The sequence below is a fragment of the Macaca thibetana genome, chromosome X, assembly GCF_024542745.1.
Source record: "Macaca thibetana thibetana isolate TM-01 chromosome X, ASM2454274v1, whole genome shotgun sequence".
NCBI classification, from domain to species: Eukaryota; Metazoa; Chordata; class Mammalia; order Primates; family Cercopithecidae; genus Macaca; species Macaca thibetana.
In genome coordinates this window covers 47,646,606-47,789,870 of record NC_065598.1, presented here as the reverse complement: position 1 = coordinate 47,789,870, position 143,265 = coordinate 47,646,606, and the positions used below count along the sequence as shown (strand labels likewise).

The 143,265-nt window shown below is 44.3% G+C and overlaps 4 protein-coding genes, 1 long non-coding RNA gene, 1 other non-coding gene and 1 pseudogene across 14 annotated transcripts in view; 3 read left to right on the top strand and 4 right to left on the bottom strand.

Moving 5' to 3' along the window:
• LOC126945636 (protein SSX3-like) overlaps positions 1-285 on the top strand; it is a 7,686-nt gene extending 7,401 nt beyond the window's left edge. For 3 of the 5 annotated variants that reach the window (XM_050775731.1, XM_050775730.1, XM_050775728.1), the window contains one exon: positions 185-285. In XM_050775731.1, coding sequence (XP_050631688.1) covers positions 185-285 — 101 coding nt within the window. The remainder of the gene's footprint in view (positions 1-184) is intronic. The other 2 variants (XM_050775732.1, XM_050775729.1) reach the window with 1 other exon arrangement.
• A 16,404-nt stretch (positions 286-16,689) lies between these two features.
• LOC126945682 (protein S100-A11-like) lies at positions 16,690-17,007 on the bottom strand (annotated as a pseudogene).
• Positions 17,008-31,776: 14,769 nt separating this feature from the next.
• Positions 31,777-42,791, top strand: LOC126945638 (putative protein SSX6). Its single transcript, XM_050775733.1, has 8 exons — positions 31,777-31,845; positions 33,779-33,867; positions 34,306-34,420; positions 35,089-35,184; positions 37,033-37,082; positions 39,088-39,223; positions 41,597-41,701; positions 42,178-42,791. Exons 2-7 carry the CDS (start codon positions 33,799-33,801, stop codon positions 41,695-41,697), a joined length of 567 nt encoding a protein of 188 aa, XP_050631690.1. The 5' UTR covers positions 31,777-31,845; positions 33,779-33,798; the 3' UTR covers positions 41,698-41,701; positions 42,178-42,791.
• A 7,096-nt stretch (positions 42,792-49,887) lies between these two features.
• On the bottom strand, positions 49,888-60,886 carry LOC126945639 (putative protein SSX6). Its single transcript, XM_050775734.1, is given in 9 exon segments — positions 49,888-50,498; positions 50,975-51,079; positions 53,455-53,590; positions 55,592-55,641; positions 57,490-57,585; positions 58,246-58,297; positions 58,299-58,361; positions 58,800-58,888; positions 60,818-60,886. Coding segments are annotated over 7 exon segments (567 nt in total). The 5' UTR covers positions 58,869-58,888; positions 60,818-60,886; the 3' UTR covers positions 49,888-50,498; positions 50,975-50,978.
• A 23,707-nt stretch (positions 60,887-84,593) lies between these two features.
• Positions 84,594-84,697, bottom strand: LOC126947051 (small nucleolar RNA U13). Its single transcript, XR_007722899.1, has one exon. It is a non-coding gene; the product is annotated as a small nucleolar RNA U13 (small nucleolar RNA).
• Positions 84,698-93,360: 8,663 nt separating this feature from the next.
• Positions 93,361-106,387, top strand: ZNF630 (zinc finger protein 630). 4 transcript variants are annotated; one of them, XM_050775626.1, is made up of 5 exons: positions 93,361-93,745; positions 97,662-97,850; positions 103,647-103,773; positions 104,047-104,142; positions 104,373-106,387. In XM_050775626.1, exons 2-5 carry the CDS (start codon positions 97,836-97,838, stop codon positions 106,034-106,036), a joined length of 1,902 nt encoding a protein of 633 aa, XP_050631583.1. In that variant the 5' UTR covers positions 93,361-93,745; positions 97,662-97,835; the 3' UTR covers positions 106,037-106,387. The 4 variants fall into 4 exon arrangements, with proteins under 4 accessions (XP_050631583.1, XP_050631582.1, XP_050631581.1 ...); XM_050775625.1 differs by having other exon boundaries at positions 93,361-93,953; XM_050775624.1 differs by lacking the exon at positions 93,361-93,745 and adding an exon at positions 93,964-94,155.
• Positions 106,388-142,268: 35,881 nt separating this feature from the next.
• On the bottom strand, positions 142,269-143,128 carry LOC126945694 (uncharacterized). 2 transcript variants are annotated; one of them, XR_007722529.1, is made up of 3 exons: positions 143,109-143,128; positions 142,808-142,991; positions 142,269-142,362 (listed from the first exon to the last, which is right to left on the bottom strand). It is a non-coding gene; the product is annotated as an uncharacterized LOC126945694 (long non-coding RNA). The 2 variants fall into 2 exon arrangements; XR_007722530.1 differs by having other exon boundaries at positions 142,269-142,991.
• Positions 143,129-143,265: the final 137 nt, after the last annotated feature.

Below are 143,265 nucleotides of genomic sequence, written 5' to 3'. Positions count from 1 at the left end.
GCATTTGGCCTGTATTGGTGTGGGTCTAAGCTGTCAGCCTCTGTAAGCCAGCGAATGTGAAAAACTGGATGAAGAAGGCCCATGGGCACTTAGGACTGGGGAGGCATCTCCTTTTTTGGAGAAAACAGAGCCTAACACTCTCCAGCCTACCCAACCCTCATCTTCCAACTCTTCTCCATCATAGGACCCAAAAGGGGGAAACATGCCTGGACCCACAGACTGCGTGAGAGAAAGCAGCTGGTGATTTATGAAGAGATCAGCGACCCTGAGGAAGATGAAGAGTAACTCCATAAGTGAACCTTCGGCTCATCCCCCACATCCCTGCAGATGTGCTATTCTGTTATGGTACTGGTATCCCATCTTGTCACTTGTTCACCAAATCATTCCCTTCTCATAATTTTCTAGGGTACAGCATTGAGGCTGAATGAAGAGATTTCTCATGCTCTTTCTTTTTCTTTTGTTTTGAGAGGGAGTCTTGCTCTGTTGCCTAGGCTGGAGTGTAGTGGCATGATCTGGGCTCACTGCAACCTCCAGCTCCCGGGTTCAAATGATTCTCCTGCCTCAGTCTCCTGAGTAACTGGGATTACAGTTGTGCACCACCACACCAGGCTAATTTTTAGATTTTTAGTAGAGACGGGGTTTCACCTTGTTAGTCAGGCTGTTCTTGAACTACTGAGATTGTGAGCCACCCACCTCTGCCTCCCAAAGTGCTGGGTTTACAGGCATGAGTCACCATGCCCGGGTGATTTCCCATGCTCTTTCTACTCCCTGCACTGTATATCCAGAGATGCTCCCTACCCAGGATGCTGTGGGCTCCCAAACTCCAGGTCAGCCCTGATATGTGGGCCACACCTTCCTCTAGCCTAGGAATTGATAATCCAGGCGAGGAAGTCACTGTGGCATGAGCAGATGGTTCACTTTGAGGAACCGTGGAAGGCTTGTGCTGGTCCTGAGGTAGGGCAGAATCAGAGTGTGCAGGGTCTGCAGGTCAGGAGGAGTTGAGATTGAGTTATTGGGCAGTGGGAACTCACTGTCACTTACTTTCTTTCTCTCTTCTTGCCTCAGTGTCGGTGATATGACGCATGCCCACAATGAGAAGCAGAACGTGGTGACCTTTCACGAACATGGGCATGGCTGTGGACCCCTCGTCATCAGGTGTATAGCAAGTGAAAGCAAGTGTTTACAACAGTGAAAAGTTGAGCATCATTTTTCTTAGTGTGCCAAGAGTTCAATGTTAGCATTTCCATTGTTTTTTCTTGCAGTGTGCCATTCTGTTAGATATTAGCATTTTCATTGACAAGTAAGACATACTTAATGCGTATTTTGGTTTGTATGTCCATGCACCTCCCTTAGGAAACAAGTATAGTCAGGTATTCTCTGCATAGAACAGCACTACCCTCCTCCCTACCTAGATGTGACTACTGAGGGCAGGTCTGAGTGTTTAATTTCCGATTTTCCTCTGCACTTATACACACACACACACATACACACACACAACACACACACACACAAACACACACCAAGTACTATAAGCATCTCCCATCTTTGTTTCCTGTTCAGCATGTACTCCCCTCATCCGATTCCCCATATCAGTCACTGACAGTTAATAAACATTTACAAACATTCCCCAGTTGTTTGCTGCTCTCATTATTGTGCACACAGCTCTGTGTACGTGTTTGAATATTTCTTTAGGAGAGATTCTTAGAAGTGGAATTGCTGTGTCAAAGGAGTCATTTAATCAACAAAAAACTAATGAGTGCATCCTCGTGCTGAGCGCTGTTCTAGGTGCTGGAGAGACATCAGGGAAGAAGGTAGACAGATGTTCCTGACCACCATTCTAGAGGAGGATGTTTCCAGTTGTTGGTTTTGTCCATTGGTTTTGTTTGTTTGTTTGTTTGTTTTTTCCAGAGACGGGGTCCTTGCTCTGTCCAGGCTGGAGTGCAGTGGCATGATCATAGCTCAATGCAGCCTTGAACTCCTGGGCTCAAGCAATACTCCCATCTTGGCCTTGTGAAGTACTAGGATTCAGGCGTGAGTCGCCGTGCCTGGCCTCCAGTTTTTATTTTGATGGAGACTATACACTTCAGTCCTGGAGCAGGATTCTGCGGCAGGTGGTTGGGCATCTTGGCCTTCACTCTCTGAACAATTTTCGGGTTCAAGGTCTGGGACGGTCCTTTTGGGAGTATGTGGGAGGAGACACAGATGAAATCGTCATCTGGGGAACGTGGAGGAATGAGGAAGATGCGTGCACTGTACACCCTGTGATGGAAGGGAATAGAAGAGTCCACTTAGTCTCCATGCAGGGGAGCAACGGTGGGAAAGTCCCCTGGACAGAAGCATGAGACTGCCCATCAAGGGTCTCACCAACCAAGGGCCTGGGGGCTGGGGTGGGGACGATGATTGGGGAATGGGACAGTTCTTTCTCACAGGTACCACTGCACGGTGCAGAGGGGAAACAGTTGTGGGGAAGGGAAGGGCAGAGGGGAGTCTATTTTAGAACACATCATTGTTGGACTTGAAACACCAGCTCCAGGTGGAGGCAGGATTGGAGCTGTTTTGGCAGTCCATAGTCCATCACCTTGGCCTCCTAGTTCTCCCCAGCCTTGGAAGGAGGACACTATCGTCATTAAGCCTATATGATAGATGAGAGACGGAGTCCCAGACAGATGGTAGGCATCTTGTCACAGGTCCTACAGCTGGCAGGTGCAGGAGGGGCTGAGTTTGGAGCTCACTGACTCTAGAAACATTAAGGAGGACAAGTGTGTGTGATGGAGGGAGGGAGAATTGAACAAGCCCCGGGTTCTGTCCCCAATCGCAAGGTAGAGGCTGTGGGTTCATTTACCCAAGACTAGGAGCACTCAGAGAGGGAGAGTGCAGGGAGAGAGAGGCAATCATGGTCATAGTGGGGACAGTGGGAGACAGAGATATGCAGGGTGGGCAGAAGAGGGGGAGGCAAAGAAGCAGGGGAGACCCAAGGCCAAGTGTGGGCTGTCACAGCCACCAGAGGGAGAGGGTGCCAGGAAGGAGGTTGTGGGGCTCCAGGAGCAGCAGAGGTTCCCCAGATCTGTGAGCATGCCCTGCCTGGCACTGCAGGAAGAGGTGGCTGCCACTCAGGTCAGTGTGGACGTACCTCTACCTGTGTCTCAGAGGAAACAAATTCTATTTTATACCAATATAGTTCTGTATTACACAAATGAAACATTCGGCTACTAGATATCGAGAGCCTTATCCTCCATGCAAATAGAAGAGAGGATACCCTAAAAGAGACGCTGAAGGATTTGATTTTTCTTTCTCCCTGGGAAGATGGAATCCATAAGTTGGGTCCCCCAGCCCACAAGACAGGTGCAAGGAAGGGTGGCTGGAAGATTGTGAGTCGTGACAGGGAACATTTTTACTTAGGTTCCTTGGTTATATAAAGCTCCCTACTATCTGTCTATCATGTACAGATAAAGAGTGAACACGGTCCCCTCTCCACAAATGTGTTTCTCTCCATTATTACTGTGAAGGGCTGAAGTTACACCAAGTTCTGATACATCACTTTTTGGGTTTTTGTGAGACAGGATCACACTCTGTCACCCCGGTTGGAGTGCAGTGATACAATTACAGTTCACTGCAACCTCGATTTCCCAGGCTCAAGGGATTTTTCCACTTCAGCTTCCGAACTAGCTGGGACTACAGGCACACGCCACCACACCCAGCTAGTTTTTGTATTTTTTCTAGAGACGGGACCCACTATGTTGCCCAGGCTGATCTAGATCTCCTGGTCTCAGGCAATCCTCCTGCCTCAGCCTCCCAAGGGCTGGGATGACAAGTATGAGCCACCTCGCCAGGGCTTCACTTTCTTTAAAGAACAATTATCAGAGTTTCATCTTAGAGGAAAAAGTGGGTACTACCTGACAATCTGAGTGTGGTGTTGGAGGGGAATCTGGCTGATTCAGATGTTTCCAGTGAAATGTTAAATTAACCTACCTGATGATTATCCTAAGGCCCTTTCCTGCTCCGTGTTTTTTAAATTCTGGGTTTGGAGTTTTTCAGATGCTTTGTTACAAGGAGCATCTCTTGGCCAGGAACCGTGACTCAGGCTGTAATCCCAGCACTTTGGGCAGTTGAGGCAAGCAGATCACTTGAGGTCAGGATTCCGAGACCAGCCTGGCCTACATGGCGAAACCCCCATCTCTACTAAAAATACCAAAATTAGCCGGCCGTGGTGGCGGGTCCCTGTGAATCCCAGTTACTGTAGGGGCTGAGGCAGGAGACAGAGGGTGCAATGACCCGAGATCACACCACTGCACTCCAGCCTGGGCGACAGAGTAAGTCTATCTCAAAAAACAAACAGCATCTCTTGCCTACAGTGATTTGAGCTGTGGTCTTGTCTCCTTGGGTTTCTCTATCAGTCTGATCCCATCTACTCTATCTCCCAGGAATGCCTCAATATTTCTGGTGGACCACTGACACGTTTTCTTATTTTCCTCTACTGTTAAGAATTGACCCTTGAAAACATTTTCTTCCCAGTTCAATGGAATGTTGAGTCGGGCACAGGATCTATCTGCCATCTTGCTCCAATCATCTGATTTTAGATATTTTATGTATATTTGTCGCTATATAAGTGTAATTTTTCTCAATTTGGTTTTCTAAATGGTTGTTATTGGTATGTAGAAAACCTATCTGTTATTGTATATAATACTTTGTTACCTGTCTGGGTGCAGCTTCCCCTGCATTTCGGCACGAGGCTCAAGCTGTTTATTCTCCAAAAGAAAACTGACAGGCTGGGTGTGATGGCTCATACGTGTAATCCCAGCATTTTGGGAGACTGAGGTGGGTGGATCACCTGAGGTCAGGAGTTCGAGACCAGCCTGGCCAAGATGGCGACACCCCATCTCTACTAAAAATCCAAAAAAAAAAAAAAAAAAAAAAAAAAGTAGCCAGGCATTGGTGGTGCGCACCTGTATTCCCAGCTAGTAGGGCAGCAGAGGCGGCAGGATCACTTGAACTCGGGAGGCAGAGATTGCAGTGAGCCGAGATCTTGTCACTACACTCCAGCATGGGCGACAGAGACTCTATCTCTAAACAAAAAAGAAAAAGAAAAAAAAGAAAATTCACTTCACAGGCAATAGATAGCTATAAAAGGATAATTTATGGACGATTTCATAGGGGAGATTGATGGAAAGAAAGGAAGTATACATTTTACCGACCTGGGCAGTTCACTGCAAAAATCACCAGAACTGCCCTTTTCTCCAAAAATATTATCCATGAGCTATTCTACTACTGGTTCTTCTAGTACTTCCCTCTATTCCAAATCCTCAAATAGTCCTTTTCCTTATTGGGGTAATTATCCTCTGCCCAGATCTGGGTCCTCCGCAATACTTAGCACTGTCTTCGAGTGTGTGAATTCCCATTACTTTGGCTCAGGTTCCCAAAGAAACAGGCTTTGGGCCATACAGGACACCTCTAGACAGACTACACTGAGAAACCATGCTTGGAACGGTGCATGGGGAGAGGAGAGGGAATTTACGTACCTGGCTCTCACTCCTGGTTCTTTTTCTTATTGGTCAAAATTTACCCCACCAGCACAAACTCCTCCACACTTCTAGACTGCATCACCTGCCCCTTTGGCAGCTGTCTGGGAAGCCACATCCCACACTTTGAAGTGTAGTGTTTCATACAATCCAAAACTGGTAGTAGAGGCGAGCTGTGGTGGCTCACACCTCTAATCCTAGCACTTTGAGAGGCCAAGGCAGGCAGATCATGAGGTCAGGAGTTCGAGACTAGCCTGGCGAGCATGGTGAAACCCCATCTCTACTAAAAATACAAATTTCGCTTGGCATGGTGGCCGTGCTTGTAATCCCAGCTACTTGGTGGGCGGAGGTAGGAGTATCGCTTGAACCAGGGAGGTGGAGGTTGAAATGAGCTGAGATCACACCACTACACTCCAGCCTGGGCAACAGAGGGAGACTCCCTCTCAAAAACAAGCAAACAAACAAAAAAGCCAAACAAACAAAAAATAAAAAGTGGTACAGAAACCAGAAAGTCCAGGTATGTAGCTAACTGGCCTGGTTGTACAACAGCAACCAAGGGTGAAAACTAAATACTCCCAGGCATGTCCTAAGTTCACCGAGTAACTGGAGTACCCATCTGTGCTAGTTAATTGCCTTTATCCAAAGGAAAAATAAAACTCATATCTCTATGACAAGCAGGTGCTTACAGCTTGGAGCAAGTCACCTAGGCTAAACTCCCCGGGTGACAGGGAGACAGGGACATCATCTTCCTCGAGGTTCACATTTCAAAGAGATGGCTCCAAGGCCCTGAAGAAAGACATTCCTAGGGGACAGGCATGGTGGCTCACACCTGTAATCCCAACACTTTGGGAGGCTGAGGCTGGAGGATCACTTGAGGCCTGGAGTTCAAGTTCAAGACATTCCTGGGTTCTACGGTGGACAGAGGCTTACAGATCAAAGGAAGAATTTACAAATACAATTTTTCTCAAGGAAATGCTGTAAGGAAAGTGAAATGGGGAAAGGTCTCTTCTTGACCTTTTGGCAACAGGAAAAACTCAATTTTATATTTAGTTACCCTTACAATTTCCCCCTATTGTTATTCTTTTATAGTAACACTGCAGTTTTCTAATTATCTCCACTGCTGTTTCTATCTTTCTCTGGGTAGTTTACCGTCCCGTAAATATCCAACAAGTCCTTAGTAAGACGCAAAGCAAAGCGATTATCAACATTATAATAGAATGCTTTTCTTTTTTTTTTTTTCGGGACAGAGTTTCGCTCTTTTTGCCCAGCCTGAAGTGCAGTGGCACAATGTCGGCTCACTGCAATCTCTGTCTCCTGAGTTCAAGTGATTCTCCTGCCTCAACCTCTCGGGTAGCTGGGATTACAGGTGCTCACCACCACGCCCGGCTAATTTTTGTATTTTCAGTAGAGATGGGGTTTCACCATGTTGTCCAGGCTGGTCTAGAACTCGTGACCTCAAGTGACCCACCTGCCTTGGCATCCCAAAGAGATGGGATTATAGGCGTGAGCCACTGCACCCGGGTGTAATTAGTAATAGCATAATAAATTTAGTCTGTACAATGGTTTTGAACCAAGATCCCAAGACTAAGGACCACCAGCTAAACAAATCAAAAACCTATGGGGGAGGCCGAGACGGGCGGATCACGAGGTCAGGAGATCGAGACCATCCTGGCTAACACGGTGAAACCCCGTCTCTACTAAAAAATACAAAAAACTAGCCGGGCGAGGTGGCGGGCGCCTGTAGTCCCAGCTACTTGGGAGGCTGAGGCAGGAGAATGGCGTGAACCCGGGAGGCGGAGCTTGCAGTGAGCTGAGATCCGGCCACTGCACTCCAGCCGGGGTGACAGAGCGAGACTCCGTCTCAAAAAACAAAACAAAACAAAAAAAAAAACAAAAAAAAAAACCTATGGGGGAATTGAATGAGACCTCTTGTAGTTTTTGACTAGCATTTTAGAATTAGGTTAAATTAAAACAGAGTACCAACTCTATAAAAGGGACCACTAGGTGAATTATAGGATTTGGGGGTCAGGGTCTGTCAAGTGAAAAATTAGACATTCAGGGGATTAGAGTCTCATTATGTTGTGAAGACTTATTCTGGTGTCTTGGGAAAAGCTGTCTACAGTGTGGAAACATCAACTTCTCATCCTGATTTGTCGTTTGAATGTCTCTGGTTATGGCATTGGACAGTTTGGAGAACTCTGCGTGGTCCATACATCAGGCCTGAGACTTGTTCCTTAAAATTTATGCACTTTTATCTTATAGGACTTATAAATCAAAAATAAAATCCTAACCCCTGTCCCACTGCAACAATCTGAATGGACTTCTTCCTCAGCCAGGGCTCTTTTAAAATTTAACCTGAGAGATGGTTTGAGGCCATGACAGGAAGTGAGGGTCAGACATGCCTCATTATACCTCTCTGGCATCAACATCAACACAGACTTGAAGTCTGATAAGAAACATGTTATGGCTGGGTGTGGTTGCTCATGACTATAATCTGAGCATTTTGGGAGGCCGAGGCAGTTGATTACCTGAAGTCAGGAGTACGAGACCAGCCTGACCAATGTGGTGACACTCCGTCTCTACTAAAAATACAAAAGTTAGCTGGGTGCGGTGGCAGGCGCCTGTAATCCCAGCTACTCAGGAGGCTGAGACAGGAGAATCACTTGAACCCGGGAGGCAGAGGTTGCAGCGACCTGAGATCGCGCCACTGCACTCTGGCCTGGGCAGCAGAGCAAGGCTCCATCTGAAGAAAAAAGAAAAAAAAAAAAAGAAACGTGTTACAACCTAATCTCTCTGTAGCCTAATACCTGAAGGCTTCCTCTGCAAGTAAGAACTTGGGTTTTCACAATCCTTTATCTTAACCCTGACGTTCCTTTCTGTTGATCCTAGGGTTTTGTTTTGTTTTGTTTTTGTTTTGAGACAGAGTTTCCCTGTGTCGCCTAGGCTGGAGTGCAATGGGCAGGATCTCGGTTTCACTGCAACCTCCGTCTCCCGGGATCAATCAATTCTTGTGCCTCCAGTAGCTGGGACCACAGGCGCGGGACACCAGGCCCAGTTAATTTTATGTCCTTTTTTTAGAGGAGTTTTGCCATGTTGCTCAGCCTGGTCTTGTACTTCTGGCCTGGTGACCCATCTGCCTCGGCCTCCCAAAGTGCTGGGATTCCAGGCGTGAGCCAACGTGCCTAGCCTACTAATTAGGTTTCTTCTTCCTAAGGAGAACTGAGCTTTGAACGGGTTAAGTTTTTAAGTCCATGTAACTTTCTGTATTGCTTTTGAAGTCTGTTGACTATCATTCTGGTTAAATGAGTGACTTATTTCCACGGTGACCCATGATCCTGTTTTGAACAAATGTTTTGAGCCTTTTAATGTCTTTGACAAACTTTCCCCAAATCCAATTCTTTTCAAATTTATCTATTGCTGTTGAACGAACTAATCAAATTCTAATTTAAGTCTTTTTAACATGAAATTGACTTTGAGATTTACCAGTGAGGCCCCTGGAGAGCCTCAGTGAATGTGTCTCTCATTAGGCTTATTTGATATGTTAGATTATATGAAAAGCAATGTCAAATAATACAATAACACTAATTGCTGTTTACATTCATATAGATATGTTATTGATGTTAATGTTTTGAAAATCCTATAAAATTTACAGAGGTCTGATGGTCCTGGTGTGATGCTATCAGTCATGATTCTGGTTGTTATCTTAAAATGCTCTATATAATAGATAACTGAATTTTTTCACAATTTGGACCTTTCATCAGATCTTAATCATTACTATTCTAAGCTATATCATCTACAGTGCTGATTCTTCTCTAAAAGCATCCAGAATCAGATTCATAAAAAACATTTTAACAAGTACTTTGGAATATAGATTTGTAATAACATTCAGATCCATGAACTAAATAAATTATTTTTCAAAACTCTAATGAAAACTGATGGTTTCATGCAACTGATGATCAAGATCAAGCAGAACTAAAATTAATTACATGAGGCTAAATAACTGATAATGTTTTTATGACCTTTATTTAAAACTTTATTTATTCTTGGGCTGGACACAGTGGCTTACACCTGTAATCCCAGTGCTCTCGGAGGCTGAGACAGGAGGATCCCTGCGGTGCAGGAGTTCAAGACCAACCTGGGCACCATAGGAGACCTGGTTTCTAAAAGAAATTAAGAAAAAAAAAAACTTTGATTTTTTACTTAAATGTTTGGTTTTCCATATTTAATAAAATGTTCTGGTGGGGTGTGGTGGCTCACTTTGGAAGCCAAGGCAGGAGGATTGCTTGAGCCCAGGAGTTCAAGACCAGTCTGGGGAACATGGCAAAACCCTGTCTCTACCAAAAAAGAAATACAGAAAAGTTAGCTGGGCATGGTGGCATGCACCTGTGGTCCCAGCTATTTGGGAGGCCGAGGTGGGAGGATCACTTGAGCCAGGAGGCAGAAGTTGCAGGGAGCTGTGTTTGCACAACTGCCATCAGCCCGTGCAACAAGGCACAACCCTTTCTCAAAAAGATGAAAAAAAAGAGAAAATTATCTCTGTTAAACTATCTATAGTATATAACAATTTGGTAAAGTATACTTTTGTAAACTAAGATGGAAAGGTTTGCTTTTTCTTTCTGCTCAATTCCTCCAGAATTCGAAAACTGTTTGGAAATATTCTTATGACAATATGGTTATTTACATAGGTCCAGTAAAAACCTGCTCTTGGTGACTCATTCAACTCCAACATGGCAAAAATCTCCAGCCCTACAGAGAGTCCCTGATTGCTGTTTTCCAGAAATAGGCTGGAAAGGATGGTTACAATAGCATTCACTCCAAGACGGAGTTCCCAAGCTTCATGACTAGAGAACTGGATGCCTTCACAAAGAACCAGAGGGCCCCAGTGTCCTTGACCACATGATGAAGCAACTGGACCTCACTAGTGATGGGCAGCTAGATTTCCAAGAATTTCTGCATCTGATAGATGGCATGACTGTGGCTTACCATGACTCTTTTCTCAAGGCTGCCCATTGCAAGAAGTAGATCTGAGGATCCCTTGGGCCTGGTTTCCAAAGCCACCGCATTTCCTCCAGCGTTGCCATCACCAGCTCCTCACAGCCCACACATACCCTGGGCCCAGCACATCCACCACCTCATGTAGGCCCTGCCTGCAGGTAGTAATAAGACCATTCCCTCCTGCCTGCAGCTCCCCACTCCCTCTGCCCCCTGTACCTCCTCCCACTCCCCTCCCCTGCCCTCCCCTCTCCTCCCCTCCTTTCCTTTCTTCTATTCTCTCAAGCACACCTACCACCTCATGCGGGTAGTAATAAAATCATACTTCTTTTCTTTCTCTCTCTTTCTTTCTTTCTTTCTTTCTTTCTTTCTTTCTTTCTTTCTTTCTTTCTTTCTTTCTTTCTTTCTTTCTTTCTTTTCTTTCTTTCTTTCTCTCTCTCTTTCTTTTTCTTCTTTTCTTTTTCCAGAGATGGGAGTCTAGTTATGTTGCCCAGGCTGACTTTGAACTCCTGGTCTCAAGTGGTCTCCCAAAGTTCTGGGATTATAGGTGTGAGCCACTGCACCAGGCCCATTTTTTTTTTCAACAAGAAAAAAAAATCTGCTGTCTCTTTATAGATGGATACAATTAAAAACATTGGTTATAGGGCCAGGCATGGTGGCTCACACCTGTAATCCCAGCACTTTGGGAGGGTGAGGCGTGTGGGTCATCTGAGGTCAGGAGTTTGAGACCAGCCTGGCCAACATGGTGAAACCACATCTCTACTAAAAATATTAAAAAATGTAGCATGGTGTGGTGGCGCACATCTATAATCCTGGCTACTCAGGAGGCTGATGCAGGAAAATTGCTTGAACCCAGGAGGTGGAGGCTGCAGTGAGCTGACATCTCACCAGTGCATACCAGCCTGGGTGACAGAGTAAGACCCTGTCTCAAAAAGAAAAAAAAAAAAAACATTATATTACCAAGGCTTTCATCAAAATGCATGGAATGCCTGACTCAAGTGTTTTTAGCTTTACAGTGGGTGAATAAAAATGGTCACTTTCTGGCAGGCCAAGGAACCTTGAGAATGTAGGTGAAATCTAAAGTCGGCCTTGGTTTCACTTTCTATCCTCAAGAGGTTTTTAAATCTGAGATACCTAAGTGATCAATATAGAGATCCATAGAGAAAAATTATGTTGTTAAAGAAAAGCTCTAACGGACTAGTTATTAGATTGTAGCTCTCTGCATTTTTCTAGTTCTTGTTTTTTTGTTTGCTTGTTTTGTGTGTGTGTGTGTGTGTGTGTGTTTGACAGAGTCTGGCTCTGTCAGCAGGCAGGAGTGCAGTGGCAGGATCTCAGCTCGCTGCAACCTCTGTCTCCCGGGTTCAAGCGATTTTCCTGCCTCAGCCTCCCGAGTAGCTGGGACAACAGGTGCATTCCACCATGCTCAGCTAATTTTTGTATTTTTAGTAGAGACGGTATTTCACCACTTTGGCCAAGATGATCTCTATCTCTTGACCTTGTGATCCACTCACCTCAGCCTCCCAAAGTGGTGGGGTTACAGGTGTGAGCCACTCTGCCCGACTGAGTTGTTGTTATCTACATATAGACTAGACTAGATCCATTTTTTTCAATAAAATTATTAAAAACAGAAACTGCGCTGTTCCTGAAGTCTGTTGATGAAAAAAGTCAAACTCTGGAAAACATTTGAAGAGATTTACTCTGAGCCAAATAGGAGTGACCATGACCCATGATGTGGCCTCAGGAGGTCCTGAGTTGCCCAAGGAGGTCGGGGTGCAGCTTGGTTTTATACATTTTATGGAGACTCAATCAAATACTTTTAAGTAATACTTTGGTTTGGTCTAGAAAGGCAGGACAACTCAAAGCAGGAGCTACCAGTGTATAGGTAGATTTAAACATTTTTCTGGTTGACAATTGGTTGGGTTTATCTAAAAGCCTAGGATGGGCCGGGCACGGTGGCTCACGCCTGTAATGTCAGCACTTTGGGAGGCTGAGGCTGGTGAATCACTTGAAGTCAGGAGTTTGAGACCAGCCTGGCCAACATGGTGACACCCCGTCTCTATTAAAGATACAAAAAAATTAGCCAGGTGTGGTGGTGGGCGCCTATAATCCCAGCTACTCAGGAGGCTGAGACAGGAGAATTCCTTGAATCCGGGCGGTAGAGGTTACAGTGAGCCAAGAACGCGCCATTGCACTCCAGCCTGGGCAACAGATCTAGACTCTGCCTCAAAACAAAAACAAAAAAAACAAACAAACAAAATTGTCTAGCATCAACAGAAAGGAATGCCTGGGTTAAGACAGAGGATTGTGGTGACCTAAGTTCTTATTTGCAGAGGAAGCCTTCAGGGACTAGGTTTCAGAGAGAATAGGTTGTAGCATGTTTCTTATGAGATTTAAGTCTGTGTTGATGTTGATGCCAGAGAAGTATAATGAGGCATGTCTGACCCACAAGTGCTGTCATGGCCTAAAACAGTCTCTCAGGTTAATTTTAAAAGAGCTCTGGCTGAGGAGGAAGTCCATTCAGATGGTTAAGGGGGAGTGGGGGTGCTTAGGATGTTATTTTTAGTTTACAAATACAGTAAGATAAAACTGCATTTTATTTTATTATTTTTTTTTTTTTGAGACAGAGTCTTGCTCTGTTGCCAAGGCTGGAGTGCAGTGGCAAGATCTTGGCTCACTGCAACCTCCGCTTCCCGGGTTCACACGATTCTTCTGCTTCAACCTCCCGAGTAGCTGGGACCACAGGCATGTGACGCCATCCCCAGTTAATTTGTTGTGTTTTTAGTAGAGGCGGGGTTTCATTGTGTTACCCAGGACAGTCTGGACCTCTTGACCTCGTGATCCGCCCACCCTGGCATCCAAAAGTGCTGGGATTACAGGCATGAACCACTGCGCCCAGCCAAAGTGCATAAATTTTAAGGAACAACTCTCGTGCCTGAGGTATGAACCACACAAAAAGTTCACCAGACTGTCCAATGCCATAACCAGAGACATTCCAACGACAAATCAGGATGAGAAGTTGATGTTTCCACACTGTGGACAGCTTTTCCCAAGACGTCGGAATAATTCTTCATATCATAATGAGACTCTTACCCCCTTAATGTCTACATTTTTCACTTGAGAGAACCTGAACCCCAAATACTTTGATTCATCTAGTGGTCTCTTTTACAGAGTTGGCACTCTGCTTTAATTCAACCCAGTCCTAAAAGGCTACTCAAAGACTACAAGAGGTCTCATTCAATTCCCCCATAGTGTTTTGATTTGTCTTGGGGATCTTGGTTCAAAACCATTGTACAAACTAAATTTATTATCCTACTGCTAATTATAGCTGGGTGCAATAGCTCACGCCTGTAATCCCAGCACTTTGGGATGGCAAGGCGGGCAGATCACTTGAGGTCAGGAGTTAGAAAGCAACCTGGCCGACATGGTGAAATCCTGTCTCCACTGAAAATACAAAAATGAGCCGGACGTGATGGTAAGCACCTGTAATCTCTGCTACTTAAGAGGCTGAGGCAGGAGATTCTCTTGAACCAAGGAGGTGGAGGTTGCAGTGAGCCGGGATCACGCCACTGCACTTCATCCTGGGTGACAGAGCAAGAATCCATCGCAATAAAATAAAATAAAATAAAACAATTGCTAATTATTTTGGTATTATGATCTTTGAGCTCTGTTCTTGTTGCCTGTCTAATATTTGTTAAGCCAGTTCTCCCAACAGGATACTGATAGCCCAGGGTGTCAAGATGATTGCTAATACAGATGAAACTAACAAGATGGAACTTGATACTGAACTCCAGACAAACATGCCTGATTTTTTTTTCCTTCTGGCCTCTTTGTGGCTCATATGTGGCCCATGTCCCTGATATTGACTCCCTTACCTTTCCCTTGACATGGGACAAAGACAACCGGCCCAGGTCCATCCTGGCATGGAGTGACAATGAAGCCTCACTTTAAGATGGCTGATCAGTGAGGTTTTCAAAGAAAGATGTTGATCAAAAGAGGGAATGTGAAGGCTGATTGTGAGAATGAACCAACTTCTCCAGGGCCAATGAGCCTCATTTCAAAACAATATGTAACATTTTTCTTTCTAATAAAACTTCCAACTTCTCTTTGTTTGTTGCACATATTGAAGACCACCCTAGTCCGTGTGTATGCTCTGAATTGCAATTTTGTAATTCCCGAATACAGCATTTGATTTAGGGATTTGTCTCTAGAATTTATTTTGACTTTGACACAATCAACCAGTATGATGTGTTTAAAGGTCGCCCCGCCCTCAGACAAGGTGAGTATTATACTGAATTTAAAAACTCATTCTAGGACGGGCATGGTGGCTCACATCTGTAATCCTAACACTTTGGGAAGCCAAGGTGGGTGGATCACCTGGGGTGAGGAGTTCAAGACCAGCCTGGCTAACATGGTGAAACCCCATCTCTATAAAAAATACAAAATTAGCTGGGCAAGGTGGCCCATGCTTGTAATCCCAGCCACTCGGGAGGCTGAGGCAGGAGAATCACTCGAACTCAGGAGACAGAGATTGCAGTCAGCCGACATCACACCATCGCACTGCAGCCTGGGCAACAAGAGTGCAACTCCGTCACCCCCCAAAAAATTATTCTATTATAATCTTGATAATTGCTTTGCTTTGCATCTTACTATGGACTTGTTGGATATCTAGGTGGCTGTAAACTACCCAGAGAAAGATAGAAACGCAGTGGAGACAATTAGAAAATTGCAGTGTTACTATAAAAGAATAACAATAGGAGGAAATTGTAAGGGTAACTAAACATAAAATTGAGTTTTTCCTGTTGCCAAAAGGCCAAGAAGAGACCTTTCCCCATTTCACTTTCCTTACAGCATTTCCTTGAGAAAAATTGTATTTGTAAATTCTTCCTTTGATCTGTAAGCCTCTGTCTACCCTAGAACCCAGGAATGTCTTGAACTTGAACTCCAGGCCTCAAGTGATCCTCCAGTCTCAGCCTCCCAAAGTGTTGGGATAACAGGTGTGAGCCACCATGCCCGGTCCCTAGAAATGTCTCTCTTCAGGGCCTTGGAGCCATCTCTTTGAAATGTGAACCTCGAGGAAGATGATGTCCCTGTCTCCCTGTCACCAGGGGAGTTCAGCCTAGGTGCCTTGCTCCAACCTGTAAGCACCTGCTTGTCATAGAGATGTGAGTTTTATTTTTCCTTTGGATAAAGGCAATTAACTAACACAGATGGGTACTCCAGTTACTCGGTGAACTTAGGACTTGCCTGGGAGTAGTTTTCACCCTTGGCTGCTGCTGTACAACCAGGCCAGTTAGCTACATATCTGGACTTTCTGGTTTCTGCTACCACTTTTTTTATTGTTTGTTTGTTTTGTATGTTTGTGAGGCGGAGTCTTGCTCTGTCGCCCAGGCTGAAGTGCTGGTATGGTCTCAGCTGACTATAACTTCTGCCTCCCGGGGTCAAGTGATTCTCCTGCCTCAGCCTCCCGAGTAGTTAGGATTACAGGTGCGTGCCACCATGCTGGGCTAATTTTTGTATTTTTAGTAGAGACGGAGTTTCACCATGCTCGCCAAGCTCGTCTCGAATGGCTGACCTCATGATCGCCTGCCTTGGCCTCCCAAAGTGATGGGATTACAGGAGTGAGCCACCGCACCCGGCCTCTGCTACCACTTTTGGATTGTATGAAACACTACACTTCAAAGTGTGGGATCTGGCTTCCCAGACAGCTGTCAAAGGGTCAGATGATGCAATCTAGAAGTGTGGGGGAGTTTGTGCCTGTAGAGTAAATTTTGACCAATAAGAAAAAGAACCAGGAGTGAGATCCAGAGAGCAGAGGTGTTTTTTTGTTTGTTTGTTTTTGGTTTTTGTGCTTAAAAAATAAAGTGGGCCAGCTTCAATGCCTCACACCTGTATTCCCAGAATTTGGGAGGCCACTTGAGCCCAGGAGTTCAGGACCAGCCTGACCAACATAATGAGACCCCCATCTCAAAAAAAATCAAAAAACAACAAACAAACAAACAAAAACAAAGGAAAAGAGAAGAGAAAAGAAGAGAAGAGAAGTATGGTTTTATTACTACCTGCAGGCAGGGCCTGCCTGAGGTGGTAGGTGTGCTGGGCCCAGGGGATGTGTGGGCTGTGAGGAGATGGTGATGGCGAGGCTGGAAGGAAATGGGGTGGCTTGGAAACCAGGCCCAGGGGATCCTCAGACCCGCTTCTTGGAATGGGCAGCCTTGAGAAAAGAGTCATGGTAAGCCACAGTCATGCCATCCATCAGATGCAGAAATTCTTGGAAATCTAGTTGCCCATCACTAGTGAGGTCCAGTTTCTTCATCATGTGGTCAAGGACACTGGGGTCCTTCTGGTTCTTTGTGAAGGCATCCAGTTCTCTATTCATGAAGCTTGGGAACTCCATCTTGGGGTGAATGCTGTTGTAACTATCCTTTCAAGCCTGTTTCTGGAAAATAGCAATCAGGGACTTGATGCACTGCTCTGTCTCTGTAGGGCTGGAGATTTTCGCCATGTTGGAGTTGACTGAGGCATCAAGAGCAGGTTTTTACTGGACCTGTGTAAATAACCATATTGCCATAAGAATGTTTACAAATAGTTTTCGAATTCTGGAGGAATCGAGTAGAAAGAAAAACTGAACACTTCCATCTTAGTTTACAAAAGTATACTTAACCAAATTGTTATAAACTATAGATAGTTTAACAGAGAAAATTTTCTCTTTTTTTTTAATCTTTTTGAGAAAGGGTTGTGCTCTGTTGCACAGGTTGGAGTGCAGTGATGCAAACACGGCTCCCTGCAATTGCTGCCTCCTGGCTCAACTGATCATCCCACCTCGGCCTCCCAAGTAGCTGGGACCACAGGCATGCACTACCATGCCCAGCTAAATTTTGTATTTTTTTGTAGAGACAGGGTTTTGCCATATTGCCCAGAGTGGTCTTGAACTTCTAGACTCAAGCGATCCTCCCATTTGGCCTTCCAAAGTGAGCCACCACATTCCACTAGAAAATGTTCTTATATGTGGAAAACAAAACATTTAAGTAAAAAACAAAGTTTTTCTTTTCTTAATTTTTTTTTAGAAACTGGTCAACTATGTTTGCCAGGTTGGTCTTGAACTCCTGCACTCAAGGCATCCTCCTGTCTTAGCCTCCCAAAGTGCTGGGATTACAGATGTGAGCCACTGCTCCCAGCCCAAGAACAAATAAAGTTTTAAATAAAGGTCAAAAATACATTAGCTTTATCAGTTATTTAGCCTCATGTAATTAATTTTTGTTCTGCTTGATCTTGTTGATCAGTTGCATGAACCCATCAGTTTCTGTTTGAGTTTTGAAAAAAAATTATTTAGTTCATTGATCTGAAATTTATTAGAAATCTATATTCAACAGTAATTGTTAGAATCTTTTTTATGACTCTGATTCTATACGCCTTTAGAGAAGAATCAGCACTGTAGGTGAAAAAACAGAATGATGATGATTGGTTCAAGCCAGGGATCCCAGCACTTTGGGAGGCCGAGGCAGGCGGATGACTTGAGGCCAGGAATTCAAGATCAGACTGAGCAACATGGTAAAACCTCTTCTCTATTAAAAGGACAAAACAGCTGTGCGCGGTGGCCTGCGCCTGTGGTTCCAGGTATTCTGAGGAATGAGAATTGCTTGAACCCAGAAGACAGAAGTTGCAGTGAGCCGAGATCACGCCGTTGCACTCCAGCCTGGGCGAAAGAGAGACTCCGTCTCAAAAGAAAAACAAAACAAAACAAAACCCCAGGCTCGACAGAAAGGAATGCCTGGGTTAAGATAAAGGATTGTGGAGACACAAGTTCATATAAGCAGAGGAAGCCTTCAGGTACTAGGCTTCAGAGAGAATAGGTTGTAACATGTTTCTTGTCAGACTTCAAGTCTGTGTTGATGTTGATGTCAGAGAAGTATAATAAGGCATGTCTGACCCCCGTTTCCTGTCGTGGCCTGAAACCGTCTCTCAGGTTAAATTTTAAAAGAGCCCTGGCTGAGGAGGAAATCCATTCAGATGGTTGCGGGGTAGTGGGGGTTAGGATTTTATTTTTGATTTACAAGTCCTATACGATAAAAGTGCATAAATTTTAAAGAACAAGTCTCATGCCTGGTGTATGGACCACACAAAAAGTTCACCAAAGTGTCCAATGCCATAACCAGAGACATTCGAACGACAAATCAGCCTGAGGAGATGATATTTCCATACTGTTGACAGCTTTTCCCAAGACGTCAGAATGAGTCTTCATATCATGAGACTCTTACCCCCTTAATATCTACATTTTTCACTTGACAGAACCTGACCCCCAAATCCTTTCCTTCACCTAGTGGTCCCTTTTATAGAGTTGGCACTCGGCTTTAATTCAACCCAGTCCTAAAATGCTACTCAAAGACTACAAGAGGCCTCATTCAGTTCCTCCATAGTCTTTTGACTTGTTTAGCTGTTGGCCCTTAGGCTTGCGATCTTGGTTCAAAACCATTGTACAAACTAAATTTATTGTACTATTGCTAATTATAGCTGGGTGCAGTGGCTCATTCCTGTAATCCTAGCACTTTGGGATGCCAAGGTGGGCAGATCACTTGAGGTCAGGAGTTCGAGACCAGCCTGGTCAACATGGTGAAACCCCGTCTCTATTAAAAGGACAAAATAATTAGCTGTGTGCTGTGGCCTGTGCCTGCGGTCCCAGCTACTCCAAGGCAGGAAAATTGCTTGAACCCAGGAGATGGAGGTTGCAGTGAGCCGAGATCGTGCCATTGCACGCCAGCCTGGGCGACAGAGAGACACGCTGTCACAAAACAAAAACAAAACAAAACAAAATCCCAGGATCAACAGAAAGGAATGTCAGAGTTAAGATAAAGGACTGTGGAGACCCAAGTTCTTATTTGCAGAGGAAGCCTTCAGGTACTAGGCTACAGAGAAAATAGGTTGTAACATGTTTCTTTTTTTCTTTTTTCTTTTTTTTTTTTTTTTCATCAGAAGGAGTGTCACTCTGTTGCTCAGGCTGGAGTACAGTGGCGTGATCTCAGCTCACTGCAACCTCCGCCTCCCGGGTTCAAGTGATTCGCCTGTCTCAGCCTCCTGAGTAACTGGGATTACAGGTGCCCACCACCGCATCTGGCTAATTTTTGTATTTTTAGTAGAGACGAGGTGTCAACATATTGGTCAGGCTGGTCTCGAACTCTTGACTTCAGGTGATCCACCTGCCTTGGCCTCCCAAAGTGCTAGGATTACAGTTGTGAGCCACCGTGCCCAGCTGTAATATGTTTCTTATCAGACTTCAAGTCTGTGTTGATGTTGATGCCAGAGAGGCATGTCTGACCCCCACTTCCTGTCATGGCCTGAAACCGTCTCTTAGGTTAAATTTTAAAAGAGCCCTGGCTTAGGAGGAAGTACATTCAGATGGTTGGGGGCAGGGGGCTTGGGATTTTATTTTTGATTTACAAGTCCTATAAAACAAAAGTGCATAAATTTTAAACAACAAGTCTCGTGCCTGATGTATGGACCACATAAAAAGTTCACCAAACTGTCCAATGCCATAATCAGAGACATTTGAACGACAAATCAGGGTGAGGAGATGATATTTCCACAATGTAGACAGCTTTTGCGAAGACATCAGAATAAGTTTTCATATCATAATGAGACTCTTACCCCCTGAATGTCTACATTTTTCACTTGACAGAACCTGACCCCCAAATCCTTTGATTCACCTAGTGGTCCCTTTTATAGAGTTGGCACTCTGCTTTAATTCAACCCAGTCCTAAAATGCTACTGAAAGACTACAAGAGGCCTCATTCACTTCCCCCACAGTCTTTTGATTTGTTTAGCTGGTGGCCTCTAGGCTTGGGATCTTGGTTCAAAACCATTGTACAAACCAAATTTATTATACTATTGCTAATTATAGCTGGGTGCAGTGGCTCATGTCAGTAATCCCAGCATTTTGGGGTGCCAAGGAGGGCGGATCACTTGAGGACAGGAGTTCAAGACAAGCCTGGCCAACATGGTGAAACCCCGTCTCTACTAAAAAGACAAAAATTAGCCGGGTGTGGTGTTGGGCACCTGTAGTCCCAGCTACTCGGGGGTCTGAGACAGGAAAATCACTTGAACCAGGGAGGTGGAGGTTGCAGTGAGCAACCTTGCTCACTGCACTGGCTGGATCACACCACTGCACTCCAGCCTGGGCAACAGAGCGAGACTCCATCTTAGAAAACAAAAACAAAAACTTAATAAATACAGTTAAGAACCTTTCTTAAAATGCGAAATCTCTGTTGTTATAGACTGATTATTTAAAAGGTAAAGAAAAACAGATCAACATGTTAAGAAAACCCATTTCAAACCTAGAGGAGCAGACTCGCCCTGCTTCAGTGCACCCTTGACACTAATGTTCAATTTTTAGAAAAACTGATAAACAATTTCTTTTCAATCCCAACCAATCTCATCATGTATAAGACTCCCTTCCCAAGGCTCATCCTTCATAAACCCTCAGCAACTTGCCTAGACATTGCATCATTTTTTTACCTTCAGTCTTAGCCGTATAAATTTTCATTTTCATATTGGACTCCATTCCAAGTACCATCCAAGCCCGACCCTGTTTAACTTCTGAGATTAGACAAGATTTGGCGCATTCTGGGTGGTACGGCCATAGACTATTTTTTATATTAAAACAATCAATCATTTTATTTTAGGATAAAAATGTATTATCACTCAGACCACACAAAATTTTGTCAGATAAAAATTATTTTTTGTACATTTGATATATAGAATTACATATACTAAGAACTTTTAATTTTTAGTAACCTTAATTTTTGGTAAAAACCTAGGAAGTAGTTTGGAATTGTTATATATTAACATCTCATGAATATATATTTTATAATCTTTAAAAATATTTTTATAGAACAATTTTCAATGTGGAACAGGGCATTTTATTAACAGATCCAAATACCCTTTGTCTTTTGTAAAACTTGAAGGCCAAGAACAAACTTGTATTTATGTTCAGTGATTTGTATCCCTTGTTTTCTTAGTCGGAAATCATCCCAGCATTTAGTGAGTACCTATTACTTAATCTAACATAACTTTAATATCTCATCTTCATATGGTAAGAGCAAGAGAAAAAAAAAGATTTCAAACTACATGAAAAGTTCACTTATAACATGTATCTCACATTTATCTCATTTATTCATTTTAACCATTATATCTAGATTACTTATGAAAACTGCCATATTAAACAAAGTCAGTTGGCCAGGTGCGGTGGCTCACGTCTATAATCCCAGCACTTTGGGAGGCCGAGGCGGGCAGATCACTTGAGCTCAGGAGTTCAAGACCAGCCTGGCTAACTGGGTGAAACTACATCTCTACTAAAAAATACAAAAGTTCTCTGTTTGTCTGTTACTGGTGTACAAGAATGCTTGTGATTTTTGCACATTAATTTTGTATCCTGAGACTTTGCTGAAGTTTCTTATCAGCTTAAGGAGATTTTGGGCTGAGACAATGGGATTTTCTAAATATACAATCATGTCATCTGCAAACAGGGACAATTTGACTTCTTCTTTTCCTAACTGAATACCCTTTATTTCTTTCTCTTGTCTGATTGCCCTAGCCAGAACTTCCAACACTATGTTGAATAGGAGTGGTGAGAGAGGGCATCCCTGTCTTGTGCCAGTTTTCAAAGGGAATTTTTCCAGTTTTTTCCCATTCAGTATGATATTGGCTGTGGGTTTGTCATAAATAGCTCTTATTATTTTGAGATACGTTCCATCAATACGGAATTTATTGAGCGTTTTTAGCATGCAGGGCTGTTGGCAGATACTCAAGCACTAGATTCACTCTTCCAGTGTTTCAAACTCTCTTCCAAGCTCGTCATGGAGATTCAGGGTTGTTTGGGAATGAGAAGGCTATTTGATTTTGATAAAATACAGTGAAACAGTGATCTTTGTTACATAATGTGTTCATCATCCTCTTCATAAGATACTTATCCAATACCGACATTCTGTTAATGAAACAAACTCTGGAAGTTTTTGCGGATCTGCGATTTAAAGTTTTTTTTTAAGTTTTCACTTGTAACGTTTTCTTAACTGTCCTTTGGTTCATTAACAGTGCTTAGCAAGAACAACATGCCCTTTGAAAAAGAAATATTTCAAACACATAGAAAAGTATGTGGAATACTATTGAGTCCAGTTGGATCTCAACATTATCCCACTGCTATGTTAGATCTGATTTATTTTTTCAGAATATTATAAATTCTATAAACACACCAGGAGTGGTAACTCACGCTTGTAAACTCAACTCTTTGGGAGGCTAAGGCAGGTGGATCACCTCAGGTCAGGAAATTTGAGACCAGTCTGGCCAACATGGTGAAACCTATCTCTACCAAAAATACCAAAATTAGCTGGGTGTAGGGGCAGGTGTCTGGGTGTAGGGGCAGGTGTTCGGGAGGCAGGTGCAGGAGAATTGCTTGAACCCAGGAGGTGAAGGTTGCAGTGAGCTGAGATTATGCTATTGTACTCCAGCCTGGGCAACAAGCGCGAAACTCCATCACAAAAAGAGAGAGACAAAAAATAAACAAATAAACAAAAAACACTATCAGCAAGTCATGTCTGAAGCTGTCTGTGCAGTACTCATCAGTCCCTGCCCTCCCTCCTTCTCCACTTACAGCCATTCTTCTCAATTTGATGGCATTTTATTTGCATTCATGTTTTTATACATTCACCATTTACTTATTATCCATAAAAATATACATTCTTCTTTTGCATGTTTTAAAATTTTATATGAATGGCCTCTGTAATTTAAAGATTGCTTGACAAGTGTCTATCCATTTGAAAAAATAAAGATTAAATCCTTACTTTGAACCACATAAAATAATAAATTCTAAAACTTCAGTGACTTAAATGTGAAAACGTGAAGTCATAAAGAACCAGATGAAAATTTAGGAAAATGTTACAGTGTAAGACATCTTGAGTTGGCATAGGCACTTCCTGACATTACACCAAGGCTGTGAACAATGAATCTGACAAATTTAAAGGTGAAAATTAAAGTATCATCTAATTCAACAGACACCATAAACAGCTGTTTAAAAAGGCAACTTTTGGGGAAAATGGTGAAGCATCTGTAATAAATTAAAAGTAACCATCTCTAATATACAACAAAACTTTTGCGTATCAATAAGAAAAACTGGAACAACCCAATGAAAAAATGTGTTCAAGCATGGCACTACTTCACCGTACAGCAGAAAAGGATTACAAAATACAAAGTATGAAATGAAAATAATAAAGGAAATGGAGAATAGATTCCAGAAGTTTCAACATTCATCCAATAGAATATCCAGACATACAGAATAGAAAGACTGGGCTGGGCTCAGTGGCTGACGCCTATAATCCCAGCACTTTGGGAGGCCAAGGCAGACACATCACCTGAGGTCCGGAGTTTGAGACCATCCTGGGCAATATGGCAAAACCCCGTCTCTACTAAAAATACAAAAATTAGCCCGGTGTGGTGGTGGGCACCTGAAATCCCAGCCATTGGTGAGCCTGAGGTAGGAGAATCACTTACACCCGGGAGGCAGAGGTTGCAGTAAGCTGAGGTTGTGCCACTGCACTCCACCATTGGTGACAGAGCAAAACTCCGTCTCAAAAAAAAAAAAAAAAAAAAAAAAAAAAAAAATAGAAAGACTGTAGAGAAGGCGGTACTTGAAGAAATAATGTTCTAGAATTTTCTCAACTGAACAAACACATGGATCTTCAAACTGAAAAGATTCACCTAGTTCTGAACCTGATTAACACACATGTGTGCATGCGCACACACACACACACGCCCTAGGAGTAAAATTTCTAGGATAAACATAAAATCCTGAAAGTCCCCAGAGATAAAGAGAGAAGAGAGAATGCAATGGAGAAGTTTTTCAAGGAGCTGATTAAAAATAACTTTGGACCAGGCGCAGTGGCTTACGCCTATAGTCCCAGCATTTTGGTAGGCCAAGATGGGAGGATACCTTGAGCTCAGGAGTTTGAGACCAGCCTGGCCAACAAGGCAAAATCCATCTCTACAAAAAATACAGCAAGTAGCCAGGTGTGGTGCCACGTGCCTGTAGTCCCAGCTACTTGGGAGGCTGAGGCAGGAGAATCGCTTGAGTCCAGGAGGTAGAGATTGCTGTGAGCCCAGATGGTGCCACTGCATTCCAGCCTGGGTGACAGAGCTAGACACTGTCTCAAAAAAGCAAAACAAAACAAAAACAAACAAAAAAAGTTGAACTTAGATATCTATATACAGCCAGGATAATCCAGAATGAGGGAAAAATTATTTCAGAAAATTCATGACACATGTATCCTTCAGAAATCACTATTGGTATATAGTGCTATGAGAAGAGAAAAGTAAATTTAAGAGGAAGGAGGTGATTTCAATCAGCAATGGTGAAAAGAAAAACAGTAAAATGTATTAAACAGTGTAAACTTTTGATTGTAAACTTAACAAAATTATAGTTTTGAAATAAAATTGCAGGTATTATATAAACATAGAAGATGGGAGGAGGGACAGGAAAGAAAAGAGAAGTTCTTTTGCTGTTCAAGGAATGGATACAGATACTAATGAATGATAGAACGGTAGAACAGTTAAAGGCACTAGCATTTCGTTTTCTTTTATTTTAGACAGGGCCTCACTCTGATGCCCAGGCTAGAGTTCCATAGCACAGTCATGGCTCACTGTAGCCCCAGTTTCCTCAGCTCAAGTGCCTCAGCCTCCCATGGAGCTGGGACTACAGGTGTGCACCACCATGCCTGGGTAATTAAAAAATATATTTTTTAGTAGAGAGAGAGTCTTGCTCTGTTGCCCAGGCTGATCTTGAACTCTTGTCCTCAAGCAATCCTCCCACCTCTGCCTCTCAAAGTGGTGGGATTACAGCCATGAGCTGCTGTGTACAGTTAACACTAGCATTTTACAGTACAAACTATGGAACCAGATAGCTTGCATTCAGTTTCTGGCTTCTCAACTTATTAAGCTGTGTGACCTTGTGTAAGTCATATAATCTTTCTGTGTCTCAGGCTACTCAAGAGTAAACTGGGGATAACCACATTATCTAACTCATTTGATTGCTATGATTTGATGGGTAAATACATGTAAAGCACTTAGAATAGCACCTGTCATGTAGTTAAGTGGTATATATATTTTAGTTGTTTTTAGTAATGACCTCAAATTACTTTTAAAATGTAAAGGCATATCTGGTTCCAGAAGAGGATGGTGAACCAGGAATAGTTGCTGGTTTCCTTCCCAAACCCAACCCTACAGATGCCACAGAAGAGGTGGGAAGTGGTTGGAGTTCAGGACAGTTCCCAGTAACAAAACCCTTGATGGTTTGGTCCCCACTGAAGGATGAGATGGCTTAGAGTGGGAAAAGGTCAGAGGCCACTGATGAAGGATCAGCCCAGGTGGAGCTTTCTAAGTTGCATTCTTTTTTCTCCTTGTTTTCTGGAAGGCTTATTACCTGTTCTGTGAACATATAGAGCAGACACTTGGCAGGGCTGGCCCAGTGCTAGCCCAAAGTGGCGTGATAACATTAAGGAATAGGGGGCTTGGAAAGTTCCTAGAAAAAGCGCAGACTCATCAAAGCTGGCCAGTAACTGAGCATTCCTTTCCTACCTCTCCCTCTGCCCTCTGAGCTGGGTAATTACAACCAATATCACCCATTTTGTCTCTGAAAATAAAAAAAAAAGATCATAAGGACGACTTTACTCAGTGGCAGGACTACTGTGATAGGCACAGGGACCACTGCAATGGGGAATCGACTTCAACTCCACCAAGGACAAGTGGGGATTTGTAGTCAAGGCAGGCTACAGTGCAGTGGCTCCTTCTCTGCTCACTGCAACCTCCGACTCCCGGGTTCAAGTGATTCTCCTGCCTGAACCTCCCAAGTAGCTGAGACTACAGGCATGTGTCACCATGCCCGACTAATTTTTTGTATTTTAAGTATGGTCAGGGTTTCACTGTGTTAGCCAGGATGGTGTTGATCTACTGATCTTGTGATCCACCCTCCTCAGCCCCGTAAAGTGCTAGGATTACAGGCATGAGCCATCGCACCCGGCCAACATGTTTCTTATCAGACTTCAAATCTATGTTGATGTTGATGCCAGAGAGGTATGTATAATAAGGCATGCTTGACCCACACTTCCTGTAATGGCCTGAAACAGTCTCTCAGGTTAAATTTTAAAAGAGCCCTGGCTTTGGAGGAAGTCCATTCAGATAGTTGGGGGCAGAGGGCTTAGGATTTTATTTTTGATTTACAAGACCTATATAATAAAACTGCATAAATTCTAAAAAACAAGTCTTGTGCCTGATGTATGGACCACACAAAAAGTTCACCAAAGTGTCCAATGCCATAACCAGAGACATTCGAATGACAAATCAGGATGAGAAGTTGATGTTTCCACACTGTAGACAGCTTTTTCCAAGACGTCAGAATAAGTCTTCATATCATAATGAGACTCTTATTCCCTGAATGTCTACATGTTTCACTTGACAGAACCTGACCCCCAAATCCTTTAATTCACTTAGTGCTCCCTTTTATAGAGTTGGCACTCTGCTTTAATTCAACCCAGTCCCAAAATACTACTCAAAGACTACAAGAGATCTCATTCAACTGCCCCATAGTCTTGTGATTTGTTTAGCTGGTGGCCCCTAGGCTTGGGATCTTGGTTCAAAATCATTGTACAAAGTAAATTTATTGTACAATTGCTAATTATAGCTGGGTGCAGTGGCTTATGCCTGTAATCCCAACACTTTGGGATGCCAAGGCAGGCAGATCACTTGAGGCCAGGAGTTTTACACGAGCCTGGCTAACATGGTGAAACCCTGTCTCTACTAAAAACACAAAAATTAGCCGGGTGTGGTGGTGGGTCCCTGTAATCCCAGCTACTCGGGAGGCTGAGGCACAAGAATCACTTGAACCTGGGAGGTGGAGGTTGTAGTGAGCAACCTTGCTTATTAGGGTGGCTGGATCGCACCACTGCACTCCAGCCTGGGTGACAGAGCGAGACTCCGTCTCAGAAAACGAAAAGAAAAACAAAAACCTAATAAATGCAGTTAGGAAACTATCTTAAAACACAAAATCCCCAAATTTTTAGACTGATTATTTAAACGATAAAGAAAAACAGATCAACATGTTAAGGAAACTTATTTCAAACCAAGAGGAGCAGACTCGCCCTGCTTCAGTGCACCCTTGACACTAATGTTCGATTTTTAGAAAAACTGATAAACAATTTATTTTCAATCCCAACCAGTCTGATCATATGTAAGACTCCCTTCCCAAGGCTCATCCTTCATAAACTCTCAACAACTTGCCTAGACATTCCATCATTTTTTACCCCCAGTCTTAGTCCCATAATTTTTCATTTTTATATTGGACTCCAATCCAAGTACTAGTAAAATGTTAGAGGAAAGGGATAAACGGAGGAAAGGACTCTTAAGCAAAAAGGATCCAGGGAAATTCTCAGCCTATCAAGATTTCAAAAGACACTAAAATTAGGAGAGGCACTGTCAGGAAGGTATGCTCTATAAGGAAGGTATGCTCTAGAGAGAAAGTCAAGAATGGGGCCATGTTTGCTAGTGCTGAAGAGATTAGGCACGTGACTCAAGGAGCTCTTCCACTATGCTCAGCCATAGCTGGTAATAGAAATGATATTATCTGGGAAAGATCCACAAAGGACCTGCTGGTCTAAAGGTGTGAATCACTATGACATACATTCTGAGAGGAGGGCTATGGGACCAGAGGGGAGAGCTTCAAGCTACAGAGGATTATTCTGAGTCCTTGAAACAAAATGGAATTTGTTCCGCTAGATTTCAAAATGGTTGGAAGCAGCGACTCCTTCCTTTCTTCCATTTTCTCCCATTTCAAATGGAAACATCTGTAACTATTATCCTACGCCTGTTCCGCCACTGTATTTTTGGAACAGATAACTTGTTTTTTAGTGTCACGAATTCACAGCAGGAGAATTTTGCCCCAGAATGTTTCATAACCAGAGTCTCATCCATATCTGTTTTAGATGAGGAGACTTGGTACTTCTGAGTTGATCTTATTTGGATAAGATGTCGGACTTCAGCGAATGTTGCACGGTTTGAGACATTTGAGGATTTGGGGATGGGATGCATGTATTTTGCATGTGGGAGAGATGTGAATCCTCGGGGGCCAGAGGGCAAACTGTGGTAGACTGAACAATGTCCCTCCAAAAGATAGCCACATAGTAACCCCTGGAACCTGTGAGCGTTAACTTACAACAAAAAAAAGTGATTATGTTGGCCAGGTGTAGTGGCTCACACCTGTAATCCCAGTACTTTGGGAGGCCAAAGCGGGTGGATCACGAGGTCAGGAGTTCAAGACCAGCCTGGCTAAGATGGTGAAACCCCATCTCTACTAAAAATACAAAAATTAACTGGGCATGGTGGTGGACATCTGTAATCCCAGCTACTCAGGAGGCTGAGGCAGAGAATTGCTTGAACCCGGGAGGCAGAGGTTGCAGTGAGCCGAGATCATACCACTGCACTCCAGCCTGGGTAACAGAGTGAGACTCTGTCTCAAAAAAAAAAAAAAAAAAAAGTAATTATGTTAAAGATCCTGAGATGGGGGAGATTCTCCTGGATTATCTGGGTGGGCCCTAAATGTAATAATGAGTGTCCTTATCAGATTGAGGCAGGGAGATCTGACACAGACAGAAGAGAAGAAGGCAGTATGACTGCCATGGTTTGAACTTCCCCATCAAAACTTGTGTTGAAATTTAATTGCCACTGTAACAATATAAGAGGTGAGGCTGTCAGGAAGTGATTAATGCCATTGTCATAAGAGTGGATTAGTTATAACAAGACTGGGTTTATTATAAAAGGGAGCTTAGTCACATTTTCTCTGTCTGTCTCCTGCACTTGCTTTTGCCTTTCATCCTTCCACCATTACTTACACTGGGTAATTTACAAAGGAAAGAGATTTAATTGACTCACAGTTCCACAAGGCTGGGGAGGCCTCAGGAAACAATCATGGCCAAAGGTGAAGAGGAAGCAAAGACTTTCTTCACATGGTGGCAGGAGACAGAAGTGCAAGCAGGGGAAATGCCAGATGCTTATAAAACCATCAGATCTCCTGAGAACTCACTGTCACAAGAACAGCATGGGGAAAACCGCTCCCATGGGGATTTTTAATCCGTGGAGATTACGATTCGAGATGAGATTTGGGTGGGGACACAGAGCCAAACCATATCAAGCCACAAGCCAAGAAATGCTGGCAATCACCGGAAGCTGGAAGAGGCAAGGAACAGATTCTCTCCTAGAGCCTCTAGAAGAGTACAGCCCTGCTGACAACTTGATTTCAACTCAGTGAAACTGATTTCAGATTTCTGGCCTCCAGACTTGTGAGAGAATAAATTTATGTCGTTTATGCCACAAAGTTTGTGGTAATTTGTTACAGCAGCCAGAGGGAATTTGGGGTGATTGTAAGGAGTGATGTAAATTATGTTAAAGAACCTTTGCAGTTGTAAGATGCATTTATTCATTCAACAAATAGTTGAGGCAATATAGAAGAGCAATTTAAAGCCCAGACTTTGAGGCTGGACATGGGGTGGTTCACTCCTGTAATCCCAGTGTTTTGGGAAGCCAAGGCAGGAGGATTGCTTGAGGCCAGGAGTTACTTCCAGTTCAGTGGGGGCAACATAGCAAGACCCCATCTCTAAAAAAATTGTTTTAATGAAAAATAAATACATACATTTAAAATTGTATACATTTTAATGTATACATTAAAAATACATACATCCAAAGCACAGACTTTGGACTCAATTCACCTTGGGGGTGAATCCCAGCTCTGTCACCCACTGACTATGTGACCTTGAGCAGACTGCTTAATTCTCTGAGCCTCAGTCTCAACATCTGCACACTGGGGATGATAATAGTATTTAACTCAAGAGAAGGTTGTGAAAATTAATGGGAAGATGCACATAAAGGGCTTTGTGCTGGGCTCAAGGGCCATTGCCCTGTCCCTGCCTTAATAGAGCTCGCTGTCATTTTGGGAGGATCTTAGAGAGATCAGGGCTGTAGATGGAAAGCCCAGAGAGGAACGGGGACATGTTGGAGGTACCAGAGATGGGGGTAGGGGAAACTTCTTAGAGAACTTGACTTATGAGCTCCCTGAAGAACACAGTGGGCCCTAATTACATACTCTTTTTACTACTATTATTTTGCAAATATTATTAATATCAATAGGTAAAACATATTTCTCATTCTTTGGTCTTCTAGAAAAAATATATAGAAGTGTTTTTTTAGTTTAAATTTATTTTTAAAAAATTTTTTAAATAGAGGTGGGGGTCTCACTACGTAGCCCAGATTGTTCTGGAACTCCTGGCCTCAAGTGATCCTACTACCTCCTGCCTCAGCCCCTCAAAGTGTTGGGATTACAGGCGTGAGCCACTGGGACTGGTTCATTGAAATTTTTCTTTTTTTCTTTCTTTCTTTCTCTCTCTCTCTCTCTCTCTCTCTCTCTCTGTCTTCTTTTTTTTTAGACAAGATCTTGCTCTGTGGCCCAGGTAGGCAACAGTGGCCGGATCATGGCTCACTGCAACCTCGTACTCCTGGGCTTAAGCAATCCTCCTACCTCAGCCTCCTGAGTAACTGGGACTACAGGCACACGACCTCGCTAATTTTATTTATTATTTTTTATTGTAGAGATAAAAGAGAGGGTATCTCTCTGTTGCCCAGGCTGGGGTGCACCACGTGATCGTGCCTCACTGCAACCTCTGCCTCCCAGGTTCAAGCAATCCACCAGCTGTGGCCTCCCAAAGTGCTGGGATTACAAGAGTGAGCCACCGTGCCCGGCCCAAATTTCTTACGTTAGTGAAGAGTTCCTAGGAAAAATCCCATACATGAAAAAGTTAGAAACTGACAGGAAGGATTTGAGATGGCGACCTGCTTCGTATACACTGCTTATTAAAACTGGATAACAAATGCACCACGGGGGGTGGTGGGGGGGATAGGAAAAATGGCAAGACAAAACCAGCCCATGCGTACTCTGATTTTGAAAGAATTTAAAGAGAAAATCAGAGCATGCGTACTCTGAACTTGGAGTAGCCAATCCCAGGGGATGCTTTAGGCGGGAAAATCAGAGTCTCTGCCCTCGCTTTGAGAAGGTTCTGTCCCTGGAGCCTGGACTGAGAGACCCCACGTCAGCTTGGCTTGTCCCGCCTACTGTTCTGACTTCTAATTGGCCAGATGGAGTTCACTGACTGCCCTGATTGGTCCGTCATCCTGGGGCAGTGACATCACAGAATATTTTCTCCTCCTCCAGCCACACTTTGTCGCCAACTGCTGCCTACCTCGCCACCACTGCTTTGTCTCTGAGGTAGGTTCTCTTGAAGGGACACCCTAGATGGGCCAATGGGGGCAGATAGAAAAGGAGGAAGCCTCCGTAGGGGCCTCAAGTGCTTGGGCTTCCCAAAATCTTGAGGACTGAAAGACAACTAATGCCTTTCAGGGCGATCATCATGGAGGAGCCTCCCGCCTCGGCCTCGCGCCTACAGGCCTGTGCCATCCCACCCCTGGAAATATTTTTTCATTTTTGTATTTTAGTAGAGACGGGGATTCGTTATGTCGGCCAGGCTGGCCTCGACTGCCTGGGCTCAAGCAGTCCTCCCACCTCGGCCTCGGGACTACAGGCACGCACCACCCCGCCCTCACTAGTATTTTTTATTTTTTAATTTTTTTTTAGTAGAGACAGTTTCGCCATGTTGGCCAGGCTGGCCTCAATCGGCAGGGCTCAAGCAGTCCTCGTGTCTCTGCCTCCGGACTACAGGCACGCACCACCCCGCCCCCACTAATATTTTTTATTTTTCATTTTTTAGTTCAGGCGGCTTTGCTGTGTTGGCCAGGCTGGCCTAGACCGCCTGGGCTTAAGCAATCCTTCTGCCTTGGCCGCGGGACTACAGAAGGGCACCAGCCTGCCCACGCTTTTTTTTTTTTTTTTTTTTAGTAGAAACCGGGTTTCACTATGTTGGCCAGGCTGGCCTCAACCTCCTGGGCTCAAGCGATCCTCCCACTTTGGCCTCAGGACTCCAGGTGTGTGCCATTCCACCCCTGCTAGTTTGTTGTTGTTGTTGTTGTTGTTTTTAGTAGAGACAGGGCTTCACTATGTTGGCCGGGCTGGTCTTGACCTCCTGGGCTCAAGCGATCCTCCCACCTCGGCCTTGGAACTACAGGCAGGAGCCACCTCACCCATGCTATTATTTTGTTGTTATTGTTGTTAGTAGAAATGGGGTTTTGCTATGTTGGCCAGGCTGGCCTCGACCTCCTGGGCTCCAGAGATCCTCTTGCCTCAGCCTCGGGACTACAGGCATGCACCACCCTGCCCCCACTAATATTTTTATGTAATTTTTTTTTTTTTTTTTTTAAGTAGAGGGTTTCGCTAGGTTGGCTAGGCTGGTATCAACCTCGTGGACTCAAGCCATCCGCCCCCCTTGGCCTGCCAAAGGGCTGAGATGTTACAGGCCTGCGCCACCACCCCCAGCTAATTTTCTGTGTGTTTTTCTTTTTTGTTTGTTTGTTTTTGTAGAGATGGGGGTTTTGCTGTGTTTCCCAGGCTGGTCTTGACCTCCTGGGCTCAAGTGATCTGCACACCTCGGCCTCCCAAAATGCTGGGATTACAGGCGTGAGCCACCGAGCCTGGCCGATTGCTGCAAATTGAAATGCCCCCCATTCTCTCTAAGTGATGGAGGGCTCTTGTAGTCTCCGAGATTCTAGCTCTCTTCCTTCTAATAATTTACCAATAACCCAGTAATAGCCTCTAAATCCTTTCATATTAGCGATGCTCATTTCTCTTCAACAGAACAGAACCCCCCATCCCTCTGCCTGATCAGATCCATCACCAGAGAGACCATGTTACCTCCGGGACTCACTTCCTTCCCTTTATTTATTGAGTGGGGGTGTCAGAACGCACCCACTGGATAAAATTACACAGTCACGTCCCTGCCTCCCCGACAAGGGTCTGTACATCTTTCAGGGTAAGCCTGGCCCCAGGGAAACTACTAACAACATTAGCCAATCCCCTCCCAAAGACTCAAGGCTGCTATGCCCATAGAACCTGTCATCCCCAATCAATACTTCTCCCAGAGACCCCTGGCTCCCTGTTTTCATCTGACTTCTCCCCATGTCTTTACTCACGGACAGATAAGCCCCGGATGCAGAAATGCAACACCTGATTCCAGGTGACTGAGTGTGGCCGGCCTTCACTGATTTCTCCCTCCACAGGACTGGAAAGACTCAGGCTGTTTCTCTTGCAGGTCAGACTGCTCCCGGTGCCATGAATCGAGACAACGCCTTTGCAAAGAGACCCAGGGATGATGCTAAAACATCAGAGAAGAGAAGCAAGGTGAGGTGACCTGGAGGGGACAGAACAGTGGTCCAGGGGACAGAGTAGGGTGACCAGGTTTCTGAAGAGGGGAGGACAGAGGTACTGGGGACAAGGAGCAGGGTCTCGGGGGAGATCTGGACCCTTGGGAGCCTCCCACCCTTGCTCTGTCATCACCTAGCATCCCTGGAGACAAGTCTGTGGCCGTGCACTACATTTGGTGACTCTCACTCCATTCTGCAAGGTGGGAAGAGAGCCAGTCAGCAGTATTAAAGCCCTACTGTGTGGCAGGGGAGAAGCTGGGGAAGGTCCCCATGTTGTCTCAGTTAGCCATGGCATCAACCAGGACGGATTATCATCCCCACTTCCCAGATCCAGCACACAGGAAGCGGCTCCAGTTGAATGGCAGACATGCCTAGCTGAGTCACAGCCAGAATTTCTTTCTTTCTTTTTTCCTAGGCCTTCGATGATATTGCCAAATACTTCTCTAAGAAAGAGTGGGAAAAGATGAAATACTCGGAGAAAATCAGCTGTGTGCATATGAAGAGAAAGTATGAGGCCATGACTAAACTAGGTAACAGAAAGTTCTAGGAACAGACAAGTCTGGGGACACATGAGCATCCCTTTTCCTGCCTAGGCTACTTCTTAGGCTGCAGAAAGTACCCCACATTTTCCTTTTGTGCAGGGAAAAATCACAAGGCAGCTTCTGGGTGTTCTGCTCTTCCGTATCCTATCAGGGCTGAGGGCAGGGGCTGGCCACAGTGGAGCTCGTACCTAGATCCTGCACGTTTCTCTCCCGTAGGCGTCTGATGAGCCCAACTGTCTCTGTGGCATCACAGCACATCTCCCACCCTACCTTCCTCCTTTCGGCTTCTCTCTCTCTCTCTCTCTCTCTCTCTCTCTCTCTCTCTCTCTCTCTGTCTCTCTCTGAATCAGTCACCTGGGCTAGAGTGCAGTAGCGCAATCATAGCTCAATGCAGCCTCGAACTCCTGGGCTCAAGCAATCCTCCTGCCCAGCTTATGGAGTAGCTGAGGCTACAGGCACATGCCACCATGCCCAACTAATTTTATTTTATATTTTTAGATATGGGAGTCTCTCTATGTTACCCAGGCTCTTCTTGAACTCCTGGCCTCAAGCAATCCTCCCGCCTCAGCCTCCCAAAGCACTGGTACGACAGACATGAGCCACCGTGCCAGATCTAAGCTTGTCCCTTAAGGAATAAACATTTTGCTTCTTTCTAGGTTTCAATGTCACCCTCCCACCTTTCATGCGTAATAAACAGGCCACAGACTTCCAGGGGAATGATTCTGATAATGACCGTAACTGCGGGAATCAGGGTGAGTAGATGGGAAGGGGCTAGAAAGGGTCTCCTCAAGCCCAGTTGCTCTTCAGCTCAGCTACCTGGGAAAGATCCTCAGACATTTGTTCCCTCATACACAGCAGGGCTGAGTGAAAACAAAATTGCATACAGAAAGTTAACTACAGAGGACATTCATAAAATTCTAAAACATGCAAAACAATAATATGTATTTTTATGGATAATAAGTAAATGGTAAATGCATGAAAACATGAATGTGAATAAAAAGCCATCAAATTGAGGGGACTGGCTGTAAATGGAGAAGGAGGGGGGCAGGGATTGGTGAGTGCTGCACGGACAGCTTCAGCCGTGACTTGTTGATAGTGTGTTTTGTTTTGTTTTTGTTTTTGTTTTGAACTGGAGATTTGCTCTTGTTGCCCAGGCTGGAGTGCAGCGGCACAGTCTCAGCCCACTACAACCTCTGCCTCCTGGGTTCAAGCGATTCTCCTGCCTCAGCCTCCTGAGTAGATGGGATTACAGGCGCCCGCCACCATGCCCAACTAATTTTTGTATTTTTAGTAGAGACGGGGTTTCACCATGTTGGCCAGGCTGGTCTCAAACTCCTGACCTCAGGTGATCCACCCGCCTCAGCCTCCCAAAGTGCTGGGATCACAGGTGTGAGCTACTGCACCCAGCCCGTTTACAGTGTTTCTAATATTCTGAATAAATAAATCAGTCCTAGCATAGTCATGGGGTAATGTTGAGATGCGACTGAACTCAATATTATTCCCCATACTTTTCTGTGTGTTTGAAATATTTCTTTTTTAAAGGACTTGTTGTTCTTGCTAAACACTGTTAATGAATCAAAGGACAGTTAAGAAAATATTAAAAGTGAAAAACAAAAAGAAAATGTTAAAAGTGTAGATCCGCCAAAAACTTCCAGAGTTTGTTTCATTAACAGCATATAGATACTGGATAAATATCTTAAGAGAGAGGGTGATGAACACATGACATAATAAAGATCGCTGTTTCTCTGTATTTTATTAAAACCAAATAGTCTTCTCATTCCCAAACAACCCCAATTCTCCGTGATGAGCTTGGAAGTGAGTTTGAAAGAGTGATCCCTCATCCAACACAGAGAGCTTTCCCACTTGTCAGTGAGCGGAGACAACAGTATGTGAAAAAAAAGACAGGTTCTTGCGTAGAGAGCTTTGTGCATTTCAGGAATATAAAGGGGACATATGTGTTTACTTGCTCTTCTGCTCTGACAATGCAATCATAAGACAAGGTCAGAATGTCCAAACTGTCTCCAATAGACCTATTACTTCCCAACAAACAGGCCAGATTCTACAATCTCCCACAATCACTACAAGAGGTCTGAAAATCCAGTGCTTGAGTATCTGCCAAGCTTTTGACTTTAAAGGAGTGTCTTTATACTGAAAATATTTCAGAGCCACTGGACTAAATCATCCACGGTTCATCACACATTTAACAGCTTAATTGACGTACTTATGGTATGTACACTTCACCCATTTGAAGTGTACAGTGATTTTTAGTTGTTGCACATCTTGAGTGGATACAGTTCAGTTTCCCAACAAATCATTTTAATTATCTGGGAGAAAGTGAAAGATATGTAATGGAATAAGGTGAGACTGTGATGGGGTTTAACCCCCATTTGATAAACTATGAGATGGAAAATTCTGAACTGATGCCACAGATAAGTGAACCAACCATTACTAAACGTAATTCAGAAGCAAATCTCAAATAACTCCTCAACAATGAGTGGACTCATAACCCTCTGCTGCAGAATGCCCTGATGCGACAGAAGTCTCTCTAGAGTTTGGAAATCTTTCCCAACAAATTAAAATTCTGATGTATTCTCTTTCAGTTGAACGTCCTCAGACGACTTTCGGCAGGTTCCAGAGAATCTTCCCAAAGGTGAGTATCTCTCAAATCTAAAGGACCAGAGAACCTTTGTCTCTCCACGGATGTGAATACAGGTAAGAGTGGGGGAATATCAAAAATGCCCTCATTGCCTCCTTCTCCCCATGTCTATCACAACACCTGATGTTAGCATCGACGGCTTGATAATACTAAGAGTTGTCATCCTTAATACTTCTTTTGTTTTCATAGTGATGCCAGATACTACTTTAAGCAGTTCACATGGATGAATTAATTTAATCCATAAGAAGACCTCTATGACGTTGTTTCTGTTATTATCTCCAAATAATAATGAGTCACACACTTCAGTTGTCATCCATATAAAAGCCATGTGACTTGGCGCAAATCTTCTAAGTTCTCTGAGCTCCAGATTCCTGGTCCATGCAATGGAAGTAAAGAATCACAGTCCATGTTTTAGATCATGGTTATCAGCAGCATAATAATAAAATGAGGCTATCCGGTACAGAGATGTTAAAGAATTTTCCTGAGGCGCAGTGACAGGGGTAGTCTAATCCAGAACTCCAAGCCATTTAAAGCTCATTCACGTTTGCATTTGTTTATGAAGTTCAGATGTTGCTCACTAGGGCTTTACCCCATAGGGCCTGCTGGTGCTTCTGTTGAGACACCCACTCTCGCAACAGGAAGGACCAGCTGGCCTCTGCTCTGTTACCGGGCCGTTTGCATGGCTTAGGAATCGCTTTGACTGTTGACCCCTCCCTACTGTGAGCTCCTTGAGTGCCTTGTCTGCACCTGGGGCATCTGGGAAGCCCCAGTCCCAGCCCAGGGGATCCCTCGGAGGCCCCTGAATGAGTGACCCCACAAGTGCAGATTCAAGTCTGGTTTAGAGGGTAAAGGGATCTGGGAGTTGGGTTGCCAGTGTGGAGACCGAATTCAAAGAAGTATCCAGAAAGATATTGTTATTATTATTACATTTAAACAGTGTTTACAAGCTCAGAGAGGACTTTCCCTTAGCCTATTTTACATGTATTGTTCATGTAAAATATTGTTCATGTAAAATCGTGTATTGTTCATGGCATTGTAATGCCAGTCGTGAGCCTTACTTTGGGAGGCCGAGGCAGGCAGATCACAAGGTCAAGAAATTGAGACCATCCTGGCCGACATGGTGAAACCTTATCTCTACTAAAAACACAAAACTTAGCGGGGCGTGGTGATGCCTGCCTATAGTCCCAGCTACTCGGGAGGCTGAGGCAGGGGAATCACTTGAACCGGGGGAGGGGGAGATTGCAGTGAGCAGAAATCACGCCACTGCACTCTAGCCAGGCGACGGAGCAAGTCTCCGTTTCAAAAACCAGAACAAAAACAAAATCAAAACAAAACAAAAACACAAAAATAAAAGAGTAGCTTAATATTGTTGGTCAGTGACACATCCCAATGCAAGCAGAATTGGTATGGGTACCACCTCACTGAATTCCACATTCAATGTTGGTGCCTCGGTAGGGTGGTATGCCATATCTGGTACTGCTTTCTTTGATGTCTGGATTAATTTCAGCAAACCATTTCTTTCCCTCTCTCTTCCCAGTATTCATCGCCCCACATCATCTTTCCCAGCAGCGTTTTGTCCCCTCTCTATGTCTTTACATTTACTCTCCCAGCAGCAGTCTACAAGCTTATATTGGGATCCCTTGTATTTTATAGAAGCTCTTCCTTTTGTAGACCTTGTGAATTCTTAGAATGCTATTCTACAAAACTTCTGTACACCACACTCTCAATTACATGGAGATTTCTGCTGTTTGCACAAATGTCAGTCTTGAAAGAGTGTGAAGATAAGCATTCTAGCCCTGGAATTCCACCCCATTCATTTAGGCCATTCCTTTCCCTTCTAACCTCCCAGGTTTCTCCTTATTTAGGTAAGTGTAACTCTCTCCCAGCGTTGTTGAGAACATTGATTAAGGTAATGCGTGTGTGAAGACGCTTTGTAAGCTCTAAAGCACTATAGAAATGTGACTGATACTGTTTTATCTGTGACCTTCACATTATAAAGATCATGCTCAAGAAGCCAGCAGAGGAAGGCAACGATTCGAAGGGAGTGCCAGAAGCATCTGGCCCACAGAACGATGGGAAACAGCCGTGCCCCCCGGGAAAACCAAGTACCTCTGAGAAGATTAACAAGACCTCTGGTAAGAGGAAACAATTCGGGAACAACCCCTCTGGCTTCCCTGGCTATGTTCAGGTGTGGGGACTGGGTGTGTGGCATGGATCCCAGACAAGCCTGGGTCCAGGCTGGGCTGATGAGCTCGCCCAGCTCCAGATGAGATGTTAGACATGACTTCCAGAGACACAGACTGGAGTTGACGTCCGTATAAAAAACCACGTGACTTGGGGCAAGTCTTCCAAATTTTCTCAGCTCCAGATTCCTAGTCCCTAAGATGGAAATAAAGAATCATAGTTAATAGATTGTTTGGAGGTATTAAATTAAATATAGAAAGCCTGATGACATGAAAGGTGCTCAAGCAATTCTGTCTGTGATAACCTGGGATCATAGCTTATTCAGCTCAATGCCTGATACCCAGTACAGGTGTACTTCAGAGATGTTGCAGGTTCGGTTCCAGACCACTACACTAAAGTGAGTCACACACGTTGTTTTTTGTTTGGCAGTGCATAAAAACATTATGTTTACACCACAGTGTAGTCTACTAAGTGTGCAATAGCGTTATGTCTAAAAATGTACATACCTTAATTTTAAAATAATTCATTGTTAAAGATGCTAACAATCTTCTGAGCCTTCAGTGAGTCACACTCTTTTTGCTGGTGGAGGGTCTTGCCTCGGTGTTGATGGCTGCTGGCTGATCAAGGTGGTGGTTGCTGAAGGGTGGAGTGGCTGTGGCAGTTTCTTAAAAGAAGACGACAATGAAATTTGCCACATCGATTAGCTCTCCCTTTCGTGAAGCACATCTCTGTAGTATGTGATGCTATTGGATAGCATTTTACCCACAGTAGAACTTCTTTCAAAGTTGGAGTCAATCCTCTCTAGCTATGAAAGTTTTAGATGGCGTCACCTTCCAATAGAAGGCTATTTTATCTATATTGAAAAACTGTTGTTTAGTGTAGCCACCTTCAACAGTGATCTTAGCTAGATCTTCTGGATAAGTTGCTGCAGCCTCTCCATCAGGGTTTGCTGCTACACCTTGCACTTTTATGTTATGGAGACGGCTTCTTTCCTTAAACCTCACAAACCAACCTCTGCTAGTTTCACACGTTTCCTCTGTAGCTTCTTCACCTCTCTCAGCTTTCATGGACTGGAAGAGAGTTTGGGTCTTGCTCTGAATTAGACTCTGGCTTAAGGGAGTGTTGTGGCTGGTTTCATCTTCTATCCTGACCACTCAAACTTTCTCTATTTCAGCAGTAACGCAGTTTTGCTTTCTTATTCTTGTGTTCACTGGAGTATTAGTATTATTATTTTCTTCAAGAACTTTTCCTTTGCAGTGTATACTATTATTTCCTTCAAGAACTTTTCCTTTGCATTCACGGCTTGGCTGTTTGGTGCAAGAGGCGGAGCTTTCAGCCTGTCTTGGCTTTCCGCATGCCTTCCTCACTCAGCTTAGCCATTTCTAGCTTCTGATTTAAAGTGAGAGACATGCGACTCTTCCTTTCATTTGAACACTTAGCGGCCATTGTAGGGTTGTTCACTGTCCTAATTTCAGTATTGCTATGTCTCAGGAAATAGGGAGGCCCAAGAAAAGGAAGAGAGGCAGGGAAGAGCTCATCCGTGGAGCAGTCAGACCACACACAACATTGATCGGTTACGTTCGTCATCTTCTGTGGGCGCAGTTCCTAGTACCCCCAAAGCATTTACACACAACAGGATGACTATAGTCAATAATAATCGTATGTTTAAAAATAACTAAAAGAGTGTAATTGGATTGTTTGTAACACAGGAATAAATGGTTGAGGGGATGAGTACCCTATTTTCCATCATGTGATTATTACGCATTGCATGCACATATCAAAACATCTCACGTACCGCGTAAGTATATACACCTACTGTGTACCCAAAAAATAAAGAACAAAAATTATTTTAAAAGACTAAAAGACAATTGCAATGATAACATCAAAGCTCACTGATCACAAATCACCTTAACAGATATAATAGTAATGGAAAAGTGTAAAATTGGTGAAAATTTCTAAAAAAAGAAAATGCTGTATCTGCGAAGCACTATGAAAATGAGGTGCCATTAAACAAGGTATGCCTGTCTGCCCTTAACAAATACGTGCAGAATGAAAGGAGGTATGGGTCAGCGTTCCCGTAAGTGAAGATGTTGGGAATTTAAACCTCACAACGGAAGGAGCCAGAAGCTAAAACTTTAATTGGCATTTGGCCTGTATTGGTGTGGGTCTAAGGTCTCAGCCTCTCTAGCCAGAGAATGTGAAAAACTGGGTAAAGAAGGCCCATGGGCACTTGGGAGCAGGGAGGCATCTCCTGTTTTTGAGAAAACAGAGCCAACACTCTTCAACCTACCCAACCCTCATCTTCCAACTCTTCTCCATCATAGGACCCAAAAGGGGGAAACATGCCTGGACCCACAGACTGCGTGAGAGAAAGCAGCTGGTGATTTATGAAGAGATCAGCGACCCTGAGGAAGACGACGAGTAACTCCGTAAGTGAACCTTCGGCTCATCCCCCACATCCCTGCAGATGTGCTATTCTGTTACGGTACCGGTATCCCATCTTGTCACTTGTTCCCCAAATCATTCCCTTCTCATAATTTTCTAGGGTACAGCATTGAGGCTGAATGATGAGATTTCCCATGCTTCCATGCAGGGAGCTTTCTACTCCCTGCCCTGTATATCCAGGGATCCTCCCTACCCAGGATGCTGTGGGCTCCCAAACCCCAGGTCAGCCCTGAGATGTGGGCCACACCTTCCTCTAGCCTAGGAATGGATAAACCAGGTGAGGAAGTCACTGTGGCATGAGCGGATGGTTCTCTTCGAGGAACCGTGGAAGGTGTGTGCAGGTCCCGAGGTAGGGCAGAATCAGAGTGTGAAGGGTCTAAAGGTCAGGAGGAGTTGAGACTGAGTTGTCACACGGTGGGAACTCACTGCCACTTACTTTCCTTCTCTCTTCTTGCCTCAGCCTCAGGGATGTGACACATGCCCATGATGAGAAGCAGAACGTGGTGACCTTTCACGAACATGGGCATGGCTGCGGACCCCTCGTCATCAGGTGCATAGCAAGCGAAAGCGAGTGTTCACAACAGTGCAAAGTTGAGCGTCATTTTTCTTAGTGTGCCAAGAGTTCGATGTTAGCGTTTCCGTTGTATTGTCTTACAGTGTGCCATTCTGTTAGATATTATCCTTTTCATTGATGAGCAAGACATGCTTAACGCGTATTTCGGTTTGTATATCCATGCATCTACTTAAAAAACAAGTATAATCAGATATTCTCTGCATAGAACAGCACTACCCTCCTCTCTCCCCAGATGTGACTACTGAGGGCAGTTCTGAGTGCTTAATTTCAGTTTCCTCTGCATTTACACATAACACACACACACACACCTGCGCTCACGCGCGCGCACACACACACACACAGTCACATCAAGTACCACTATAAGCATCTCCCATCTGCTTTTCCCCAGTGCCATGCGTCCTGGTCAAGCCCCCCTCACTCCGTTTCCTGTTCAGCATGTACTCCCCTCATCCAATTCCCGTGTATCAGTTACTGACAGTTAATAAACCTTTGCAAACGTTCCCCAATTGTTTGCTCCTCTCATTATTGTGCACACAGGTCTGTGCACGTGTGTAAATATTTCTTTAGGAAAGATTCTTAGAAGTGGAATTGCTGTAGCAAAGGAGTCATTTATTCAACAAAACACCAATGAGTGCGTCCTCGTGCTGAGCGCTGTTCTAGGTGCTGGAGAGACATCAGGGAAAGAAGGCAGGCAGATGTTCCTGACCACCATTCTAGAGGAGGATGTTTCCAGTTGGTTGGTTGGTTGGTTGGTTTCTAGAGACGGGGTCTTGCTCTGTCCAGGCTGGAGTGCAGTGGCGTGATCATAGCTCAATGCAGCCTTGAACTCCTGGGCTCAAGCGATCCTCCCACCTTCATCTCCTAAAGTACTAGGATTACAGGCTTGAGCCGCCGTGCCTGGCCTCCAGTTTTTATTTTGATAGAGACCATACACTTCAGTCCTGGAGCAGGATTCTGCAGCAGGTGGTTGGGCATCTTGGCCTTCGCTCTCTGAACAATTTTCAAGTTAAAGATCTGGGACCATCCATTTGGGAGTATGTGGGAGGAGACACAGATGAAATCGTCATCTGGGGAACGTGGAGGAATGAGGAAGATGCGTGCACTGTACACCCTGTGATGGAAGGGAATAGAAGAGTCCACTTAGTCTCCATGCAGGGGAGCAACGGTGGGAAAGTCCCCTGGACAGAAGCATGAGACTGCCCATCAAGGGTCTCACCAACCAAGGGCCTGGGGGCTGGGGTGGGGACGATGATTTGGGAATGCGTCAGTTCTTTCTCACAGGTACCACTGCACGGTGCAGAGGGGAAACAGTTGTGGGGAAGGGAAGGGCAGAGGGGAGTCTATTTTAGAACAAATCGCTGTGTGTGATTGGAGACATTAAGGCTGCATTCACACACAACAGACTTGAAACACCAGCCCCAGGTGGAGGCAGGATCAGAGCTGTTTTGACTGTCCACAACCCATCACCTTGGCCTCCTGGTTCTCCCCAGCCTTGGAAGGAGGACACTATCATCATTATGCCTATATGATAGATGAGAGACGGAGTCCCAGACAGATGGTAGGCATCTTGTCACAGGTCCTACAGCTGGCAGGTGCAGGAGGGGCTGAGTTTGGAGCTCACCGACGTCAGAAACATTAAGGAGGACAGGTGTGTGTGATGGAGGGAGGGAGAATTGAACAAGCCCTTAGAGAGGGAGAGTGCAGGGAGGGAGAGGCAATCGTGGTCATAGTGGGGACAGTGGGAGACAGAGATATGCAGTGTGGGCAGAAGAGGGTCAGGCAAAGAAGCAGGGGATGCCCAAGGCCAAGTGTGAGCTGTCACAACCACCAGAGGGAGAGGGTGCCAGGAAGGAGGTTGTGGGGCTCCAGGAGCAGCAGAGGTTCCCCAGATCTGTGATCATGCCCTGCCTGGCACTGCAGGAAGAGGTGGCTGCCACCCAGGTCAGTGTGGACGTACCTTTACCTGTGTCTCAGAGGAAACAAATTCTATTTTATCCCAATATAGTTCTGTATTACACAAATGTAACATTCGGCTACTAAATATCGAGAGCCTTATCCTCCATGCAAATAGAGGAGAGGATACCCTGAAAGAGACGCTGAAGGATTTGATTTTTCTTTCTCCCTGGGAAGATGGGATCCATAAGTTGGGTCCCCCAGCCCACAAGACAGGTGCAAGGAAGGGTGGCTGGAAGATTGTGAGTCATGACAGGGAACATTTTTCCTCAGGTTCCTTGGGTATATAAAGCTCCCGACTATCTGTCTATCATGGACAGAAAAAGAGTGAATGTGGTCCCCTCTCCACAAATGTGTTTCTCTCCTTCATTATTACTGTGAAGGGCTGAAGGTCCATCAAGTTCTGATACATTACTTTGGTTTGTCTGTCTGTCTGTTTTTGAGATGGAGTCTCATTCTGTCACCCAGGCTGGAATGCAGTGGCGAGATCTCGGCTCACTGCAACCTCTGCCTACCAGGTTCAAGCGACTCTGCTGCCTCAGCCTCCCGAGTAGCTGGGATTACAGGCGCCTGCCACCATGCCCAGCTAATTTTTGTATTTTTAGTAGAGACGGGGTTTCACTGTGTTAGCCAGGATGGTAAAAGAAAGGACGTATACATTTTCCAGAGCTGAGCAGTTCACTGCAAAAATCACCAGAACTGCCTTTTTCTCCAAAAATATTAGCCATAAGCTATTCTACTACTGGTTCTTTTAGTCCTTCCCTCTATTCCAAATCCTCAAATTGTCCTTTTCCTTATTGGAATAATTTTCCTCTGCCCAGATCTGGGTCCTCCACAACACTTAACACTGTCTTCGAGTGTGTGAATTCCCATTACTTTAGCTCAGGTTCCCAAGGAAACAGGCTTTGGGCCATACAGGACACCTCTAGACAGACTATACTGAGAAACCATGCTTGGAACGGTGCATGGGGAGAGGAGAGGGAATTTACGTACCTGGCTCTCACTCCTGGTTCTTTTTCTTATTGGTCAAAATTTACCCCACCAGCACAAACTCTTCCACACTTCCAGATTGCATCACCTGCCCCTTTGGCAGCTGTCTGGGAAGCCAGATCCCACACTTTGAAGTGTTTCATACAATCCAAAAGTGGTAGCAGAGGCCAGGCTTGGTGGCTCATGCCTCTAATCCTAGCACTTTGGGAGGCCAAGGCGGGAGGATCATGAGGTCAGGAGTTCAATACTAGCCTGGCGAGCATGGTGAAACCCTGTCTCTACTAAAAATAAAAAATTGGCCCAGCATGGTGGCACGAGCCTGCAATCTCAGCTACTTGGGAGGCTGAGGCAGGAGAATTGCTTGACTCTGGGAGGCAGAGCTTTCAGCGAGCTGAGATCACACCACTGCATTTCAGCCTGGGCGACAGAGCAAGACTCTGTCTCAAAAACAAAACAAAACAAAACAATCAAAAAGGTGGTAGCAGAAACCAGAAAGTCCAGGTATGTAGGTAATTGGCCTGGTTGTACAGCAGCAGCCAAGTGTGAAAACTAAATACTCCCAGGCAAGTCCAAAGTTCACCAAGTAATTGGAGTACCCATCTCTGTCAGTTAATTGCCTTTATCTGAAGGAAAAATAAAACTCATATCTCTATGACAAGCAGGTGCTTACAGCTTGGAGCAAGTCACCTAGGCTAAAGTCGGCTGGTGACAGGGAGACCGGGACATCATCTTCCTTGATTTCCTTGATGTTCTTATTTCAAAGAGACGGCTCCAAGGCCCTGAAGAAAGACATTTCTAGGGACCAGGCATGGTGGCTCACATCCGTAATCCCAACACTTTGGGAGGCTGAGGCTGGAGGATCACTTGAGGCCTGGAGTTCAAGTTCAAGGCATTCCTGGGTTATAGGGTGGATAGAGGCTTACAGATCAAAGCAAGAATTTACAAATACAAATTTTCTCAAGAAAATGCTCTAAGGAAAGTGAAATGGGGAAAGGTCTCTTCTTGCCCTTTTGGCAACAGGAAAATCTCAATTTTATGTTTAGTTACCCTTACAATTTCCCCCTATTGTTATTCTTTTATAGTAACACTGCAATTTTCTAAGTATCTTCACTGCTGTTTTTATCTTTCTCTGCATAATTTACAGCCACCTAGATATTCAACAAGTCCATAGTAATATGCAAAGCAAATCAATGATCAGGATTATAATAGAATGATTTTTTTTTTTTTTCGTGACAGAGTTTCCTTCTCGTTGCCCAGGCTGGAGTGCAATGGCACGATGTCGGCTCACTGCAACCTCTGTCTCCTGAGTTCAAGCAATTCTCCTGCTTCAGCCTCCCGAGTAGCTGGGATTACAGGCATGTGCCACCAGGCCCAGCTAATTTTGTATTTTTTGTAGAGATGGGGTTTCACCATGTTAGCCAGGCTGAACTTGAACTCCTCACCCCAGGTGATCCACCCACCTCGGCCTCCCAAACTGTTAGAATTACAGACGCAAGTCACCAGGCTCGGCCTAGAATGAGTTTTAAAATTCAGTATAATACTCACCTTGTCCGGGGGCGGGGCGACCTTTCAACACATCATACTGGTTAATTGTGTCAAAGTCAAAATAAATTATAGAGACAAATCCCTAAATCAAATGCTGTATTCGGGAATCACAAAATTGCAATTCAGGGCATACACACGGACTAGGGTGGTCTTCAGTATATCCAACAAACAAAGAGAAGTTGGAAGTTTTATTAGAAAGAAAAATGTTACATATTGTTTTGGAATGAGGCTCATTGGCCCTGGAGAAGCTGGTTCATTCGCACAATCAGCTTTCACATTCCCTGTTTTGATCAACATCTTTCTTTGAAAACCTCACTGATCAGCCATCTTAAAGTGAGGCTTCATTGTCACTCCATGCCAGGATGGACCTGGGCCGGTTGTCTTTGTCCCATGTCAAGGGAAAGGTAAGAGATTCTGTATCAGGGACATGGGCCACATTTGAGACACAAAGAGGTCAGAAGGGGAAAAAAATCAGGCATGTTTGTCTGGAGTTCAGTATCAAGTTCCATCTTGTTAGTTCCATCTGTATTAGCAATCATCTTGAAGCACTAGGCCAACATTACCCTGTTGGGAGAACTGGCTTAACAAATATTAGGCAACAAGAAGGGAGCTCAAAGATCATAATACAAAAATAATTAGCAATTGTTTTGTTTTATTTCATTTTATTTTACTTTATTTTTATGTTTATTAATGTATTGCAATGGATTCTTGCTATGTTGTCCAGGATGAATGCAGCGGCATGATCCCAGCTCACTGGAACCAACATCTCCCAGATTCAAGCGGTTCTCCTGCCTCAGTTTCCAGGGTAGCTGGCAATACAGGTGCTCACCACTACACTCGGCTAATTTTTGTATTTTCAGTAGAGACGTGGTTTCACCATGTTGGCCAGGCTGGTCTCAAACTCATGACTTTAAGTGACCTACGCATCCCAATGTGCTCGGATTACAGGCATGAGCCATCGCGCCCAGCACTTTGGGAGGCCAAGGCCAGTGGATCACGAGGTCAGGAGATTGAGACCATCCTGGCTAACACAGTGAAACCCCGTCTCTACTAAAAATACAAAAATTAGCTGGGCATGGTGGCAGGCGCCTGTAATCCCAGCTACTCGGGAGGCTGAGGCAGCAGAATCGCTTGAACCTGGTAGGCAGAGGTTGCAGTGAGCCGAGATCTCGCCACTGCATTCCAGCCTGGGTGACAGAATGAGACTCCATCTCAAAAACAGACAGACAGACAAACCAAAGTAATGTATCAGAACTTGATGGACCTTCAGCCCTTCACAGTAATAATGAAGGAGAGAAACACATTTGTGGAGAGGGGACCACATTCACTCTTTTTCTGTCCATGATAGACAGATAGTCGGGAGCTTTATATACCCAAGGAACCTGAGGAAAAATGTTCCCTGTCATGACTCACAATCTTCCAGCCACCCTTCCTTGCACCTGTCTTGTGGGCTGGGGGACCCAACTTATGGATCCCATCTTCCCAGGGAGAAAGAAAAATCAAATCCTTCAGCGTCTCTTTCAGGGTATCCTCTCCTCTATTTGCATGGAGGATAAGGCTCTCGATATTTAGTAGCCGAATGTTACATTTGTGTAATACAGAACTATATTGGGATAAAATAGAATTTGTTTCCTCTGAGACACAGGTAAAGGTACGTCCACACTGACCTGGGTGGCAGCCACCTCTTCCTGCAGTGCCAGGCAGGGCATGATCACAGATCTGGGGAACCTCTGCTGCTCCTGGAGCCCCACAACCTCCTTCCTGGCACCCTCTCCCTCTGGTGGTTGTGACAGCTCACACTTGGCCTTGGGCATCCCCTGCTTCTTTGCCTGACCCTCTTCTGCCCACACTGCATATCTCTGTCTCCCACTGTCCCCACTATGACCACGATTGCCTCTCCCTCCCTGCACTCTCCCTCTCTAAGGGCTTGTTCAATTCTCCCTCCCTCCATCACACACACCTGTCCTCCTTAATGTTTCTGACGTCGGTGAGCTCCAAACTCAGCCCCTCCTGCACCTGCCAGCTGTAGGACCTGTGACAAGATGCCTACCATCTGTCTGGGACTCCGTCTCTCATCTATCATATAGGCATAATGATGATAGTGTCCTCCTTCCAAGGCTGGGGAGAACCAGGAGGCCAAGGTGATGGGTTGTGGACAGTCAAAACAGCTCTGATCCTGCCTCCACCTGGGGCTGGTGTTTCAAGTCTGTTGTGTGTGAATGCAGCCTTAATGTCTCCAATCACACACAGCGATTTGTTCTAAAATAGACTCCCCTCTGCCCTTCCCTTCCCCACAACTGTTTCCCCTCTGCACCGTGCAGTGGTACCTGTGAGAAAGAACTGACGCATTCCCAAATCATCGTCCCCACCCCAGCCCCCAGGCCCTTGGTTGGTGAGACCCTTGATGGGCAGTCTCATGCTTCTGTCCAGGGGACTTTCCCACCGTTGCTCCCCTGCATGGAGACTAAGTGGACTCTTCTATTCCCTTCCATCACAGGGTGTACAGTGCACGCATCTTCCTCATTCCTCCACGTTCCCCAGATGACGATTTCATCTGTGTCTCCTCCCACATACTCCCAAATGGATGGTCCCAGATCTTTAACTTGAAAATTGTTCAGAGAGCGAAGGCCAAGATGCCCAACCACCTGCTGCAGAATCCTGCTCCAGGACTGAAGTGTATGGTCTCTATCAAAATAAAAACTGGAGGCCAGGCACGGCGGCTCAAGCCTGTAATCCTAGTACTTTAGGAGACGAAGGTGGGAGGATCGCTTGAGCCCAGGAGTTCAAGGCTGCATTGAGCTATGATCACGCCACTGCACTCCAGCCTGGACAGAGCAAGACCCCGTCTCTAGAAACCAACCAACCAACCAACCAACTGGAAACATCCTCCTCTAGAATGGTGGTCAGGAACATCTGCCTGCCTTCTTTCCCTGATGTCTCTCCAGCACCTAGAACAGCGCTCAGCACGAGGACGCACTCATTGGTGTTTTGTTGAATAAATGACTCCTTTGCTACAGCAATTCCACTTCTAAGAATCTTTCCTAAAGAAATATTTACACACGTGCACAGACCTGTGTGCACAATAATGAGAGGAGCAAACAATTGGGGAACGTTTGCAAAGGTTTATTAACTGTCAGTAACTGATACACGGGAATTGGATGAGGGGAGTACATGCTGAACAGGAAACGGAGTGAGGGGGGCTTGACCAGGACGCATGGCACTGGGGAAAAGCAGATGGGAGATGCTTATAGTGGTACTTGATGTGACTGTGTGTGTGTGTGTGCGCGCGCGTGAGCGCAGGTGTGTGTGGTGTTATGTGTAAATGCAGAGGAAACTGAAATTAAGCACTCAGAACTGCCCTCAGTAGTCACATCTGGGGAGAGAGGAGGGTAGTGCTGTTCTATGCAGAGAATATCTGACTATACTTGTTTTTTAAGTAGATGCATGGATATACAAACCGAAATACGCGTTAAGCATGTCTTGCTCATCAATGAAAAGGATAATATCTAACAGAATGGCACACTGTAAGACAATACAACGGAAACGCTAACATCGAACTCTTGGCACACTAAGAAAAATGACGCTCAACTTTGCACTGTTGTGAACACTCGCTTTCGCTTGCTATGCACCTGATGACGAGGGGTCCGCAGCCATGCCCATGTTCGTGAAAGGTCACCACGTTCTGCTTCTCATCATGGGCATGTGTCACATCCCTGAGGCTGAGGCAAGAAGAGAGAAGGAAAGTAAGTGGCAGTGAGTTCCCACCGTGTGACAACTCAGTCTCAACTCCTCCTGACCTTTAGACCCTTCACACTCTGATTCTGCCCTACCTCGGGACCTGCACACACCTTCCACGGTTCCTCGAAGAGAACCATCCGCTCATGCCACAGTGACTTCCTCACCTGGTTTATCCATTCCTAGGCTAGAGGAAGGTGTGGCCCACATCTCAGGGCTGACCTGGGGTTTGGGAGCCCACAGCATCCTGGGTAGGGAGGATCCCTGGATATACAGGGCAGGGAGTAGAAAGCTCCCTGCATGGAAGCATGGGAAATCTCATCATTCAGCCTCAATGCTGTACCCTAGAAAATTATGAGAAGGGAATGATTTGGGGAACAAGTGACAAGATGGGATACCGGTACCGTAACAGAATAGCACATCTGCAGGGATGTGGGGGATGAGCCGAAGGTTCACTTACGGAGTTACTCGTCGTCTTCCTCAGGGTCGCTGATCTCTTCATAAATCACCAGCTGCTTTCTCTCACGCAGTCTGTGGGTCCAGGCATGTTTCCCCCTTTTGGGTCCTATGATGGAGAAGAGTTGGAAGATGAGGGTTGGGTAGGTTGAAGAGTGTTGGCTCTGTTTTCTCAAAAACAGGAGATGCCTCCCTGCTCCCAAGTGCCCATGGGCCTTCTTTACCCAGTTTTTCACATTCTCTGGCTAGAGAGGCTGAGACCTTAGACCCACACCAATACAGGCCAAATGCCAATTAAAGTTTTAGCTTCTGGCTCCTTCCGTTGTGAGGTTTAAATTCCCAACATCTTCACTTACGGGAACGCTGACCCATACCTCCTTTCATTCTGCACGTATTTGTTAAGGGCAGACAGGCATACCTTGTTTAATGGCACCTCATTTTCATAGTGCTTCGCAGATACAGCATTTTCTTTTTTTAGAAATTTTCACCAATTTTACACTTTTCCATTACTATTATATCTGTTAAGGTGATTTGTGATCAGTGAGCTTTGATGTTATCATTGCAATTGTCTTTTAGTCTTTTAAAATAATTTTTGTTCTTTATTTTTTGGGTACACAGTAGGTGTATATACTTACGCGGTACGTGAGATGTTTTGATATGTGCATGCAATGCGTAATAATCACATGATGGAAAATAGGGTACTCATCCCCTCAACCATTTATTCCTGTGTTACAAACAATCCAATTACACTCTTTTAGTTATTTTTAAACATACGATTATTATTGACTATAGTCATCCTGTTGTGTGTAAATGCTTTGGGGGTACTAGGAACTGCGCCCACAGAAGATGACGAACGTAACCGATCAATGTTGTGTGTGGTCTGACTGCTCCACGGATGAGCTCTTCCCTGCCTCTCTTCCTTTTCTTGGGCCTCCCTATTTCCTGAGACATAGCAATACTGAAATTAGGACAGTGAACAACCCTACAATGGCCGCTAAGTGTTCAAATGAAAGGAAGAGTCGCATGTCTCTCACTTTAAATCAGAAGCTAGAAATGGCTAAGCTGAGTGAGGAAGGCATGCGGAAAGCCAAGACAGGCTGAAAGCTCCGCCTCTTGCACCAAACAGCCAAGCCGTGAATGCAAAGGAAAAGTTCTTGAAGGAAATAATAGTATACACTGCAAAGGAAAAGTTCTTGAAGAAAATAATAATACTAATACTCCAGTGAACACAAGAATAAGAAAGCAAAACTGCGTTACTGCTGAAATAGAGAAAGTTTGAGTGGTCAGGATAGAAGATGAAACCAGCCACAACACTCCCTTAAGCCAGAGTCTAATTCAGAGCAAGACCCAAACTCTCTTCCAGTCCATGAAAGCTGAGAGAGGTGAAGAAGCTACAGAGGAAACGTGTGAAACTAGCAGAGGTTGGTTTGTGAGGTTTAAGGAAAGAAGCCGTCTCCATAACATAAAAGTGCAAGGTGTAGCAGCAAACCCTGATGGAGAGGCTGCAGCAACTTATCCAGAAGATCTAGCTAAGATCACTGTTGAAGGTGGCTACACTAAACAACAGTTTTTCAATATAGATAAAATAGCCTTCTATTGGAAGGTGACGCCATCTAAAACTTTCATAGCTAGAGAGGATTGACTCCAACTTTGAAAGAAGTTCTACTGTGGGTAAAATGCTATCCAATAGCATCACATACTACAGAGATGTGCTTCACGAAAGGGAGAGCTAATCGATGTGGCAAATTTCATTGTCGTCTTCTTTTAAGAAACTGCCACAGCCACTCCACCCTTCAGCAACCACCACCTTGATCAGCCAGCAGCCATCAACACCGAGGCAAGACCCTCCACCAGCAAAAAGAGTGTGACTCACTGAAGGCTCAGAAGATTGTTAGCATCTTTAACAATGAATTATTTTAAAATTAAGGTATGTACATTTTTAGACATAACGCTATTGCACACTTAGTAGACTACACTGTGGTGTAAACATAATGTTTTTATGCACTGCCAAACAAAAAAACAACGTGTGTGACTCACTTTAGTGTAGTGGTCTGGAACCGAACCTGCAACATCTCTGAAGTACACCTGTACTGGGTATCAGGCATTGAGCTGAATAAGCTATGATCCCAGGTTATCACAGACAGAATTGCTTGAGCACCTTTCATGTCATCAGGCTTTCTATATTTAATTTAATACCTCCAAACAATCTATTAACTATGATTCTTTATTTCCATCTTAGGGACTAGGAATCTGGAGCTGAGAAAATTTGGAAGACTTGCCCCAAGTCACGTGGTTTTTTTATACGGACGTCAACTCCAGTCTGTGTCTCTGGAAGTCATGTCTAACATCTCATCTGGAGCTGGGCGAGCTCATCAGCCCAGCCTGGACCCAGGCTTGTCTGGGATCCATGCCACACACCCAGTCCCCACACCTGAACATAGCCAGGGAAGCCAGAGGGGTTGTTCCCGAATTGTTTCCTCTTACCAGAGGTCTTGTTAATCTTCTCAGAGGTACTTGGTTTTCCCGGGGGGCACGGCTGTTTCCCATCGTTCTGTGGGCCAGATGCTTCTGGCACTCCCTTCGAATCGTTGCCTTCCTCTGCTGGCTTCTTGAGCATGATCTTTATAATGTGAAGGTCACAGATAAAACAGTATCAGTCACATTTCTATAGTGCTTTAGAGCTTACAAAGCGTCTTCACACGCATTACCTTAATCAATGTTCTCAACAACGCTGGGAGAGTTACACTTACCTAAATAAGGAGAAACCTGGGAGGTTAGAAGGGAAAGGAATGGCCTAAATGAATGGGGTGGAATTCCAGGGCTAGAATGCTTATCTTCACACTCTTTCAAGACTGACATTTGTGCAAACAGCAGAAATCTCCATGTAATTGAGAGTGTGGTGTACAGAAGTTTTGTAGAATAGCATTCTAAGAATTCACAAGGTCTACAAAAGGAAGAGCTTCTATAAAATACAAGGGATCCCAATATAAGCTTGTAGACTGCTGCTGGGAGAGTAAATGTAAAGACATAGAGAGGGGACAAAACGCTGCTGGGAAAGATGATGTGGGGCGATGAATACTGGGAAGAGAGAGGGAAAGAAATGGTTTGCTGAAATTAATCCAGACATCAAAGAAAGCAGTACCAGATATGGCATACCACCCTACCGAGGCACCAACATTGAATGTGGAATTCAGTGAGGTGGTACCCATACCAATTCTGCTTGCATTGGGATGTGTCACTGACCAACAATATTAAGCTACTCTTTTATTTTTGTGTTTTTGTTTTGTTTTGATTTTGTTTTTGTTCTGGTTTTTGAAACGGAGACTTGCTCCGTCGCCTGGCTAGAGTGCAGTGGCGTGATTTCTGCTCACTGCAATCTCCCCCTCCCCCGGTTCAAGTGATTCCCCTGCCTCAGCCTCCCGAGTAGCTGGGACTATAGGCAGGCATCACCACGCCCCGCTAAGTTTTGTGTTTTTAGTAGAGATAAGGTTTCACCATGTCGGCCAGGATGGTCTCAATTTCTTGACCTTGTGATCTGCCTGCCTCGGCCTCCCAAAGTAAGGCTCACGACTGGCATTACAATGCCATGAACAATACACGATTTTACATGAACAATATTTTACATGAACAATACATGTAAAATAGGCTAAGGGAAAGTCCTCTCTGAGCTTGTAAACACTGTTTAAATGTAATAATAATAACAATATCTTTCTGGATACTTCTTTGAATTCGGTCTCCACACTGGCAACCCAACTCCCAGATCCCTTTACCCTCTAAACCAGACTTGAATCTGCACTTGTGGGGTCACTCATTCAGGGGCCTCCGAGGGATCCCCTGGGCTGGGACTGGGGCTTCCCAGATGCCCCAGGTGCAGACAAGGCACTCAAGGAGCTCACAGTAGGGAGGGGTCAACAGTCAAAGCGATTCCTAAGCCATGCAAACGGCCCGGTAACAGAGCAGAGGCCAGCTGGTCCTTCCTGTTGCGAGAGTGGGTGTCTCAACAGAAGCACCAGCAGGCCCTATGGGGTAAAGCCCTAGTGAGCAACATCTGAACTTCATAAACAAATGCAAACGTGAATGAGCTTTAAATGGCTTGGAGTTCTGGATTAGACTACCCCTGTCACTGCGCCTCAGGAAAATTCTTTAACATCTCTGTACCGGATAGCCTCATTTTATTATTATGCTGCTGATAACCATGATCTAAAACATGGACTGTGATTCTTTACTTCCATTGCATGGACCAGGAATCTGGAGCTCAGAGAACTTAGAAGATTTGCGCCAAGTCACATGGCTTTTATATGGATGACAACTGAAGTGTGTGACTCATTATTATTTGGAGATAATAACAGAAACAACGTCATAGAGGTCTTCTTATGGATTAAATTAATTCATCCATGTGAACTGCTTAAAGTAGTATCTGGCATCACTATGAAAACAAAAGAAGTATTAAGGATGACAACTCTTAGTATTATCAAGCCGTCGATGCTAACATCAGGTGTTGTGATAGACATGGGGAGAAGGAGGCAATGAGGGCATTTTTGATATTCCCCCACTCTTACCTGTATTCACATCCGTGGAGAGACAAAGGTTCTCTGGTCCTTTAGATTTGAGAGATACTCACCTTTGGGAAGATTCTCTGGAACCTGCCGAAAGTCGTCTGAGGACGTTCAACTGAAAGAGAATACATCAGAATTTTAATTTGTTGGGAAAGATTTCCAAACTCTAGAGAGACTTCTGTCGCATCAGGGCATTCTGCAGCAGAGGGTTATGAGTCCACTCATTGTTGAGGAGTTATTTGAGATTTGCTTCTGAATTACGTTTAGTAATGGTTGGTTCACTTATCTGTGGCATCAGTTCAGAATTTTCCATCTCATAGTTTATCAAATGGGGGTTAAACCCCATCACAGTCTCACCTTATTCCATTACATATCTTTCACTTTCTCCCAGATAATTAAAATGATTTGTTGGGAAACTGAACTGTATCCACTCAAGATGTGCAACAACTAAAAATCACTGTACACTTCAAATGGGTGAAGTGTACATACCATAAGTACGTCAATTAAGCTGTTAAATGTGTGATGAACCGTGGATGATTTAGTCCAGTGGCTCTGAAATATTTTCAGTATAAAGACACTCCTTTAAAGTCAAAAGCTTGGCAGATACTCAAGCACTGGATTTTCAGACCTCTTGTAGTGATTGTGGGAGATTGTAGAATCTGGCCTGTTTGTTGGGAAGTAATAGGTCTATTGGAGACAGTTTGGACATTCTGACCTTGTCTTATGATTGCATTGTCAGAGCAGAAGAGCAAGTAAACACATATGTCCCCTTTATATTCCTGAAATGCACAAAGCTCTCTACGCAAGAACCTGTCTTTTTTTTCACATACTGTTGTCTCCGCTCACTGACAAGTGGGAAAGCTCTCTGTGTTGGATGAGGGATCACTCTTTCAAACTCACTTCCAAGCTCATCACGGAGAATTGGGGTTGTTTGGGAATGAGAAGACTATTTGGTTTTAATAAAATACAGAGAAACAGCGATCTTTATTATGTCATGTGTTCATCACCCTCTCTCTTAAGATATTTATCCAGTATCTATATGCTGTTAATGAAACAAACTCTGGAAGTTTTTGGCGGATCTACACTTTTAACATTTTCTTTTTGTTTTTCACTTTTAATATTTTCTTAACTGTCCTTTGATTCATTAACAGTGTTTAGCAAGAACAACAAGTCCTTTAAAAAAGAAATATTTCAAACACACAGAAAAGTATGGGGAATAATATTGAGTTCAGTCGCATCTCAACATTACCCCATGACTATGTTAGGACTGATTTATTTATTCAGAATATTAGAAACACTGTAAACGGGCTGGGTGCAGTAGCTCACACCTGTGATCCCAGCACTTTGGGAGGCTGAGGCGGGTGGATCACCTGAGGTCAGGAGTTTGAGACCAGCCTGGCCAACATGGTGAAACCCCGTCTCTACTAAAAATACAAAAATTAGTTGGGCATGGTGGCGGGCGCCTGTAATCCCATCTACTCAGGAGGCTGAGGCAGGAGAATCGCTTGAACCCAGGAGGCAGAGGTTGTAGTGGGCTGAGACTGTGCCGCTGCACTCCAGCCTGGGCAACAAGAGCAAATCTCCAGTTCAAAACAAAAACAAAAACAAAACAAAACACACTATCAACAAGTCACGGCTGAAGCTGTCCGTGCAGCACTCACCAATCCCTGCCCCCCTCCTTCTCCATTTACAGCCAGTCCCCTCAATTTGATGGCTTTTTATTCACATTCATGTTTTCATGCATTTACCATTTACTTATTATCCATAAAAATACATATTATTGTTTTGCATGTTTTAGAATTTTATGAATGTCCTCTGTAGTTAACTTTCTGTATGCAATTTTGTTTTCACTCAGCCCTGCTGTGTATGAGGGAACAAATGTCTGAGGATCTTTCCCAGGTAGCTGAGCTGAAGAGCAACTGGGCTTGAGGAGACCCTTTCTAGCCCCTTCCCATCTACTCACCCTGATTCCCGCAGTTACGGTCATTATCAGAATCATTCCCCTGGAAGTCTGTGGCCTGTTTATTACGCATGAAAGGTGGGAGGGTGACATTGAAACCTAGAAAGAAGCAAAATGTTTATTCCTTAAGGGACAAACTTAGATCTGGCACGGTGGCTCATGTCTGTCGTACCAGTGCTTTGGGAGGCTGAGGCGGGAGGATTGCTTGAGGCCAGGAGTTCAAGAAGAGCCTGGGTAACATAGAGAGACTCCCATATCTAAAAATATAAAATAAAATTAGTTGGGCATGGTGGCATGTGCCTGTAGCCTCAGCTACTCCATAAGCTGGGCAGGAGGATTGCTTGAGCCCAGGAGTTCGAGGCTGCATTGAGCTATGATTGCGCTACTGCACTCTAGCCCAGGTGACTGATTCAGAGAGAGACAGAGAGAGAGAGAGAGAGAGAGAGAGAGAGAGAGAGAGAAGCCGAAAGGAGGAAGGTAGGGTGGGAGATGTGCTGTGATGCCACAGAGACAGTTGGGCTCATCAGACGCCTACGGGAGAGAAACGTGCAGGATCTAGGTACGAGCTCCACTGTGGCCAGCCCCTGCCCTCAGCCCTGATAGGATACGGAAGAGCAGAACACCCAGAAGCTGCCTTGTGATTTTTCCCTGCACAAAAGGAAAATGTGGGGTACTTTCTGCAGCCTAAGAAGTAGCCTAGGCAGGAAAAGGGATGCTCATGTGTCCCCAGACTTGTCTGTTCCTAGAACTTTCTGTTACCTAGTTTAGTCATGGCCTCATACTTTCTCTTCATATGCACACAGCTGATTTTTCTCCGAGTATTTCATCTTTTCCCACTCTTTCTTAGAGAAGTATTTGGCAATATCATCGAAGGCCTAGGAAAAAAGAAAGAAAGAAATTCTGGCTGTGACTCAGCTAGGCATGTCTGCCATTCAACTGGAGCTGCTTCCTGTGTGCTGGATCTGGGAAGTGGGGATGATAATCCGTCCTGGTTGATGCCATGGCTAACTGAGACAACATGGGGACCTTCCCCAGCTTCTCCCCTGCCACACAGTAGGGCTTTAATACTGCTGACTGGCTCTCTTCCCACCTTGCAGAATGGAGTGAGAGTCACCAAATGTAGTGCACGGCCACAGACTTGTCTCCAGGGATGCTAGGTGATGACAGAGCGAGGGTGGGAGGCTCCCAAGGGTCCAGATCTCCCCCGAGACCCTGCTCCTTGTCCCCAGTACCTCTGTCCTCCCCTCTTCAGAAACCTGGTCACCCTACTCTGTCCCCTGGACCACTGTTCTGTCCCCTCCAGGTCACCTCACCTTGCTTCTCTTCTCTGATGTTTTAGCATCATCCCTGGGTCTCTTTGCAAAGGCGTTGTCTCGATTCATGGCACCGGGAGCAGTCTGACCTGCAAGAGAAACAGCCTGAGTCTTTCCAGTCCTGTGGAGGGAGAAATCAGTGAAGGCCGGCCACACTCAGTCACCTGGAATCAGGTGTTGCATTTCTGCATCCGGGGCTTATCTGTCCGTGAGTAAAGACACGGGGAGAAGTCAGATGAAAACAGGGAGCCAGGGGTCTCTGGGAGAAGTATTGATTGGGGATGACAGGTTCTATGGGCATAGCAGCCTTGAGTCTTTGGGAGGGGATTGGCTAATGTTGTTAGTAGTTTCCCTGGGGCCAGGCTTACCCTGAAAGATGTACAGACCCTTGTCGGGGAGGCAGGGACGTGACTGTGTAATTTTATCCAGTGGGTGCGTTCTGACACCCCCACTCAATAAATAAAGGGAAGGAAGTGAGTCCCGGAGGTAACATGGTCTCTCTGGTGATGGATCTGATCAGGCAGAGGGATGGGGGGTTCTGTTCTGTTGAAGAGAAATGAGCATCGCTAATATGAAAGGATTTAGAGGCTATTACTGGGTTATTGGTAAATTATTAGAAGGAAGAGAGCTAGAATCTCGGAGACTACAAGAGCCCTCCATCACTTAGAGAGAATGGGGGGCATTTCAATTTGCAGCAATCGGCCAGGCTCGGTGGCTCACGCCTGTAATCCCAGCATTTTGGGAGGCCGAGGTGTGCAGATCACTTGAGCCCAGGAGGTCAAGACCAGCCTGGGAAACACAGCAAAACCCCCATCTCTACAAAAACAAACAAACAAAAAAGAAAAACACACAGAAAATTAGCTGGGGGTGGTGGCGCAGGCCTGTAACATCTCAGCCCTTTGGCAGGCCAAGGGGGGCGGATGGCTTGAGTCCACGAGGTTGATACCAGCCTAGCCAACCTAGCGAAACCCTCTACTTAAAAAAAAAAAAAAAAAATTACATAAAAATATTAGTGGGGGCAGGGTGGTGCATGCCTGTAGTCCCGAGGCTGAGGCAAGAGGATCTCTGGAGCCCAGGAGGTCGAGGCCAGCCTGGCCAACATAGCAAAACCCCATTTCTACTAACAACAATAACAACAAAATAATAGCATGGGTGAGGTGGCTCCTGCCTGTAGTTCCAAGGCCGAGGTGGGAGGATCGCTTGAGCCCAGGAGGTCAAGACCAGCCCGGCCAACATAGTGAAGCCCTGTCTCTACTAAAAACAACAACAACAACAACAACAAACTAGCAGGGGTGGAATGGCACACACCTGGAGTCCTGAGGCCAAAGTGGGAGGATCGCTTGAGCCCAGGAGGTTGAGGCCAGCCTGGCCAACATAGTGAAACCCGGTTTCTACTAAAAAAAAAAAAAAAAAGCGTGGGCAGGCTGGTGCCCTTCTGTAGTCCTGCGGCCAAGGCAGAAGGATTGCTTAAGCCCAGGCGGTCTAGGCCAGCCTGGCCAACACAGCAAAGCCGCCTGAACTAAAAAATGAAAAATAAAAAATATTAGTGGGGGCGGGGTGGTGCGTACCTATAGTCCCGAGGCAGAGACACGAGGATTCCTTGAGCCCTGCCGATTGAGGCCAGCCTGGCCAACATGGCGAAACTGTCTCTACTAAAAAAAAATTAAAAAATAAAAAATACTAGTGAGGGCGGGGTGGTGCGTGCCTGTAGTCCCGAGGCCGAGGTGGGAGGATTACTTGAGCCCAGGCAGTCGAGGCCAGCCTGGCCGACATAAAGAATCCCCGTCTCTACTAAAATACAAAAATGAAAAAATATTTCCAGGGGTGGGATGGCACAGGCCTGTAGGCGCGAGGCCGAGGCGGGAGGCTCCTCCATGATGATCGCCCTGAAAGGCATTAGTTGTCTTTCAGTCCTCAAGATTTTGGGAAGCCCAAGCACTTGAGGCCCCTACGGAGACTTCCTCCTTTTCTATCTGCCCCCATTGGCCCATCTAGGGTGTCCCTTCAAGAGAACCTACCTCAGAGACAAAGCAGTGGTGGCGAGGTCGGCAGCAGTTGGTGACAAAGTGTGGCTGGAGGAGGAGAAAATATTCTGTGATGTCACTGCCCCAGGATGATGGACCAATCAGGGCAGTCAGTGAACTCCATCTGGCCAATTAGAAGTCAGAACAGTAGGCGGGACAAGCCAAGCTGACGTGGGGTCTCTCAGTCCAGGCTCCAGGGACAGAACCTTCTCAAAGCGAGGGCAGAGACTCTGATTTTCCCGCCTAAAGCGTCCCCTGGGATTGGCTACTCCAAGTTCAGAGTACCATGCTCTGATTTTCTCTTTAAATTCTTTCAAAATCAGAGTACGCATGGGCTGGTTTTGTCTTGCCATTTTTCCTATCCCCCCCACCACCCCCCGTGGTGCATTTGTTATCCAGTTTTAATAAGCAGTGTATACGAAGCAAGTCGCCATCTCAAATCCTTCCTGTCAGTTTCTAACTTTTTCATGTATGGGATTTTTTCCTAGGAACTCTGTAGTAACGTAAGAAATTTGGGCCGGGCACGGTGGCTCACTCTTGTAATCCCAGCACTTTGAGAGGCCACAGCTAGTGGATTCTTGAACCCGGGAGGCAGAGGTTGCAGTGAGGCACGATCACGCGGTGCACCCCAGCCTGGGCAACAGAGCGATACCCTGTCTTTTATCTCTACAATAAAAAATAATAAATAAAATTAGCGAGGTCGTGTGCCTGTAGTCCCAGTTACTCAGGAGGCTGAGGTAGGAGGATTGCTTAAGCCCAGGAGTACGAGGTTGCAATGAGCCATGATCCGGCCACTGTTGCCTACCTGGGCCACAGAGCAAGATCTTGTCTAAAACAAAAGAAGACAGAGAGAGAGAGAGAGAGAGAGAGAGAAAGAAAGAAAGAAAAAAAGAAAAATTTCAATGAACCAGTCCCAGTGGCTCACGCCTGTAATCCCAACACTTTGAGGGGCTGAGGCAGGAGGTAGTAGGATCACTTGAGGCCAGGAGTTCCAGAACAATCTGGGCTACGTAGTGAGACCCCCACCTCTATTTAAAAAATTTTTTTAAAATAAATTTAAACTAAAAAAACACTTCTATATATTTTTTCTAGAAGACCAAAGAATGAGAAATATGTTTTACCTATTGATATTAATAATATTTGCAATAAGAGTAGTAAAAAGAGTATGTAATTAGGGCCCACTGTGTTCTTCAGGGAGCTCATAAGTCAATTTCTCTAAGAAGTTTCCCCTACCCCCATCTCTGGTACCTCCAACATGTCCCCGTTCCTCTCTGGGCTTTCCATCTACAGCCCTGATCTCTCTAAGATCCTCCCAAAATGACAGCGAGCTCTATTAAGGCAGGGACAGGGCAATGGCCCTTGAGCCCAGCACAAAGCCCTTTATGTGCATCTTCCCATTAATTTTCACAACCTTCTCTTGAGTTAAATACTATTATCATCCCCAGTGTGCAGATGTTGAGACTGAGGCTCAGAGAATTAAGCAGTCTGCTCAAGGTCACATAGTCAGTGGGTGACAGAGCTGGGATTCACCCCCAAGGTGAATTGAGTCCAAAGTCTGTGCTTTGGATGTATGTATTTTTAATGTATACATTAAAATGTATACAATTTTAAATGTATGTATTTATTTTTAATTAAAACCAATTTTTTAAGAGATGGGGTCTTGCTATGTTGCCCCCGCTGATCTGGAAGTAACTCCTGGCCTCAAGCAATCCTCCTGCCTTGGCTTCCCAAAACACTGGGATTACAGGTGTGAACCACCCCACGCCCAGCCTCAAAGTCTGGGCTTTTAATTACTCTTCTATATTGCCTCGACTATTTGTTGAATGAATAAATGCATCTTACAACTGCAAAGGTTCTTTAACATAATTTACATCACTCCTTACAATCACCCCAAATTCCCTCTGGCTGCTGTAACAAGTTACCACAAACTTTGTAGCATAAACAACATAAATTTATTCTCTCACAAGTCTGGAGGCCAGAAATCTGAAATCAGTTTCACTGAGTTGAAATCAAGTTGGTGTCAGCAGGGCTGTACTCTTCTAGAGGCTCTAGGAGAGAATCTGTTCCTTGCCTCTTCCAGCTTCCGGTGATTGCCAGCATTTCTTGGCTTGTGGCTTGATATGGTTTGGCTCTGTGTCTCCACCCAAATCTCATCTCGAATTGCAATCCCCACGGATTAAAAATCCCCATGGGAGCGATTTTCCCCATGCTGTTCTTGTGACAGTGAGTTCTCAGGAGATCTGATGGTTTTATAAGCATCTGGCATTTCCCCTGCTTGCACTTCTGTCTCCAGCCACCATGTGAAGAAAGTCTTTGCTTCCTCTTCACCTTTGGCCATGATTGTTTCCTGAGGCCAAAGAAAGAAGGAAAAATTTCAATGAGGCCATGCAGAACTGTGAGTCAACTAAATCTCTTTCCTTTATAAATTGCCCAGTCTCGGGCAGTTCTTTATAGCAGTGTGAGAACAGACTAATACATGGCTGCATCACTCTAATCTCTATTTCCATGGTCATTGCCTTCATTTGTTTTCTGTTACTATAATGGAATACCACAAACTGGGTAATTTATAAAGGAGAGACGTTTATTTGGTATACAGTTCTAGAGGCTAGGAGTCCAAGAGCATGGCGCTGGCATCTGGTGAGGGTTGTGCCACGGTGGAAGGATGAAAGGTAAAAGCAAGTGCAGGAGACAGACAGAGAAAATGTGGCTAAACTCCCTTTTATAACAAACCCAGTCTCATGATAACTAATCCACTCTTATGACAATGGCATTAATCACTTCCCGACAGCCCCACCTCTTAATAGTGTTACAATGGCAATTACATTTCAGCACAAGTTTTGGTGGGGACATTCAAACCATGGCAGTCATACTGCCTTCTTCTCTTCTGTCTGTGTCAGATCTCCCTGCCTCAATCTGATAAGGACACTCATTATTACATTTAGGGCCCACCCAGATAATCCAGGAGAATCTCCCCCATCTCAGGATCTTTAACATAATTACTTTTTTTTTTTTTTTTTTTTTTTTTGAGACGGAGTCTCACTGTGTCACCCGGGCTGGAGTGCAGTGGTGTGATCTCGGCTCACTGCAACCTCTGCCTCCCGAGTTCAAGCAATTCTCTGCCTCAGCCTCCTGAGTAGCTGGGATTACAGATGCCCACCACCATGCCCAGCTAATTTTTGTATTTTTAGTAGAGATGGGGTTTCACCATCTCGGCCAGGCTGGTCTTGAACTCCTGACCGCGTGACCCACCCACCTCGGCCTCCCAAAGTGCTGGGATTACAGGTGTGAGCCACCACACCTGACCAACATAATCACTTTTTTTGTTGTAAGTTAACACTCACGGGTTCCAGGGGTTACCATGTGGCTATCTTTTGGAGGGACATTGTTCAGTCTACCACAGTTTGCCCTCTGGCCCCCAAGGATTCACATCTCTCCCACATGCAAAATACATGCGCCCCGTCCCCAAATCCTCAAATGTCTCAAACCATGCAACATTCGCTGAAGTCCGACATCTTATCCAAATAAGATCAGCTCAGAAGTACCAAGTCTCCTCATCTAAAACAGATATGGATGAGACTCTGGTTATGAAACATCCTGGGGCAAAATTCTCCTGCTGTGAATTCGTGACACTAGAAAACAAGTTATCTGTTCCAAAAGTACAGTGGCAGGACAGGTGTAGGATAATAGTTACAGATGTTTCCTTTTCAAATGGGAGAAAATGGAAGAAAGGAAGGAGTCGCTGCTTCCAACCATTTTGAAATCTAGCAGGACAAATTCCATTTGGCTTCAAGGACTCAGAAAATTCCTCTGTAGCTTGAAGCTCTCTCCTCTGTCCCATAGCCCTCCTCTCAGAATGTATGTCATAGTGATTCACACCTTTAGACCAGCAGGTCCTTTGTGGATCTTTCCCAGATAATATCATTTCTATTACCAGCTATGGCTGAGCATAGTGGAAGAGCTCCTTGAGTCACGTGCCCAATCTCTTCAGCACTAGCAAACATGGCCCCATTCTTGACTTTCTCTCTAGAGCATACCTTCCTGACAGTGCCTCTCCTAATTTTAGAGTCTTTTGCAATCTTGATAGGCTGAGAATTTCCCAAATCATCAAGTCCTGGATCCTTTTTGCTTAACAGTCCTTTCCTCCGTTTATCTCTTTACTCTCACATTTTATTAAAAGCAGCAAGATGAAATCAGGCCATACCCTTAACACTTTGCTTGCAATACCTCTTTAGGTAAATATCCAAGTACATTGCTTACAATCTGTCTTTTTTTGTTTGTTTGTTTGGGTTTTAGATAAATAACATACATTGCTTGCAATTTCTACTTTCCACATAACTGGAGGACATAAATCAATTAAGTTTTCTACCAGTATGTAACTAGAATTGCCTTTCCTCTAGTTTCCAATAACATACTCCTCATTTCCTTCTGAGCCTTTACTAATGGCACCTTTTTTGGGAGGGGGATGGAGTTTCACTCTTGTTGCCCAGGCTGGAGTTCAATGGCGTGATCTCGGCTCACCGCAACCTCTGCCTCCCAGGTTCAAGAGATTCTCCTGCCTCAGCCTCCTAAGTAGCTGGGATTACAGGCATGCACCACCACACCCGGCTAATTTTTTGTATTTTTAGTAGAGGCGGGGTTTCTCCATGTTAGTCAGGCTGGTCCTGAGCTCCTGATCTCAGGTGATCCGCCCGCCTCGGCCTCCCAAAGTGCTGGGATTATAGGCGTGAGCCACCGCATCCAGCCACTAACGGCACCTTTAATATTTATATTTCTACCAGCATTCTGCTTACGATGATCTATGTATTCTCAAAGATGATATTGGCTTTCTCTCCCATGTTCCTCACTTCTTTCTGAGTCCTCATCAGAACTGCCTTCAATGTTTACATTTCTCCTAACAATCTGTTCATGTAAATGGAGGCTTTTTCTATCAAGTTCTTCAACATTCTTCTGGTCCCTACCTACCTATTATTCAATTTTAAAGTCACTTTCACATTTTTAGGTATTTGCTACAGTAGCACTTCCCCTCTAGGTGCCAAAATTGGTATGAACTTCTGGTGGCTGCTGTAACAAATTGCTGCAAACTTGGTGGCAGAAAACAACACACATTTATTTTCTCAGAGTTCTCGAGGTCAGAGGTCTGAAAACAGTGTTACTAGGCCAAAACCAAGATGTCAGAAGGGCCATGCTCCCTTCTCAGGCTCTAGGAAGAATCCTTTCTTCTTCTTCTTCTTTTTTTTTTTTTTTTTTTTTTTTGAGATGGGGGTCTTACTCTGTCACCCAGGTTGGAGTGCAATGGCACAATCTCGGTTCACTGCAACCTCTGCCTCCCAGGCTGAAGTGATTTTCCCACCTCAGCCTCCTGAGTACCTGGGACTGCAGACTTGCACAAATACACAAGGCTAATTTTTTTTGTATTTTTGGTATGTTTCCCAGGCTGGTCTCAAACTCTTGAGCTCAGGCAATATTAATCCTTATTAATCCTTATTAATATAAGGATACATGTGATTACATTTAGAGCCCACTGTCATGGTTAATATTATTTAATATTATTTGCTCAAACTCTTGAGCTCAGGCAATATACCTGCCTCGGCCTCACAAAGTGCTGGGATTACAAGTGTGAGCCACCATATGCCTGGTGAGAATCCTTTCTTGCCTTTTCCAGCTTTTGATGGCTGTTGGCATTCCTTGGCTTCTGGCGGCATTACCATATCAGTCCGTTTTGCATTGTTATAAAGGAATACTGAGACTGGTTAATTTATAAAGAAAAGAAGTTTATTGATGCTCACGGTTCTGCAGACTGTGCAAGCATAGCACCAGCATCTGCTTCTAGTGAGGGCTTCAGGAAGCTTCCAATCATGGTAAAAGGTGAAGGGGAGGAGGCATGTCACATGGCAAAGAGAGGGAGCAAGAGAGATGCCATGCTGTTTTAAACAACCAGCTCTCATGTGAACTAACAGAGTGAGAACTCACTCATTACCGTGGGGAGGGCATGAAGCCAGTCATGAGGGATCTGCCCCCATGACCCAATCACCTCCCACCAAGTCCCACCTCCAGCATCAAGAATCACATTTCAGCCTGAGATTTGGAGGGGATAAACATCCAAACTATATCAATGACTCCAGTCTTGATGGCCAAATTTCACTCTCCTCCATCTTCACATTGTCTTCTCTTCTGTATAGTTCTTCAAATCTCCCTCTGCCTCTTTTTTTTTATAAGGATACATGTGATTACATTTAGAGCCCACTGTCATGGTTAATATTAAGTGTCACCTTGACTGGATTGAGGGTTGCATAGATGGCTGGTGAAGCATTGTTCCTGGGTGTGTCTGTGAGGGTGTTGCCAGAGGAGATTGACATTTGAGTCAGTGTTTGACTGTTTGTTAGAGGAAGATCCACCCTCAGTGTGGATGGGCACCATGCAATTGGCTGCCAGCATGGTTAGAACAAAACAGGTGGAAGAACAGCAGCTTTCTTGCTGAGTCTGTTTGCTCTCTCTCTTCCTCTCTGCTTCCTCTCCTCCTGCCTCTGGACACCAGACTTCAGGTTTGTTGACCTTTGGACTCTGGGACTTGCACCAGCAGCCTCTCAGGGGCTCTTGGAACTTTGGTCTCAGACTAGGGCTTGTACTGTCAGCTTCTCTAGTTTTGAGGCTTTCGGATTCGGACTGAGCCACGCAACTAGCTTCTCTCTTTCCCCAGTTTGCAGACGGCCTATCGTGGGACTTCACCTTGTAATCATGTGAGCCAATTCTCCCTAATTAACTTCCTTTTATATATACACATATCCTATTGGCACTGTCCTCTGAAGAACCCTGGCCAATACATCCACCCAGATAGTCTAGATAATCTAGGATAATCTCTGCATCTCAATATCCTTAACTTAATCACATCTGCTAAGAATAATTTTATAAGGTAATATTTATAGGTTCTGGGGATTAAACCCTAATATCTTTGGGAATCATTATTTAGCCTATTACAAGGAGCAAGTCAGAAACTTTGTTCCAAAGTTCTAGGGTGATTGGATTTGTAAAGGAGTGACTGGAGCTCTTTGAGATCACATGGGGTGGTAAGCAGTCCAGCCTATTGAGAAATGATATGGTTTGGCTGTGTCCTCACCCAAATCTCATCTTGAATTGTAGCTCCCATAATCCCCATGTGTCATGGGAGGGACCCGGTGGGAGGTAATTGAATCAAGGGGGGCGGGTTTTTCCTGTGCTGTTCTCATGATAGTGAATAAGTCTCACAAGTTCTGATGGTTTTATACAGGGGAGTTCCCCTGCACGTGCTCTCTTGCCTGCCACCATATAAGATGTGACTTTGCTTCTCCTTCCCCTTCCACCATGATTGTGAGGCCTCCCCAGCCCTGAGGAACTGTGAGTCAATTAAACCTCTTTCCTTTATAAATTATCCAATCTCAGGTATGTCCTTATAGCAGTGTGAGAACAGACTAATACCGGAGGGATATGAGCTCTGTAGTCACACAGACTTGAGTTCACTTCCCAGCCCCAACACTTGATGACCTTGGACAGGTCACCTGACCTCCCAGGCCCTCCAGTCCCTCCTCTGAAATGAGGTAATGATTGCACTTCCCACACAGGGCTATTCTAAGGTGTGCTTGCAAAGAACTTAGCATAGGGCTGGGCACATTGTGAGTGATCAAAAAACAATTAGCTGTTGTTATTAAACCACAAACATGATGAGAATAATGCTATGCATTTACTCTGTGTCTGCTCTGTTCCAGGTTCACAGGGAGTCGTAAAACATACTCCCCAGAAACATGCAATGTAGATGGCCTTATTGCCCCATGCCACAGATGTAGACTCAGAGGCTAAGATTTGTCCAAACTTAGACAGTCAACAAATAATAGAGGAAGGACAAAGACCCTGTCTGGCTGATCCTTCCCCACAGCTCTGCTCTGGCTGATCCTTCCCCACAGCTCTGCTCTCCACCATAGGAGATTCTAAATGCCAGTGCCTACAGAGAGCATGTGTAAATGACAGGGACACATCTGCAGGCAGGAAAGTCTGCGGCCAGCTGTGTGGAGGGACTTGCTGACTGTCAGAGCTGCAGACTGTGGTGTGAGAAACCAGAATGTTGGAGGTCTGTGTGTGCAGCACTTTTCCACAGAGAACATCAGAGACCCTCTGCACTGGTGGTGGCAACAAACCTCTGTGTGAGGGCAGGGCCTACCCTGGGATGCTGTGGACCTTCTGACCCAAGGATGGGTGGATGGAAAGGCTAGCATTAGCTGGGCATGGTGGCTCATACTTGTAATCCCCCAGCACTTTGAGAGGCCGAGGTGGGCAGATCACTTGAGCCCAGGAGTTCGAGACCAGCTTGGCCAACATGGCGAGACCCCATCTTTAAAAAACAAAAGAAAGGCCAGCATAATGTGGTTCCTGGGGTTCCTCATGATTACCCAAGAATATTGTTTATTGAGTCCCAAATTATTTCACTCCATAGTGTATTTTCAGTTATTTTTTTTTAAGAAGTAAACTTCAGCCAGGCACAGTGGCTCAAGCCTGTAATCCCAGCACTTTGGGAGGTCGAGGCAGGCGGATCACCTGAAGTCAGGAGTTCAAGACCAGCCTGGCCAACATGGTGAAACACTGTCTCTACTAAAAATACAAAAATTAGCCAGGTGTGGTGGCACACGCCTGTAGTCCCAGCTACTCGGGAGGCTGAGGCAGGAGAATCGCTTGAACCCGGAAAGCAAAGGCTGCAGTGAGCCGAGATTGCACCACTACACGCCAGCCTAGGCAACAGAGCAAGATCCTGTCTCAAAAACAAAAAAAAGTAAACTTTACATTGATGAAATATTGCACAAATCACAACTATATCACCTAAAAAGAGTGGGAAAACCCAAGAAGTGGGAGATGGTGTTATCTTCGTCAAGGTAAACCATTGCTGTTGAATATGACATCAGCAAAATATCTCTGTCATGCCGGGCACAGTGGTTCACACCAGTAATCCCAGCACTTTGGGAGACTGAGGCAGGCAGATCCCCTGAGGCCAGGAGTTTGAGACCAGCCTGGCCAACATGTTGAAACCCCGTCTCTACTAAAAATACAAAAATTAGCCGGGTGTGGTGGAGGGCGCCTGTAATCTCAGCTGCTCGGGAGGCTGAGGTAGGAGAATTGCTTGAACCTGGGAGGCGGAGGTTGCAGTGAGCCAAGATCACGCCACTGCACTCCAGCTTGGGTGACAGAGCAAGCCTCCATCTCACAGAAAAAAATAAAATAAAAGTAAAAGAAAAATATATCTGTCAGTTTTAAGGTTCAATAACTTAGACTTTCATCCTTTTTTTACATACATTTTTATTTTTTGTAGAGACAGGGTCTTGCTATGTTGCCCATGCAGGTCTCAACTGCTGGCCTCAAGGAATCTTCCCTTCTCGGCCTCTGAAAGTGTTGGGAATACAGGTGTGAGCCACCACGCCTGGCCAACTTATACTTTCTTGTATGTATTTCTGCTCTGGACCAAGGTTCCTGAACTGGAAAGGGCCCATCTGCTCAGCGCTCTCCATCACTCCTAACGCCTGCAATGCTGCAGGTTTTCATAAAGATGTTTCTCTACTGACACCTACAAGCTTTTCACTTTTGGGAAACAAAGATTGTAAAGGTGTTTTTTTTTTTCCATAATTAACTAAATTTAATTTAGAGGAAAATTTTTTAAACTCATGTATTTTAGTTAAAAAAACACCATCTGGACCAGACATGGTGGCTGTAATCCCAGCACTTTGGGAGGCTGAAGCAGGCGGATCACCTGAGGTCAGGAGTTCAAGACTAGCCTGGCCAACATGGTAAAACCCCGTCTCTACTAAAAATACAAAATTTAGCCAGGCGTGGTGGCACACATGTGTAATCCCAGCTACTCGGGAGGCTGAGGCAGGAGAATTGCTTGAACCTGGGAGGCGGAATTCAGTGAGCCGAGTGCAGTGAGTCAAGATCACACCACTGGACTCCGGCTTGGGTGACAGAGTGAGACACTGTCAAAAAAGAAGAAGAAGAAGAAGAAGAAGAAGAAGAAGAAGAAGAAGAAGAAGAAGAAGAAGAAGAAGAAGAAGAAGAAGAAGAAGAAGAAGAAGAAGAAGAAGAAAAAGAAAGAAAGAAAGAAAGAAAGAAAGAAAGAAAGAAAGAAAGAAAGAAAGAAAGAAAGAAAGAAAGAAAGAAAGAGATAAAAGGCAGAGAGAGAGTGGGCCACTTGGTGAGACAGGGATGGAGAGTCGCCTGCCTGAGGCACACCCACCCAGCTCACAGGTGAAACTGGAGTGGAATCAATGAGGATCTAAGTCAGGGATCTGGCTACTCTTGCCTCTCTCTAGATGACCCCTTGCCCTGCCATCAGTCCCACTGAGACCCCTCACTGTCCTTCCTCCAGGACAAATTCACATGCCTAGTGGAATCCATGGAGAGCCCTCACAAGGCAAAAAGTCAGGAACTGCAGGCTAATGCTTCCCTCCCACTGGACAGGCCTCGGAAAGACTGGAAAGGGGCTAAGGGAAGCAGAGAAACTGCCTTCTCTGCCCAAGAGCAACAGACATATCTGCAGGGCAGGAATGAGGGACCCACATCTGATACACCTGGGACCGGGCTTCAGAAAGTGACCCCTCCCTATGCTGTTTGTGTCTCAGCAGGTGGTTTTGTCCAACCCTCTTCCCCCAGGTACCAGGAGGTACCAGCTGCATTAGCAGGTTCAAAGGCCTCAGGGGACGACCCTGTGTCCCAGATTTCTGAGCAGATGGCCTAAGCTACTTAGCTTTGCTGCTTTATAATAATTATTGAGTCAGATAGTGTTAAGCACTCTAGCTTTGTTTTTCTTTTTTTAAGAGTTGTTTTGTCTATTCTAGATCCTTTCTATTTCCATATGAATTTCAGCATCAGCTTGCCATTTTTTTTTTAACCAAAACTCTTGCTAGAGTTCTGTTTGATATTGTGTTAAACCTATAGATTAAATCTGGGGAGAATTGACATCTAAACAATATTGACTCTTCCAGTCTATGAACAAGATATATCTCTTCATTTATTTACATCTTAGTTTCTCCCAGCAATTCTGTAATTTTCAGTGTACAGATCTTTCACATCCTTTGTCAAATTTACCCTTAAATATTTAACATTTTTTATGATTTAGTAAATGTTATTTTTTTTTTTTCCGAGATAGGGTCTAGCTCTGTGGCCCAGGCTGGAGTGCAGTGGCGTGATCTCGGCCCACTGCAACCTCCGCCCCCAGGTTCAAGTGATTCTAGTGCCTCAGCCTCTCAAGTAGCTGGGACTACAGGTGAGTGCCACCACGTCTGACTTATTTTTGTATTTTTAGTAGAGACAGCGTTTTACCATGTTGCCCAGGCTGGTCTCAAATTCCTGACCTCAAGTTATCCACCTGTCTTGGCATCCCAAAGTATTGGGATTATAGGCGTGAGCCACTGTGCTGAGCTGACTACGTTTATTTGTTTGCTTGTTTGTTTGTTTTGTTTTGTTTTTTGAGGCAGGGTCTCTTTCTGTCACCCAAGCTGGAGGGCAGTGGCACGATCTCGGCTCACTGCAACTTCCACCTCCTGGGTTCAAGCAATTCTTGTGCCTCAGCCTCCTGAGTAACTGGGACTACATGTGTGTGCTGTCACACCTGGCTAATTTTTTGTATTTTAGTAGAGATGGGGGGGGTTCCCCCATGTTGCCCAGGCTGGTCTCGAACTCCTGACCTCAGGCGATCCATCCATCTTGGCCTCCCATCTTGGCCTCCCAAAGTTCTAGGATTGTAGGAGTGAGTCACTGCACCTGGCCTCTGCCATTATTTTTTAATTTTAACAATGAGCTTAGCATTAATCACAGATTTGTCATTTTAATGTGCCCCTCATTTAATACCTTTTTTCCTAAAAATAGAAGCCATTCCACAAAACCTTTTACTTAGTATTCACTACCACTATCAATAAATTATTAGAGCAGTGGTTCTCAACCAGAGGTAATTTTGCTTTCCAAGGGACATTTGGAAATGTCTAGGAAATTTTCATTTGTCACAGCTGGTACTGGGGGTACACTGGCATCTAGTGGCTAGAGGTCAGGGTTGCTGCTAAACATCCAACCATGCACAAGACAACCCCCACAACAAAGAATTATCCAGCATAAAATGTCAATAGCATTGAGATTGAGAAACTCTGCGTTAGAAGTAGATACACAGATGTGCTCCTCACAATTAATATACTTGATAGACAACATGACATGGACAGATATGGCAGGGTTTGTGTCATTTCACATAAGTTTCAGCCTTTCCTCAGATCCTATAAAATCTCTATCCTTTCCTTGTTTGGTGAGACATTCTAAAGTCCTTCTGGTGTGCAGCCTCCCTCATTGCAAAGGGTTAATAAACTTGACATTGTCAGATTACAGGTTTGTTCCGGGTGCTCTTAGGTTGATAAATCAGGCTCTCTAGCTGATTTATCAAGCTAGGCTAAATTCATGGTGTAGAATCAGATTCTCCATTTTAAGGGGCGTTTCTGTGAAACTGGGCTAGTCCAGAGACTCTGGAGGAATGGGAGTGGAGGAGAATAGCTTCTCAGCTGAGCTTCTCAAGGATAGGCAGGGTGAGCTGAGTGAAGGACCGAATTTACGAGCATCCTTGGCTGAAACACTCTCTACTTGCAGTGATCTTGCTGCTCCTTTCTTTGCCTCAGCAACTTCCTCAGCATCTGGGGGATTAATGTCCAGATGATGGCCCAGCGCTGTGGCCTGAACCTTCTGGCAAAACTGATGTGTTAGTGGGGCTGTGTAATTTGGGTTCCCACGACAGCAGCCCAACCCAGCCAGACCACCAAGCATAGCACCCTTGAAAGGTGGTGGCACTGGTGCCCAAGCTCAGCATCTTTTCCAGGTGGATGTTGAGATCTGCACTGCCTGCTGGTAGCGAAATTCAGATGCCACTATCTATCAAATCTTGAATAATTCATCAAGTGCTCTTCCTCTTTTGGCCCAGAAGTTCCCACAGCCCCATTGGTCCTTGGCCTCTGGGGCTAATTCCTTTCAGTCTGCAGAGCTGCAAAGCAAAGTAGCTTAGGCCATCTGCTCAGAAATCTGGGACACAGGGTCGTCCCCTGAGGCCTTTGAACCTGCTAATGCAGCTGGTACCTCCTGGTACCTGGGGGAAGAGGGTTGGACAAAACCACCTGCTGAGACACAAACAGCATAGGGAGGGGTCACTTTCTGAAGCCCGGTCCCAAGTGTATCAGATGTGGGTCCCTCATTCCTGCCCTGCAGATATGTCTGTTGCTCTTGGGCAGAGAAGGCAGTTTCTCTGCTTCCCTTAGCCCCTTTCCAGTCTTTCCGAGGCCTGTCCAGTGGGAGGGAAGCATTAGCCTGCAGTTCCTGACTTTTTGCCTTGTGAGGGCTCTCCATGGATTCCACTAGGCATGTGAATTTGTCCTGGAGGAAGGACAGTGAGGGGTCTCAGTGGGACTGATGGCAGGGCAAGGGGTCATCTAGAGAGAGGCAAGAGTAGCCAGATCCCTGACTTAGATCCTCATTGATTCCACTCCAGTTTCACCTGTGAGTTGGGTGGGTGTGCCTCAGGCAGGCGACTCTCCATCCCTGTCTCACCAAGTGGCCCACTCTCTCTCTGCCTTTTATCTGCTTCTTTCTTTCTTTCTTTCTTTTTCTTTCTTTCTTTCTTTCTTTCTTTCTTTCTTTCTTCTTCTTCTTTTTTTTTGACAGTGTCTCACTCTGTCACCCAAGCCGGAGTCCAGTGGTGTGATCTTGACTCACTGCACTCGGCTCACTGAATTCCGCCTCCCAGGTTCAAGCAATTCTCCTGCCTCAGCCTCCCGAGTAGCTGGGATTACACATGTGTGCCACCACGCCTGGCTAAATTTTGTATTTTTAGTAGAGACGGGGTTTTACCATGTTGGCCAGGCTAGTCTTGAACTCCTGACCTCAGGTGATCCGCCTGCTTCAGCCTCCCAAAGTGCTGGGATTACAGCCACCATGTCCGGCCCAAGATGGTGTTTTTCTAACTAAAATACATGAGTTAAAAAGAAATTCCTCTAAATCAAATTGAGTTAATTCTGGAAAAAAAAAAAAACAAAAAACCTTTACAATCTTTGTTTCCCAAAAGTGAGAAGCTTGTAGGTGTCAATAGAGAAAACCTACAGCATTGCAGGGATTAGGGGTGATGGAGAGCGCTGAGCAGATGGGCCCTTTCCAGTTCAGGAACCTTGGTCCCGAGCAGAAAGGTGATGATGAGAGTTCCTCATCTTTCCCTGGCTGCCTCCCTGGTAGTTGGTGCCATGTCTCCAGAAGTGGTTTGTAGTGAATTGTTTCTTTGGAGGCTGGAAGTGGACGATGCACAGGTGACCTCTGTGACAAGTGCTTAAAGGCAGATGTACTGACCATGCTTGTTGTTGTATTAGGATTTGGACATTGGCCAGAGATGCAGCAGCCAACATCTTTAGTCAAGAGGTGAGGAGCAGAAAGAGACAAAAGGAAGAGAGTGTAGGAGGGAGAGGAAAGTCTGACAGTCTGTTAGAGAAGGTTTAGAGAGATGCGGATGGAGAGAATGCATCAAAAAGAGATCAGCAGGCTGGACGTGGTGGGTCACGCCTATAATCCCAACACTTCGGGAGGCCAAGGTGGGCGGATCACCTAAGGTCAGGAGTTCCTGACCACCCTGGCCAACATGGTGAAATGCCATCTCTACTAAAAATACAAAAATTGGCCAGGCATGGTGGCGGGCACCTATAATCCCAGCTACTCGGGAAGCTGAGGCAGGAGAATGACTTGAACCCGGGAGGCAGAGATTGCAGTGAGCCAAGATCACAGCACTGCACTCCAGCCTAAGCGATAAAGTGAGACTCTGTCTCGAAAGAAAGGAAGAAAGGAAGAAAGGAAGAAGGAAGGAAGGAAGAAAGGAAAGAAGGAAGAAGGGAGGAAAGAAAGAAAGACAACACCTTGTAACCTTTTATTTCCTACTGTTTTATTTCCTAGTAATTGCTCTAGAAAGACAGACAATATACTGGGCACATTGGTATTGTTCCATGGTGAGCAGGTTTATATAAACTTACCCTCAAAGGCCGAGGGCACTGAGAGGCCAAAGAAAGAGGTTGACAAACCGAGTTTCTCAGAAATAAACAATTAATGGGGACCTTTGAACAGAAGCTATGTGTCCAGTGGCTGCAAGAGGGTGGAACCCACACACCCGTCCTCCAGAAAGTTTACTTTCTGTAGCAAATTTTTATGCTAAAACATGAGCACCTGGCCATGCCTCACACTTTCTTGTGGAAATTCCTGACCACTGGAGAGGTTAGATAAGCATCTTTATGAGACATTATCTATGCTACGGCCAATGTTTAAAGACCTTGTTGCCGAATACCTTGGTATGCGGGAGTCAAACATCTGTCATCATGATGTTTTCCCTTCAAGATGAAATCACTCTGGCCACACAGCAGGCTGTGTACCTACACTCCATTCCTCAGTACTGGTCCTTAAAATCTCACACCCCCACCTGTTCCTTGATAGTCCCTGGGTCTAGAGGGAGGGTGCAGTCCCTGGGTCTAGGGGGAGGATGCTTGATATCGTATGGCTATAGCAGCAGCTCATTGGCTTTATTGGAGGAAGATGCTGCAGCAACAATAAAGGCAAAACCAGGACAGTAACCAACATAGGAGCACAACACCTAAACGAAGAAGCAGCTTCTGCCACCAGGTGCCCCAGGACCAAAGCCAGCTATGAAGCCAATAACAACTAGGGCATTCAACGCAGGGGTTGTCTGAGAAGCTGGTCATTTGTGTTATATATTCTCTCCAATCTTGTCCTTGGAAAAGAGATACCCACCACAGCAAGCCAGAAGCATGGGAGCGTGGCATGAAGCCGCATACCCAACCAATGTTTTTCCTTTTTTTGAGATTGAGTCTTGTTCTGTTGCCCAGGCTGGAGTGCAGTGGCGTGATCTCAGCTCACTGCAACCTCCACCTCCCAGGCTCAAGCGATTCTCCTGCCTCAGCCTCCCGAGTAGCTGGGATTACAGGCACCCACCACCACACCCGACTAATTTTTGTATTTTTAGTAGAGATGGGGTTTCACCATGTTGGCCAGGCTGGTCTCGAACTCCTGAGCTCCAGTGATCCACCCACCTCAGCCTCCCAAAGTGCTGGGATTACAGGCATGAGCCACTGTGCCCGGCCCCAACAGATGTTTTTCTGTAAGCCAACAGCATACTCTTTGGCCCATTGTAGGAAAAGGTTTGCTTCATCGGTGGAAGCTAGTGATAGTACTGGCAGAACATGACAACTAAGGATGAAAGGAAACAAATTTAGTGGGTATTTGCAAGGAAAGTTGTTTTCCATCTGTTAGAATACACCAGTCCTTTCATTTAGAGTAGTTAGTATAGAGTCAGCTCTTGGCTTTTGTAAAGGGAAAGGGGCCGTATACCATCCATGTTGCCCAGGGATGAAGTGTCAGCGGCTGTGGTCAAAGTAATTTGGTTGAGAGTACACCATATTAGAGAGCTCACCACCGTGCCATGGGGTGTATGTGTTGCCCCCTGACCATTTATAACGAGTGATCGGGGACCAGTATTCAATCAAATCAATGGGAACCACTCTAACTGTTGAGGATATTCCCCCCTCTCTGGCAGGAAATAGCCTATCCAGCCTGGGTGTATTTGCCATTCTAAGCCCCAGTGCAGTCTCCCCTCCCCTGGTAGAATGTCTGCCACTATCTTCATGCAGAAAATATGGTGGGTGTCAACCAGGTCTGAAAGCAAAGCAGTCTTCTCAGTTACCTGTATGTGAACAATAGTAGGCTTGGGGAATAGTGGTCCCAACCTGTCATATGGGGCAGGCACCTCATCCCTTTGGCTGAAGTTAAAGAAATAAGGGCTTCAGATCACATATTCATCCACCTTTGCAAGGTAGGTTTCTCCAGGAAAGTTTGAATTTGTGCTTCTTTTTAAAAAAAAAAAAAAAAACTTTTATTTTAGGTTCAGGGGTACATGTGCAGGTTTCTTATATAGGTAAATTGCATGTCACAGGGGTTTGGCGTACGGATTCTTTCATCACCCAGGCAATAAGCTTAGTATCCTATAGGTAGTGTTTTGATCCTCCCTCCCTCCACCCTCAAGTAGGCCCTGGTGTCTGTTGTTCCCTTCTTTGTGTCCATGTGTTCTCAATGTTTTGCTCCCATTTACAAGTGAGGACGTGCGGTATTTGGTTTTCTGTTCCTGTGTTAGTTCGCTTATGATACTGCTTCCCCTAACCATTTATAGTGGGTGATCATGGGTCCAGTATTCAATAGGAGCAATGGGAACCACTCTAACTGTTGAGGATATTTCCCCCTTTCTGGCAGGAAATAGCCTATCCAGCCTGGGGGTATTTGCCATTCTAAGCCCCAGTGCAGTGTCCTCTCCCTTGAGAGTGTACCTGTCAGTGTTGTCATGCACAAAATATGCTGGTTGTCAATCAGGTCTGGGAGCAAAGCAGCAGTCTTCTCAGTTACCCATATGCAAACAGTGGTAGGCTTGGGGCATGGTGGTCCCAACCAGTCATATAGAGCAAGCATCCTGCTTTGGCTGAAGTTAAATAAATAAGCCCTGCAGATAGTACATTCATCCACTCTAGCAAGGTAGGTGATAGGTGATATGGTTTGGATCTGTATCTCTACCGAATCTCATGTCAAATTGTAATCCCCAGTGTTGGAGGTGGGGCCTGGTGGGAGGTGATTGGATCAAGGGGGTGGATTGCTCATGAATGGTTTAGCACCACCCCCTTCATACTATCCTCACAATAGTGCGTGAGTTCTTGTGAGATCTGTTTGTTTAAAAGTGTGTAGCACTTCCTCCCTCACTCTCTCTTGCTCCTGCTCCTGCCGTGTGAGCTGCTTATTTCCCCTTTGCCTTCCACCATGATCAGAAGCTTCCAGAGTCCTCTCCAAATCAGAAGCTGCTATGCTTCCTGTATAGCCTGCAGAACGGTGAGCCAATTAATCCTCTTTTCCAGTTACCCAGTCTCAGATATTTCTTTATAGCAATGTGAGAACAGATTAATACTGTAGGTTTCCCTAGGAAACTTTTTTATGTTTTTGAGACAGAGTCTCACTCTGTTGCCCAGGCTGGAGTACAGTGGTATGCTCTTGGCTCACTGCAACTTCTACCTCTCAGGTTCAAGTAATTCTCCTGCCTCAGCCTCCAGAGTAGCTGGGATTACAGGTGCATGCTACCATGCCTGACTAAGTTTTGTAGTTTTTTAAATAGAGACGGGGTTCTGCCATGTTGGCCAGGCTAGTCTCGACCTCCTGACCTCAAGTGATCCTCCCACCTTGGCCTCCCAAAGTGCTGGGATTACAAGCATGAGCCACCATGCCCAGCCTCCCCAGGAAACTGAATTTGTACTTTCAGAAGACCAGTTTTCCTTTTAGTTAACCCTGCTGTTTGGAGGTTACATGGGAGATGAAAGTGCCATGATCTGTTGTGTTCCCTGGCCCAGTCCTGCACATCCTGTCCAGCAAAATGGGTCTTTTGGTTACTGTCAATGTGTCAAGGATATCCATACATAGTACTGAGAGCCTCTAAACCTTTAATAGTACTGGCTTGATTAGCTCACTTACAAAGACAAACTTACAGCAGTTCAGTAGCAGTATCTACACAGGCCAATACATACTTTTTGTCTTGACTTACAAAAAGAAGCCCTATATAATTCATTTGCTGATCTATTATAGGGTGGACAGCCCTATGAGTGTGCCCTGCATGAGATGGTATATAGTGTGGATGCAATCAAGAATGTGGTATACATTTGTATTAGTCCGCTTCTACACTGCTATAAAGAACTGCCTGAGACTGCGTAATGTATAAAGGAAAGAAGTTTAATTGACTCACAGCTCCACGTGGCTGGGGAGGCCTCAACAAACTTACAGTCATGGCAGAAGGTGAAGGGGAAGCAAGGGCCTTCTTCACATGGCGGCAGAAGAGAAAGAGAGCAAAGACGGAACTGCCAAACACCTTTAAACCATCAGATCTCTTGAGAACTCACTCACTATCATGAGAACAGCATGGGGGAACCACCCTCATGATCCAGCCACCTCCCCTGACATGTGTGAATTGCAAATCAACGTGAGATTTGGGTGGGGACACAGAGCCAAACCGTATCAACATTTTTAACAGCTATTGGGAGGTCATTATATTTTAAGGGCAATCCTGCCTTCTTGGCTATCTCCTAGCCTACTCTTGCACTTCTATGACTACTTTTGTTATGTACCCAGGTCTCTATTCATTGGCCTGGGACAGAGCACAACGCTTCTAATTGTTCTTAGGGTGTCAGCTTCTATATTTCCTGGAACTGAGTCTTACTGTGTACCACTACATGAAATGCCAACTATTTCATCAGCTGCAGGGTGTTGCAGCTTCTCTATATGTCTTGCCACATGTTCATGCCTCATATGGGTTTGTGCATAAACATCCATTTTTCTTGTTGCCACTGGGTTAGCCACACAATTAGGCCTTTGAATGTAGCCCAGCTATCAGCACAAAGAGCCAGGGGCCAGGGCTTATGTGTGATTATTAACCAAGCAGCTTGCAACTCAGCCCACTGTCTACTGTGATGGGTACTTATATCAAGCCAGATTGTTTCAGTTTGTGGTCATATAGCAACAGTGGTCCAAGTACAGGGGTTTCCCTTGCTGGAGCCATCTGTATACCAAGAATGGTCAGGGATGCATAACACTCCTTTGCTTATTGTGTCAGGCACTGGAGTAGGAAGGGGCAAAGGGATGTCTTTTGGTTGCTCACATATAACAAGGCCTAACACAGCATGAAATTCTGGGCTTAAGGGATTGGTTACCAGGACACTTCATTGTTGCAAATAGGCATGCCATTTATTCAAGGTAGGTGTTTGGGATTTAAACGGAGGTGGGTGATTTAAATAATCCTTCTATCCATCCCTTGATTGGTAGACCAGTTCTCACAGTCATGGGAAGGGTCTTTGCTAATGATTCCACCTGCCGTAAAGCATATACTGCTAGCACTTGTTCAATGGGAGAGTATTGATAGGGACAGGAGGGAGAGAAATTCCAGGCAGAAAAAGTGGAGTCCCTGACGAGGGCCCCACCTTCAAGCCCGGAACCACAGCCCAAAGTGAGAACTTTACATCCCCGTTTTCCTGCTCAAATGTTGCCTTTTTCAACACCACCCCTGGCCCACCATGCTCTCCATCCTGTACCCATAAAAACCCCAGGCTCCACTGGCAGAGAGCAGAGAAGGGGAGAAGAAAAGCAGCAGTTGAACACTGGAGAGATGCAGTTTGACTTCAGAGGGATGGCTTGACGGCAGGACTTTGGAGAAGAGTCTGGCTGAATATGGCCAGACTTCAGGGGAAGAATACTCTCCTGCTCCTTCCTCTTTCCATCTCCCTTTCCTGCTGAGAGCCACTTCCATCGGCAATAAAATCCTCTGCATTTGTTACCCTTCAATTCATTCATGCAATCTGCTTTTTCCTGGATGCTGGACAAGAGCTCAGAATACAAAAAGGCTGTCACACAGACCCTCTGCTCTCACGAAAAGGCAGAGGGTCCGCTGAGCTGTTAAACACTTACTTAAGCCATCCTCCGACAGCAAAGCTAAAAGACTTCACTGCAACACACGCCCTCTGGGGCTTTGGGGGCCACGGGATTTTTATCCCCCTTAGATGCTGCCTTGGGGCACGCACAGAGTTTGCTCCTGCCAGTGCCCAAAAGCACTTTCCCTGGCTCTTACACCTGCTCACCTGCATGCTTCCCATCCCACAGGGGGTTGAGAGCTGTGGGCTGAGTAAGCGAGGCACCCCTGTCATGAGGCCTGTGAAGGGATCAGGGAAAATTTCCTGTTTCAGTATCTGGCTTTGCTCCTTTCCATAATTGTGACCAAAATCTTAAAGGGATTGATTTACCATGCCGTGGTTGCCATAAGACCCAACTCCTGCCCACAGGAGTAGCAGTAACATCCAAAGTCATTGCTACTCCCTCTAAAGGGGTGCCTGAGGCTTGTACCTGCTATACTAGCACTTTAGCCTGTTCAAAGCTCCCTGCTGTGATGTGTCCCAGTTTCAATGTGTTCTTTCTCTAATAAGTCCATATAGTGGCCTCAAACACTGGGCTAAGTGTGGGATAAATGCTAATATCCTAAAAGACCCACAAATGTTTGGATTTCTTTTCTGTTTTCAGAGTTGAATGTTACTGGACTTTGTCCATTAATGTACCCAATATAAAAGGAATCTTACCCCACCATGTAACTCCTAAAACTTCACTGCAGGCCCTGGGCCCTGGATCTTCTGAAGGATTGATTTCCCATCCTTGATCCAGAAGATGATTAACAATGCCCTGAGACTTTCATAATACACATAAACATCTCAGAGGTTAACATCATATTATACATATAAGAAGATCAAAAAAGAGAAGTCAGGAGTGAGAGCAAAGACACATCTCTAGCTATCATTGGGTAACAAATTGTAAGAATGTGAAATAGTCCAAGGGCAACACTTGAAAGGTCCACTGGAAACCTTGCCAGGTAGAAGCAAGTTGGTTTTGTGATTATTTGGACAGTAGAATGCAGAAAAAGGTATTAGCCAAACCTAAGACAGCATGATGTGTACCCAGGACAGACACGATGTGGTTGACTACCTGAGTAATTTAAGAAACTGCAGCTTGCATGGCCAGGGTTACCTTGTTCAATTTCTGGTAACCTGCAGTCATCAGCCAGGCCCGGTCTGGTTTACATGCAGGCCAGATGGAACTGATAATCTTGCTTTGAGTTGGTCGGATAATATGCACCTTTTAAATTCCTCAGTAACTGCACTTATTACAGCATGCCCCTCAGGCAATTTGTATTGTTTAACGTTGACAACCCACCTAGGGCTAGAGAATTGTATGGGTTTCCATCTTTCCTAAGAATATCTGTACTATAATCACCTTTAATCTGAATTCTTCCACTGAAGTTTACAGTCTTTCCTAATAGAATATTCATGCCTAAAATATTTTATGGAATAGAGGAAATAAGCACCATATACGGGGCAGGGGACACTTTCTCCAAACCGAGATGTATTAAAGTCCTTTTTACTGGGATCATTTGTCCGCCATAACCATCAATGGTAGACCACTGACCAAGGGGTCTTTCTGAATGTGTCCATGGATTAAAGTACATCCCGTCCCTAGTAAGGCAATAGTCTTCTTATTTCTCAGGACCAGTAAGTGATGAGCTCAATATGGGGCCTCTGGTCACCCTCTATTGCCCAAATATGGGATTAACCTCGGCCCTACTAATTTCGGAGCTGGGGTGGGATCCACCCTGATAGGCGTTGCAAGAAGGGGTCGAGTATTCCTCTTCTGTGGGAGGGGCAGAAAGGAAGCAACAAAATTGCTGTTCAGGCTGTAGTTCCCTCTGTGTGGCGGCTAATACAGCATTAGGTTGTTTGTCTATTTTTTATTGGGATATTTATGCTCCCAATAAATCATGCCACATTTACTTACATGTGCCTCTTATCTATCCCTTTCCCTTTTTTTTCCTCCTTCTTTCTGTGGGATTTTCTTTTTCCCTTTTGCTAACCCTCATTGGGTTCCCAAGCTTACCCTGTCCCTGGTTTGCTCAGTTTTTTCCAAATTTGCAATGGCTTTTCCCACATCATGTGTATAATCTTGTTCCACTCCAGGCCTCAACAAAGATAGAAAAGGGCCATGCCATTTTCTTGGTGCATGCTGTAGCAATTTATTTTTCACCCCGGCAGTAAAAACTGCTATATCAGTTCCTGTGAAAACCCAGGTACAGATGGCTTGCCTAATTCCTAATTCCCAGAGAAGCCTCTGGGCCTCTTTGATTGACCACCAGCAGGTTATCCCTCCTGGTAAATCTTTTCCATTAGGTCAAGCCTCTCTCATAGCTAGAATAATCCATTCCATAAGGCTATTCTTCCTGGGTTATGAAGGCATTGCCACAGGACCAGATGGGTGATGATGTTAATCATTTTTCTCTGCTTGATTCCCAGCTAAAGAAAAACCCTGTGTCCCACAATCGGACGATCTAAGAGGTCAGTGGTTACTTAGGTGGATTTTTAAACGTCTTTGCAATCTTTAAGAGTTCTGTAGCAGTGAGATAGTGATAGTGAAAGTGATATACCCCGATAGTGAGAGTCTCCTGGATCCATCGACTCCCACATTGCTGGAGTTGTTCAGCTTTCACTTTCCTGTGCACGAGGGGTGAGCTTGCCAATGATCTTCATTCCCCTCTTCAGCTATGACTTCTATGTCATTGAAATATTCCTCTCCACAACATTCCCAGGTATTCCAAATTTTCACATCCTAATCGGGCTTAGTTATGACAGCTTTGATTTCTGGTCATTTCCATTTCATTCCCCCCAGGCGGACCAATCTGTCTACATGCTAAGGTTTCAATTTTTGTTCTCTTGGTCGTCAATTTTCTTCATTATGTTGGATGCAAGGAGAGAAGTCAAAAGTCACGTGTCTTTTTCTCATTGCAATTCCTTCCCTAGCCATTTAATTTTCGCCTCTGCTGCTAACTGGGCCTCCAAAGCCAAATGAACAGCTCAGAGAAGTGGGCAGCCCACTGGATAGGTTACCCACCATCCTTCCCTATCGCAGTGCACTATATGGCTTTCAGTTAATAACTCCTTTTGAGTTTTCGGGATGTGCCGTTACTCATGCGGAGGTCCACAAGAATCTAGCAGAGGTGTCACACCACGCCACATAGATGTTGCTGATCACCCTAGAGTTTCACACACAGATGCTTCATTCCCCTAACCCATTTTTTTTTTCATATCAGTTGAATAATGTGCTGATGTCATAACAAGGTTTGAGAAAGGCACATCTCACATAAGCACATGAACACCCAATCATCATGCTTAGGAACTACAAAAGGATCAATTTCTTGGTTCTTCAGCTCCTGCCTGGCTCAGCAAATGTTCCACAGTAGCTGGTATATGCAACCCACCCCTAAAGGTCAAGAGAACTGAAAAGCAGAAGAGCAAGGCTGACAAGCCCAGTTTCTCAGAAAGAAATATTTAATAGGGACTTAGGAATGGAAGCCATGTCTCAGGGAGTTCTAAGAGGGTGGAAACCCGCACCCGCCCATCAGAAAGTATTCTTTCTATAGCATGCTTTTAGAGTAAAGGCATGTCCAGCCAGTCTGGTCTTAGACTTTCTTGCCAAAACTCTGGAAAACTGGGGAGGCTGGGCACAGTGGCTCACACCTGTAATCCCAACACTTTGGGAGGCCAAGGCGGGCAAATCACTTGAGGTCAAGAGTTTGAAACCAGCCTGGCCAACATGGTGAAACCCTGTCTCTACTAAAAATGCAAAAATTAGCCAGGTGTGGATGGCAGGCACCTGTAATCCCAGCTACTCTGGAGGCTGCGGCAGGAGAATTGCTTGAACCCGGGAGGCAGAGGTTGCAGTGAGCCAAGATCATACCACTGCACTCCAGCCTGGGTGACAGAGAGAGACTCTGAAAGAAAGAAAAAGAAAGAGAGAGAGAGAGAGAGAGAGAGAGAAAGAAAGAAAGAAAGAAAGAAAGAAAGAAAGAAAGAAAGAAAGAAAAAAGAGAAAGAAAGAAAGAAAACTGGGCAGGTTAAATAAGCATTATTATTAAGGTTACCTATACTACAGGAACTGTTTAAAAATCTTGCTGCAAAACACCTCGGTATGCAGGAGTCAAACATTGATCATGATGGTGGGCTTGCTTCAAGATGGCACCGTTTTTGCCATAAACTGGCTGTTTTCTTACAGGTATATAGAACACACCTTACCTTTTTAAATGCTAAATTAAATAAAATAGTGAAACTCCTCAATTTCTGGATGATCCCACAACCATGCGCTCAGGTGAATTCCCCGACCCTCTTCAATACATTACACCCAGAAAATTTAAGAAGCACGGTCAGGACTTTGGATACATTTACTGCAGAAGGGAACCAGAGCATGGAATCATGGGAATCCACCTCCCAGGGCCCAACACTTTCATCCTGAGCTTGCACATGAAACAATAATGAACGAGATTTGTTACCTAAAGGGAATGGGTAGGCACATGGTGGAAAGGAGGGGACAGGAAGTAGGGATGAGCAGGGAGGAACACTTTTATTCTTTTGGTATAGTTTTGCCTCTTTTAGAAGCATAGTAATGTTTCACATATTCCAAAAATAGATATGGAAAAGTGAGGAAGTGGGTGACAAAATAAATACATTAAAATAAACTAGGCTTGGGGGAACCCAGAATGGAACATAAATAGAAACAAAGGAACCTAAGCATATTACAAATGAATAACATAACCATGCTAACGGGCATGAGGAAGAAAATAACTAATCTAAGTAACTTTGGGAAACAGTTATTTTCACTGGATACTATAAGACAAAAAGCAAAAATGACTGTACACAAATATTTTTATTTTTTAAATAGAGATGGGGTCTCCCTATGTTGCCCAGGCTAATCTTGAACTCCTGGGCTCAAGTGATCCTCCCCCCTCGGCCTCCCAAAGTGCTCAGATTACAGGCATGAGCCACCATGCCCAGGCAAATGTTGTAATTTAGTTAGTGATTTTTTTTTTTTTACACAGGGTTATGGTTAGGAATTCTGAGACTACTTTATGTGTATATGAGGATTGAGCAACTGAGTAAAATAGAGATAATGAGAGCCATGTTTCTCACTGCCTGAGAAAGGCCTTACAAATCTGGAAAGGAGGTAGGGCTAGAATAATCCTGAGACCTTGGACTGGAATCAGAGATGTCAGTATGAACCCAAGGTACATTCTGTGAAACAACCTGCCTATGTCCTTCAAAAAAGGCCAATGTCATAAAAGATGAAGAAAGGACAGATTAAGGGAGACTGAAGAGATGAGACAGGTAAATGCAAAGCATAATCTGGACTGGATCCAGGAACAGAAAAAAGTTTTCTTTTGCTGTAAAGAGCATTATTGGGACTATTGGCACATTTTGAAAAGGTTTTGATTTTGTTTTTGTTTTGTTTTGTTTTGTTGAGACAGTTTCACTCTTGTCACCCAGGCTGGAGTGCAATGGCGTGATCTCAGCTCACTGCAACCACTCTGCTTCCCAGGTTCAAGCGATTCTCCTGCCTCAGCCTCCCGAGCAGCTGGGATCACAGGCACCCACCACCACACCCAGCTAATTTTTGCATTTTTAGTAGAGATGGGATTTCACCATGTTGGCCAGGCTGGTCTCGAACTCCGACCTCAAGTGATCCACCCGCCTCGGCCTCTCATAGTGCTGGGATTACAGGCACAAACCACTGCACCCGGCCTGAAAAGGTTTAAAGATTAGATAATTGTGCTGTACCAATGTTAATTTCTTGATTTTGATTATTATATTGTGGTTATATAAGGCAATGTCCTGTTTTCTCTGTTTTTCTTTAGCAAAAACACACTAGTATTTAGGGACATTTACTGTTTTTTTTTTTTTTCGTTTGTTTGTTTGTTTGTTTTTTGAGACAGAGTCTCACTCTGTTGCCCGGACTGGAGTACAGAGGCGTGATCTCGGCTTACTGCATCCTCCACCTCCCAGGTTCAAGCAATCCCCCCGCCTCAGTCTCCTGAGTAGCTGGGACCACAGGTGTGTGCCACCACACCTGGTTAATTTTTTGTATTTTTGATAGAGATGGGATTTTGCCATGTTGCCCAGGCTGGTCTCGAATTCCTTAGTTTAAGTGATCATCCCACCCTGACCTCCCAAAGTGCTGCAATTATAGGCCTAAGCCACCTTGCCAGGCTGACTGGATAGGTTACCCACCATCCTTCCCTCAGAAAAAAATTATGTATGTGTGTATATATACACACACACACACACACACACACACATAATATACACACATATATATGTACATATATGTTATATATATGTAAAGAAAATGGGATAAAATAATCACATTTGGAGAATCTGGATGAAGGGTACATGAGAGTTCTTGGTACTATTTTTGCAACTTTTTCTGTAAGTTCGAAATTATTTCCAAATAAAGCATTAAAATAAATGCAGATTATTGGACCTCATCCTTGACTTATTGGATCAGAAGCTCTGGGCCTAGAGTCCAGGAGTATGCATGAAGGGCATTATTTACTGCATCAAACATTTTTGTAAAGATTATTTTATTTTTTATTATTTTTTTTTTACATTTTTTGTAGAGATGGGACCTCGCTATGTTGCCCAGGCTGGTCTCCAATTCCTGGGCTCACGCTATCCTCCTGCCTTGGGATCTCAAAGTGTTGGAATTATGGGCCTGAGCCACTGTGCTCTGCCTAAACATTTTATTTTAAAAAATTCCTGTGGATGTGTCTAGAGAGAAGCATCAAAAAATTATTGAGAAGGGCTTTGATCATCATGAACATTCTTAACTTCCAGGGGTCCTGTCATACATGGTTTCCCACATATTTGAGAGAAATCTTAAAGATGTACATAGCTACTGTATTAGTCTGCTCAGGTTGCAATAACAAAATGCCGTAGACTAGATGGCTTAAACAATAGAAATTTATTTTCTCACAGTTCTGGAGGCTGGAAAGTCCAAGATCAAGGTTCCAGAAAGCTTTGGTTTCTGGTGAAGCCTCTCTTTCTGGCTTGCCAATGGCTGCCTTCATGCTGTGTAGTCACATGGCAGAGAGAAAATCTCGTGTCTCTTACACTTGTCTCCCATCAGGGTTCCACCTTCTGACATCGTTAACCTTAATCATCTCCTTATAGGCCGTATCTCCCATGCAGTCATGTAGGGTGTTAGGACTTCAACATACAAATTTTGAGGGAACACAATTCAGTCCACAGCAGCTACTGTATAACACTAATTAAGTCTAGACATGATTGTGGCTTTAGTTAGGACTACACAGCAGATTATGTGTCCTCTCTTCTCCACATTGAATCTGGGCCTTGGGTCACATTTCTGCCATCTACGGCCTTCAGATCTGAGCCTTGGTTTTGGTCCTCTGTTAACTCTTCCACCTTCACTGCCACTCAGCACCTGGTTCTCTGTTCAGTTTTCTCTCTCTCTCTCTCTTTTTTTTTTTTTTTTTGAGATGGAATTTCACTCTGTCACCCAGGCTGGAGTGCAGTGGTGTGATCTCAGCTCACTGCAACCTCCCCCTCCAGGGTACAAGTGATTCTTATGCCTCAGCCTCCTGAGTACCTAGCATTACAGGCATGTGCCACCACGCCTGGCTAATTTTTGTATTTTTAATAGAGATGGGGTTTCATCATGTTGGCCAAGCTGGTCTCGAACTCCTGACCTCAAGTGACCTGTCTCGGCCTCCCAAAGTGCTGGGATTACAGGCTTGAGCCACTGTGCCCAGCCTGTTCAGTTTTCTCTTTATGCCTACTTCTGTTAATGCTTCCGGCCCTAATGCCCTACTTGTTGGGGCATCTAACTGAGGTCTTTGTTAACTATTTTCATCATCAACTCATTTCTATCATGAAAACCAAACCTGACTTCTTTTTATTTTTTCCTCCGTCAATGCCTCTTCTGATCTGTGAATTAAATCCAGGTTTCTTAACACCATTAGTTTTCGCACTCTGATTGATACATTAAACCTAGAGCTCAGTTATAGATTTTAGCATTAATGTTCCCATTTTTTGACATTGAATCTGGCTGGCTGTTAAATTTCTTTTTTTAGGGGTCTTGCTCTGTCACCCAGGCTGAAGTGCAGCAGCACAATCATAGCCCACTGCAGCCTCGAACTCCTGGGCTCAAGCGATCCTTCTGCCTCAGCTTCTGGAGTAGCTGAGACTACAGGCATGTACCACCACACCCAGCTAATTATTTATTTTTTTATTTGTAGAGATGGGTTCTTGCTGTGTTGCCCAGGCTGGTCTTGAACTCCTGGGCTCAAGTGATCCTCCTGCTTCAGCCTCCCAAAGTGCTGGGATTATAGGTGTGAGCCACTGCACCCAGCCCTGTTAAGTCTTTAATCATCAATGACCCTCAGATTTTTTGTTTTGTTTTGTTTTGTTTTTTGAGATGGAGTCTCGCTCTGTCACCAGGCAGGAGTGCAGTGGCACGATCTCGGCTCACTGCAACCTCTGCCTCCAATTCTCCTGCCTCAGCCTCCTGAGTAGCTGGGACTACAGGCATGCACCACCATGCCCAGCTAATTTTTGTATTTTTAGTAGAGACAGGATTTCAGCATGTTGGCCAGGATGATCTTGATCTCTTGACCTTGTGTTCCACCCACCTTGGCCTTCCAAAGTGTTGGGATTACAGGCATGAGCCACCACAGCCAACCGACCCTCAGTTTTAACCTCAAACCTGTTAATTATTCCACCATCAATGTGTCTATATTCTAGATCTTAAACGTGGGTCTCTGTTAACATTTTTTTTTTTAACCACCAGTGCTCCTGGGGCTTTGATCCAGGGTTCAGGGTCTCTGTTGAGATTCCATCAATTTCCTTTGTTTTAACTTTGAACTCAGGCCCGTGATGCAATTCTGACATAACAGCCTGGACCCCTCATCTATGCCCATCTTATGTGAATTTAAAGCTGATTCGAACCATTGATAGCTTTCTCTTGTTAATACCCCATGCTTTAACCAAATCTTCCACCCCCATTGGCCCTCTGGTTTGACTTAAACATTGAGCATTGTGGTAGACAGGTTAATAGTCCCCAAAAGATGTCCCTCTCCCAACCCCTAGAACCTGTGAATATGTTACCTTACATGGCAAAAGGAACTTTGCAGATGTGATTAAGAATTTTAAGATGAGATTTTCCTGGATTATCTAGATGAGCCCAATGTAATCAAGGGTCCTTACAAGAGGGAGGGAGCACTTTGGGAGGCTGAGTTGGGAGGATTGCTTGAGGCCAGCAGATGGAATCCAGCCTGGTCAACCTAGCAAGACCCTGTCTCTACAAAAGGTTAAAAAACGGCTGGGCGCAGTGGCTCACGCCTGTAATCCCAGCATTCTGGGAGGCCGAGGTGGGCTGATCATAAGGTCAGGAGATCGAGACCATCCTGGCTAACATGGTGAAAGCCCATCTCTACTAAAAACACAAAAAATTATCCGGGCATTCAGGTGGGTGCCTGTAGTCCCAGCTACTCGGGAGGCTGAGGCAGGAGAATGGCGTGAACCCAGGAGGCGGAGCTTGCAGTGAGCCGAGATCGCACCACTGCACTCCAGCCTGGGTGACAGAGCGAGACTCCATTTAAAAAAAAAAAAAAGTTTAAAAATTAGCTGGGCATGGTGGTGTCTGCCTGTAGTCCTAGCTACTCCAGAGGCGGAGGTGAGAGGATCACTTGAGCCCTGAAGTTAAAGGTTACAGTAAGCTCTGATCACACCACAGCACTCCAGCCTGGGTGACAGAGCAAGATCCTGTCTCTATTATTTAAAAAAACAAAAAAACAGGGAAGGAGAGGGTTTGAGTTAGAGAAGGAGAGAGAAGGAGATGTGATGATGTGATGATGGAAGCAGAAGGTTACTGTCAGAGAGCGATGTGAAGATGCTACACTGTCAGCTTTGAAGATGGAGGAAAGGACCACGAGTCAAGGAATACAGGGAGTGCCCAGTGAAACACATATCATATTTCTGACCTGCAGGACTGTAAGATAATAAATTTGTGTTGTTTTGATCAAGTAAGTCTGTGATAATTTGCTAGAGCAGCAATAGGAAATGAATACAGGCATCTTTGAAATATTCCACCATTGATGCCCATCTTGCCTATACTCAAACCAAGTCCTTCTTAACTCTTCCACCATCCCTATCCCTCTGACCTCACCTCAAACCCCAGCCATTGTTAGCAATTCCACCATCAAAGTCTCTTATCTGTGCTCTCCAACTTGGGCTTCTATTAATTCTTCCAATCTAAATCAACCCTTGATTTTGCCTTGAACTGGGAATCTGTTATCCATTCCACTATTACTGGGTTTGGATCTAGAGACAGAATTCAGGGCTTTGAGGGTGGAAAATTAATAATCCCGGGTCTGTGTATTAAGCTTGAGGGTCTGTTCACTTTTCCATTACCAGGGCAATTTACATGTGAATCGTTTTGCATGTCTGTTAACTCCTTCCCCATTACTGTGCCTCAGGTCTTGCTCACTGCAACCTCCGCCTCCCAGGTTCTAGTGATTCTCATGGCTCTGCCATCCAAGCAGCTGGGATTACAGGCATGTGCCACTGCGTCTGGGTAATTTTCGTATTTTTAGTAGAGACAGGGTTTCGCCATGTTGGCCATGCTGGTATCAAAGTCCTGGCTTCAAGTGATCTGCCCGCCTCGAACTCCCAAAGTGCTGGGATTACAGGAGTGAGCCACTACACTCTGCATCCCTCAGATCTTTATACTGACTGCAGACTTCAGTTAAGTCCTCTCCATCTATGATCTTTTGGTATGTACAGAAAATCAAAGCTGTACTAACTTTTTAGCTACTTGTGCCCCTTCTCCTGTATCCGCCAACCCCAGTCCTCAGTTAACATTTATTTTTATAGAGATGGAGTCTCACTATGTTGCCCAGGCTGGTCTTGATCTCCTGGGCTCACATGATCCTCCGGCCTCAGCCGCCAAAGTGCTGGGATTACAGGTGTGAGCCACTGTGCCCGGCTCTCAGTTAACATTTTTATCATGAATGCCATTTGGTTTGACTTTGAAGTCAGACCTTGATTAATTCTTCCACCATCATTATCCCTTTGGTATAGGCTGTGAATTCTGGGCCTCTGTTAACCACATCACCTTTAATGGGTCTCTGGTCTGTGGTTCAGACTTGAGTCTAAGTTAACCTTCCATTCAAGTCCTCTCTGAAATAACTTCGGAATTGGGTTACTATTCCACCACCAGTGCCCCTCTGATTTGATCTTTTTTTTTTTTTTTTTTTTTTTTTTTGAGACGGAGTCTCGCTGTGTCACCCAGGCTGGAGTGCAGTGGCCGGATCTCAGCTCACTGCAAGCTCTGCCTCCCGGGTTTTTACGCCATTCTCCTGCCTCAGCCTCCCGAGTAGCCGGGACTACAGGCGCCCGCCACCTCGCCCGGCTAGTTTTTTGTATTTTTTAGTAGAGACGGGGTTTCACCATGTTAGCCAGGATGGTCTCGAACTCCTGACCTCGTGATCCGCCCGTCTCGGCCTCCCAAAGTGCTGGGATTACAGGCTTGAGCCACCGCGCCCGGCCTGATTTGATCTTTAGGCAGGGTATTTGTTCATGTTTTCTCCATCCATACACCCTGATAGAAGTATTGAATCTTAGGACTTTCTTAACTATTGCAACCATCAGAGTTCCTCTTTTGTATAGAACATGAACCTTTGTTAACTCTGCAATCCTGTTCCAGGCTGACTTCCAATCCAGCCCTTTGTTAAACTCTTCTAAAACCAATGTCCCTTAGGTTTTACCTCGAACCTCTGACTCTATGAACTCTTTTAGTTTTGATATGGGCTGCAAAAGGCCATATAAGCCTACTTGAACTAAGGTGAGCAGAAGTCCAGGCTGTAAATGACAGGTGAAGGCAGGCCCTTCCGTGTTCAAAGGAGCCAATGGAGGACCGGTGGGCAGTGAGTGACAGACGGGGACGGGTCCCGACGCCTAGGAGGAACAATAGGAAGGCGGGAGGGCGCCGAGGCCAGGTGGGGAGAGGTGGGCGAGTATGTGTGAGTCCCCTGAATGGCTGTATGATGTCAAAGGTCTCTTCCCTTTCTCCAGACGTTTTAGGAATCCGCTTCTGCAGAGGAATCTCCCGAGGGGTGCTCTGTCCGGCCTTCCCACTTTCCCCCCTTCCCACTCTGCCATATCGCCACGCCTATGCTCAGGCCGGCCCTCTTCTGGTGGCCGGGAACGCCCACTCACCCGCCCGGGACAGTCGCGGCCCTTCCAAGCCTCACACTGCTTTCGTAGGATCAATTTCGAATACCCAAACTCGGAGATATCATGAGGACTCCCCCGGGCCCCCAAACGCACCTCTCCTCTGGCTGGAATGGGAGCCTCCGGAAGCAGTGCGAGACCACGGCCAGCGACAGAGGTCCTGGCGCTGGCGGAATGACGCCATTTTTATTACTGGTAGAGCTCGGCTTCGCGGCTTCGTGGCTGTTTCGGAGCCAGCGAAAGATAAGCTCCCGCGTCACCCTGACATCTCCCCGGGAGGACTGGAAGGGGAAATGGCCTTTTGGGGGATGTTGAACGCATTTGGGCAGGCGGGAAGCCAAGCCCGGCTTGAGAGCAGAGCCGGGGTGAGGGGCCTGGCTGAACGCTGCGGGTCTATGTGATCAGTGATGGATGGGAACAAGTGGAGGGCCTAAGGAGGGGATTGAGTGACGTGGAGAACAGTGATAGGGGAGTCTGTGGGACCAGGGGTAACAGTATGTGGGTTACGCGAATGGGAGTTTGTGGGGTGACGGGGGATCTGTGCGGTGCTTGATGATGTCTGTAAGGGTGAGTGATGGGGCTTCTATGGGATGGGTGACGGGAGTCTGGGGTGAGTGATGGTTGGTCTGTAGGGTGAGGGATGCTGGTCCGTGGGGTGAATGGATAGGGGGATCTGGGGTGAGGGATGAGGGTCTATGGGGACAAGAATGGGAGTGTGTGGGGTCAGTGTTGACGTTCTATGGGGTCCATGATGGGTGACTCTTTCAGATCAATAATATGTCCATGAATAAACAAAAATCTCTGCCCTTGTGGTGTCCACATTCTCATGGAGGAGTCCGACTCGGTGGTTTGATTCGTATTTCCCTCATGACCAATAAGTTTGAGCACATTTTCTTATAAGGATTGATCACTGGGAGATCCTCTTTTGTGAGGGGCCTGTCTTTTTTCATTTTTCTGTTAGACTCTCTGCTTTTTTCTTAATGATTTGTAGGAATTTTTTCTTTTTCTTTTTTTTTTTTTTTTTTTTTGAGACGAAGTCTCGCTCTGTCGCCCAGGCTGGAGTGCGTGGAGCAATCATGGTTCCCTGCAACCTCTGCCTCCCGGGTTTTAGCAATTATCCTACCTCAGCCTCCCTAGTAGCTGGAATTACAGGTGCCCGCCACCACACCTGGCTAATTTTTTTGTATTTGTAGTAGAGACGGGGTTTCACCATGTTGGCCAAGCTGGTCCCAAACTCTTGACCTCAGGTGATACACCCATCTCGGCCTCCCAAAGTGCTGGGATTACAGGCGTGAGCTACTGTGCCCAGCCAGGAATTGTTTTTATATATTCTGATACCGCTCCTTTAGTAGTGGTATGTGTTTTGCAAATCTTCCAATTTTTGGCTTCTCTTTTCATTTTATGGCTTTAAATATGAAGATTTTAAGCTAATTTCGAACTGTAAAGCACATTCTCAGTTAAAAAACAGACAATGTCCTGTGGAATTTAGGAGGATAACTAATTTTTTAGGGCACCCAGAAGCAAATGGTGTTGAATCTCTGAAAATTTTAGTGCCAGGACAGCTTGGGAGGAGTTCTTTACTTTTTGTTCTTCTATCACCTCGTTCTAAATCACTGGCAGTGTGATCTTAGACAACTCATTAAACCTCTCCAGGCCTCAGTTTCCCCACTGCGAAATGAGGATAATAGCAGGGCCTACCCTGTGAGGCTTGGGATGAGAAGTGAGTTAATACCTGAATGTTACCTATTCACCGTAGTTTTGCAGCACTGATTTTGTATATATTTCATGGATCTTCCTTGAACTCAAGGTTACTGCTGCTCATGTAATACCAAAATCTGGTGAAGGAAATTAAATACCAAGGAATAAGGTTTTGTCAGCTAGGGTTGCTTTGGAGGGTCACAAACCATTGTAATATCTAAGAATTTTTCTTTCTTTTTTTTGACCACCAAGAACTAATTTTTGCCTCCTTGGGGGCAGTATCACCCCCAATGAGAATGTGTGATCTACATGGTTGTTTTTCTTTTCCTTTTTTTTTTTCTTTGACAGAGTCTCGCTCTGTTGCCCAGGCTGGAGTGCAGTGGTGTGATCTCAGCTCACTGCAACCTCCGCCTCTCAGGTTCAAGTGACTCTCTTGCCTCAGCCTGCCAAGTAGTCGGGAATACAGGTGTGCACCACCACGCCCGGCTAATTTTGTTTATTTTTTGTAGAAATGAGGTCTCACTATGTTGCTCAGGCTGACCTCGAACTTCTGGACTCAAGCAGTCCTCCTGCCTTGGCCTCCCAAAGTACTGGGATGACAGGTGTGAGTCACCACCCTGGCCTATTATTCTGTTATTAAACAATTAGGAACACATTCTTGTGTTCTGCCTCTTCTTCATTTTGCAGTGATGTTTCCATGCCATTAACTTAATTTCCATAGTACTACTTAGATTATTTCTATGGTAATACTTAAATATAAACCTTTCTTATGGAAATTTTCAAGCATCCACAAAAATAGAGGGAATTGTATAATGGACCCCCATTATGCCCACCACCCAGTCTCATCAGTCATCAACTCATGGCCAATCTTGTTTTATCTAGACCAGGGGCTAGAAAACTGGGCAGTGGGCCAAATCTGACATGCTGCTTTTTTAAAAACATACAGCCAGGAATTAAGAATAGTTTTTTCACACTTTTTATCCTTGGAAAAAAATCAAATGGAGAATATTTTGTGACCCATGAAAATGATATAAAACTCAAATATCTGTGCCCAAAAATGATGTTTAATTGGAACACAGTCAGTGAGCACCTTTAGTTTATGTATTGTGTAGGGCTATTTTCAACCTGCAATGGCAGGGCTGAGTAGTTACAGCAGAAACCACAGACCCCACAAAATCGAAAACATTTACCATATGACCCTTTTACAGAAAAAGTTCGCCAAGTCCTCATCTAGGCCACCCTCTCACTTCTTCCTCCCAGAATGCCCTTCCTTTCTTCTTTCTTCCTCCCTCCCTCCCTGCCTTCCTGCCTTCCTTCCTGCCTTCCCTCTTGCCTTCCTTCCTGCCTTTCTTGCCTTTCTTTCCTCACTCAGTCGTAGTCCAGGCTGAAGTGCAGTGGCTCAATCTCGGCTCACTGCAAACTCCATCTCCTGGGTTCAAGTGATTCTCATGTCTCAGTCTCCCTAGTAGCTGAGATTACAGGCACCCACCACTATGCCTGGCTAATTTTTAGTAGAGGGGAATTTTGCCATGTTGGCCAGGTTGGTCTCGAACTCCTGGGCTCAAGCCATCTGCCTGCTTCAGCCTCCAAAAGTGCTGGGATTACAGGTGTGCGCCACCATGCCAGGCTAATTTTTTGTAGAGATGGGTCTCCCTATGTTACCCAGGCTAGTCTCGAACGCCTGGTCTCAAGCAATTTGCCCTCCTCCACCTCCCAACATGCTGGGATTACAAGCACGCACCACCATGCCTGGCTGATTTTTGTATTTTTTAGTAGAGACGGGTTTTCGCTATGTTGCCCAGGCTGGTCTCCAATTCCTGAGCTCAGGCAATCCACCCGCCTTGGCCTCCCAAAGTGCTGGCCCACCGCGCCCAGCCTGTATGTAATTCAATGACTTTTTACATGTGTAGTCTTTATTATTTTGAAACAAATCCCAGACATATCTTTTCATCCATACACGCTTCATTATGTAAAAGATAAGGCCTTAAAGGTCGATGCTGTTACCTTAAGGTAAAATAATTAACAATAATATCTTCAGATAATCAATGGTTAAATTCCTTAATGTTATCAAATATCTAGTCAGGGTTCAAACTTTCACGATTATCTCAAAAATTTCTTTTGTCTATTCAAGTAAAGACCCAGACAAGACCATATTTTACATTTGCTGGCGGTGTTTCCTGAGCCTCTTTTAATCATCTAGAGTGTTGCTTTTAAGGGCTGCCTGCCTTTCAAGCCTTTGGAGGTTCTATAATTTATTTTCCCAGTCTTTAGTGCTGCTCATTTGTATTATTTTCAATAATATGGTGTTAAAGACAAAACTGTGTTGAAGGTTTCTGTGGTTAAATATCTGCACGTATCCATGATTATTACCTTAGGACAAAGTTCTGGAAATGGAATTACCAAGTCAGATGAGAAACACAAGTCATCAATGAATTAACAAGCAACACATTGTCACATCCAGCTATTGAAGAGTGGTTAATTCAGCTTGATCTCCTAGACTCTTCTGCACCCCACCCCGCCCCCAATTGCTTTCCAAAGAGAAACAGAAAATGATTGAGTCCCAGGTAAGTTATTTGTTTGCCACTTGGTTTTCCCACAACAAAATGGGAAAGGGCAATTCGTTGAAAATAAGGATTAGAGAAATTTAGAAAGAAAAGATGATCAACAGGCAAAATTGCTGTGAAGATACACAGATCATCTGGCCTTCATAGAAACGTAACTAAACATTTTGACTATGAGCCTCCTGGCAGCTCCAGTGAAAAGGGTAACATAGCATGATCAATTATGTGATTTGCATTCTCCACAAAAAGAAATCAGTCCAGCTCCTTAGCAAGTCAAGATTTCTGGGACTTTAACCTAAGGAATTTTGTTACTGAGTTTTCCTGAAGGCCAGTGGTTTTCAGTTCAGGGTGGTATTGTCAGTAGTTGTTCTAAAGAGAATGTTTTTAGTTAAAGTTCTCGGGCAGGGGCTTGGAGAGTGGGATAGTTTCCTTGTTTTCCATGGCTCCTTTGCTGTCATCTCAGAGTTTGTGGGGTCTCAACCCAACTCAAGACCAGTTCCTTCTCTGCTCTTCCAATTTTAGTCTGGTTTTTTTTTCCGCCTCCCTGAAAAGGTAATCTATACATGGGGCAAAGAATATAAACAATATAGTTTAAAAAAAAAAAAAGAAGTGAAATATCTCCAATCTCACTTCTTCCTCCTTCCCTGACATAACTAGGATTATCTGGTTTGAGGAGTATCTCTTTTCTTCATGCATTTATAACTCCATCTATATGTGTAGATGGATGTGTAAATGTGTGAAAATGATCTCATTATTGTCACGTATTTTTTCTTTACCACACAAAAAAATACACACACTGTTTCTGTTCTATTCTGCTACTTTCTTTTCTTGCCTAATATAAAATATACTCAATAAATGTAGTTTTAATACCTTTTATTTGGAAAATTTTAATTTTGAACATATACGAAAGTAGAGATTTTAGTGAACCCTTTTGTAATTATCCATCTGCAAATATTCTCAACTGATAGCCAAGCTTGTTTTATCTATCTTTTATCACCACCTACTCCTATTATCATCATCATGATCTAGCCAATCCCTTGTTAATATTTTGTTTAGGGTTTATACTACTATGTTCATAAGACATAAGGGCCTGTAATTTTACTTTCTGGTATTGTTTCTGCCACATTTTGGCATCATGTTACGTTGGCCTCATGTTGGAAAGTATTCTCTTTATATTCTCTGGGAAAATTGGGGTAATATTGGTATTATTTCCTCCTTAATTTTTTTTTTTTTTTTTTTTTTTTTTTTTTTTGAGATGGAGTTTCACTCTTGTCGCCCAAGCTGGAGTGCAGTGGCACGATCTCGGCTCATTGCAACCTCTGTCTCCCAGGTTCAAGAGATTCTCCTGCCTCAGTCTCCCAAGTACCTGAGATTACAAGTGCCCACCACCACGCCTAGCTAACTTTTGTGTTTTTAGTACAGATGGGGTTTCACCATGTTGGGCAGGCTGGTCTCAAATTCCTGGCCTCAGGTGATCCACCCACCTCGGCCTCCCAAAGTGTTGGGATTACAGGCATGAGCCACCGCACCCAGCCTATTTCCTTCTTAAATGTTTGGAGGAGCTCCCCAGTGAAGCCATCAGGGTATGGAGTTTTCTTTGTGGGAAGGTTTTAAATTATATATTCAATTTATTTAAAAGATATACTACCATTCAAATTTTCTATTTCTTTTTATGTCCGATTTGGTAAATTGTAATTTTCAATTTGTTCAGTTCCTCTAAGTCAAGGCTCAGCAAATTTTTTTCTGTAGAGGTACAGATCGAAATATCTGAGGCTTTGTGGGCCATACGGTCCCTGTTGCAACTATTCAAATCTGCTGTTTTAGGTAGAAAGCAGCTATCGACAATATGTAAACCAATGAGTCTGGCCATGATTCAATAACAGTTTATTTATGGACGCTGAAGGTTGAATTTCATATAATTTTCATGTGTCACAAAATATTATTCTTCTTTTGACTTTTTTTTTAATCATTAAAAATGTAAAAACCAGGCCAGGTGCAGCTGTTCACGCCTATAATCCCAGCACTTTGGGAGGCCAAGGTGGGCGGATTGCTTGAGCTCAGGAGTTCTAGGCCAGCCTGGGCAACATGGCGAAACCCCATCTCTACAAAAACATACAAAAATTAGCCAGGCATGGTGGCATGCGCCTGTGGTGCCAGCTACTCAGGAGGCTGATGCAGGAGAATCACTTGAGCCTGGGAGGAGGAGGTTGCAGTGAGTCAAGATTGTTTCACTGTACTCCAGCTTGGGTGGTAGAGCAAGACTGTCTCAAAAGAAAACGTGTAAAACCACTTCAGCTTGTGGACCATTGAAAAACACATTATGGGCTAAATTTGGCCTGCAGGCCATAGTTTGCTATGTCCTGATCTACATTGTCCACTGATCTACATTGTCAAATTAATGTCCATTAAATGTCCATTTAATGTTTGCAGGATACCAGAACCTTGTTGATGGGCTGTAAAAAAGTTATTTCTAGTTTTTCTTTTATATACAATAGTTATAATAATAAGAATAATCATAGCTACTGTTTACCCAGTGCTTATCATGTGCCAGGCACTGCTATTATAAAATACCATGGAATTAACTCATTTAATTTACCCAGGACCCCTCTGTGCTAGGTATCATTGTTAGTCCCATTTTTCAGATGAAGAAAACGAGGCACAGAGATCACACAGCTAGTACATGACCTAACCAGACCTCTCAAGCAGTGAAGTCACAAATAAAACAACTTTATAAAGACATCTTTTTATATTTGTGAAGTATTTGTGTAGGCCACATTCTTAGACATGAGTGTGCTAGGTCAGAGGCACACATGCTTAAAATTTAAAGAATATTTTTCAAATCGTACATATATATTTTTTGAGACAGAGTCTCACTCTGTCCCCCAGGTTGGAGTGCAGTGGTGTGATCTCAGCTCACTGCAACCTCCACCTCCCAGGTTCAAGCGATTCTCCTGCCTCAGCCTCCCGAGTAGCTGGGATTACAGGTGCCTGCCACCACGCCCGGCTAATTTTTGCATTTTTAGCAGATACTGGGTTTCACCATGTTGGGCAAACTGATCTCGAACTCCTGACCTCGGGTGATCTGCCCACCTCAGCCTCCCAAAGTGCTGGGATTACAGGCGTGAGCCACCCTGCCTGGTCCAAATTGTATTTCGATCCTGTGTAATCAGCTGACACATGTGGCCACAAATTGTTTACAAGAAAGTCCACCTGTTTCCCAAGGTTCCCCTTCCCTCCTGCCACCATTAGCCATCATCTGTATTTTTCATTCTTGTTGTTTTTATGATTAAGCATTATATTTCATTTTCATTTGCTTTTCTGTAGGGATTAAATAAGCTTCAGCATCTTTTCACATATTTATTTTCCATTTTGTATTTCTCTGTGAATCCCTCTTTCTTTGTCTTTGCTTATGGTTTCCCAGAAGCTTTTTGTATACGAGTGATTTTGAAGTGCACATTGCAAACTTTTTTTTTTTTTTTTTTTTTGCCAGGTAGTGATTTTTCTCTCTATCTTGTTGTCTGTCCCCCCTCACTAGAATATAAACTCCTTCAGGGAAGGTATTTTTGCCAGGTTTTTTTTCCTGCTGTATCCCCAGTTCCTAGAATAGTGCTTGGTATTCACTAGGTACTCAATAACTGCTTGCTGAGTGAATGAATGCTTATTTTCACTTAACAGTATATCTTAGATATTGTAGCATATCAATTAATGTAGAGCTTCCTTGTTGCTTGCTTGCTTGTTTGCTTTCCTTTTTTTTTTCAGGGTTTCACTTCAGTTGCCCAGGCTAAAGTGCAGTGGCACTATCTTGGCTTACTGCAGCCTTGACCTCCCAGGCTCAGGTGATCCTCTCACCTCAGCCTCCCTAGTAGCTGGGCCTATAGGTGTGTGCCACCACACCCGGCTAATTTTTTGTATTTTTTGTAGAGACAGGGTTTTGCCATGTTGCCCAGGCTGGTTTTTTGTTTGTTTGTTGTTTTGTTTTGTTTTGTTTGAGACAGAGGCTCAGTCTGTCACCCAGGCTCGAGTGCAGTGGCACAGTCTCGACTCACTGCATCCTCTGCCTCCCGGGTTCAAGCAAGTCTCCTGCCTCAGCCGCCTGAGTAGCTGGGACTACAGGCATGCACCACCATGCCTGGCTAATTTTTGTATTTTTAGTAGAGACGGGATTTTGCCATTTTGGCCAGGCTGGTCTCGAACTCCTGACCTCAAGTGATCCACCTGCCCCTGCCTCCCAAAGGGCTGGGATTACAGGTGTGAGCCACCACATCTGGCCCCTTCCTTGTTACTATTTATAATTGCATATAGTATTCCCTTATGGAGATCGTAGCATAATTTATTCATCCAATCTCCCATGAGATGGTTTCCATTCTTTTGCTATTATAAATAGTACTATAAAGCAGTGTCTTCACACATGTCATTTGCTCACATATGTGAATGTTTATGTTTATGTAGAATAACTTCTAGAAACCAAATTGCAAGTCAGAGGATGTGTACATTACAAATTTTGAAAGATATTGCCAAATTAATTGCCTTCAAAATATACCATACACCACAGACAATTTGAGTATGCCTGTTTTTTGACATCTTTACTAACTTACACTAAGTCACTGTGACTTATCCCCAGTCATAGCATTTGACCAGTGACTAATCAAATGCCCATCTTTGATAATATGTAAGGGAAAAATTGTGTCTTGTTTTAGCTTGCATTTATCTTCATGTGAGTGAAATTGAGCATCTTTTTACGTGTTTAAAAAACATTTGCATTTTCCTTTCTGTGAAATGATGGCCATGTCCCTTGACCACTGTATTAGTCTGTTCTCATGCCACTATAAGGAAATACCCAAGACTGGGTAATTTATAAAGGAAAGAAGTTTAATTGACTCACAGTTCCACAGGGCTGGGGAAGCCTCAGGAAACTTACAATCATGGTGGAAGGGGAAGAAAGGAAGCAAGGAAGCAAGGACCTTCTTCACATGGTGGCAGGAGAGAGAAATGCCAGCAAGGGAAATGCCAGACACTTATAAAACCATTAGATCCTGTGAGAACTCACTCATTATTACGAGAACAGCATGGGGGAAAGTGCCTCCATGATTCAATCACCTCCTTCACTTGACAAGTGGGGATTGCAATTCAAGATGAGATTTGGGTGGGGACACAGAACCAAACCATATCAACCATGTTTTAAAAAGTTGTTGGTTGTTTTCTTCTTGCTTTGCAGGAGTTCTCTCTATACATGGAATAAATTAACTCCTTGTCCATCCTATCTGTTTTGTGTATATTTTTTCCCTAGTTAGTCATATCCTTTGGGTTTGTTTGATATATTTTGCCACGTAATACATAAAGTAGTCACATTTATCAGTGTTTTCATTTGTGGCATCTGGGCTTTGGGGCATGCTTAGAAGAGTCTTCTCCACTCAAAGATTATTTTTTAAAACCTGTCCTGTCTTTATTTTATAGTTTCTCTTTTTCATTTAAATTTTTGTCCTGAATTTATTTTTGTATGTAGTGTGAGGTAGGGGATTCAGTTACATTTTTTTTCTGATAGCTCTCTAGTTTTGAATAATCTGTTTTTCCATACCTGTTTAAAATGCTACTTTTATTATATATTAAATTTCATATTTTTATTTGTATCTATTTCTAGACTATCTGTTCTGTTCCATTAACTATGCTTGCTAATGGCAGGGTTTTACATTGTTTCTCTCATAAAGTATGCTGGGCAAAGTGCAAAGTAGGCATCCTACATGTATTGCTATGGCAAAAATGACCAGAATGAGCAGCTTGTACAAGAATGTGCTGTTATAGGAACCAGTGACATTTGAGGATGTGGCTGTGGACTTCACCAAGGAAGAGTGGCAGCAGTTGAATCCTGCTCAGAAGACCCTACATAGGGATGTGATGCTGGAGACCTATAGTCACCTGGTCTCCGTGGGTAAGGGCAGATTCCCTGTGTACCAATGAATCAAATCCTCCTCATCCTTCTTTTAGAGCTGTCAATACCATGACCTTTATGATATTCCTTTAATAGAGTGTGTTCTTTTATAGTTTTGATTTTTCATGTTTATACTTTTGTTATATCTAGAATTAATTTTTATGTTATGGTGTGAGTTAAGGATTCAACTTTGCTGGGAGGCCCCTGCAAGTGCTTCTCTTCATGAATTTCTGAGCTGCCAAGTCCAAAGCCACTACAATTTTCTCTTAACAGGGTGTTCAGGTATAAAACCAGATGTAATATTTAAGTTGGAACATGGAAAGGACCCATGGATCATAGAGAGTGAGTTGTCAAGGTGGATCTACTCAGGTAAGTGAGAAGTGGGTAGATGGTCAAGAGGGCATCTTCTTCTTCCTTGACATCTCTGACATCTGTTACCTTTTTTCTTCCTTAAAATTTATCAGGCCTCCTTTATAACATTCATTCTACAACAGCCACCTTCCTAGTACCTCTGTTCATTGCCAAATGTTGTGTGTGTGTGTGTGTGTGTGTGTGTGTGTGTGTGTGTATTTGATTTTGCCTCTTTCTTCTTCCTTCAGACAGAGTGAAAGGCCTTGAATCTTCCCAGCAGATCATTTCTGGAGAACTTTTATTTCAAAGGGAGATACTAGAAAGAGCCCCAAAGGATAATTCATTGTACTCTGTTTTAAAAATCTGGCAGATAGATAGATATCAAGGAAATCAAGACAGAGTTTTGAGGCAAGTCACAGTCATCAGTCATGAAACATTGACTGATGAGACGGGTTCCAAGTATAGTGCATTTGGGAAAATGTTCAATCAGTGCACAGACCTTGCTCCTTCAAGTCAAAAATTCCATAAGCTTGATTCATGTGAAAATAGCTTAAAGTCCAATTCAGACTTACTAAATTATAATAGGAGCTATGCAAGAAAGAATCCCATTGAGAGATTTGGATGTGGGAGACCACCTAGGTATAATGTTTCCTGTTCTGTGCCTGAGAAGGAAGGCTTCATTCATACTGGAATGGAGCCCTATGGAGACAGTCAAAGTGAAAAAGTTCTCAGTCATAAGCAAGCCCATGTTCAGTATAAGAAAGTTCAAGCCAGAGAGAAACCCAATGTTTGTAGTATGTGTGGGAAAGGTTTTATCAAGAAGTCACAGCTCATTATACATCAAAGAATTCATACGGGAGAGAAACCATATATATGTGGAGATTGCAGGAAAGCCTTCAGTGAGAAATCACACCTCATTGTGCATCAGAGAATTCACACTGGGGAGAAACCCTATGAATGTACTGAGTGTGGAAGAGCATTCTCCCAGAAGTCACCTTTCATTGTTCATCAGAGAGTCCATACTGGAGAGAAACCCTATGAATGTTTTGAGTGTTCAAAAGCTTTCTCCCAGAAGTCACATCTAATTATACATCAGAGAGTTCATACCAGAGAGAAGTCCTTTGAATGCAGTGAATGTGGGAAAGCCTTCTGTGCAATGTCTCATCTTTTTATACACCGGATAGCTCATACTGGGGAGAAGCCCTATGAATGTACCGAATGTGGGAAGACCTTCCCTCGGAAAACACAGCTCATTATACATCAGAGAACGCATACTGGAGAGAAGCCCTACAAGTGTAATGAATGTGGGAAAACTTTCTGCCAACAGTCCCACCTCATAGGACATCAAAGAATTCATACAGGAGAAAAACCTTATGTGTGTACTGACTGTGGGAAGGCCTTTTCCCAGAAGTCACACCTCACTGGTCATCAAAGACTTCATACTGGAGAGAAACCTTACATGTGTACTGAATGTGGAAAATCCTTCTCTCAGAAATCACCTCTTATCATACACCAGAGAATTCATACAGGGGAGAAACCTTATGAGTGTGGTGAATGTGGCAAAACCTTCTCCCAGAAATCACCCCTCATTATTCATCAGCGAGTTCACACAGGGGAGAAACCCTATGAGTGTACCGAGTGTGGGAGGGCCTTTTCCCTGAAGTCACATCTCATTCTACATCAGAGAGGTCATACTGGAGAGAAACCCTATGAATGTAGTGAATGTGGAAAGGCCTTCTGTGGGAAGTCTCCACTCATTATACATCAGAAAACCCATCCTAGGGAGAAACCCCCTGAATGTGCTGAGTCTGGGATGACTTTTTTCCGGAAATCACAGATGATTACATATCAGAGAAGACACACTGGGGAGAAACCCTCCAGATGCAGTGACTGTGGGAAGGCCTTCTGCTAGCATGTATACTTCACTGGGCATCAGAATCCATATAGTAAAGACACCTTGTATATGTGCTGATTGTGGGAAGGTCTATTCCCAGAAGTCAGTCCTCACTGTGCATGGGAAAACTCACATTGAACAGAAATAGTGACAACTTCTCAGCTGTAGAATAGACTCATATGTTCCCCAGTATATATGATTACCCTTCCACAGAATGATCTGGTTAGGCCCTCAGAATATTTTCAACACCACAAATATGGAATTGATTTGCTCACCCTCAAAACTATCTTGGCCCCCTTCACAGGATAAATGTATCTGGAAGAATTAGTACTACTTTGATGTTGTCTGGTCCTAAAATGCTTTATAGAATTCTCTTGTGAATTTATTTGGGCATGGCGCATTATTTGAAGGGTATCTCTTTGTCATCTTTCTCTATTTCTTCCATCATATTTTTCTGTTTAGATTATATATGCATTTATGTATTTATTTATTTAGAGATGGAGTCTCACTCTTACCCAGGTTGGAGTGCAGTGGTGCGATCTTGGCTCACTGCAACCTCCACCTCCTAGGTTCGAGCGATTGTCCTGCCTCACCTTCTTGAGTAGCTGGAATTATCGGCATGCAACACCAGGCCTGGCTAATTTTTGTATTTTTAGTAAAGATGGGGTTTCACCATGTTGGCAAGGCTGGTCTCCAACTACTGACCTCAGGTGATCTGCCCACCTCGGCTTTCCAAAGTGCTGGGATTACAGGCATGAGCCACAGCACCCGGCCTATATATGCATTTAGATTGAGATATTGATATATCAATATATAGATGTAGAAATATGGACTCTTTGTAATTTTTAAAAATCATGTATTTCCTCAAGGTTCTTAATATATTTGTATAATTTTGGGTAAAGTAGTCTCATGATTAATTTCCTTTATATCTGGGGTTATTTCTCCAACATAGTTCTCATAGAGTGTATTTGTGATTTTTCCCTCAATTAGGTAAATAAATGCTAATATTTTATTTATTTTACTCTTCCTCACCTGTATTGCAGTTCATGCATTTTGCCATTTTTCTATTTTCTAATTATTCATTTATGATTTTATTTCACTAAAATCCTTCCATCTGCTTTTAAATTTTTTTTCTTTTTCTAACTTCTTTAATGTGTAATTCAATTAATCTCACCCTTTCTGATTTATTATAGGTATATTTGGATTATGTATCTTAATCTGAGAACTACTTTAGACATTGTGGTCCAATCTGAGAGCACTCTGTTTTTCAGTAGGTAAATCCTATTGTTCAGCCCAATTTTGTTTGTTGGTATAACGAATCTATTTGGTCTTAGGACTCCCAGCATATTTCCTGTTGTGCATCCTGTTTTTGTTGCTTTATTGTCTTTTGACCCTTCATCATGTGGTCCTGATTTCATTTGTACCGTTTTAGATGTGTTACTTTTGTTCCAGGGTGTAACAAAGGGAGGGAGTCTCCCAAGGGGTTTTCAGGAAGCTAAGGATAATCCTGATATTCTTAATCTTGATAGTCCATAATACCTGGAAGGTGAGAGTTTAAGCTGCAAAGAAGCATGATGGCAGGCCAGTGGCTATAAATGTTCAGAGGACGTTTTTACCTTTCCACTTAGTGCCAAGATTTTAGATGGATGATTCCCTTATCGTTTATCTCAGTTCACTTTGTACCTCTACAACAGAATACCTGAGACTGGTAATTTATGAAGCATAGAAGTTTATTTCTTACTATTCTGGAGGCTAGGAAGTCCAAGATCAAGACACTAGTATTTGGAATGGTGAGGACCTTCTTGCCATGTCCTCACATAGCAGAAGGCAGAAGGGCAAGCTAATAAGCTAATGAGCTAACTGAACACTTCCTGAATCTTCTTTTAAAAGGGCATTAATCCATTAATGAGGGAGCAGCCCTTGTGACCTAACCACCTCTTAAAGACCCCACATCTTAATACTAGCACATTGGCAACATCTGAATTTTGGAAGGGACACATTCAAACCATAGCACTGTCCCTTGGGCAGAGGTGGGTTTTTTTTTTATATACTTTAAGTTCTAGGGTACATGTGCACAACGTGCAGGTTTGTTACATATGTACACATGTGCCATGTTGGTGTGCTGCACCCATTAACTCGTCATTTACATTAGGTATATCTCCTAATGCTATCCCTCCCCCCTCCCCCCTCCCCCCACCCCACAACAGGCCCCAGTGTGTGGTGTGCCCCTTCCTGTGTCCAAGTGTTCTCATCGTTCAATTCTCACCTATGAATGAGAACATGTGGTGTTTGGTTTTCTGTTATTGCAATAGTTTGCTGAGAATGATGGTTTCCAGCTGCATCCATGTCCCTACAAAGGACATGAACTCATCTTTTTTTATGGCTGCATAGTATTCCATGGTGTGTATGTGCCACATTTTCTTAATCCAGTCTATCATTGATGGACATTGGGGTTGGTTCCAAGTCTTTGCTGTTGTGAATAGTGTTGCAATAAACATATGTATGCATGTGTCTTTATAGCAGCATGATTTATAATCCTTTGGGTATATACCCAGTAATGGGATGGCTGGGTCAAATGGTATTTCTAGTTCTAGATCCTTGAGGAATTGCCCCACTGTCTTCAACAATGGTTGAACTAGTTTACAATCCCACCAACAGTGTAAAAGTGTTCCTATTTCTCCACATCCTCTCCAGCACCTGTTGTTTCCTGACTTTTTAATGATCGCCATTCTAACTGGTGTGAGATGGTATCTCATTGTGGCATTTCTCTGATGGCCAGTGATGATGAGCATTTTTGCATGTGTCTGTTGGCTGCATAAATGTCTTCTTTTAAGAAGTGTCTGTTCATATCCTTCACCCACTTTTTGATGGGGTTGTTTTTTTCTTGTAAATTTGTTTGAGTTCTTTGTAGATTCTGGATATTAGCCCTTTGTCAGATGAGTAGATTGCAAAAATTTTCTCCCATTCTGTAGGTTGCATGTTCACTCTGATGGTAGTTTCTTTTGCTGTACAGAAGGTCTTTAGTTTAATTAGATCCCATTTGTCAATTTTGGCTTTTGTTGCCATTGCTTTTGGTGTTTTAGACAAGAAGTCCTTGCCCATGCCTATGTCCTGAATGGTATTGCCTAGGTTTTTTTCTAGGGTTTTTATGGTTTTAGGTCTAACATTTAAGTCTCTAATCCATCTTGAATTAATTTTCATATAAGGTGTAAGGAAGGGATCCAGTTTCAGCTTTCTACATATGGCAAATTTTCCCAGCACCATTTATTAAATAGGGAATCCTTTCCCCATTTCTTGTTTTTGTCAGGTTTGTCAAAGATCAGATGGTTGTACATGCGTGGTATTATTTCTGAGGGCTCTATTCTGTTCCATTGGTCTGTATCTCTGCTTTGGTACCAGTACCATGCTGTTTTGGTTACAGTAGCCTTGTAGTATAGTTTGAAGTCAGGTAGTGTGATGCCTCCAGCTTTGTTCTTTTGGCTTAGGATTGTCATGGCAATGCGGGCTCTTTTTTGGTTCCATATGAACTTTAAAGTAGCTTTTTCCAATTCTGTGAAGAAAGTCATTGGTAGCTTAATGGAGATGGCATTGAATCTATAAATTACCTTAGGCAGTATGGCCATTTTCATGATATTGATTCTTCCTAAACATGAGCATGGAATGTTCTTCCATTTGTGTGTCCTCTTTTATTTCACTGAGCAGTGGTTTGTAGTTCTCCTTGAAGAGGTCCTTTACGTCCCTTGTAAGCTGGATTCCTAGGTATTTTATTCTCTTTGAAGCAATTGTGAGTGGGAGTTCACTCATGATTTGGCCGTTTGTCAGTTATTGGTGTATAAACATGCTTGTAATTTTTGCACATTGATTTTGTATCCTGAGACTTTGCTGAAGTTGCTTATCAGCTTAAGGAGATTTTGGGCTGAGATGATGGGGTTTTCTAAATATACAATCATGTCATCTGCAAACAGGGACAATTTGACTTCTTCTTTTCCTAATTGAATGCCCTTTATTTCTTTCTCCTGCCTGATTGCCCTAGCCAGAACTTCCAACACTATGTTGAATAGGAATGGCGAAAGAGAGCATCCCTGTTTTGTGCCAGTTTTCAAAGGGAATGCTTCCAGGTTTTGCCCATTCAGTATGATATTGGCTGTGGGTTTGTCATAAATAGCACTTATTATTTTGAGATACGTTCCATCAATACCGAATTTATTGAGAGTTTTTAGCATGAAAGGCTGTTGAATTTTGTCAAAGGCCTTTTCTGCATCTATGGAGATAATCATGTGGTTTTTGTCTTTGGTTCTGTTTATATGATGGATTACGTTTATTGATTTGCATATGTTGAACCAGCCTTGTATCCCAGGGATGAAGCTCACTTGACCATGGTGGATAAGCTTTTTGATGTGCTGCTGGATTCGGTTTGCCAGTATTTTACTGAGGATTTTTGCATCGATGTTCATCAGGGATATTGGTCTAAAATTCTCTTTTTTTGTTGTATCTCTGCCGGGCTTTGGTATCAGGATGATGTTGGCCTCATAAAATGAGTTAGGGAGGATTCCCTCTTTTTCTATTGATTGGAATGGTTTCAGAAGGAATGGTACCAGCTCCTCCTTGTACCTCTGGTAGAATTCAGCTGTGAATCCGTCTGGTCCTGGACTTTTTTTGGTTGCTAGGCTATTAATTATTGCCTCAATTTCAGAGCCTGTTATTGGTCTATTCAGGGATTCAACTTCTTCCTGGTTTAGTCTTGGGAGAGTGTATGTGTCCAGGAATTTATCCATTTCTTCTAGATTTTCTGGTTTATTTGCATAGAGGTGTTTATAGTATTCTCTGATGGTAGTTTGTATTTCTGTGTAGTTGGTGGTGATATCCCCTTTATCATTTTTTATTGTGTCTATTTGATTCTTCTCTCTTTTCTTCTTTGTTAGTCTTGCGGTCTATCAATTTTGTTGATCTTTTCAAAAAACCAGGTCCTGGATTCATTGATTTTTTGAAGGTTTTTTTTGCGTCCCTATCTCCTTCAGTTCTGCTCTGATCTTAGTTATTTCTTGCCTTCTGCTAGCTTTTGAATGTGTTTGCTCTTGCTTCTCTTGTTCTTTTAGTTGTGATGTTAGGGTGTCAATTTTAGATCTTTCTTGCTTTCTCTTGTGGGCATTTAGTGCTATAAATTTCCCTCTACACACTGCTTTAAATGTGTCCCAGAGATTCTGGTATGTTGTATCTTTGTTCTCATTGGATTCAAAGAACATCTTTATTTCTGCCTTCATTTTGTTATGTACCCAGTAGTCATTCAGGAGCAGGTTGTTCAGTTTCCATGTAGTTGAGCGGTTTTGAGTGAGTTTCTTAGTCCTGAGCTCTAGTTTGATTGCACTGTGGTCTGAGAGACAGTTTGTTATAATTTCTGTTCTTTTAAATTTGCTGAGGAGTGCTTTACTTCCAACTATGTGGTCAATTTTGGAATAAGTGCTATGTGGCGCTGAAAAGAATGTATATTCTGTTGATTTGGGGTGGAGAGTTCTGTAGATGTCTATTAGGTCGGGCAGAGGTGGTTTTATTTCAAGCTCATTCTTTCACTGAAATTGAAGCCATTGTTGTTCCCAGATTTATGTCAACAGTCTTTACTCACTTTGAGCAGTCCATGTTCTTGAGAATTGCAACTTCAGTAATCTTGGTTTGGCAGATACTCTCCAAGTGAAGGGGTAGCAATAGTGGATGCGTTTGTGTACTCCCCAAATTCATATTCTGAAACCTAATTACCAAAGTGATGATATTAGAAGGTGGGGCCTTTGGGAGGTGATTTGATCTCATGGGTTCTGCCCTCATGAATGAGATTAGTGACCTAATAATAGAAGCCTGACGGAGCTCGTTTGCCTCTTCCACCATGTGAGGATACAGCAAGGAGATGCCATCAATGATAAATGGGCCCTCACCAGACACCAAATGTGCTGGCACTTTGATATTGGACTTGTCAGCCTCTAGAGTTGTAATAAAGAAATTTCTGTTGTTTATAAGTTGCCCAGTTTATGGTATCTTTGTTATAGCAGCCTGAGTAGACTCAGACAGTGGAGTGTCTGTTTTGTTGAGGTTGCTGTGGCTGAGCTTCTGCTGTCTGATTTCCTGTGAAGTCAGTGCTTTGCAGCAAACCACAGGAACAGTGAAGAATTTCCTAAAAATCTCCCATGGTGTGGATGGGCATTGTTTTTTTGTTTGCTTTTTTGTTTTTGAGATGGAGTCTCGCTCTGTCGCCTAGGCTGGAGTGCAGTGGCACGATCTTGGCTCACTGCAAGGTCTGCGTCTTGGGTTCACGCCATACTCCTGCCTCAGCCTCCTGAGTAGCTGAGACTACAGGTGCCCGCCACCACACCTGGCTAATTTCTTTTTGTATTTTTAGTAGAGACGGGATTTCACCATGTTAGTCAGGATGGTCTCGATCTCCTGACCTCGTGATCCACCCGCCTCGGCCTCCCAAAGTGTTGGGATTACAGGCGTGAGCCACTGCACCCAGCCAGATGTTGTTTTTTCATGTTCAGCAAACCTTTGCTGAGCATGTACTGCATGGCAGACACTATTTTGAAGTTTGTTCGTGTTTTGTTTTTGTTTTTGTTTGTTGTTTGTTTGTTTGTTTGTTTTTAAGATGGAGTCTCGCTCTGTTGCCAGGCTGGAAAGATCTCGGCTCATCACAACCTCTGCCTTCCGGGTTCAAGCGATTCTCCTGCCTCAGCCTCTGGCGTAGCTGGGACTACGGATGCACGCCACCATGCCTGGTAAATTTTTTTGTATTTTAGTAGAGACGGGGGTTTCACCATGTTGGCCAGGATGGTCTCGATCTCCTGACCTCATGATCCGCCCACCTCTGCCTCCCAAAGTGCTGGGATTACAGACATGGGCCACCGCGCCCAGCCTATTTTGAGTATTCTACAGTGAACAAAGCAGAAAAAATAGCTCCTGCTTTGTGGGGACATAGGTAATAAAAAGGTGATATATAGATAGTTATACGTTTTTGTTGTGTGCGTGTGTGTGTCTGTGTGTATAAGTATTCATCCTCTGATGATGGTATGGATGAAAGTAAATCAAGATAGGAGAACAAGGAATCACTTGTGGATATGGGGTGGGTAGGGAAGGTCTCAATGATAGGGTGCCATTTGAGCAGAGATCCGAAGGAAGTGAGGGAGGATTTGAAGTAGGGCATGCCAGGCAGAGGGAATAGCAAGTACAAAAGCCTTGAGCCAGAGGAATAGCTGCCGTCATGCTTCTTCGCAGCCTGAAGTCACATCTCCAGTGTATCAGCAAAACACCTCAAGGATTTACTTGAAATGGTCCCAGGTTGTAGTGACCCAAGATGCCTGAGAGAAGTAAACATAAATCTACTTTTGGTGTAAGCTACCTTTCAACCCACAGATAAAATTTCAAAATATAGGAACCCACAGTGGAAAAAATCATAGCGCACACAAGAAAACAAGACACAAAACACTATTAGCAAGACTCATAAGAAACAACAGTCAAACTGTTGTTATTAGATACTGAAGTTATTAGACATAGATTGTTTAGTATAGGCTGGGTGTGGTGGCTCACACCTGTAATCCCAGCAATTTGGGAGGCCAAGGTGGGAGGCCAAGAGTTCAAGACCAGATTGGATAACATAAGGAGACCCCATCTCTATGAAAAATAGAAAAGTTAGCCAGGCCTGGTGGTATGCACCTGTAGTCCTAGCTACTCAGGAGGCTGAGGTGGGAGGATTGCTTGAACCTGGGAAGTTAAGGCTGCAGTGAGCCATGGTTGCACCATTGCACTCCAGCCTGGGTGACAGAGTAAGACTATGTCTCAAAAAAAAATTACACATTTAAAGTAACAAAAGAAGGTGTGCTTGTTTGCTAGGGCTGCCATAATAAAGTACCATAGACTGAGTTGTTTAAAAGATAGAAATGTATTATCTCACAGTTCTGGAAGCCAGAAGTCCTAAATCAAGGTGTTGGAAGGGTTAGCTTTTTCTGAGGCTTTTACGGAATGACCACTCTGCCACTAGCAGAGTAGTCATTGAAAGAGAATAGAGACCAGAAAGAGAACCAAACACAAGTGAGAATTTACTAACATAAGTGATGATATGATTTGGCTGTGTTCCCACCCAAATCTCATCTTTAAGTGTAGTTCACATAATTCCCATGTGTCGTGGGAGGGACCTGGTGGGAGGTAATTGAATCATGGGGCCGGTTACGTCCATGCTGTTCTCATGATAGTGAGTTCTCATGAGATCTGATGGTTTTATAAGGGGCTTTCCCCTCCTTCACACTGCACTCCTCCTTGCTGCTGCCATGCGAAGAAGGATGTGTTTGCTTTCCCTTCTGCCATGATTGTAAGTTTCCTGAGGCCTTCCCAGCACTGCAGAGTCAACTGAACCTCTTTCCTTTATAAATGACCCAATCTTGGGTATTTCTTCATAGCAGTGTGAGAACGGACTAATACAGTGACATTTCATGTACCTGGAAGAAAGATAGATTATTCAATACTGAGTAGTCATCAGAAAAAAATATATAGTTGGACCCTTATCCACTGGACCTTCTACCTATTTCATACCATACATGAAATAAATTCCAGATGTAACAAAAATGTAAACATTTTAAAAATCCAGAAACTACAGAAGTTGTAATGTAGCAGGACGAACCGCAGACAAAACTCTTCAGACACCGGGTTAAAGAAGTAAGGAGGCTTTATTGGCCAGGAGCTTTGGCAGACTTATGTCTTAAGAGCCGAGCTCCTCAAAAAAGAAGTTATTGGCCCTTTTAAGGGTTTACAACTCTAAAGGGTCCACGTGAAAGGGTCATGATAGATCAGGCAAGCATGGAGAACATGACTGGAGGCTACATGCATCAGCTAACAGAACAGAAAGTTTTCCAGTGCTTTCTTATACAATGTCTGGAATTTACAGATGACACAAGTAGTTTAGGTTAGAGGTTGATATTATTATTATTATTATTATTATTATTATCATTATGAGGGTCATAAATGAGCTGCCGAGGGAGGGGTTTCTTCTGAGGCTTCACATCCTCTCTTGTCTACCTCGGGTGGCCTAGAGGTGTGTGCATCTTGCAGAGATGCAAATGCTGTGGTCTCAGGAGTGGGGAGGCTCGCTCTCTGGCGAGGAGAAGGCACCACCGAGATCACTGGTGCCATCTCCTGCCATGGGTCTTCTGGTGTTGGGTCAGACAGAACTTTAGGAATTGATTTATTTCGTCAGGTGGAGTCGGATCTTTCCTTGGCTATCTGTCTCTATACTACTAGCACTGCTGCTGCCTGCCTTCTTAGCCACTGTGGGTGGTCTAGTACTAACTGTAACTAAGTGTCTATATACCGGAACTGGTCTATGTGTCCTGGCTTTCTAGTTACTTTGTGCCATGCCTTTGAAACAAGAGACATATCTAGGCTTCTTTCTGACTGCTAACCTGCTCCTAATGCTGGCCAATTTATCTTACACAAAGTTCTAAGTTTTTTTTGGTGTCATAGTAACTTTATAGTCTTTATCAAATCTTTTCTTGAAAATTTTTAGCATAGTCCTTAGCGGAGTGGGCTTACTTTGTGTCTGACCCATTTTCCCTTGAGACAAAACAACATTTACACTACAAGAAGGAGAGGGTAAAAGGTCACTTACTTGTCTAATTTACACTGAATTAAAATTAAAACTAAAGCTAAAGTGTCGTTAAAGGCACGACTGTTCGTCAAGCAATTCAAGTCAAGTCAAAATCAAAACGGAAACTAAAGTGCCAATAAAGGCACGCTGTGGGTGATCAGGCCAGGCTTCTACTCTATGGAGTGTGCAAGTTCCTAGGACCGGTCTTACCATATTCCAGATGTCTGGACTTCAAGCGCCAGTTCTTTCCTGGTGTTCAACCACTGCGTTGATCTTCCGCGGGGGGCCTGCCGTGCACTGCTGTAATGAGGCGTTCCACTGGGGCAAATGCCTACCCAGGAGTGCTCTTAGGATCCGCCTCACTCGTGCTGGCCAGAGTCCCCCACAGGGATGCTCCACAGGGCAGGCCTAAGTTGGCTGCCTCGACCATCCGTTAATCACCTCGATTCCAGGTCAGGGAACCAAGAAATGTAGCAGGACGAACCACAGACAAAACTCCTCATACACCGGGTTAAAGAAGTAAGGAGGCTTTATTTGGCTGGGAGCTTCAGCAGACTTACGTCTTAAGAGCTGAGCTCCTCAAAAAAGAAATTATTGGCCCTTTTAAGGGCTTACAACTCTAAAGGGTCCATGTGAAAGGGTCGTGATAGATCAGGCAAGCGTGCAGACGTGATCATTATTTTTTTTAACCACCAAGGCCAGGTGGTGGTGCCAAGGTTGTCTGGCCATTTATCTTCTGTTTCTTTCCAACTTCTTGTTTTCTCCCTTTCCTTTTGTCTTATAAACTAGGCAAGACAAGGGGAGAGGAAGGCAGTAGGAGAAGTGATGGTCTCCTTCCTTAGTAAAAGAAGAAACCTTACATAAAAAGTTCCACATGACAAAAATTTAAACCTAACATATTGAAATTGTAAAAGTAATAAGAGAAACACAAGATAAACAAGATAATTTTTTGCTTATAAATTCTTTGTGGGGAAGCCCTTTTAAAGCATTACAGAAAATCTAGGTTTCGTAAGAGAGAAGATTGGTAGGTTTTGCTTTATAAACTTTTTTTTCAAATTATGCTGAAATCTACCATGAACAAAGCAAATTGCAGGACACAATATTTAGCAGAATTTTTTTTTTTTTTTGTCAAGGAAAATACAGAATATAATGAACAGCACGCTCATTTTACACAAAATGACTCACAGATAGACGGGATTATATGTTTAGTAAATAAAGTCTGTTAGGGTCTATTTCAAACCAGATAATCGTGGTCAGGTTGAGTTGGGAGTCAAAAGTTAGATTATAGAGGATTTTCCTTGTCCATTTATAGAGGCTTTTCCTTTCCTGATGTTTACATATTTATGCTGTTTACATATTTTGTTCCACATGTAGATCATATTTGTAGGGAGAAAAAACAATAAAGACTTTTCTAGTGGAAGAGTGTAGGAGAAGGAATTTGCCTTGAGTTGGGCATAAACTCACAAAGAGAGACAACAGCAAAGAAGCCATAGAAAACCAGGAAATCCCACTCTCTGCTCTGCAAGCATCTACCAGAAAAATTTTAAAACAGTTTCATCGGGAGAATCCTGAGCTGAAAATCACTACTGACCTTTAGAAAGAACCAACAATAACATTTCTTAGGCCTAAGTGTCTGGGTTTTTTTGTTTTGTTTTTTGAGATGGAGCCTCGCTCTGTTGCCCAGACTGGAGTGCAGTGACTCAACCTTGGCTCATGACTCAACCTTGGCTCACTGCAACCTCCACCTCCCAGGTTCAAGCGATTCTCCTACCTCAGCCTCCTGAGTAGCTGGTATTACAAGCACACGCCACCACACCCGGCTAATTTTTTGTATTTTTAATAGAGATGGAGTTTCACCATGTAGGCCAGGCTGGTCTCAAGCTCCTGACCTCAGGTGATCTGCCTGCCTCAGTCTCCCAAAGTGCTGGGATTACAGGTGTGAGTCACCACACTCGGCCTGGAAATTTTTACTTCCTAAGAAGTTGATCTATTTTTTCTTTATGGAGAATGAAATCATGTAGCTGATGATGTGTGCCCTTTTCGCAGACAAATGTGCAGTTTATACAGAAGTAAGGTCATATGAGCTATGAATTTCTCTCTGTTTTTTTTTTTTTTTTTTTTTTTTTTTTTTTTTTTTTTTTTTTTTTTTGAGACAAGGTCTCACTCTGTCACCCAGACTGGAGTGCAGTGGTATAATCTCAGCTCACTGCAACTTCCACCTCCCAAGTTCAAGCAATTGTCCTGTCTCAGCCTCCTGAGTAGCTGGGTTTATAGGTGCCTACTACCATGCTCAGCTAACTTTTATATTTTTAGTAGACACAGGGCTTCACCATGTTGGCCAGGCTGGTCTTGAACTTGTTGGCTGGGCTGGTCTCGAATTTACTAATCTCTATTCTCTCTAAATTTCTCTGATGCCGGTTATTCAATTATTTTTCTTTTTCTATTTTGTTTGTTGTGTGGAAAACCTAGTGGGGAATACTATGTTGGGGGTCCCCTAAACCACTCTCAGACTTGATATTTCACTAGAAGAACTCACAGAACTCAGAAGAATGGTTCTATTCATGGTTATGGTTTATTATAGATAAAGATACAGGTTAAACCAGCAAAGAAAAAATGTGCATAGAGCAGAGTTCAGGAGAAACCAGGTAGAAGCTTCAGGTTATCCTTTCTGAGTAGAGTCACGTGAATAGCACTTAATTTTCCCAGCAATGATATGTGACAACACATATAAAGTATAGCCAACCAGGGAAACTCACCTGAGTCTTGATGTCTAGGGTTTTCTATTGAGAACCAGTTCTGTAGGCATGGAATGCATATGACTTGACCTTAGCCATTTAAACCCCAGCTCGCCAGAGGTCAGACTGATACAGTGTGACCCAAAGTCCAAGCATACAAAAATAGGCATTCACACAGATCACATTGTTAGCATAAACTATTTATCTTGCCCCAAGGCTTCAGGTATACAAAGACACTCTAATCAGGCAAGATATTCCAAGGGCTCAGAGATTATTTCTTAGGAGTTGATCCAGGGTCAACTCTAAGGACATTTGGAATGTGTAGGGTTTGGGCAGCCCAGGCCTGCTGAGTTAACACTTTACTGCATAGTCCACTCTTCTGGCCCTTGGCCTAGGCTTCCTTACAGCAAAATGATAAAATTTGTTTGAGCATCTACATTTAGTATAGTATTTAACACAGCATATACCAGGCACAGCGGTAATATCAGTTTGCATATTCCTAACATTTGAAAAAACCAGTGTAGGGTAGGGGTAGATTTAAAGAAACAACCAATCCACCTTACAAAACCATTACATTTCATACTAATTTGATTATTTATTTATTTATTTTGAGACACAGTCTTGCTCTATTACCCAAACTGGAGTGCAGTGGCACGATCTTGGTTCACTGCAACCTCTGCGTCCTGGGCTCAAGTGATCCATCCACCTCAGCCTCCCAAAGTGCTGGGGTTACAGGCGTGAGCCACTGTGCCCGGCCGAATTTGATTATTCATTTACCCTCTTGATCTACTGCTATTTGTACCTTATAATAAATTAGTACAGAACTATTTAGGATAAACATTAGCTAATGGCTAGGTAAATCTAATTCTTCCTCGGACTAGTGATCCCCCATCAGTATCGCATTCTTAATAAGCTTTAACTCAATCTTCCAATAAATTTGATTATTAATATCTGTATTATCACATGAGTTATTTATATAAGGCAAATTAATCTTGCTAACAATGTCAGTGTTACACCTTATCACAGTATGGTCAGAGTATGGTTCATTTCATGTCAGTAAGAATTATAGAGGTATTTGCTGCCTTCCTAACAGAATCAGCACTTGTGCATATACCAGATATTATTCCTGACGAGTATTATTACAATTAACTATAACTCGATTATGGGTTATTTCTGAGTTCTAAGACAATTGAGGACAAAACCCATCATCTATCTCAATCCACAGGCTTGTACTGAGACTGATTTCCATTATGTGCTGTTATAAATTAGGGCCCATCTCCCTTCTATGGTGAAGACACAGGTGTCCTTATGGCCATTTCAGCCCCCATCTGTATTAAAACAGTCAAGAAGCCTTGCTGGGTCTGGGTACAAACCCTTTCCCAATACTGGATCCTAGCATTACCCAGCATTGTTTGTTGAGTCTGCCTGCCCCACTTCACTAAGGCCTTGTTATCTTTCCAGGCTGACACCCATCCTTTGTCTTTCGCCTGGAAGAGAATCTCTCTAGTCTACTTATTCTAGTTAATACATCTTTTCCTCTGAATGCTGCTTCTCCTTGAAAGCAAATTCAACTTGTCCCACGATGCCTAGACCAGCACCTATCTCCCCTAAAGCCCTTTTCTGTTCCATGGTCAATGTTGTTTAATCCACTATGCATGTTGTTGCCATTGTGCACTGCTGACCTGAGTGCAGCTAGGACACATATTGTGTATCCCAAAATGTTGGGACCCCCATAACAGGGTTAGATGAGTGGTAAATCTAGAGGTAATTTAGTCTGAGTATGACATAAAGTCTCACATAACCTTCCTCATCTCAGGGTGGGGCATTTCCCTAGGGAATCTGAGCCTACCACCTGATGTTTACTGCTTTAATCCCATCTGAAACCCATTGTTTTTTCTATTCTGGTTAATATTAGGTTGGTGCAAAAGTAACTGCGGTTTTTACCATTACTTTTAATGTAATGTAAAACTGCAATTACTTTTGCATCAACCTGATAACTTTCTGTCCACAAAACAAGGGTGATATACATTTGTGCATGGCTAACTGTAGCATGTCAGACATGCTGCCGCTATATTTTGCCTCTTAAAACCAGGGACCTTTCTAAGCACTCTATCATTAAGGTCTGTAGTTACACAATAATCAGTCCGCTGGGAATTTTACACCACACAGTCTGATGGCCTGGCAGGGTGTAGCTCCTAGAAACTACTTCCCAAATGATATCTCTTTTTTTTTTTTTTTTTTTTTTAATGACAGAATCTCGCTCTGTTGCCCAGGCTGGAGTGCAGTGGTGGTGATCTCAGCTCACTGCAACCTCCACCTCCCGGGTTCAAGTGATTCTCCTGCCTCAACACTCCTGAGTAGCTGGGATTACAGGCACCTGCCAGATGCCAGGCTAATTTTTGTATTTTTAGTAGAGACAGGGTTTCTCCATGTTAGCCAGGCTGGTCTTGAACTCCTGACTTCAGGTGATCCACCCCTGTCAGCCTCCCAAAGTGCTGGGACTACAGGCGTGAGCCACCGTGCCTGGCCCCAAATGATATACTTTTGACAAGAGTCTAAAGATAATGTCATGTAGAGTTTCACTCAGTCATCAACAATTGATCCAGTTCATCATCAAATGATGTACCCAAAATGTCTCCCAGAATGATGTTACTCAGGTTTGCAGGCTTCCATTCAACCTTGTCAGGTTCCAAAAGGAGAGGTAGTTTCAGCAGACATATGGCCTCACCTTTCAGGGATCTGGCATAATTGTGCTAGGAGACAATATCATTCTCTTGATCTGAGCCTCTCTTGAGGCACCAGTGTAATACTGGATTTCCCCCATTGCATAAACCATTTATTCATTCATTTCCTCTCAACTACCATTTCTTCTTCTCTCCATTTGTCAATTATTTATATCCAAACTTTTTTGCCTTTGGAAGGGATGTTAGGTTCAGTCACTGTACTGACTCGGATTTCTGTCAGTAATGCCAGTCTAGCAAGTGCCTCCCCCTCAGTCCATTCCCATTCATATGGGGGTAGGGTTACATAGGTACAGAACTACTGAGCTATTAATATTTTGCCACTAGGTAATACAGCCGTATTCACTGTCAACTCCAATTTTGCCAGAGATGTAGGAGATTTGAGGGATTTGGGGACCGATGGAGGAATGATATTATCATGAGGTGGCGGTAGCATACACAGCTTTAGTGGGTGGTGCATCAACAGGCTCGTATGTGGCAGAAGTCCCTCACAGCAGGAATATGTACAGAGGTTACTGAGAAGGGAAGGAAGGCAAGGCATTCTTAGGGGAGATGGGGGTCAGAGAGGGGACTTACGTGTCTAGATGATGTTGCTCAGCCCGCAATGTGGAGTTATTGGGTCAGAGAGCTCAGAAGGGCAGCAGAGGCTTGGGGTCTTTATGGCCCAGGGCTTACCTATTGTCAACAGATGTGGGGTGAGATTTTGTGGAGTATGCAAAACAGGCAGGATGTAAATTGCTTAAAAATCTGCCTCTTTGGTCTAGTTTAAAAAATAATTGAGGCTGGGCACAGCGGCTCACGTCTGTAATCCCAGCACTTTGGGAGGCGGAGGAGGGCGGATCACGAGGTCAAGAGATCGAGACCATCCCGGCCAACATGGTGAAACCTCATCTCTACTAAAAATACAAAAATTAGCTGGGCATGGTGGTGAGTGCCTGTAGTCCCAGCTACTCGGGAGGCTGAAGCAGGAGAATCGCTTGAACCCGGGAGGCAGAGGTTGCAGTAAGCCGAGATCGAGCTACTGCACTCCAGCCTGGTGACAGAGCAAGACTCTGTCTCAAAGAAAAAACAATAAAATAAAAATAATTGGATGTGCAAATATTTAAGTTTGGCACTGGTGGGCCTTTGAACCCAGCCTGCAGGGAAGAAATAACCTGGGCGTTAATACATAGATGTTGGGAAAAGGACTTGTGGGTTGCCTGCATAAACTGGCCATTGTGTATCTGTTTGTACAGGCACCTTAGCCCTTTTTCCAACACATAGAGGCCATGTTTGGCTCATTTATATATGAGAAAACCATCCTGGGCCGGGCGCGGTGGCTCATACCTGTAATCCCAGCACTTTGAGAGCATTGCTTGAGGCCAGGAATTTGAGACCAGCTTCAGTGACATAGGTGCAGTGAACTACGATTGTGCCACTGCACTCCAGCCTGGGTGACAGAGAGACCATGTCTCAATAAATAACTAAATACATAAAAATAAAAATCCATGCCCTGGACCCAGATGGCTTTATAATCTTAGTTGCATGTTATTTCATAATACCTGATTTTTGTGTCAGTGATAAAGCAACCTATGAGACTCATATAAGATTCTTGGTCTTACAGTCCACAAACTAAGATTTCAAAGCCCGTTTGCAGCCAGTCTGCCCTTTCAGTTGGGGAAAGCCAGGAGAAAAGATCAGAAAGGGAGAAGACTGTGATTTGTTTGTCCCTTTGGTGCACGTGGCTAGCTGTAAGCCTTGGAGAGTGTCATCTACCCTGATCAAGGGTTCACAGTTGTCTATTGCTTACCCTCTGCTTGTCCTTAAACCCGAACACAAAGAACCAGAGCATGCCCCCTTGCTTGTCCAGCTTCCATTCCAAAGATTGTTTATCTCTGCTTGCCTCCTCCTTCCTCTATAAAAGAAAAACCTTTTTCTGTTTGGCTTTGAGAATCTTGCAGACCTTATAGTTACAGCATTCTCCCTACTGCAATCATCCTCCTCTCCATATTTCAATAGTCTTTTTCCCTCCCTTGTAATAACCCTTTTAAATAAAAGTCTCTCCTTACTAAATCCTGATTTGTGTTTCTTTGAATACTAATGGTGCCGTGACTCAGACGGAGTGCTGGCTGTCCCTCGGAACCTGTGTCTTCACCCAGGTATTCATGCTGGCTTCCTGGACCCTTTGTGTCTTTTTCTGCCTGGAAAAGTAGGAATCCATGGTGGTGAGTCATACTTCCTAATCTAATCCAGTACTTTGGACGTTTATCTGTTGTAATGTGGTAATCAGGAGTTACGTTTATTCTTCCTAGCAAAGTGACTTCTTTATCCCTTTCTGTGAAGCCTCTGCTGTTTTTTTATTGGCTTTCTAAACTGGGGGATTATGCATAAGAATTTTCTTGGCATCTCAAACATGGGGATTGTGTGTGGGAATTTCCTCATCTCCTCAATCACTGGTGATTGCATGGGGCAGGGGGTCCACTTGACTCCACCCCAGAAATTGTCCGTGGGAGTTCTCTGGGATTTCTGCCGTGGAGATTATATGAAGTGTTCCCTTGGCTCTTCAATCTTGGCTTAACTATCTGTTAATCCCGCGGGGAACTCATTCTCTCAGATGCCTTCCCTCCTCTTCTTTCCTGTTTACTACATGCCTTGCCGCTGGGGCACTGATTCAGTCTAATGTATTCATAAATGGCCAAAAAATTACCAGAGGGAATTTGGAACTTCAGTAGCCTATTTAGGGAACTTGAGATCTCCCCAAATTAGCTCATCTAAGACCTTTCCCTTTCCATGGCCTCTACTCCTCCTTTCTTCCCTTAACACCTTTGATCTTCCCTTCAGTTTCCTTGGATTCTTTGATGTGTCCCCATTCATACACCTACCTCCTCCATATCTCTGTCTACCCCTGCCAGACCTTTCCCTTCTCAAACCAGTACCTCAACTCCCTATAGGCATTAGAGCTTTAGTCCTTCTGCCACCACTGAGGGACTCAGGGACTCCAAGAGCAAGCATCAAAGACTGAAAAAGCTAACTGGAAACATACTGGATATTTTAGCTACTCAGATGGTCTTCGGAGATACCCAGATGGCTGCCAGGTGTCTGTTCAGTCCCTCACCAAACATTTGGTCCACAACATCCATCAGATTACACATCAGTGCAAAGAAAATCTTAAAAGTCTCCTCCAGGCTGGGCGCGGTGTCTCACACCTGTAATCCCAGCACTCTGGGAGGCCGAGGCGGGCAGATCATGAGGTCAGGAGATTGAGACCATCCTGGCTAACACAGTGAAACCCTGTCTCTACCAAAAAATACAAAAAATTAGCCAGGCATAGTGGCGGGCACCTGTAGCCTCAGCTACTCTGGAGGCTGAGGCAGGAGAATGGCGTGAACCCGGGAGGCGGAGCTTGCAGTGAGCCGAGATCGCGCCACTGCACTCCAGCACTCCAGCCTGGGCGACAGAGCGAGACTCCGTCTCAAAAAAAAAAAAAAAAAAAAAAAAAAAAAAAAGTCTCCTCCACAAATATTGATGGGAAGCTTTAGCCCTCATATTGAATAGGTAAACCTCAACTTGTCCCATCTGCCAGAAACAGAATTCTGATAAAAATACAAAGTGGGGCAAAGACAAGAGCCAACTCTGTTGTATTGACTAGTGAGTTTTGTATTTCTGTGTTTATGCCTGAATCGTGGCTAAAATTTTAGAATGAAAACTGTAAGATCTTTGTTTGCATCTGTCTGTATGTTTATGTATTTATTTTATGCATGTGTGATATTTTTCTACCTCTGGATGATACTGTCAAATAAATTTGTAGAATTCCTTAAAAACCCTAAAACTCTCAGAAAAAAAATCTGAACATCTAATACTTCCAGTGTAGGGGAAAAAGTATTCTCTAAAACCTAACATAAATGTTTTAAAAATTCAAGTTACAGCTGGGCTTGGTGGCTCACACCTGCAATCCCAGCACTTTGGGAGGCTGAGGCGGGTGGATCACCTGAGGTCAGGTGTTCAAGACCAGCCTGGTCAACATGGTGAAACTCTGTCTTTACTAAAAATACAAAATTAGCCAGGCATGGTGGTGCATGCCTATAATCCCAGGTACTCTGGAGGCTGAGGCAGGAGAATCGCTTGAACCCAGGAGGCAGAAGTGGTGGTGAGCCAAGAGCACACCATTGCACTCCAGCCTGGGCAATAAGAATGAAGTTCATCTCAAAGAAAAAAAAAATGAAGTTCATCTCAAGTTACATAATTTAGGTAAATCTTTGGCAAACAAAATTAGCTTAATATTGTTGGTTTAATAAAAATAGCTATGTTTTATGAGTTATTACCATTAAGTATAACAGACGTATACACTTTTATTCTACTTGGTATGTTCTTCCTAAATGTATACAGGTTTACTAGTCAAATAAGCCAATATTGTATCTACTAGATTATGAGATATATATTCATAAGCTTTGCTAGCCTGCTCTATGATAGACTGTTCACAGTTATCTACTTCCTAGTTTTCTCTGCAAAGCAAAAGTCATTTGTGGTTAAAATTATAATCAATATATGTTAGTGAAACTACTAGAAGCAATGGGGCAAAGATAAACAACTTTGTATGTAAGATATGCTAAGTATGTTTTCTCAACATTTTTTACAATTAAATCTTCAAGCACACAGAAGATACAAAGAATTGTTCGGTAAGCACCCATATACCCTACACCCAGACTGTGACATGTTGTTAACCTTGCTTTATCTCATCTTTTTTCATCTATCCATGTATCTGTCCATCAATCCATTTACAGTTTTAAGTAAAATTTTATACAGTGAAATGTACAAATCTCAAGTGTATCATTCAAAGAATTTTGACAAATGTAAACCCCTATCAAAACATTAAACATGACCATCACCCCAGACAGTTCCTTCATGCCCTTTCCTTATCAATCCCTGCTGCCACCCCCTCCAGAGGCAAGCATTGTCCTGACTTTTCTCACCATAGATTAGTTTAGCCTCTTCTAGAAACTTCACATAAATTGAGCCGTGCTGAGCTGGCTTGTGCCAGTTCGCTGGGGCCAGCTGTTACCAGCACACCACTGATTGCAACCCAGGATTTTGTACTTCAAGGCTGATCCCCTTCTGCTGCCAGACAGGAATGTGTTGTGCTAAAGTCTTCCAACACAGTTTTACTTGATCCTCATAGGAATCTCATGTAAATGAGCCCTGGCCTCATTTTACAGATGGTGAAGGAGAGTCCCAGAGAGGGTAAAACTTTAGGTCATTGGAGATTGAGTTTTTCCATCAGTTTAAGCTTTATTGTTTGTTTGTTTTAGGTTTCGTTTTGTCTTTTACAGATAGGGTCTCACTATGTTGCTCAAGCTGGTCTTAAACTCCTGGCGCTTTGACCTCCCAAAGTGCTGGGATTACAGGCATAAGCCACTATGCCCAGTTTAGCAAGCTTTAATTTTAATAGTCCATTAGGTCGGTCTATCATTACAGGGGCGATAGATGATAAGAATATTATGTTCTAATATTTGGTCTTTGACCCCAGTTTCTGACACAAGGCTCTTAAGACCATTGTAGTTTCTCGTGTGATAAAAGTGCCTGACACAGAGCCTCTAAATCCCTTGGAATTTCCTGGGTGAAGAAGCATCTTTTGCTCTAATGAGGTGACCTCTTAATGGCCTCCTGGATAGCCTCAGGATGGGAGCTGGTTGCCAGGGGAATCAATCATGTGATTAGAAGGTTGGGACCTCCAGCCCCATCCCTCAACTCTGGGGTTGAAGGTTGAATTGATCATCAATGGCTAATGACGTAATCAATCACATCTAGGTAATGAAGCCTCTATAAAAACCCAAAAGGACAGGGTTTGGGGAGCTTCCAGATAGCTGGAAATGTGTAGGTTCTTGGAGCGTGGTGCCCTGGAGGCGGCATGGGAACTCCATGCCCCTTCCCTCATGCCTTGCTCTATGCATCTTCACCATCTGGCTGTTCATCTTCATCCTTCATTATATCCCTTATTAATAAGCCAGTAAACATAAGTAAAGTGCTTGCCTGGGTTCTGTGAGCTGCTCTAGCAAATTAATTGAACCTCAAGGGGATTGTGGGAATCCCGACTTGTAGCCAGTTAGTCAGAAGTACAGGTCTCAATATGTGATCGTGACTGGCATCTCAAGTGGGAGACAGTCTTGTGAGACTGAGTCCTCAACTTGCGGGAGTTCACTCTATCTCCAGGTAGGTAGTCAGTAGTGAATTGAATTAGAGGACACCCAACTCTTCATACCTGTGCTTTATGTTGACTTTTTCATATCCTTAGTTATTTAAGAGAATCAAGTTTTTCCACTTTTTAAAGAGCTAAGATATTTTTTGACAACCATGTTACGTCCTATATTTACTTTAAAATCACTTTAGTTAAATGGTAGCCCAGTATTGTTTATCAGTGACCTATGATCCTATTTAACCACATTTTCAAGTATCCTGACGATTTTTGACAGTTTGCCTTCCCCAAATCTAATCTTTTTTCTTTTCTCTTTTTTTTTTTTTTTTTTTTTTTGAGACGGAGTCTCGATCTGTCACCCAGGCTGGAGTGCAGTGGCTCCATCTCGGGTCACTGCAACCTCTGCCTCCCGGGTTCAAGCAATTCTCGTGCCTCAGCCTCCCGAGTAGCTGGGATTATAGGTATGTGTCACCATGCCTGGTTAATTTTTGTATGTTTTAAGTAGAGATGGGTTTTCACCATGTTGGCCAGTCTGGTCTCAAACTCCTGACCTCAAGTGGTCCACTAGCTTCGGCCTCCCAAAGTGCTGGGGTTATAGACATGAGCCACTGCACCCAGCTCCAAATCTAATATGAAATGATATGTTTTATACCTAAACCTGCCTTTGAGATTTTCCAGAGAGTCCCAAGGAAATCACAAAAGGATTTGTTCTTTCACTTTTTAAAAGGAGGTACTAAAATAATTAGATTTAGTTAATATTATATAAAGTATATGGGAAGTGTTGTAAAAAAAAAAAAAAACACTTAGCCTTCCCTAGATTAACAGGGCAAGTGTTTTGCACATGGACAATTCCATCAGCTCTTTTTAAGTGGCTGAGGGACCCATTTCACCAGTAAAGTAATCTAAGAAATCCAAGTCGTTCTTCCTGTATCACAAAAATATGTTGTCCTTGTTATCTCTCCAGATCATCCTTTGTCATCTCTCTCTCCTGTAATGATAGACAGACCTAATGGACTATTAAAATTAAAACTTCCTAAAGTGAGTATGGTGGCTCACGCCTGTAATCCCAGCACTTTGGGAGGCCAAGGCAGGAGGATCACTTGAGGCCAGGAGTTCAAGACCAGCCTGGGCAACAAAGCAAGATCCTAACTCTACAAAAAAATTTTTTTAAATAGCTGGGTGTGGTGGCACACGCCTATGGTCCCAGCTACTTGGGAGGCTGAGGTGGGAGGATTGCTTGAGTCCAGGAATTTGAGACCTGCCTGAGCAACATAGTGAGATCCTATCTGTAAAAAACAAAACCAAACCAAAACAAAACAAACAATAAAGCTTACTAAACTGATGGAAAGACTCAATATGCAATGGCCTAAAGTTTTACCCTTAGCCCTGATTGCCTTCTGATCCTCTCCTGCCAGATCACACCAACTATACCTATATACAATAATAACTGGCAAGCCCCTTGAGAATTCCCTATTCTATTTAGGCTTTCAAATATCCTTACCTGGTCAATTCAGACATTCTAAATTACTTCAAAATATTTATCAATTATACTCAAACTTACCTTCAATAGGTTGAGGCTGATTTTCCTCCAATTTTCCTATCCAAACCATTGTACAACCTAGAAATTGGAGACCTCGTTCTCTAAAGTCAACATCACCAGAAAACTAATCTTAAACCCCGTTAAAAGGGCGTCTGCATTGTCCTCTGTACATCACTAACACTGCTGCCAAAACCTGGGAGGTCTAACCCTGGATTGATGTTTCTCAACTGAAAATATATTAAAAGCTACTCTAAGTGGAAATCTGCCCCAACCAGAGACTTTAAACTGAGACTCTCTCGAGAGTCCCCAAGAAACAGTGTCTCGAAGTAGACAGCTCTCCCAAGAACTTCAGACCAAGTAGGTGACATCATGAGGTGGTCAATTTCCACCCAAGATGCTGGAACATTACCCTGCAGGATTCCTTTGCCAACGCCCTATTCTTAACCTTTTTACTGTCCTTTGCTATGCTCTCTTTTTTCTCCATCCCCTCCAGCATCACCTTCACTCTCTGTATAACTTCCTCCATTGCGACTTGCAGTTTTCTGTGATGAGGGTTGCTTTGTATTATACCCTCTTCCCCTTCACCCAAGTTATTCTCCCTCTTAACAATTCCACCATCTCTGCAAAGACCCCAGAATCTAAGGCATTCATTCATTCAACTCATCTCAATCTCAGTCTCACAACCCTGCTTTTCATTGCTTGCTGTGTGTTTCCTTCCCTTTGGCAGCCTGCAGTTTTCCCTAAGTTCCTATACCTGTCTCAGATTTAAAGGCATCCTTTTGCTATCAGTCAAGTTCCTTTAGCTTTTCTCCACAGCGCCTTTTAAAATTTTTTTTTATTTTACTTAAAGTTCTGGGATACATGTGCAGAATGTGCAGGTTTGTTACATAGGTATACGTGTGCCATGGTGGTTTGCTGCACCTATCAACCCGTCATCTAGGTTTTAAGGCCTGCATGCATTAGGTATTTGGCCTAATGCTCTCCCTCCCCTTGCCTCTCACCCCCGGATAGGCCCTGGTGTGTGATGTTCCCCTCCCTGCGTCCACGTGTTCTGATTGTTCAACTCCTACTTATGAGTGAGAACATGCAGTGTTTGGTTTTCTGTTCCTGTGTTAGTTTGCTGAGAATTATGGTTTCCAGCTTCATCCATGTCCCTGCAAAGGACATGAACTCATTCTTTTTTATGGCTGCATAGTATTCCATGGTGTATATGTGCCACATTTTCTTTATCCAGTCTATCACTGATGGGCATCTGGTTGTTTCCAAGTCTTCTAAAGGAAGCTTTTTTCAACTTCAAAACTTTTCGAAAAGGACAATCTATGCTTAACCAGACTGACTGGCTTATTCTTTCACCTCAACTACTCTATTATATCTAAAGTTTTCCAGACACTAGATGAGCCACAGGGTCCATGGAAACCTGTTACAAGTTTAGGCAGAAAGAATCCCAGCCCCAGAGGGAGGCTGTGACCTTCCTTTCTCATCAGGTTTTCAAGAAGCCTTAGAACAAGAGGCTAAGAGATTGGGAATAAACCAAAAAAATCTTGATTGCTGCAACATCATATATGGGCAACTTTTATGCATAGAGCCGCTGCTGTGTGGGCCACTCAGTTCACTGGAACTCCTGCATGTTCCATGTTCTGCTAGATGAAATAACCATAACTATGGACAATCTTACCAAAACCACCACCATCATTGCCAGAGGATGATAAGTACTTCTGCAAGCAGAGTGATCCTTCATAATCAACTGGCATAGGACATGATCTTGGCTTCTCGAGGGGGCACCTGTGAAATGATCAGAAGCAACTCCTGTACATATGTTCCCAGAAACCTCTTTGATGTCTCTGCCATCACCAAAAACAGGCTGCAAACTTGGAAATTCGTCAGATTGCTACTGTCATCCTCATTCCACTCTATGAATACACTGTAGACCAAGGGCTAGGAATCTTCTTGACTGACTTCCTCCAAACCTCAAATCTCAAATTTTGGCTTTACTCCTTTATTCTACTTTTTTTTTTTTTTTTTTTTTTTTTTTTTAATGAGACGGAGTCTCTCACTGTTGCCTAGGCTGGAGTGCAGTGGCACGATCTCAACTCACTGCAACCTCCACCTCCCAGGTTCAAGTGATTTTCGTACCTCAGCCTCCCAAGTAGCTGGAATTACAGGCATGTGCCACCATGCCCAGCTAATTTTTGTATTTTTAGTAGAGACCGGGGTTTTGCCATGTTAGCCAGGTTGGTCTTGAACTCCTGGCCTCAAGCGATCTGCCACCTTGGCCTCCCAAAGTGCTGGGATTACAGGTGTGAGTCACTGTGCCTGGCCTTTTTTTTGGATTTTGTTTTGTAGACGTGAGGCCTCACCATGTTGCCCAGACTGGTCTTGAACTAGTAGGTTCAAGCAATCTGCCTGCCTCGGCCTCCCAAAGTGTTGGGATTACAGGCATGAACCACCACGCCCAGCCTTATTCAACTTTTAAAAACTATTATTTTTATTTTATTCCTATGTATACCTCTCATTGAGCGCCTAGTCTCAAAGTCCTTCTGACAGCTGTCAGTCTGATAGCATACTCAACAGATAATACAGTCGTCCTTCAGTAACAAGAATGTGAAGGCTAACACACTCATGGACACTATTTGGAGAAAATTCAACCCCACAATGCCTCTTATTCCATCCTTAATAGAATTTCAGGATAGACTTTGCACTTATTAATACATCTTGCTTTATGTGAGTTGTCAAAGAAAAATACTTGAAACAACAGGGGAAACAGATCAAGGGTTCACAGTCGTGCATTGCTTACTGTCTACTTAGTCCCGACCAAACTTGAGCCAGGCTTCTCTCTCTCCTACAGGCCCCCAAACTCTGCCTGCCCCTAAACCTGTGCAAACACACGAAAAGGAGGAGTGTGCCCCTGCTTCTCTGCCTTTCCCGGGAATGGGCCAATCACGGTGGGACACTTTCCTGGCAGGCCCCACTGGGCATTCCCCCTTGTCTGTGCAGCTTCCTCTCCACAGATTCTGCTTATCCCTGCCTGCCTCCTTACCCTCTACAAGAAAAGCCTTTTTTTCTCCCTGGTTTTTATTGCCTTGGAGACCTTATGGTCACAGCATTCTCCCTACTGCAATCATCCCCCTCTCCCTGTTGCAATGGTCTCTTCTCCTTCCCCACAATAATCTTTTTGAACAAAAGTTTCTCCTTAATAAGCCCTGATTTGTTTTTCTTTGACAACTCACATACAGCAAGATGTATTAATAAGTGCACAGACCTCCCCTTCAGCAGCCAGTGGGTAATCTAGGAATATGCAGTTACCTAACACCACGGCCCCCATGGTTGGACAGTACAACAGGATTTGACCAAGAGCTCTGGTTCTTGGGCCATTGTCTAATTCACGTAGATAACTCCTTGGACATAGCTATCTGCATTTCTTTTTAAATTATAGTGTCCTGCACATATGCTGTTCCTACTGCTCCTAAAATTAGTGATTCTAAGGTGGTTAGTAAGTGGCAAAAAATAAAATACTGCCCATAGGCCTGATCATTATTTCATATGCTTATGCCATAACTACACCATATGGAAATTCACAATAAATGAAGAGACCACCAACAGGACACTGCCACCCCTGCTGGTGTACACGCCCACATCAGAGAGAGTTACCAGCTTTCACAAGACTTAGGAGCGCTGACGTAGTTCCCACAGCAAAGAAACTTTCAGCTGGTACTTTTTACCTCCTCCCTCCTGGAGAGTGCAGGGCCGAGCCACTTGGGGGGCCATATTCCTACAGGTTCTCTCAATAGTCCTTGTTTTAAAAGCCCACTGTGGGCAGGGCACGTTGACTCGTGCTTGTAATCCCAGAACTTTGGAAGGCTGAAGTGGGAGGATCACTTAAGCCTAGGAGGTCAAGACCAGCCTGGGCAACATAGCAAGACCTCATCTCCAATTTTTTTTTTTTTTTTTTTTTTTTTTTGAGACGGAGTCTTGCCCTGTCCCCCAGGCTAGAGTACAGTGGTGTGATCTCGGCTCACTGCAACCTCCGTCTCCCGGGATCAAGCAATTCTCCTGCCTCAGCCTCCCAAGTAGCTGAGACTACAGGCATGCGCCACCACACCCGGCTAATTTTTGGATTTTTAGTAGAGATGGGTTCCACCATGTTGGCCAGGCTGGTTGTGAACTCCTGACCTCAGGTGATCCACCTGCATCGGCCTCCCAAAGGGCTGGGATTACAGACGTGAGCCACCGTGCCCAGCCTCCAATCCTAAAAAGAAAAAAAAGAAAAATCCCATCATGTCTCTCTATGATACCTGCCTCTGTAGGGTAATGGGGTAGGTGGAAAACCCAAGCAATGTGATTTTCTAACATCCACTGCTGCATTTGTTTGCAGTGAAGTAGGAGCCTTGATCTGATCATACACCTTGTGGCAAATCCAAATGCTGGAAAAGTTAATGTGCTAACCCCGCAATAACGTAAATAGAGGCTGCTACCTTGCATGGGTAAGCCGATAGATGCCTCTGTAGGTATCCACCCGCTCTTCAGGTATATTTCACGTTCCAGCTGCTGCAGGGAGATGCCCAATGGAATCGATTTGCCAGTTTTGATGTAGCCCTTCTTCTCTCTAAATGTTTCCTCCCACTGGTGGTCCCAATGTCTGGATTGCTGGCACCTGGTACGGTCCCTAGTGACTTTGTTTAAATGTCCCTCTGCTGGGTCAGCTCCTCTCTTAACAACATATTTTCACAACCTCGTGGTGCCCAAGTGCCTTGACCTCATGTGCCCATTGGTAGAAGGGGTCAGGTGGCTTGTCTCCAGGGTCTGAGGACTCGCCCTCCTTCGCAGCCCTGCCTGCTTGGCTGGTTGGGTTAGCTCATGTTTGGCATGGTGTCGCGCCTCCTCCGTGTCTTGTTTAATGTGAGCAGAGGTATGGTACACAACCATGGGTACAGCAGGGTGAATCGGGCAATTTCCACCCCGCCCCCCGCCCCATCTCTTTATCCCAAATGTCTGGGCCTTGTATTTTCAGCCTTGATTCTGCTAACGCCCCAAGTATGTAGTCAGCCCATTAGTCTCTGACCTGGTGCCAGTGAAATATCTTGGGAAAATATTTGCCAAGAGCACGGTCTGTTGCTAGGAGTATTGCGCGCAGCTCAGCCCGCTGGCACTGGGGCCCCTCCCCCACATGGAAAGTAGACTGGTGGCCTGGGGTGCGGGGCTGTGGGTGTCATTGCCTGACTCTCGTATTTCCTGTGTTCGCTCCATCCGTAAAGAAAGAGTGTTGCTTTTGTTTTGAGAGTGCTGTGGCTTTCCTGCCTCTGGTCCTCCCCGAGCAAGGGGTGGAAGCATTTCTAGGGTTTGGCAAGTTTACCTCACCAGCAGGGCATGTGGCAATTTGCTCATGGGCTTGTGGCACTCCAGGAGGGCCGAGTTCAGCCAGAGCCTGTGGAGCCCATGGAGCCCATGGAGCCTGTGGAGCCCGTTTCTATTTTGATCTGGGGTCCTCTGTTGCAGATTCGGTTTTAGGGGGAGCTTCTCCCACTGTGCAGGGCATACTAGGAATCTCAGCATACAGGGTGATGGACTGTGTCCCAGGAAGGGCTTCCGTTTCCAGAAGCACCCAGGGTGCTGCCAGGTGATGTCTCTCTTGTGGAAAATACCTTTGGGCTGAGGCTGGGAGCCGCCTACAGCAGAAGCCCATGGGTAGGTGCTTGCCTGTGCATTTGGGACAGACACTCTGGGAAGTAAATTTGGAGGCGGCTGGACCTTCTCACTTTGTGAGTCCTGCCCTCAGGGAAGGTCAGGGAGCTGACATAACAGCCTCCATGCGTTTATGTGGTGTCTGTTGCTCAGGTCCCTGCTGGAGAGTGGAAGAGGTAAGGGAGACTCCACAGATAGCGCCCAGCAAATATTGGAAGTGGGGGATGTGCTGGTGCCAGAATCCAAACACGCCTGCCACAGTTGGGCGTCCTTGCCAGTGTGGGAGGCTGCAGCTCTGGGAACTTGTCTTTTACAGGATCGGGGACAGTTTGCCCTTCTGAGTTCTACACGTAGCTCCCGAATTCAACAGACCGGGAGGGGCCGTGGACCTTTTGGAGGGGCAGTTGCCCATCCCCTTGCAGTAAGGTACACACTCAGGACTGCGACTGCCTGTGGGACAGCGTCTTGGTTCCTTTCAGTGAGGAGGATGTTGCGGATGTGATGGCAAAGCCGAGCTCTGCTGGGTGTGCAGGCAGCACTCAGGTCCCGTGTGCAAAGCCTGTGTGCAACTGGGGACCGGGGTACTGAACAACCACAGAGGCGACCAGTATAAGGTGTCCTGTTGGCCCCCAAAGGGGAAGACGATTGTGGTGAGTCTCCTGGGACATTTTCACGGAATAGAACATGTCAGCAGCCTCTTCAACTCCAAACTATTTAGCCAGGTTATTTTGAATGTTGTCCTAAGGCAAAGATGTCTGGTAGAAGCGCTCTAAGCAAGGGGACAGCCTTGTTTAAGGCTCCGTAGTCTGGAGTTAGCCTCACACCTTAGTAGTGGCTTTCAGCACAGCTCGTACTGGGGGAGCTAGAAGGTGAGAAGGTGAGATGGTAGAGTTCGTTCCACTTCCCTAACCAAGTGAGCACGGCAGGACTTGCCTCCGCTACTATGGGGGCTACTATGGGGCGTGTGGACCCCCACACTGGCAGGGGAAGGGGCTTGGTTAACCGGCTCCCACCTGGCAATGGCAGCAATAGTGCAGGGCCCTTAGGGGGTTCTCTGAGGACACCTGCTGACTGAGAGGGCCTGTTCCAGCGATGGGAAAAGGGGCGGATTGGGGACAACAACCAGGACAGAAACGTCTTTTAGCAACCCTGGGCCAACCTGAATAGGGAAGAGGGTGATGATGCTTTCCTGGTTCCTCCTCCCAAGCAGGCCACCTCCTGGGGAGGGCCCTTTAAAGCTGGAATGTTATCTGAGGTGAGGGAGATCCCAGCACTCCTGTTGAGAGCCAGCCTGTGGCATTGATTTGCTGGAGTCCTCCTGTAGGTGTTGACTTGCTGGAGGGCAAACCACAGTTGATGTGGTAAAGGCTGATTGTCTGCCAGAGGGACCTGCTTTCATGACCACGGGATCCGTGTGGGGCGGGTCCCTGTCCCTGGCAGAGATCAAGGCAGGTGCTGAAGGTGAGGCTGCCTCGGAAGTGGAGGCCTGCCACGGCTGTCCTCCCACCCTGGCTCGTATTGTGTTGTTCCACTGATTTATCAGAGCACGTCTGATTTGGGATCCTCTTGTCCCTTAGGGCTCCATACCACCCGTGATGGTGAACTGTACGTGTCAACTTGCCTAGGCCACAGGGGTGCCCAGACATTGGGTCAAACTGTTCTGGGTGTGGCTGTGAGTGTGTTTCTGGGTGAGATTAACCTTTCCCCGGAAAACTGAGTGAAGCTGACCTCCCTCCCCGATGTGGGGGGCCCCACCCAGCCAGTTCAAAGCCTGAGGCGAACAAGACTGCTGACCCTCCGTGAGTCAGAGGGGACTCCTCCTGCCTGAGTGCTGGGGCTGGGACATCAGTTTTTTTCCCACCCTGGAGCATGAACTAAAACGTCAGCTCTTCCTTGGCCTCAAGCCTGCTGGCTGTCACACTGGACCTGCACCACCCACTCTCCTGGGTCCCCAGCTTGCCAACTACAGGTCTTGGGACTTGTGGGCCTCTGGATCCATGTGGGCCAATTCCTTGTAATAAATCCTGCATATCTCCACATAGACATAGACGTATCGCCTCCTGTTGGTTCTGTTGCTCTGCAGAACCCTGACTAATAGATGACCTCTTCCGTGCATCTCAGGGCTCCCACTCAACTGGGGGCCTGGCTGGTGGTGGTTTATTTGCACTACGAGGGTGCAGCCTCACCGGTGATGTTCCTTGTGATTTAGGCCAGGTGGGGCGTTGTCTTCATAACTGCAGGCAACACTGGGCTGTGAGTTTGTCCTCCATGAATTTCTGTTCCATCCAGGGCAGCCATGGCCTGGTGGATTGTTTAGCCTTAGCCGTCACTGACAGAAACTACTGTGTGGACTCAGCATTCCATTCAGCCTCCTCAGACTACAGAGTCCTCATGCCGCGCCATCTGTCACCAGATAATCCCACTGGAAGGTGCAGAGCTGATGGAGGACATCTTTGGCCTCAGCTAACGTTTTCCATCGCCAGTCTGCCCAGGGGGTTGTGAGGCCTCGTGTAGTGTGGGCAGCTTTCCAAGCCACCACAATTCACAAAAATGCAAAATCCACATCAACCAGGTGTATGTGGACTGTGGTGCAAAACCTCCTGGGGGTCATGCCCAGCTTCTGCACTAACTGTGCAGAATCCTTTAGTAGGGAAGCCACTTTTCCATCCCATCCTGGGGCAGCCAAGTGCTTCACTTCAGCCCCTGTCAGGTGGAGCCTGCTGTGTCTGTAGCTTTTTTTTCTTTTTTTTCTTTTTTTTTTTTTTTTTTTTTTGAGATGGAGTCTCACTCTGTCACCCAGGCTGGAGTGCAGTGGCACGATCTCGGCTCACTGCAAGCTCCGCCTCCCGGGTTCACGCCATTCTCCTGCCTCAGCCTCTCGAGTAGCTGGGACTACCGGAGCCCGCTACCTCGCCCGGCTAATTTTTTGTATTTTAGTAGAGACGGGATTTCACTGTGTTAGCCAGGATGGTCTCCATCTCCTGACCTCATGATCTGCCTGCCTCGGCCTCCCAAAGTGCTGGGATTACAGGCGTGAGCTACCGCCCCCAGCCGTCTGTAGCTTTTTCATTTGGTTCCCTGGCTAGGTCCTTAAGGACAGGTAGGGTGAGACAGAGGGTGTCTCCTCCTCCAAATGAGAAATGGCCTCTCCTTCTTGACCCTTCCCTGTTGTCCCTCACAACAGGAGTCTGTACAGAGGTTATGACCACTGGTCAGCTATTCGGAAGGGCAGAACGACAAGGGAACTGTTGTGGCATCAAGACGGGGGCTTTGAAGTGGATTCAAAGTCTTTTTGACTTTGCTGGTGGTCGCTGGCAAAGGAGAGGGTCAAGTTCCTCACTCTCTCATGGTGGTATTGTGCTGCGTCATCCTCTAGAGGGCGCCGGTTCTCTTCTCCGGGGTCTTCTCTGCCTTCTAGTCTCCTCTGATGAAAGATTATATGACCACAAGGTGGCGTAGCACAATAAGGGTTATTATTATTCTATGCCCCAATCATAGAATAGACAGCCAGGCTTGATGTGGCTAGTATGAATGAGACCTACCCTCTGGGCCGTGTCCTGGCGAGAAGCGAGCAAGCCCAACATGGGTCCCCGGTTTGGATTCAAGAGGACAGCCACCTCCTTTGGAGTCCTGGTTGGGACAACAATATAAACATCTTGTCTTTAGTCACGTGAAGTAACAGTTTTGCCCCACCTCAACAAATCTGTGGTCCTGATATTGCTCCGGAAAGGAACAGAAGTGACGTCGTCTGTAATAGCAAATTCAAATGTGACAAGAGCAGAGGCATGCTAGCTGTTTACAAAAGCGCCTCCCCCAGCTGTGCTTAGGGAATCCACGTCAGCCCGACGTTGCTGCCTTAGAGCCATGTTCACGTGTCATATGCGTCTCAGAGTACCCCAAATCACAGGGCCAATTCACGGGGCTCCTCCCACTCTAGCCAGTCATGGGGTCAGGATAGCCCACCCTCAGTCCAGAGATGTGTACTCCCCCCTCCTTTTGTGTTCAGATCCACAGGCCTTGTAGTGTCCTGTGGGTGCCCCAGCAGTTCCCTGCCTAGTGGGGCCCCAGGCAGGTAGGGTGACCTCCTTCCCCAGGCAGTTCCACACCTGATCCCAAAAGTCAGTTCTAATGAAGTAGATTCATTCAAATACTGGTGTTACTGCTTAGCCAGGCTAGTGAGGCACAGAGAAAACCCACAAATGTAGAGTATGGGACACAGCACAGAGCAATCCCATGCCAAACTGATGGATGTAATGGCATTCCAAGTTTTGAGTTCCACCGCTTGAGACCATCCAGGATTGTTTTACCAATTAATTGTCCTACTCTCTCCTATCTATTTCATGATTACCAGAAATCCTTCCCTTTTCCTCCTTGTCACTTACAGGGATTTTGAGCAATTTAGGGCGTTGATGAAGGAAATATATGACCACAAGGTGGCATAGCATAATAAGGGTTATGGGGTGATTCTGTGACAGGTTTGCATGAAGTCCCTCACAGGAGGAGTCTGTACAGAGGTTATGGACACTGGTCAGCTATTCGGAAGGGCAGAACGACAAGGGAACTGCTTGGGCATCAAGACGGGGTTTTATTTGTCTAGGTGATGTCACTCAGCAGCAAAGAGAAAAGTCTCTGGGTCAGAGAACTCTGAAGGGTGGCAGCAGCAGCTTTGGGTATTTTATGGCCTGGGGCCTAACTTATCTCTTCTCCAAAGATGAAAGATGTAGTGCCAGGTTTTCTGGGGTATGTAAAGCAGGAAGGCTCTCAATAGGCTCTCAATGGATAAAAGTCTATTTGTTTGGGCTAATTATAAAATAATTGGGTGTGTAAAAATTTGTTTGGTGCCAGCAAACTTTTGAGTTAAGGGGTCTCAGCCTGCAGTGAAGAAATAAACAACCTGGGGGTCAATACGTAGACCATGTTTGGCTCATTTATATAACAGTGAAGGTGTAATTCATCCTAACTGGTCCTTAGAAATTCTGGTATAAAAGTTTAAGGGTAGAGAGTTATAGGAACAAGATAAGGATGCCTGCTTTCGTCACTTCTATTAAAGATTGTACTCAAAGTTCTAGCCAGATAAATTTTCAGGCAAAAGAAAGAAAGAAAAGGTGCCCAAATTAGAAAGAAAGTAAAACTATTTATATTCCCAGATGATATGATTTTTATATATATAGAAAATCCTAAAGAATCCACAAAAAAAACTATTAGAACTCATAAACAAATCTTGCAAAATGGCAGAATACAAGATCAATACACAACTATCAATTGCTTTTCTATACACTATCGATGAAAAATCCAAAACGTAAATTAAGATAACAATTTTGTTTACGATAGGATAAAAAGAATAAAATACTGAGAAATAAAGTTATCCAAGCAGATGCAAGACCTGTACAAAACATTGCTGAAAGAAAGTAAAGAAGGCCGGGTGCGGTGGCTCACGCCTGTAATCCCAGCACTTTGTGAGGCCGAGGCAGGTGTTCAAGATCTGAGGTCAGGAGTTCAAGACCATCCTGGCCAACATGGTGAAACTCTGTCTCTACTAAAAATACAAAAAAAATTATCCAGGTGTAGTGGTGGGCGCCTGTAATCCCAGCTACTCAGGAGGTTCTAAGGCAGGGGAATTGCTTGAACCTGGGAGGTGGAGGTTACAGTAAGCCAAGATCACACCATTGCACTCCAGCCTGGGTGACAGAGCGAGACTTCAAAAAAAAAAAAAAAAAAAAAAAGTAAGGAAAACTAAATAAAAGGAAAAACTAAATAAAAAATAAAACTAAATAAAAGGAAAGTGTTCGTGGATAGTTAAGGAAAACTTAACATTTTTAAGATGGCAATACTCCCCAAAGCAACCTACATATTCAATGTAATCTCTAGCAAAATCCCAAATCCCTTTTGTGCATAAGGGGAAAGTTAATCCTAAAATTTATATGGAGTTGCAAGAGTCCCTGGATAGCCAAAATCATCTTGAAAAAGAAGAACAAAGTTGGAAGACTCACACTTCCCTATTTCAAAACTTACTGCAAAGGTACAGTAATCAAAACAGTGTGGTGCTGGCACCAGGATAAACATATAGATCAATGGAATAGAATTGAAAGTCCAGAAAAAAACCCATGCAGCTCAAATGATTTTTGATTAGGATGCCAAGATCATTTAATGGGGAAAGAATAGTCCCTTCAACAGATGGCACTGGAAAAAATAGATATCCACATGTAAAAGAATGAAGTTGTACCATAACCCCATACCATATATAAAAGTTAACTCAAAATGGATCAAAGACCTAAATATAAGAACTAAAACTGTAAAATAACTAGAAGAAAATGAAGGAATAAATCTTCATGACTTTGGACTTGGCAATTGTTTCTTAGATATGATACCAAAAGCATAAGGAACAAAATAAAAAAATGAATAATTTGACTTAATAAAAATGAAAACTTTTGTGTATCAAATGACATTATCAGGAGAATGAAAAGACAACCCAGAGAATGGGAAAATTATAATCTGATAAGGGTATCCAGAATATATAAAGAACTCTTACAATCTAATAACCAAAAAATACCCAGTTAACACTGGGCAAAGGACTTGAATATATATTTTTCCAAATAAGATATACATGATATACACATGGCCAATAAGCTCATGAAAAGATTTGTTATTAGTCATCAGGGAAATTCAAATCAAAACCACAATTAGATACCACTTTACATCTGCTAGGATGACTACAATAAAAACCAACAAAACAACAAGTGTTAGAGAGGATGTGGAGAAATTGGAACCCTAATACACTGCTGGTTGGAAAGTAAAATGGTACAGCCACTATAGGAAACAGTTTGGTGGTTCCTCAAAAAGTTAAACATAGAAATACTATATGATCCAGCAATTCCACTCCTACTTATATATGTAATAAAATGGGAAACAGGTAGGCATTCAAACAAAAACTTATCCACCAATGTTCATAGCAGCACTATTCATAATAGCCAAAAGGTAGAACAGCTCAAATATCTATCAACTGATGAGTGGGTAAACCAAATAGAGTATAGTATATCCATACAATGGAATATTATTCAGCCACAGAAAGGAATGAAGTACTGTTACTGATTAACCTTGAAGACGTTATGCCACGTGAAAGAAGCCAGACACAAAAGACCACATAGTGTATGATTCTACTTATATGAAATAGCCATAATAGGCAAATCTATAGCACCAGAAAGCAGATTAAGTGGTAGCCAGGGACTGGGGGGAAAGGGGAATAGAGAATGATTGTTTAATGGGGATGGGGTTTCCTTTTGGGGTGGTGAAGACGGTCTAGAATTAAATAGTGGTAATAGTTGCACAATACTGTGAATGTCCTAAATGGCACTGAATTGTACAATGTAAAATAGTTAAAATAGCTAAGTTTCACGTTATGTGTATTTTACCACAATAAAAAAAAAAGGTGTTTATATGAGGTATAAGATGTGTGAACGGTGGCCATGAAGCAGAATGAATGAAAGCAAATGGCAGTGTGACTGAATGGGGGGAAACTGGGGGCACCGTGGGAGAGAATAGATGTGAATGATTGGTAGAGTGGGAAGGAGTAGGAGCCATGAGGGCAGAGTGAGCTGGAAGGGGAGTGACGGTGTTACTTTATATCTGAATGGGTCCTGTGCTCCTGGAAAGCAGTCATGGTTACAAAATTCTCACAGCTCCCAGCTCCCTTTGGGGTTCCAGCAAAGGGCTAACTTTAAAAGTCTCTGGATTGCCTGCTCAGGCTACCATAATAAAATGCCACAGACTGGATGGGTTAAACCAGAGGTTTATTTGGCATAGTTCTGGAGGCTGGGAGAAGTCCAAGATGAAGAGGCCAGCTGATTTGGTTCCTGGTGAGGGTTCTCTAAAAAGAAAGCCATAAGGCTTGCAGACAACTGCCTTCTTACTCTGTTCTCACATCACCTCTTTTTTATGCAAATGGAGAGTGAGCAAACTCTTGGACGTCTGTTTTTAAAAGAGCACTAATCCCATTACACCAAGGCCCCACCCTCATGACCTCATATAGCCTTAATTACCTCCCAAAGGCCCCATCCTCAAATACCATCACATTGAGAGTTTGGGCTTCAACATACGAATTTGGGGGATGGGGGAGGGGCGCAATTCAGTCTATAGTAGTCCCTAATGTATCTGCATATTCTGAGATAAGACCTATCTCTATCTGTCCTGATGACTCAAGGATGACTCCTTTCCTTACCTGCCTCTATACAACCCGAGGTCTCCTTCCTTGTCTTTGGGATGTTCCTCATTAAGGAAAGTTTTCCCTATTGCAATAGCCTGAAAGGGCTCACCTGTGCATTTTCTTTCAGGTGATCAATTGGTAGAATGTGATTAATAGGGCAGAGTGTTTGAGGTCCGGAACCTGATCACTGTCTGTCTCCCGGTTATTCCCCTAGGCCTCAGGAAGGCCCCATAGGACTGGGACTCTGGAATCTCCGCCCTCTCAAATCTCTCTGCAACAGGTTCCCAGGAGGCCTGGCGGGGTCACAATCAGATCTGTCTTCTCACCTAGTCTCCGACTAAGATTCCACCTCACCCGGGCTCCTTTATCCCTAGGCTTCTGTCTCCAACTCTCCCTGCGCCTATGTTTACCAATGTCACTTTCTTCACGTTTCTTTTTCCGAGGACAGATTGTACCACACCTCCCTATTTGCACCAGTGGTATCTTCCACAACGGACTGTCCCAACCTGAGCCTTCGCCACCGCTAGGTTAATAGTATTTATCTCCCTACTGTTGTTTTCTTGAAAG

What these genes read in the sequence shown, in the direction of transcription:
- LOC126945638 (XM_050775733.1), top strand. Translation starts at nt 33,799, where the DNA reads ATGAATCGAGACAACGCCTTTGCAAAGAGACCCAGGGATGATGCTAAA. An exon ending in TCCAGAGAATCTTCCCAAAG is followed by an intron (nt 37,083 to 39,087) that starts GTGAGTATCTCT and finishes CACATTATAAAG; the next exon opens with ATCATGCTCAAGAAGCCAGC. An exon ending in GAAGATTAACAAGACCTCTG is followed by an intron (nt 39,224 to 41,596) that starts GTAAGAGGAAAC and finishes TCTCCATCATAG; the next exon opens with GACCCAAAAGGGGGAAACAT.
- ZNF630 (XM_050775626.1), top strand. An exon ending in TAGTCACCTGGTCTCCGTGG is followed by an intron (nt 103,774 to 104,046) that starts GTAAGGGCAGAT and finishes TTCTCTTAACAG; the next exon opens with GGTGTTCAGGTATAAAACCA. An exon ending in GTCAAGGTGGATCTACTCAG is followed by an intron (nt 104,143 to 104,372) that starts GTAAGTGAGAAG and finishes TTCTTCCTTCAG; the next exon opens with ACAGAGTGAAAGGCCTTGAA.